The following is a 139,836-nucleotide window of genomic DNA, read 5'->3' as shown; positions in this document are numbered from 1 at the left end:
AGATGTGTGGACTTCAGCTCCAAAAATTCGGGCCTCCCAGTCAAAGAAGAGTATGTTCTATCTATGGGACCCTCTCGTAGCCCCTGAGATGGACAGATTCACACAATGCATTAAGGCTAAGCCACGAAAGTGATTCCTCTTGTTTGGCCTTAGTGGGTGGTTAACAATGAAAGTTTTGGTCTCAGTTGTGGTTGTGAGTCAAGGGCCACTTTATTTTTGGGTGAATGTGGACTTAGGGAGAGAATTCTCAAACTTAATATCTGTTTTCTTTAAACTATAGCTTAAAAATGGTCAATAGGCAGTCCTTGTCTTACGGCCACAATGGAGGCCAACATTTCCATTGCTAAGCGAGTCAGTTGTTTGGTGTGTTTTGCCCCATTTTACGACCACAGTGGTTAAGAGAATCACTGCAGTTCTTAAAATAGTAACACAGTTGTTAAGTGGATTCCCCCTTGACTTTGCTTGTCCAACAGTCACAAAACTAGATCGCATGACTTCGGGACGCTGCAACCGTCGTAAGTATGAGTCAATTGCCAGTCTTGGGAATTTGATATCCATAGTTGCAGCCATCGTAAGTGTGAAACACCTTTTCTCAGTGCCACGGTAATTTCAAACGGTCACTGAAAGAACTGTCATAAGATGAGGACCGCATGTAGTGAATAACAGTGGCCAGTTTTGGGAAGGGTGTGTACGTGAGACAGAGAAAGAAAAATATAGACCCGATTTGAATGGCATTGGCTAGGTGGGGGTGACCTTTTGGGGCACAGGGAAAAATGATCTGACAGCTTTTTGAAAAGAGATCTGGTCCTCCCAGCCCAGATGCAAATCAATTATTTAGCCCTGTCAGGCCATGCAAAAGTGTATCACCGGTGTGCAAATGAGCCGGGCTCAACTTGCCAGTGTGCTAAAAGGAAGGGCAACACCCTGGGAGGCAGGTAAGAGGGGGTCTGGGCGTTCTTGTCAATTCAGGGGTGCAAAACTGCACCTCTCAGATTTCTCAAGAATCGCTGGAGGCTGAAATCTAACAGCTTCAACAGGCGCCGTCTTAGCAAAGGCTGCTTGACCCCTTTGGTCAAAAGTCCAGGCAGAAGATGGGCTAAGCTTTGCAGCTGATTGGGTGGCCTAGCCATGTCCATTCACACAACCACTTGGGGTGCGGTCGATTTCAAGCGTGACATGCTGTGTGAAATCCAGTGATGGTCTTAGCAACTTAAATCACAATAGGGTTTATTAGGGAGTCCTCAACCCAGGACTGCATTTAGGTGGGACAAAAAAAATGCAACCCTCATTTTTTTTCTTCCAGTACCCATTGTAAATTCAAATGGTCGCTGAATGGATGGTTGCAAGCCAAGATTTCCTGCCTTAGTTCGAGCCATCGAGTTTCAGAGAGTGAAAGAGAGAGAGAGGGAGAGAGAGAGAAGCCCCCCCCCTTGTTCCTTCTCTTCCTTGGCACTCTGCCCACTTAACCCATCCGGCTCATTCTCTCTTCCTTGCCTTGCTCTGATGCAACAGATCCATCATGTCTCTGACTGGAATCCCAGACCAAGAGTGGATTCCCTCTTGGGTGAAGTACGAGCTGAGAAGAAGACAGCCAGGACCACCAAAGAGCTTCAAATCTGCCTGAACGATGGGCTTCAGCGCTTAGACTTGGACCAACTGAATAGACCCTCTTGAGCGCATCGGTGAGTCCATTATTGTAAGCCGGTTCTCACCTTCCTGAATCAAGCCCCCTAGGATGGGTGGGGCTCTCTGCTCTCCCTTGGTGGAAATCTGGGATGTGACCCGGAAGCCAACATCCTCCAATTCCTTGGAGCTCTCTACTTTCTCTGAGGGAAAAGCTAGCTGGGTGTCTCCTCCTTCCCACGGATCTTCTGCTTCTTCAGGGTCTGATGGTTGCCAAGAAGAGGGGCTGGTTGCTTCATCAACACCACAGCTTGACTTCACGCCAACATTGACTAAGACTTCTGGATTCACTTAGAGGCGGATTACAATGGCATGACGCGTCAGCCTGGTTGCCCTCTGAATAGCTTAACTCAATACTTCAACTCCCAGAATTCCTTAGACTTCTGGGAGTTCTCAACCTTCTCAATCTTGGAAACTTTAGGGCAGGGGGACATACTTAGCTGGGGAATTCTGGGAGTTGAAGTCTACGTGTCTTAAAGTTGCCAAGGTTGAGAAACACTGCCTTGGACCATTGCTCAGGACTGCGAGGACATATTTTCAATGTTATGTTATGGTGTGAGTGATGGTAGGTGGGGAGGATTCTACCCCATAAGTTAAAATACCATAATAATGATTTTTTTCATACCACCAGGGGGCAGCATGATCAAGTGTTTTTTTTAAAAAAACCTTACTTTTCTGCTCCCCTTGGTAATGACTGAATCCTAACTGATTTATTAATTAAAACTAATTATTGTTAAGTCGTGCCTTGATGTCACCAAAGAGCACAGATCCCAGAAAATGGGTCCATTCAGGAAAGAGCTGTAACTTTCAACAGTCGCTAAAGGCATGGGTGTAAGTCCACCGGCATTCCTTTAAGAAGACGTGTTCTGTAAGAACTATGTGTATAAAACTATGTGTATAACTTTGAAATGGACAATGTGCTTGATTTGGAATCGGTACAGAATAAAGATCAGAATAACAGAGTTGGAAGGGACCTTGGAGGTCTTCTAGTCCAACCCCCTGCTCAAGCAGGAGCCCCTATGCTATCTCAGTCAAAGGGTTGTCCAATCTCTTCTTAAAAAGCTCCAGTATTGGAGCACCCAAAAGCAAGCTGCTCCACTGACTAATTGTTCTCATGGTCAGGAAATTCCTCCTTAATTCCAGCTTGGCTCTCTCTTTGACAAGCTTCCATCCGTTGTGTCTTGCCCTGCCTTCTGAGGCTTTGGAGAATAGGTTGACCCCCTCTTCTCTGTGGCAATCTCTCAAGTACTGGAAGACTGCTAACAGGTCACCCCCAGTTTTTCTCTTTGTTAGACTAGACTAGCCCCCACAATCGTTCATCATATAGTTTAGCCTCCAGACCTCTTCCCAACTTGACTGGGTTACTCTTCTCTTTGCAAAGATCTCTACATCTGAGGTAACTTCCCTGGTCAGGCTCTTCGCCTCAAATTGGATAAAAGCTGAGACCCTTCCCCGGCAAAGTTCCCCAGCTTGGCCCCCTGTGCTTGAGAGTTGGTAAACAGCAAGGGGACTGACCTCAGCCCTGCTCTCTTCTCTCCCCTGTGGAAGAGCTCCTGTTTACAATAGCAAGAGTGGAACCAGAGCAGCTGGTGGGAAGGGAAGGGAGAAGCAAGCTGGACGGAGTCTTGGTGTCCAGGGATCCAGTTCAGAGGGATCATCCCTCCAGCTTCCCCTTCCATTAGGCCTCTTTCCAGCTGCCATTGTGTTTGGAGACACAACGAGGGACTTGTTAATCTTCTTAAGAAGGTTTTGCATAAGCAAATCCAGTGGGTTAACCACTGGGAAAGGGGGCCAGCTGTGTGCGCCAAACAACAAGAAAGTAGTCCCCATGAATTCCTCAGAATTAAGCAGATTTCCTGAGCCTCCAGAAGTCGTGGGTGCTCCTTCACTGCAGGTTTTTAAGAAGAGATTGGACAGCCCTTTGTCTGGAATGGTATAAAGTCTCCTGTCTAAGCAGAGGGCTGGACTAGAAGACCTCCAAGGTCCCTTCCAACTCTGTTATTCTGTACGCTCTCTCAGCCTTGAAAAAAAGTACCAGCAGCCCACTTTCATGTTGCCAAGAAAACTGGAAGGACCTGTCCATGAAGTTACCAGGACTCAGGGTTGAATCAATGGACCATGAGAAGAACGGGATGTGAGGGTTGAATCAATGGATCATAAGAAGAACAGGAAGTGGTGAGAGGGTTTTTTTGGCATCAGCATAGTTCTTGGCAAACCATGGCTTAGGGCAATGCTGTGGTGGAATGTAGTCTGGATTCCCAGGAGAGAAGGGAAGCATTCCAGAAGCCCAAGAAACAGCAAAGTTTAGGTAGTTTGTGTGGGAGAAAGAGGGTGAAGTTGGTACCTTCTTAAGAGTACCCAGAGTATATCTTCAATTATGCAAGTAGATAGTTTGACAAAGTATCTCTAGATGAAGAACAATAAAGGAAACTTCTCAGAAAGTAAGTTCAGGTGTCTTTCTTGATTCAAGCTGAAGGGTCCTTTTGACCCAGAAGTGGGTTTTTCCTGCTGGCCTCATAGGAGGCTGAGAACAGGAATTGTCAGTGGGGTGAGTGGTTTTAATGGAAACAAGGCCTCATTGTACAGATTTTTCCACTCTTAACTCAGAAATATGGTCTAGACCATGGGTGTCAAACTCACCACGTCATGTGACATGTCATGACATATCTACAGGCCCGTAGGCCGGCAGTTTGACACCCCTGGTCTAGACCCCAGGGGTCCAACCTTGGCCCTTTTAAGACTTGTGGACTTCAACTCCCAGGTTGGCTAGGGAATTCTGGGAGTTGAAGTCCACACGTCTTAAAGTGGCCAAGTTTGAAGACCCCTGGCCTAGGCAAATGAGGACTCCCCAACATTGAACAAGATGGAAATGTCTGGCCTTTAGCTGAGCCTCCCAAGACGAGAGACAGTGAAGATCCCTTAAAGTGACAAGTAAAGGTGTGTCCTTGTGTGGGCTTCCCAACAACCGTGCCAACTGCTGAATTGCCATTTTCTGGTGCTGCTTTTATGAAAAGAGCGTGAAGACAAGTCTGGGCAAGAAAGAAAAATCCGATGGGCAGAAACTAGAGATGGCATCATGCATTTTTTTCTGATCACCCTTCTATATTTCAACATGTTGCTTCCCATAATCCAGCAAGGGATTTGCCAAGGATCATCTGCAGAAATGAGGCGACTTTGGACTGTTTCCTTGTCAAATCTCGTGATGAAATTTCCCCCTTTCCACTCAGTTCATAAAAGGGAATTATGGCCTGGGCAATCCATCTCCCTATACTGCCCCCCCAAAAAACCCCAAACCCCTACAAAATCCACATAAACAATGAAAGTTTGGTCAGACAAGCTCAACAGGCAGCCACTGTAGCTTGCATTGACCTGGTTTGGCATGTTGTGTGAAGGGGTAGGGCTTACAAAAACTCAATGTGAAGCCAGGAATCTGCCTGTCCTTTACTGGGGAGAAGATTAAAGTTGAGCTTCTTATTGCTGCTCCTTTGTAAGCCCCCTAATTCGGTGGAAAGGAAGCTTGTTCCCTCCATCTCAAAATTGTGGAACTCTACGAGTGGATTACCAACCTTGGCACTAATTGGTTGTCTGAATGCAGCCACTCTGCTCTGAAAACTCACGGGGGACAGCTTAGGCAAAACTGCAGGGGATACTGACGTGGCACAGTGGACTGATGAGGTTTCCTAGTTTGGAATGAAACATCTGCACAAAACCACAATAAACCCCCATTGATGGTTTGGCTGCCAGTTCCCACCCCCCAGGGCCAGGTCAGCCAAACAAAGCCATCTCGGGGCTTACGGTGCTAATAAAACCCCAATTTTAATCAATCAGAATAGAACTGGAAGGGCCCTTGGAAAATATGTTGAACCCCTGGGAAGCTGACCTGGTTTAAGCCTTCCACGAACCTGAATTGGCTTGATTAGGTTGTAAGTGGCGGCAGTCTGTGGATCTGCAAAGGAGGGCTGCTCACCCACAGCAGATCCACCCCCTTCTTAATTGCCAGCTTATATAGTCCGTGCCAGAAGTCTGAAAGCAGCAGCTTCCACTCCGGCGGGCCCAAATGATGGAGAACGAGATCTTCGCCTCTTTCCTCTTTTTCGCCACGCTTTTGATCCTGAAGATGTACGCCACAGCTATTCTCACGGGGCAAGTCAGGCTGCGGAAGAAGGTAAGCCAAAGCTGGCGGGGGTGGGGAGCGAAAGGAAGTTTCCCTTCCTTTGCACTTTCCTTGAAAGGGGCGAAAACCCCTTGTGGGCTCCTCCGGGCTGCAGCATCTGCCGTCTGCCTCTTTCCCGTTCGTGCCTGTCTGCTTTTTATTTTTCTTTGCAGCTTGAGGGGTGTTGTCTTTTGGGGAGAATGGAGACACAGGGCTGCAGGACACAACCACGTTGGAGCGGTCCCTTCGTTGTCTGCAAAGCCCAATTTCTCCCCAGCAGAGTTTTTCAGAAGAAGCTGGGTCTTCCCTCCTAACAGGGGAACATAGTGCAAGTTGCAAGGTTTTTCTGGAACTCGCCGTGAAAGTAATGTTTGAAGCTTTTAAAATATGGGTTGTTTTTTTTAAAGGAAAATATTGTTTTAGGATTCAGTCCGGGTTGGTCACCAGGAACAAGAGGCGTTTGAGCTTTCAGCCAATCCTTCTGTGTGTGCTTTGGGCTGTTCTCTGTGGTATTTATATGGTCTGCTGTGGGGTGTAGCTTTTTAGATGTAGATTGGGGTATGATGCTGGCTATTAAGTGGTGGTGGTATTTATATGGTGGCTATTAAGCTATTAAACCACCATATAAATAGCACACACACACACACACAGAGAGAAGGGCCCAAAGCCCTTGGAGAAGTTGCCTGAGGATGGCTACAGCACGAGCCCCAGCGCTTGGAAGAATAAACCTCTGATCCAGGTGGAGTTCTGCCTCAGTCCCCCAAAAACCATCACAGCAGCTAGGTTGTGTTAAATGCGTAGACTGAACAATCTAGCAACCTTAGCAGGGATGGCCTTCAACTCCCAGAATTCCCCAGAATGTAACAGTGTTAACTCTTGGGCAACACTGATGTCACCCCAGCTCTAATATTAAATTTAAACCCGACCACCAAGAGTTTCCTAGCATGGTTGGCACCAAAATGCAAACTACATCATTGGTGATGTAATGGGAATTTTTATTGGGGGATTCCATGACATTTCAAATTTTTTTGGGGGGGGGGATTTTTAAAGTGTTGAAACGTGGGATATTCGAATAGTTTCCTTGGCTGACGTCAATACTTTTGCAATCCTGCTTTGTTTATTTAATAAGAAGCAGTTGCTTTTAAGCAGGAGAAAATTGCCCCAAAGAAGCCATGGGGGCTGTCCAGGGATGGATGGGAAGGGAAAGTGAGTCTGCAGGGCAGCCGATAACCTTTCATAGCAAGAGGAAGGAGCAGCCAAAAATAAAACGCTCAGCCTGTGTTTTCAGGATTCGTAATCCTTGAAGGTTTCAAAGCAGGCAGGAGGGAGTGTTTATCTTTGCAAGCAAAGTTATGGTTTCTCCTCTTGATCTCTCTTGTAAAAAAAAAAAATCGCTCACGCCAGAGAGCTTTCTGAGCAGGAGGTGGGAGCCAAATAATTTTGGTTATTATTATGACAGAGTTTGGAGCCAGTGAAGAAGAAAGAAATGGACCTCCATCTGGGTGGGATGGTATAAGGTCTCCTGCCTCCGGAAGGGACTAGATCTCCAGAGTCCCAAGTCCTATGATTCTGTGTTCAAATCTAATTCTTGTAATTTTAACTGCTTCTATCTTTATAATTGTTTTTATACTTCTATATTTGATTGCCCTGTAAATAGCCTGTTCTGGAGAGTGATATGGGCAACATATGAATTTAAATCAATAAATGGGCCTCACCTTAGCTGACACCCTTGCTTTCTCCCGGCGGGGAGTTCTCTTTTCCAGGAAGTGAAGGAAGCAAGCTGCCCATCTCTTCTCTTCTGTCTCCTCTCCACTGTTGGACCTGGCCCAAAATTCATATCTCAATTGGTGTGTTTCCTCCAGGCAGAAGAGTCATACCTTTCCCAGATGTTAATGAGGATGTCTAGGCTTGATAAGACTTTTAACATTTTAACTAGAAGACAGCCATGCAGATCACCTGGCCGTGTCCCAATTCACGGGACAATATGAATGAATGAACTTCTGCTTCATCTTCACTGTCTTCTCCTTCTGGTCTTTTCCAGGCATTTGCCAATCCTGAGGATGCTCTGAAACATGGTGGCTTGGAGTTCCACAGAGAAGACCCCTATGTGCAGAGGTGTCTCAGGTAAGTCATTTTGGGAATCAGCTCAGCAAGGTTGACCAGACCAAAAACAGACACCCTGTAGGCCTACAACTATTTTGATTAGAATAGCTCTAGGGGTAGAACCTTGCAAGCTGAATAGGATTCTTTCCTCTCCTCTCCTCCTCTTTCATTTCTCTACTACATGTCTCTACTACACGATGGATCTGTTTTTCCTTGGGGGAAGGATCCTTCTCCCCTCCCCTCCCCCACATTAAATTAACCAAGGATAACGCTATTGGCCAATTCTGTCAAGCCAGTTTTGACCTTCTAGCAAGTCTTTGTCCTAAGCCAGGGGAAGGGAATCTTGGCTTTTTATGATTTGTGGACTTCAATACCCAGAATTCAGCCAGCCATGCTGACTCAGTAATTCTGGGAGTTCAAGTCTACAAGTCATAAAGGAACCAAGGTTCCCTACCCCTGCCCTAAGCCCATAGGTGGTGGCTTGTCCATTGTGGTTTAAGGCAGGCCTGAGATCCCTCTCCAAGGGCTTTCGGTGTCCTCTAAAATGTTTGGGAAGGTCTCCAGAATCTTCCCTCATTGCTGGAACTGTGTCCCATCTTTTCAAAGGAAAAATTTGCATGGCAGACATGCAGTTTATCTTAATTGCCTAATAAACTTTGATTTATCTGAAAAGGGAGGCCTCTTAAAAAAAAAAAAAAGAGCAGGACAGTTTTGCATTTCAGAGACACGAAGTGATTAATTTTGGAATCTTCCTCCTGCCGATTAATCAGTCCGATTTCCCACATTTATTCACTTAGGATGACTTTATTATTATTATTATTATTATTCAACCCCGGGGTAGAAAGGCCAGGGGCCCCCCATGTAAAAACATCCTTCCTTGTGCAATTTGAAACTTGTAAATCTATCCTTTTCCTGAGCAAGGCTGGCGATGACAAGATTGATGTGAAAAGGAATGTAGACTCAAGTGCCAAAGAGTGATGATGGGCGTTGAGTTCCCAAAACATACAACCCAGCTTAATAAAGCCTTTTTTTTCCACCTGGCATTCTTCGCCTGGTTATTTAGGCTTTATTTTATGTTCTTTTATAAAAATGTTTAGGAAATAGGGCCTCACTGTGAGAACTGCCCCTCCCTGTTAGGATCCTTGTTACACCCAGGCCATTCCTAGTCTGTTGCAAAATAAAGAATACAGAATAACAGGAGTTGGGAGGGACCTCGGAGGTCTTCTAGTCCAACCCCCTGCTCAAGCAGGAGACCCTATGCCATTTCAGACAAATGGTTGCCCAGTCTCTTCTTGAAAACCTCCAGTGATGGAGCACCCACAACTTCTGGATGCAAGTCTTTCCACTGATTGATTGATCTCGCTGTCAGGAAATTCCTCCTTAATCCTAAATTGGATCTCTCTTTGATAAGCTTCCACCCATTGCTTCTTGTCCTGCTTTGAGGTGCTTTGGAAAGCCCCTCAAATATTGGAAGATGGCTATCGTGTCATCCTTTTCTTCATTTCTTCAGCCATTCAATGTGTAATTTAGCCTCCAGTTCCTATATCATCTTTGTACAGTGACTAAAACTGGAGGCAGTATTCCAAGTGTGATCTCCAGTGCAGTATAAAGTGGTCCTATCACTTCTTGTGATCTTGATTCTATCTCTCTGTTGATGCAGCCCAGGATTGCGTTGGCTTTTTTGGCAGCTGCAGCACACGGCTGGCTCCTATTTAAGGGATTGTCCACTAGGGCTCCCAGATCCCTCTCACAGTTACTGCTATTGAGCCAGGTACCGCCTACACTATATCTGTGCGTTTGGTTTTTCTTGCCTAAGTGTAAACTTTAAACATTTTAATCCTCAACCAGGGGATAATCTTCATTTCTCCAGGCAAGAGAAAGGAATTTGAATAGGGGAGGAAGCAGCCCTTGTTTATTTAACTTTTAAAAGCGCCTACGTTATTCCTCCTAGCTTCTCTGTTCTTAATTCAGCCAACAGTCGTTAAAAAAAGGGGAATTTGTTTGTTCCAGCCTAAGAACTCCAGAGAAAGCAATGGGGCTTTAGGGAGATTTACAACATATTGTTTGCTTTGAGTTAAAAAGTTGGCTCTGGCTTATAAGCAAAAAAAAGGGATAGGATTTTTCAGCTTTGGTAGTTTGCAAAGAACGCAGCTTCCACGTCTGAGAACTGACTGGCATTCGTCCAGGACCTGTAGCATTTATCGGGCCAGCCCATTTTTTTGCAAAGGGAAAAAATGTTGAGGGAAGACCCAGTGGTTAAGAACAAATACCTTTTCAATTTAAGCTTTGTTGCCGTTCAGTGAATTGACTATAATTAATGGGATTCCTTCCAGTGTGTTTAATTATGTTATTTTTCTGCATGGGATGGGGGGGGGGCAAACCCTAGGAACTCAGACATCTTTCAAAGAATCATAGAATCAAAGGGCTGGAAAGGATCTTGGGGGTCATCTAGTCCAACCCCCCTGCTCAAGCAGGGGATTCTATGCCATTCCAGACAAATGGCTGTCCAATCTTTTTTTAAAAACTTCTAATGATGGAGCGCTCACAACTTCTGTAGGCAAACTGTCCCCCTGATTAATTGTTCTCGCAATCAGGAAATTTTGCCTTAATTCTAGGTTGGGTCTCCCTTTAATGATCTTCTGCCCAACTTTGTCGAATTTAGATTTTGGGGGGATATGGGTGGGACCTCCTGTCTCTCCAGATGCCATCAGGATATCTGCCAGTGGTGATGGAGAAGAACATGTGAAGGCTGCTACTTCCTTCCCTGATTCTTCTCAGCTCTCAGAGAAATCAAGAAAACAAGCAGGAACTAAATGGCCTGACCCTCAGAATCTGTTCTAATTTTGCTTGCCTGTGGGTCTCAGGAGTTACCAAATACCTCCAACGTAAAGTCCCACTCTATATTTTTTTTAATAGACCTGTTTCCCAGGCAACTTTTAGAAATTTGGATTTCAGCTCCTAGAAATCCCTAGTCATTGCTAAGAATTCTGGGTGTTTGAGAAAGTTGAAGTAGAGTCTTAGTTTAATGGAGTACAAAGGCCTTGATAAAGCTGTTGGCTTTTCATATATATATAATGTGTTGTGGTTTTCCTTTGTTACCTGTGTAACCCAAGGAGAACTTGTTATAACTCATTCCTTCTTCCCCAGTAGTTTCCTCCCCGCCTTAAGGGACAAAGAATGATTTACACTCTGAATTTCCTAGCCAAAGAGGGCAGAGTTTCTCTAAAGTATAATACCTAGGCAAGAAATCTCTTAATTAGGTCATCAGAAGGTTAATCTTCAACAACACTAACAAAATAGCTGAGTTGTGTTTATGCCCTGGGCTAAAATGTGGGCAAAAGGGTGGGTGCCTTGGGTCATAACCTTGCCTTCTTTATCCAATCTCTCATTACCAACTTTGGGATTTGGCCAAGATGTGTGCATACATAAATGAGAGCCATGAGAATTGTCTGGAGAGCAATATTGTGGTAGCCACATAGTTTTTTTTTTTGCCTCTTCACCAATGGGGAACGAATCCAGCCATGGGTTCATACCATGCAAGGTAGAGGAGCTTTTTCTGATCTTGAGTCATTCCCTTGAAGTTGAACCTAGAAAGTTGAGGAGCTTCTTTTGACATAGAGTCAATCTCTTGAAATTGAACCTAGAGAGATGGGGAACTTCCTTTGACGTAGAGTCAACCTCTTGAAGTTGAGGAGCATCTTTTGACCTTCAGTCATTCCCCTGAAGATGAGGCTCTTGGCCGACTGTACATTTGCAGAAGTAAACAAAACAAATTTCAGAGGGATTTTTAATTGCAAAGGCTCAACTCAAGCGTTTTTGGATGTTTATCTGGCTGACTATGTGTCCATCTGTCTTGCAATAACACAACGGATTACAGATGTGAGCTTTTGCCTTGGATGCAGTTATCTCTGGCCCATAAGCTGTGGAGAGACTTATGTAAACCGCTGAAAGCCCAGGCCCAGCTCTGACCACTTGGAAGGATTTGCGTGGCTGATCTTGTAGATGTCGGGGATGCAAAGATCCTTTGAAATTTTCATGGAAGTTGTAAGGGAGGGGACATACTTCCAAAGGACGAGTAATCCTTGGCTTACAACCATTTTGTTTAGTGACTGTTTGAAATTAGAGCGGCTCCCAAAAAAGGCGGCTTATGACTATTTTTCACATTTACGACTGTTGCAGCATTTTAATCTATAAAATCAGAAAAAAAGCCCACTCCCTTGTTCCCTTAGTTGAATAATGAAACGCCTGCAAGAAAACCCCCAAGCTCAGAGAGTACCAGGGACTCTTCTCCTCCTTAAATCCTACTCCCTTCTAGCACTGATGATGTTACCTAGTTGGGTAATGAAACATCTGCAAGGAAACCACCCAGCTCAGAGAGCACCAAGGACCCCTCATTTCAACCCCAAGCTACAAATATTCTTTTATCTGTCATTAAGCAAATAGTTAAGTTGGGGATTACCTGTAGAAATCTTGCCGTTTGTGGTTGGGTGTCTTCCATAAATCATGACTGCACAAGCCACGTCTTTGCAGAATGTGTGAACCCGGTTAGAAGTATGGACTGCAGGCGGCAATTCGCCAGTTAGGTGCAAGGCTCCGTTTCGGACTGCGGCGGACTCGGCTTGGATGGGATTTTCCACCAGCTCAAGAAAAAAATGAAATCAAAGTTTGTTTTTAAAATGTTTGTCCATTATTATTTTTTTTGCAAAATTAGCTAACTGTAACTTGCCGGGAAACGGTTTTCTTGGCGACTGTTTTTGCTTTGAGATTCCTGGCAAAATCTTGTGAATGTAACTGGGGGAGCCAGTTTGACGCTATTCATTGAAATTATCTGGCAGGTTTTCTGTTTTTTTCTGATGTTATTTAAGCCGGCTAAGGAGTTTCCAACTTAGTCTCCTAACAGAATTCATTCACTTAATTGTGTCCTATATTGGAATGTTCACTATACAGAATCTGTTTGTTACTTCTGCAAAGCTTATCTTTTAAAGAGAGGTTTTGGGTTTCCCTGGTTGACTAAAATGGAGAACAGAATTAATCAGAAATTAGAATTTCTGATCTGAATCTGTTTTGAATCCTGAAAGCATAAACCTAACCTCAGATTCCTAACTAGGCTTCTAATTCCAGAACGTTGGTAAAATGGCCAGTCCTCATAAGTTTTTGGTATTTTTAGAGGATCTTAATATAACATGCATCTTGTGTTATATGTATTTACAATATTGTAAATGCTTGCATTTACTATACTGTATTAATACAATCCTTATAGTAATCTTGGGAGATTACTAAAGAGATGTCCAACCTAGAACTAAGGAGAAATTTCCTGACAGTGAGGGTAATTAATGGAAGAGACGTTGCCTCCAGAAGTTGTGGGTGCTCCATCACTGGAAGGTTTTCAAGAAAAGATTTAGACAGCCTGGAATAGTGTAGGGACTCCTGCCTGAGTAAGGGGGTGGACTAGAAGACCTCCACGGTCCCTATGTTCTATGTTCCATCTCACTTTAAAAAAGCTGACTTTCTTAGTCAAGAGTAGAACTATTTCTAGCAAATCCTAGTGGTGCACACCCCTGGTATTATTTACTTAGCTAAGATTTCAAAGGATTTCCTTGTTTTTTAATGTCAAGACTTTGAACCGCTTTGGCTTTTGAAACAAAGGGGAAAGAATGTAGAGCTTGAGGTTTAATGGTGCGTGCAAAGTTCCGGAAGAACTTGAATATTTTCTACAAAGCATGAGAAAAAGGAGACCAGTTGCCTCTTGAAAAAAACCCTCCAGAAACAGTTCTAACCTGTCCGTCTTCTTCTTGAACCCCATAATGGTAGCCGGCAGCCCACTTGAGGTCCACCCAATGTTGAGGCTGAAGGACCAAGCATGATCATGTTCCTCTTCTGTGTCCTTCTCTCACCAGAGTTCATCGGAACGATATGGAAACCATCTACCCGTTTCTGTTCATCGGGACAGTCTATAGTTTCCTGCATCCCAATCCAGTCGTGGCTCGGATCCACTTCCTGATTTTCTTCCTGGGCCGGATGGTTCACACCGTGGCGTATCTCCTCCAGATGAGACCTCCCATCCGTTCGGTGGCCTACAGCGTGGCTCAGATTCCCTGTTTCTCCATGGCCTTACAGATCCTCATTTCAGTGATCAGACGTCAGTGACTGTCAATGGCCTTCGTCCCCGTGGCTCATGGGTCATATTAAACGCAGGACATGGATAGCAAGAATCTAAACGGAGGGAATAAATGCTTCATCATATGGCTGTATTTTGCATAACTAGTTTTGGCTTCTCTCTCTTGGGAGAAAAAGATTATAATGGATGGATTTTTTTATCTCCTGGTCTCTGGGTTCTAAGGCGTGGATGGTATTTTTGTAAGGTCCAAGTTTGGTTTGGAGAAATTTAAGAAGTGGGCAAACTAGGAACATCCCAACTTGGGTGGGTGTGAATGAAAAGAGATTGTTCCATCTGCATCAGTTGAGGGATGAAATACTTTCTCATCCAAAGGGCCACCTAACTTCAGCTGAAATCTCTTGAGCTGCCCTTTCCATCTACGAGATGTTCAGGGTCCAGCGTGAGTTGACGTATGGATGTGACTCTTAATCTTCACATTGTTTGTAATTGAACAACTAAAACACCTTAAAAGACATTTGTTTTCCATCTCCAAGATTTTCTAAATCGCTTTGCAGTGGGTGGGCAGTATCTTTAAGCTTTGTGTAAAACTCCTGTTTTTAGATTAAATTTTTTCTCAACCTCTCAAGGGAGGCCCTTCAGATTGGTTCCCAGAATTCCCCAGTCAGGACAGACACCACTGAGAATTCTGGGAGTTGTAGAAGGTCCTTCAGATCCATAAATTTCGAAGTACAGGTTATCAATGTCTCATTAAATGTTAGGGGGGGGGGAATTCTACATGGAAAAGCAGTTAGATGGTGGAACCAATGAACCACAGGGGTGTTTGAATTCCTTTGGGTGGGTGAATTCAAGCTGGGGCAGGGCAGCTATCTTTCAGAAATCTTGACAGTCCTCCTCCGAGTATCACGTTGTGTGGGAAGTCCTCCATAACCTCTTCCAGCTCTGTGAACATGTGTTTACTATGTGTGAAGGTACTGCTAGTAGTTGTAGCTGTTTTTACTAGGCTTTTGTATCTTACCAAGGTCACAACAGGTGGCATCACTCTGCCCAAGCATGTCTTGTCTCAAAAAGCTAAGCACAGTCAAACCTGTTAGTACTTGAATGGGAGACCACTCAGAGATCACAAGGCTGTAGCCATCCTTGATCACCACTCAGCCCATCGTGATTGATGAGTTGTTTACTGCATAATTGACCTTCAAAAAGTCTCGGTCCTCTTTTTTGTGGCTCATCAACTTCTTTGCTTGCAGGACCTCCTCGTTGCTCTCCCATCTGAGCCAAAAAAAACAGGATTGTGGGTTCCAAAGAGGATGTGCAGAGTTCAGTGCAAACCTAAAGTAAAACAGAGCAGGAAGTGAAATAAGCCTAGAGCCCCTATAACCGTGCTTCTAATTTAATTTTGAGTAAAGTTTCTTACCTGTATGTCGACGGAGATTCTGAATCATCCAGGTAAAATTATCTGGCAGTTGAGTCTCGGCTTCTTTTGAAAAAGAGAAAAGTCCAGTTGCTGTGACTCATGGACAGGATTTCTCACCTTTACTTGCTCCTCCCTGGGGGATGTGGACACTTGTCCTTCATCCCCATTAGGGCAAAATCCTTAAAATAAACGCGCACTTAGAAATGATTCTGTTATCGCGTCCACGCTGCAACAGGAGCATTTTTCTCATCGCAAAATGCTGGCTACAAAAATTATTCTGAAATGTTCATTTTGCATTTGATGATACAGCACTGCCCTCTAGCGCCTATGGCAGACTATGGCATATTTCATTTTTTTTCTTTATTTCAGAAGCCAGTGTTGGGTTCCAGAAATGGACGGGTAGGAATTACCCTCTACGACAGTGTTTCTCAACCTTGACAATTTTAAGGCTGTGGAATTCTGGGAGTTGAAGTCCACATGCCTTAAAATTGTCAAGGTTGAGAAACACTGCTCTACCAGCACAAAAGAGCCGATTTTGTCTAGTGGTTAAGGCACCTGGCTAGAAAGCGGGAGATGGCGAGTTCTAGTCCCACCTTAGGTATGAAAGCCGATTGGGTGACTTTGGGCCAATCACCAGGAGACGGTGAGCTCTAGTCCCACCTGAGGCATGTCGGTGACTTTAGGCCAGTCCCTCTCTCAGCCCAACCCACCTCACAGGATGGTTGTGGAGGAAATAGGCGGAGGAAGGCATGTGGGATATGCTCGCCACCTTGAGTTATTTGTAATAAAAATAATAAAAATCAAAACACCCCAAAGCAATGTCCAGATGTTTGTCAGTTGTGGACTGGGATGAAAAAAGCACCATATAAGACTGAGTTTACACAGATTTTTATTTTTGTAGGGACTGGGTGGGTGAAGGAAACAGCCTAAAATTGTTCAAAGTGTTGAGTCTTTAAGGCTGCAAGGAATTTCTGGAGCAAAAGATTGGGGGGGGGGCTGTTTGAAGCAGAGTCATCTCATTGGTGGCCAATACTCTTTTGATTGGGGGATTCTGGGAAGCTGAAATCCAGGTAGTTCTCAACTTATAACCAAATTTGGGACTGGGACTTCTGTCCTCAAGTGATGTGGTCATTAAATGAGCCACTGCCCATTTTATGATCTTTCTCACCATGGTTGTTAAATGAATCATGCAGCTGTTAAGTGAATCTGGCATCCCCATTGACTTTGTCTGTCTGGAAAGATCACAAAGGGAGGCCACATGTTCCTGGGTGGCTGTGACTCTCCGAAACCCCTGGCGATTGCCAAGCACTCCGAATTTTGATTACACAACCACGTAGACACCGCAACAGTGTGAGAAGCAGCCACGAGTCCTTTTTTTCAGCCCCCATCATAACTTCAAAGCGGTCATAAATTGAGCACTGGGAGTTCTGGGGAATGGAAGCTGATGAACCGGCCTGCTGGAATGTGATGAGCTTCTCACAAAGAACAGAACAAAATGAAAAATACCCCAAATTTGGGGCGAAATGTTACCCTCCTTAATATGTACCTTCCCTCTCCCCACCCACCCCCATCCGGCTGAGGAGAGCTGGAGAAAAGTAAAACAGAGCGAGGATTGTGAGAATGCAAACGGATATTGCAAGGGCAATGATTTAATTGCAGCCCCCAGCCCTGTTTTTTTCTGCATTGCCCCCTCCTCAGCTGCCCGTCTTTCATCGCTAAAAATTCAGTGTCCTTTCCTCCCCCCCCCCTTCCCCTGCTGCAAATCAGCCCTCTGATTTAAGCAGCATCCACAAATGTGCATTTTGCAAACTGTTTTAAAGGAATCACAGTGGCACAATCAAACTTTTTGCTGGCTTATCTGTGGGCTGAGGGCTATCAGCTGCCGTCCCTGTTCCAAACAAGCCCTCCTGAGGAATTCAAGGCATAGGGGGAATCAGAGCAAGCGCTGTTTCTGTTTTGAAGCCAGGCAGAGCTACTTTTCCTTGACACACGTGCAGAGAGCAGAGAAGGACAAAGAAACCTCTACAGGAGAGACGTTCCCCCCCCCTCCCCAATTTGGAATAAAAACTGCTCCATGCCAAATCTTGGTGGCTCCAAGGTCACCATCCCCAGGAAAGGATGAGATAATCGGGGTTGAAAAGACCATGAAATAACCAGATTATATTTGGGTTCTTGAAGCCAAAATGTTCTTGAAGAGTTAGATCTTTGAGCTTCCAACCCAAGCGGGAAAGCTCTCCAAGTTCCATATCTTCATTTCTGGATGGCCACGTCTTCTGGATCATTTGCTCTTCCTTGAAGAAGTCATGGTCCACCACCATGGTCCACCATCATGATCTTGAAGAGGCTGGGCAACGCCTCCTCCCCAAGGGAGCTTCAAGAAGTTTCTCAAGTTGGTTGATGCTCTCTCCTGTGGTCTTCAAGGGAAGGAGACGCTGGGGGGCAGGGGAAGAGTCTTGAGCCCTGATGGACCGTGAATATCCCCGAAGTCTTGAATGGTGGAGATTGCCAAGGTTGCTGTTGACCATCGAGAAAGGGTGAGCACGTCAGTTCACAGTGGGCACCTGGTTCTGGTGGAGGCTGAACTCTTTGGCTTTCAGGCGCAAGCTGGCAATGCTGTTGGCCATGTTGACGCCCGGGGTGGGGGTGCTGGAAGTGCTGGAACTGTATGAAGGCATCGTGTTGCTGGAAGGGGCAGAGGAGATGGGAAGAAGGAGACAGGAACAAAGAAGAAGAAGAGACATTAGACCAAACTTGGCAACTTTAAGACTTGTGGACTTCAACTCCTACCTTCTGGTGTTTAGAGAATAGGTGGACCCCCCTCTTCTTTGTGGCAACCCCTGAGGTATTGGAACCTTGCTATCATGTCTCCCCTAGTCCTCTTTTCATTAAACTAGACATACCCAATTCTGCAACCGTTCTCCATCTGTTTTAGCCTTCAGTCCCCTAATGGTGTTATTAACGGAGACATAAAAAGTGCAGATTAAAAAAACATATTTTCCAAAAGTTACGTGCAAGCAGCAAAAAAAAAAGAGCTTACACTGCAAAAACGTACATAGAAAACTTTTGCTTGGAGGAAATTAACCTTTTAAAGGGTGACTGTAGGGCTGCAGGGATTCCTTCCAGGGGTCTAGAAAAAACCCACAGGGTAAGACTAGACTAAACGACGGTGTTATTAACAGGGGCATCAAAAGCACAGATCTCCAGCCCTTCTGTTCCAATGGCAGGCGGCAGATTGCCCTCTCTGGAGGCAGGGGAGATAATGTTTTTCCTTTATAGCCGAACAGTCCAACCTAATTTTAGCGCAGGGGTTCCCCCCTTCTCCTCCTCTGCCTCAGATGAAATGTGTTCCTTGGCCCAGAGAGCAATAGAGGCTCTGTTTTCCTTCCCTTCCTCCGTTTGGTTAGCACTCTGACTTGAAAGCTAACATAACATTGCCGTGAGGGCTAACCTGGAGCAGAAGTCACCTGGGGAAACGGGACAGGCAGGGGTGGGGGGGAAGGGAGGAAAGAAGCACGGACCAACCTGTAGGGGGGGGTGGCTGACCACGATAGATAGTCGGGGCTGAGGGTGGTGGGCCGGGGAGCCACAGGCTGCTCAATGGCTGTGTCTTGGGTGTAGGATTTGAGGAGCGATACCGACCGGTTGGCCAACATCGCTCTCTCGTTCCGGCGAAATTTTGCTCTCCGGTTCTGAAACCAGACCTGGAGGGGAAGAAAAACACAGATAGCCACGAAGGAGAATATTTGTGGCTCAGGGTGGAAATGCAAGGTCCTTTGACTTGTTTTCTTGCAGACATTTCATGGCCCAACTAGGTAACGACATCAGGGCTACAAGGGAGGAGAATTTGCAGAGAGGAGGAGGAGGGAGAGGATAGTGGGGTCCCTGGTCCTCCCTGAGCTTGGATGTTTTCTTGCAGACATTTCATGACCCAACTAGGTAACATCATCAGGGCTAGAATGGAGCAGGGTTTGTAGAGAGGAGGAGGAGGAGGAGAAAATCAGATGTGACTCAATTAACAACAGAAATTCTGGTCCCAACTTCATAAGTCTGTAGATGAATCCAGTCGTTCTCACCTGGACTCTGGCTTCACTAAGACTGACCCTTCGGGCCAGCTCCTCCCGCACAAAAGCATCTGGATAATGCGTCCTCTCAAAGACTCGTTCTAGAGCTTGCAGTTGGCTGCTGTTGAAGGTGGTCCGGTTCCTCCGCTGTTTCTTCTTCCGTTTGGAGGAGGAGGAGTGGGCTGGACTCAGGCTTTCCCCTGTGACAGAAGAGAGAGGAGCCTTTGTAGGAGAAGAGCAAGCTGAGCCGGAAGGGGGAGTTAAATGCGCCATCAGTCTGGAATCATTGCATGGCTGCAAGAGACTTCCAGGCCAGCCCCGCCCCATTGATTGCTCCGTTCATCCTTTTCTAGGCTCAGTTTAGCTTTGACCATTAATGGACCACACGTACTGGAAGCTAACCGAGGAGAGAACCAACCTACAACTAAGGAGAAATTAAGGAAAGGTTAATTGTTCCAATTAACAGTGGAACAGCTTGTTTCCAAAGGTTGTGGATGCTCCATCACTGGAAGTTTCCAAAAAGAGACAGGATAACCATTTGTCCGGAATAGCATACAGGGTCTCCTGCCTGAGCAGGGGGTTGGACTAGAAGACCTCCAAGGTCCCTTCCAACTCTATTCTTCTATGTTTTATGTTCTAACCAGTAGAGTGCCCTACAATCCTTGCCAAAGCAACTCTGAATATTCAGACTCATTTCCCCTTTACTCTGGGCTCCTCTCTCTGCTTCCCATATTTTTAAATGTCTCCTGACCCCCCCATTCTAGGATCCCAGCAAACCCCACGAATCGTAGACTTTTGGAAAGGGAGAATCCACACAAGAGAAGGCAATCCTGCTGTGCCTTCATTTAAATTCTCCTCTGAAACCCGATCTTGCCAATTTGCCCCAACATCTGGTTTCCATTTGGTCTCTAACAGGGGGAGAAAAAAAACCCTTATTTTGGGATGGTTTTAAAATTTGGAATACTTTTATGACAGCTCTCTGATTTGTACCAGTTACCCTGAATTCCTCTGCTATATGTCAAGCTTGAGCAACTATGATGTGGCAAAAAAAAAAAAAAAGAGGGAGAGAGAGAAAGAGAGATGGGAAAAGAAGAAAAAAAATAATATAAAAAAAAAATCTCGCCCGCTTGGAGAATTCCTTCATAAAAGGACCTTTGAGAATTTTGTCCGGAAACGGCACCAGAGCGATGCAAAAGGATACCATCTCACTTTAAAATAATCTTTGCTTTCAGTGTTTTCTTTCCTGTAGATGCGTGCCTGGATATGAAAATATACTTCACTCCTGCCAACACTTGGAAGAGTTTACAGATACTCGACTTACAACGCTCCCTTTAGTGACTGCTTGTGGTTACAACATCACTGAAAAATGATCCTCGCACTTAATGATGGTCGCAGCATTCAAATGCCAGGACCTTTCTCCTAAGTTTTAGGCTGGCTCTCTCCCGGATAAGTTTCCATCCCTTGTTTGCCTTCAGATATTTTGGAGATTAGGTCGACTCCCTTCTTCTCTGCAGCATTGCATTAATGAATTAAATGAAATTAAAATTAGTTGTTTGAATTAAGCAAAAGGTGGAACGCAAATGTTGAAGATCCTTCCTCTCATCCGTGGCGTAAATGTTGCCTCTTGTCCCATCAAAAATTGCAATTTAGAGGAAATTTTGGAGAAGATCTGGAGAACACTTCAGAAGTTTGAAGATCGTTGGCACGGCCCAGCTGTGGGAAGCGCGGGATGCTTCCCTTTTCAAGGACATAAGAGCCTTTTGCCAAAACTAGAAAATATCAAAGCCCACGTTCAAAATTTCAACCTTGTTTAGAGTTACAAAATGATAAAAGAGAGAAGTCATTTAGAAACTCCAGAGTTCACCTTGAATTCCTGAAAGTTTACGGTGAAAGCTTCTACACTCTTATAAAGCACAATTGCCACTGAAAATACAGATGTACGTATTCAAATTTCATAATTGTAAAAGTTAATTGGACATAAGCCCAGACTTTCAATACAGTGTGAATTACTAGTATGTCAAATTCAATTTACAAAGGAAGTAATTTTGAATTTTGGCTGTATCCCAGGCTCAAAGGTTTTTTTCTCTCTCTCTTCTTTCCATTTCCCTGTCCTTTTTCTCTTCTCTCTGTTCTTCCCTCCTTTTTTCCCCCTTTTCCTTCCTTTTTTTTTAAAAAAAAAAACATGCAGTTTAACTTGAGTGGACTGAAATAGCCTGAAGGCTATTAGTCGTAAATTCTTCCAAAGAAAAATAAATCCTGTCTCCTTCCTAACTTTCCTTCTTCTTTCAACAAGTCCAAGACCTGTACTACTTTTCTATTGAAATAATAATTATAGCCATGATAGCCTGGGGGATGCAGGGACTCCTAAATCAAATAAATAGATTTTATTAATTAACACAGGTCTTTCCTGGATACCAATTTGTTCTCCGGTCTCGGAGTTAAGAAAAACAAACAAGGCAGGGTTAGAGTCTTAATGTGGATTTTATACATTCACAGCCCTGGTCAGAGGGAGGCATGAAGAATGGTTTGAGTGGGGGGAAAAAAAGCAATATATTGGTTTCTATATGCTATTAAAACTCTCCTGTTTGTCTGTGTATAACCTTTAACTGGGTGAACCAGTGCATCCAATTTTTGAAGCAAGGTACCTCAAATGGATTAACTAACAGGATAAAAGAGTTGGGAGGGATCTTGGAGGTCTTCTAGTCCACCCTCCTGCTCAAGCAGGAGACCCTATCCAATCCAAAGAAATGACTTTCCAGTTTCTTCTTGAAAACCTCCAGTGATGGAATACTCACAACCTCTGGAGGCAAGTCTAATAATTGTTACTGTCAGGAAATTCCTCTTTAATTCTAGGCTGGATCTCTTTTTATTGATCTTCCACCCGTTGCTTCTTGTAAAGACCTTTCATTGTCTTAGTGTAGGGCTGGAAGAATTGAGGCTACCATTAGTTCTATATTAAATGTGTTGAACTGCTGCAGCTAATACTGGATTTTTCGGATATATGAATTAATGGGATTTTGTGATGGTTGGGTTTTGATCTGTATCATGGTTGGTAAAAGTAATATTTGATAATGACAGTGAAAATATAGATGATTTGAATCCTTGCGGGTTATCCTCAAATGTTCTGGAAATCAGCATCTTCTGACTGGGCCTCTATTTGAAAACGCAGCATGATTGGGTTCTTATGCAAGTAGCTCAAGGAACAGTAACTGTTTTTGGATAGGATACAGGTGGCCCTCAAGTTATGACCACAACTGAGCCCCAAATTTATGTTGCTAAGTGAAACAATGCGTGGAAACTAATCAAGGAGAGAAACAACACAGAACTAAGGAAAAAATTGCTGACAGTGAGAACAATCAACCAATGGAACAGGTTGCCTTCAGATGTTGATCTCCCAAGAAAGTCAGATTTATTGGAAATTCAATAGTCATGTTTGATGATGTTTTGACACTTGGTGGCTATGTCCTAAATAATTCTGGAAGTATGTCTAAAATGCAGACCCCCCCCCCAAGCAGATCCAAACAGTGACTTTTTAAGGCTTCCAAGGCCACAAAGAGGCACAAGGTGTGTGAACGCAGCTCCCAGATGTTTTACACACCCAGTTAAAATTCTTGCTTGAACCCAGGGGTGACTTTACAGCCCGATTATGGCCTTTCCCTGTTGCTTCTGCAGTCCGGAGCAGGAAGCCAAAATCAAAAGTTTGTCTAGCCTCCTAGTTGGGGTGTTGCGTTGTTGCTGCTTGCCTTGGCTCCCTTCCCTTCCTGTTAGATTTGGGGTTCCCCAAAAAGAAACGGATTTTGCAAACGGCAAACGGCCAAAGAGAAAGAGATAGAAAGAGAAAGGATAGAAAAACAGAGAAAGAGAAAGTGAGAAAAAGAGAGGGAGAGAGAAAGAGAGAGAGAAAGGGGAAAGAGAAAGATAGAAAAGAGAGAGGGGGGAAGAATGAAAGAGAGAGAGAGAGGGGGGGGGGCCCGGAACGTTCCAAAGCTTCTCCATCCACCTTGATTGACGGCTTCCTTCATTTATTATGCCTCTCAGACCTCTTTGGGGAATGAAAATCTCTCTGCTTGCCCCCCCTCCCCGGCCCCCTTCCTCCCCAGCCTTTGAAAAGGAGCGTTGACTTTTCCCTCGGAGGGGGTTAGAAAAATGCAGAAGGGCAAAGTTTTAAGCCCCGCCAGGGCAATCAAGGAGGAGGAGGAGGAGGGCTGGAGGCAGGTGACCCGCTTCCTCTGAAGTTCCCCATCTGAAAACGTTTAAGTGCATCTCAGTTTTCTTTCCGATCCATCCAGGCTGTCAGAAAGCCCGCAGGGCGGAAAAACCGTCCCTTTTCCTTCGCTGCTCCTCCTCGTGGGAAATGGACGGCAGCCCTGGGAAGGGGTGGGGATGGACAGGCCTCCTTCAAACCAAAGTCTTCTCCAACAAGCCCTAGGGGAAAGCTAACCATTAAGTTACTTTAGATCCATCCATGCACCACACAAAATGTCACAATTGCAGCTTGGACAAAACCGACGTAGACAATCCCTCCTGCTGTTTGGGCCAATTAGCTGAGCCCCTCAAACCCTCCACCCCCCCTCCCTGGGTGCAGTTTCTGCGCCCTGCCCCTGCGTCCTGCCTACTTCGGTTTTAATTGAATTTGTTAAATTTAAAGCCTTTATTCATTGTTTTAATAAAGGCTGGTCAAAGGCCATAATAAAGAGATTTGATTCGAGTTGAATCCACTGTTTTAGTGCTTTATACTGCATTTTCTTTTAAGATCAGTAAACCGCCTAGAGTTTCCCTTGGCAGATGGGTGGCACACGTGACAGTCATACCGTAGATGATAGACAGACAGACAGATAGATAGACAGACAGACAGACAGACAATAGATGGTAGATAGATGATAGAAGATAGATACATGATAGATGATAGATAGATAGATGTAGATAGATAGAGATACAATAGGCAGATGATAGATACAAGATAGATAGATATAATTTGAATTTACAGCTTTGTTTCCTTTCTCCTCCTCCTCCTCCTCCTCCTTTACCAGCTCACTGGTTCTTGCCCCCCTCCCTGGATTTTTCCATGCAGTACTTTGGAGAAGGATGCTTGCACTCCCGCCCCCCCCTCGGCACCAGTTCACGCTTTCCCATGTGCCTTGCAGGTCTCCTCGCGTGTGAGGCCCTGCAGAAGGCCAGCCTTGTTGGCTGGGAACCATGGCGCCTCTCCACATCTGGTCCGACGTGGATGCCTGGCGCCGGCCTAAAGCCACAGACTTCATTCGAGAGAGAGGCGCTCAGATTTTAATAGACTCGTACAGTTTGCCGAGCCAAGCTGCGAAGGGAAAGGGGCTTTTTAGGGAGATCTGGGCTCTCCTTTTTTTTTTAAAAAAAGAAAGAAACAGAAGCGAAAAAGGGGTGCAGAAAAAGTGACAGGCAGGGAGCTGTGGGAAGAGGCTGTCTACAAGGTAGGGGTGAGTTCACAGGCTGCCACCCCTGGGCTTTTGGAGATCAAAAGCTCTCAAGTCCAGATGTGTAGGGAATAGCAGACCCGAAAGAATAATAGAGTTGAAAGGGACCTTGAAGGTCTTCTAGTCCAACCCCCTGCTCAGGGAGAAGTGGCTGTCCAGTCTCTTCTTGAAAACCTCCAGTGATGGAGCACCCACCAGTGGCAAAACAGTGCTTAGAACATAGAATCATAAGGATGGATGGCATAAGGTCTGCCTTGAGCAGGGGGTTGGACTAGAAGACCTCCAAGGTCCCTTCCCAGCACATGATTCCATGTTTTAAATAGTTGCTGGGATTGGAATTATGTATCCTAACTACTGCAATATTTTATACACTAAACCACGACTTGCTTCAAATAAACGGCAGCTGCTATATTCGCGCAGCATCAAGTATAAAAATGGAGAAATTTTAGATATAGTAAAAAATCACAGACTGGTATAGAAAGATTTTAACTCAGTGTTTCTTAACCTTGACAAGGTTTAGATGGGTGAGTTTCAACTCTCAGAATTCCCCAGCTAGCTTTTGAGGAACACTGTTCTAATTCCTGCTTTGTGGTGATAACCTTTGCATTTTCTCCCCTTCCCTTTTTTAAACGTGTTGATAAACTTACTTGGCACACTTTGGACAATCTGAATTTCATAGTTTAATCTAGCTGCCTCCCCCTCCCATCTCGTCTCCTCTCTTATCATTATTATTATTTTGCTTTTGAGGTTCTCCTGGCAATAATATCACCGCTATAAATGTGAACAGATGTTTTCACAAAGGAATTCCTTCTGATGTAGATCTCAACCTGTATATTTCTCTCTCTGTTTTTTTGCCTTGGTGGTGGGTCCTTCTAGGCTGGGGTGGAACCAAACAATTTTGGAAAACTCAGATTTTTTTTTTTCCTCTCCTTCCAGACACTCCAAGCAGAGTGCCTGAGCTGTAATTTGCAACAAACACAATCAATCCTTTTTTTTTTTCCCCTCCCCTTGCTCTTAAGCTTTCAAATTGCCTCTGGCTTCTCATCACACAAGCCTGCCTTTAAAAAAAAAAAAAACTTAAAGCAAAGGAATGAAGTCTTTTCAAAACAGAAACATGGTCCTACAAGATTCAAAATCACATGTTTGCTTGGCAGTTTCACCTTAGCTAATACTGATGGACTTTGAACCAGAATTACAGAATTACAGAGTTGGAAGGGACCTTGGAGATCTTCTAGTCCAACCCCCTGCTCAAGCAAGAGACCCCACACCAAAGTAGTCAAATGGTTGTCCTGTCTCTTCCTAAAAACTTCCAGTGATGGAGCACCTACAACTTCTGGTGGCAAGCCGTTCCACTGGTTAATTGTTCTCACTGTCAGGAAATTCCTCCTTAGTTCTAGGTTGCTTCTCTCCTTGGTTAGTTTCCATCCATTGTTTCTCGTCCTGCCTTCAGGCGCTTTGGAGAAGAGCTTGACTCCTCCTCCTTCTTTGTGGCAGCCCCTCAAATATTGGAAGACTGCTATCATGTTTCCCCTCGTCCTCCTTTTCATTAAACTAGACAAACCCAATTCCTTCAATCGCTCTTCATATGTTTCAGCCTCCAGTCGCCTAACCATCTTGGTTGAGACTTTTTCTGCAATCTCAGCATCTTTTTTATAATATGGCGACCAAAATTGGACTCAGTATTCCAAGTGTGACAGTACTAAGGCTTTGTAAAGTGGTACTAACACTTCACACGAGAGAGGACAGACCTTCACCCTCATGTCATGTGATCTTGATTCTATCCGTCCGTCAGAACTGCCACCTCACTGCCTGTCTGACACCCTCTGTTAACGCAGCCGAGGATGGCATCGGCTTTTTTGGCTGCCCTTTTGATATCTGAACCGTTTCTCACTGCTCTGCCATCAACTGAAGACAAAATAGGCACAGACTTTAAAAGTTGTTTTTTTTTTCTTCTTCTTCCAATTTCTGGGCAGAGAAGCAGCGTGGCTGAGACTGCTCCAAATTCTCCAGGGAAAGGAAAAAATCTTCAAATAGTTCTCAAAGGTAGACTTGCCTTTGTGGTTAAGTCCCTGTTAACTTGGCTTATCAGAAGGTTGCAAAAGGGGATCACACGACCCTGGGACGCTGCGACCGTCATAAATATGAGTCAGCTGCCGAGTGTCCTAATTTTGATCATGTGACCGGGAGATGCTGCAACGGTCATAAGTGTGAAAAAGGGTCATAAAGTCAATTTTTTTCAGCGCTGTTGTAACTTTGAACGGGCACTAACGTTCAGAATGTTATTCTGTCATAATATTTTCTCATTACATTCAGGGGAATGTTTTATCTGGTTGAAAAACAACACAACTCCAGGATGACCTGAATATTCCTTGCTCGGTAGCAACTAATTCACAACCGCCTGAATCTGATGGACGCAACATCAGAGGAATTTTAAAGCCGAACTGGGCTCAGCTAGTTTCCTGTGTTTAAACCCCCAGACTGGTTGACATAAACAATGTTTGGATTTAAAAGGGCTCCCAAAAAATTTTTGCCTCCCCTCTCCCCAGGAGTTAGCATCGCTAGCCTCCCAACGTTCAGGCTGGAATTTAACAGCCTGAAGCCTACACCAACTTTTCTTACAACCCGACACCTGGACCCAGTTAGTGGCACAGGAATAGGCAGGCCAGTCCAAAAGAAAGGGAAGTGAGAGGCATTTTTAAAGGAGAGCTAAAGAAAATAAGCAAAAGGAAAAAAAGAAAAGAAAAGAGGAGGGTGGGGTTGTTGAAACGAAAATTAAAAAGGTAGCAAGTCAGATGACGCGTGTCTGGGATGGATGGATGGATCGAGATCCAGATTAATTTGTTTGGGTGGAGGGAGGTGAAAACACACCACATTGTTCTCTCTCTCTCTCTTTTTCCTTCTAATTTTGCCCTTTTCTAAATGGAAACCATACAGCTTCTCTTCGCCAGAATGAGCCCAGAGTTGTTTGCTACGAGATGGGTGGCAAATAAATTCAATAAATATATAAAAGAAAATGAGCAGTCCTCCCGTGGAGTTTTGCTGAAACGTCCCGATGATTGTCGCCGTTTACCTTCCGTCCTCTGGGCAGTTTCTCTGAATCTAGGTCTGTCCTATGCTTGTTAAATAAGGAGAGAGCAACTTTTAAAAACTGGTTTAAGCTGTGATGCAAATGCCGCTTTCCAACAAAGCCGTCTCAAAATATGGCCAAGAAACTGCGAGATGACACATGCCGCCACGTTGTCTCAAGCACCCAAATGGTGGTCAGGTGGCCACGGGGTCCCTTTATTCCAGCCCATTTTTCTCCATGTCTGGGGGTAAGTCAAGGTCTACCTCTACATGCCTTGCATGGGGTCCTTGGAGTTGGATCAAGACTGTGGGATTGTGAGTGTGGCTTCAAAAAGGAGCAGCTTCCACACCTCTGATGAAGCTTGCAGGCTTGAAGGTTTCCAACAAGGTTTTGACTGAGTTGGACAAGGACCTGGATCTCCTCTAGGTTTGCCAGGAGCAAATACCAGAACAAGCAAAGGTGGTGTCTCGCCTGCAAAGACCATCTCGGTTTCTAGAAGGAGCGAATGTTGTTTTTCTCAAGCTGGGGAGATCATGGAGGTTATGTTTATTCTGGAACCTGACGTATACACGGGAAGGTCCTTCAAGACAGAAGGGGCCTTCCTCCAACTTGTACAAATAAACCCAGAAAGATTGCGATTGGGCAGCTAAAATCTCCAAAACTCATCCGGGCATTCTTTTGCTCCAATTTCTCTGTTTAAGCTGAGTTCTCTGAGCATCATTTCTGCAGAATGGTTTAAATAAAATCCAGGGCTTTCCCGCCCCGATCTCTACATTGTAAAAAAGATTATAGATGAAACTAGGTAGCAGATTAAAACTTGGATCCCCAGGAATTTAATAATAATGTCTGTAAGTGCCCATGCAGAAGGCAACCGGTTTTGTCGTCCTTCATCTTAGAGTGCACTAGCAAGATGAAAATCAGAAAAGACGTCACTTAAAAGTGAGGAGGATCTTCCTAATCCTCTTAGACAAGGCCACTGAATGTCATAGAACCAAGACCTGGAAGGGATCTCAGAGGTCTTCTAGTCCAACCCGCTGCTTTAGGCAAGGAGACAATATACCATCTTGGTCAAATAACTGTCCAGTGTATTTTTGAAAACCTCCAATGATGGAGCACTCACAACTGCCAGAGAAAATGGATTAATTGTTCTCACTGTCAGGAAATTTCTCCTTAAATCAAGGTTGGATCGCTCCTTGATAATTTTCCATCCGTTGCTTCTTGTCCTGCCTCCCATTGTACATTCTACTCCTTCATTGCAGAAGCAGAACATCTGATTTTCCATTGTAGCTTCTAATAAATGAATAAATAAGAGGTTTTCCTGTCATGTGTGATTCCTTATTCATTCTTTTATAACCATATCCAGATCATCAGAGGATTTAATTATTATGTTACACGGTTTTATGTGTAACAATAGCCAAGTTCCATCTCAAGATTAATCTTGCAGTAGCTATTACAGAAATGGGGCAGTCTAGTTTTCTTGGGAACTAAATTATCTGGATAGGCAGTCATAAGAGGGATGGAGGGAGGGAGGGAGGGAGGGAGGGAAAGAAGAAAGGAAGGAAGGAAGGAAGGAAAGAAGAAAGGAAATATCTAACATAGATTGTATCTAGTCCCAGTGTAAACAGGCAGGTTTTCCTTTAGGCTAAATTAAATTCAGGAGATTAAGTTTCCATTTCTAGAGGTTCCAAATGCGCTGTTGCTTTTTAGCCCTACAAAGGCAAAATGGACCAGCTACAGTTGTGAAATGGCTGACCTCAACCGTACAGAATGTTACAGGAGGAACACACCCGTCCGTGTGATGACTACCTCACTGACGGAATGAATGACGCACGGGCCAATCTGACCAGCTTCCATTCTTCCATCTTTTTCAAAGGAATTATCCCTCCCCAGTTTTACGATGGTTTGCTGTCGATAGTCCAAAGCATTATCCATTTTACAAGTGGGATGCTGTTAGGGGAAGCCAGTGCAATATCTTGACATGTGCATAAAAGATGAAGCCAGGAAATTTTCCATCCCCAATGTAAAATTGATACAGAAAATATGATATTGGCTACAAACACGATTAGGGAAATGTCTGGCAAATAAGCAAGGCTTGAGTGTTGCGGAGAAGAAATTCTTATCTAGTTTACCTCCACTCAGAAAGGATGGATTTTTTGTAGATAGATAGATGGATGGGTGGGTGGGTGGGTGGTGAATGGGTGGGTGGGTGAGTGGGTGGGTGAGTGGGTGGGTGGGTGGACGGACGGACAGACGGATGACAGAGATAGAAATAGTGATATAGAGATAGATATAACACACACACACACACACACATATATAACTACACACGCAAACATATATGTATGTCTGTATGTATAACATCTGCCTAACATGCAGATAGCCCAGGTTTGAATCTCAGAAGAGTAAGTTTGGCTGAAGAGAGTTAAAGGAACTCGAAATAGCTATACCATTCTCTCTTTATTCTTTGTTAGCAACCTAATAATGTATGTCTGTAGGTATGTATACACATACACATATATACACACATACACATATACATGTGTATATGAAAGCGTCACTAAATTTGACAAATGCTTTCATAAAAATCACCCTATACTAATCTACATAGCCACTGAGACTAATTAGTTGGTTAGCGTTCATAGTTTGGTTTTTTATTTGATTTAATGTGCTGCTGACAGCCACACTTTACATAAAATTGGCAGACAACACTCTAACGTAAATGAACGCAATGCAGGGACGAAGAGCAGGACGCCGTGTGCAGTCAATTCCCCCAGAGTGGGACGCGGAGTTTCCCACGCAATCAGTGTGAGGACTTTCCCTCTTCCAAAGACCTGTTGCAAAGGACTACTAAGGGGAAATTTCCTGACAGATAATTTACCAGTGGAACGGCTGGCCTTCAGAAGCTGTGGGTGATCCTGTCCCACTTCAGACAAATGACCGTCCCGCCTCTTCTTGAAAAGCTCCAGTGATGGAGCACCCACATTTTCTGGAGGCAAGAATAACCTTGGAGGTCTGCTCAAGCAGGAGACCCCAGACCATTTCAGACAAGTGGCTGTCCAGTCATTGAACAATTAATCAGTGGAACGTGTTGCCTTCAGAAGTTGTGGATCCTTCACCACTGGAGGGAGTGGACACCCAAAACTATAAAGGACAGAATAAATGAGCAACTGCATTGGGAGTCTTTAAAGGCCTTCACCTTACTGTAAAGTAGAATAATCCCCATTACTACCCACTAATAGAATTACCAATAAAGGAGAATATTTGTAGAGTGGAAAGGAGGGATCCTTGGTGCTCTCTGAGCTGGGTGGTTTTCTTGCAGACGTTTCCTGACCCAACTAGGTAACATCCGAGCACTGATGAAGTTCCCTGGTTGGGTCATGAAACGTCTGCCAGAAAATCACCCAGCTCAGAGAGCAACAGGGACCCCTCACTAATAGAATTTCTCCACTGGTTCCACACCTGCCTTTTTGTTTTTTTAAATGCATCTGACCAACATAGGCAGGATTTATCCTTCAAACTTGGTGCTCACCATTTCAACCAGCCCTTGGGCTAAATACGAAATACAGAAGACACTGAACTTCATCCACAGCGCCTATTCTGGATATTTGACAGCATCTTTGCAAAGGCCGGTTGGGATCTGTTCTCCCTGATTCCCACCGTCTGAATCACAGTCGCCCCCCCAAAGTCCTCCCCCCCAAAGATTTCCCTCCCCTCAATGCCCCCGAATCTGTGATCCCCAGAGCGTGTTGGGCGCTGGATAGCAGAGCAAGTCAGGAGACCTCCAAGGAGGGGCAGCGCGTTCCCATGAGCCCCTTAAAGCTTTTGCGCAGGGGACCCCCCCCGGTCTCTGGGAGGGGGCAGGCTCCCCAAAGAGCCCCCAGGCAAGAGCCCTTCCCTCCCACAGGAGCCCTTCCCGTCTCTTCCGCGTCTTCTGCCCCTTCCCTTTGCCCGGGACTCGCCAGGACGCGCGTTCCGACGTGCTCACCTTCCCGCAGCGCGCCTCCTCCGCCTCGTCCTCCTGCTTCGCTGCCGCTGCTGCCCCCGGAGGGCTCGAAAGCCCCCTTGCCGCCCTCCCGAGCCTCCGCGCCGCTTTCCCGGGGCGTCCCGTTCATGCCGACGGCCGCTTCCTCCAGGTCCAAGAGGTGGCTGACGCTGAAGTTCTTGCGCGCCTGGGGGTTGTCTGCAGGCTCCAGGATCCGGACCGGGTTGGGGACGAATTGCTTGTCCATCCCGAAGGCGGCCACCGCTTCCATCGCGCCCGGATCCAGCTTGTGGGGCAGAAGACCCCCGCCCGGCCGGCCGGCCAGGAGCTGCGATCTGGCGAGCCTCCCTTGGCTCCCCCCAAAGCAACTCACCGGCCCCCCCAAAAACTTTCCCCTCTGCTTTGATTTCCACCCTCCCCCCCTTTCTTCCTCCTCCTACGTTTCCCCGGTGGGGTGTGCGCGTGTATGTGTGTTTGTGTGGGCCTGCTTCTGAGGGTGTGTGGGAGTCCTTATTATATTCCGTTTCTTTCTTTCTTTCTTTCTTCCTTTCTTTCTTTCTTCCTTTCTTTCTTTCTTTCTTTTTTTCTTTCTTTCTTTCTTTCTTTTTCTTTCTTTCTCTTTCTTTCTTTCCTTCCTTCCTTCCTTCCTTCCTCTTTCTTTCTTTCTTTCTTTCTTTCTTTCTTTCTTTCTTTCTTTCTTTCTTTCTCTCTTTTTGTTTCTTTCACTCTCTCTCTCTCTGCAGGTCTCTCCTGTGTAAGCTTGTGGACCAGCGAGAGAAAGAACTTCTCCAAACTTTTTACTCAGGATCTATCCCCCGCTCACCCCCCATCCTCCCCAGCGCACCGTCGCCACAGCTCCAGAAAACTTCCCTTGGGTCAAAAGTTGGAACCAAACTTTGTTTTTTTCTATCCAAGTTGAAATTGACCCATCCCCTGTCGCTGTGCTGTTTTCGCCTGAAACTGACTGACACAGCCCTTCTTGGAGTCCATAAACTTCCTCAGCCGCCTTCCCCCTCTTTCGCCTCCCCTCAACCTGCCCTTCTCCCCATTTCAACTCCCCCTCCCAATTTGGAAAGAGGAAGAGTTAAATTAGAGGAAAGCCAACCCACTTATTGAGTTTAAAATATATATATGGGGGGGGCGAGAAGAGAGAAATTCCTTCTTTGCATCCTTTCCCCTGGACCCCGCTGTCTGTCCCCCCCCCTCATAAAATTGGGCTGCCTTGCACAACCTTATGAAATCAAATCCACGGACATTTGAAACTTGCAAATTTCCCAGAAGGAAAACAAAACCAACCCCCCCCAAATATATATATATAATAATAATAACCAAGAAAAAATGGACCTCAAGGGCTTATAGCAAATTGTCTCCCCCACAGGGGTGGTAACAGGGCAGCATCTGTTTCCCTAAATGGGTCACTTTTCAAGGGCGGAGCTATGCAGATGAAGGGGGCAGTCTTATCCAATTAGGAGCCGCCATCTTTCAATGCAACTTTTTAAACTTCCCTGCTATATAAAAAGTTTTCAAAAAAATAAATACCTCTTTGTGTCCTGTTGTTTTTAGGACAACGGTGTGGCTATGGTTTCCTGGATTCCTTCTGGATTGATTTTTTTTTTTTAATTTTCCAGCCAACTCAACAGCTTTAAGATCGCCTGGTGGTCTCTTATCCATAAAGGAGAAAAGCAAATGGTTGAATTAGAATATCAACAAAATACACATAAGATCATTTCAATCAGTTTCCTATTTTCTTTCCATCTCTGAAAGATAAACAAACAGAAATCAAAACTTTTGAGGGAAACTTACTGTAGTCCTCAACTTACAATTATTCTTTAGTGACTGTTTGTAACTTTGAATGGTCTCTAAACAAATGGTTGTAAGTTAAGGACTACCTGTAGTAGAAAATTCACTGAAACTTCCAGAGAAAAAGTTGCTAAACTTTCTTTTCCTAGTTTTTTTTCCCCCACAAGAGAGGGCTGCAAGCATTTCATGGGGAGGTGAGTTCCGAAGATGGGGAGCCATTGCTTTAAAAAGCGCCTTCCCACCAGCCTAATGATGAGAGAAAATAGCAAAACCTCAGTAGATAATAGTAAAGTCTAAGAAAGCTTGTAAGCGTTCTTTCAAATAACCCAACCCTGAAAAAACAAACAAACAAGGATGGTGAAATCAACAGGGCCAGGAAACTGGAGTTTCTTCTAGCTTTCAGCCCAATGCTCTCAATCTGTTAGTGTTCGATCCTGTGGGCCACTCCGGAAAAAGAGTGTTTGGCTCTTAAAGGCCATCATCAACGTGTCTTGAGAAGGTCCCAAGAGACCACCAGGCCAGCCCTGAGGAAAGGTGGAAGTTCTCCAGAACTCTGCTCCAGGTCAGGGGCCAGGCAGAAATAAAACAGGCAGCAGCCATAGGTCTCTCCCCCTGAGGGCCGGCTCAGGATCTGCCCGGACCTGACCTCTGACACCAGGGCCAGAATTCAGCCGTGTGGGGTAGACCAGCCGTAGCATCAGAAAGCCTCAGGACACTTCGGTTGGGGTCTCCAATCAGAATCGCTTGAGAGAGACGGTGGCTCTGAAATTTACCTCAGAAGGCGACAGTCGCCAAACGCTTTGGTTCTGAGGATAAAAGGTAGAAGAGTCAAGCTCAACTTTAGCGTATAATGTGTTGAAGGTCTCCTCCTCCTCCTCCTCCCCCTCCTTTCTCCTGATAATTGGCCCAAAGTCACCCTGCCAGTTTTCATGCAAAGGAAGGACTAGAACTCACCATCTCCTGGTGATTGGCTTAGAGTCACCCAGCTGGCTCCCTTGCTTAAGGCGGGACTAGAATTCACCATCTCCTCCTGGTGATTGGTCCAAAATGACCGAGCTGGCTTTCAGGCCTAAGGAGGGATTAGAACTCATTTTCTCCTGGGGATTGGCCCAAAGTCACCCAGCTGCCTTTCATCCCAGGACTAGAACTCCCAGTTTCTAGCTGGGCGCCTTACCCACTAGATGCTCCTTTAGGGTCCCTCCCTTCTCTCAGTTTCTCTGCCAGCAGAAGGCAGTCTGGGATGGGAGGCCAGCCAAGGTTGGGAGGGGGGAGAGAGACCCCCAAACACATCTGAGTAGCTGCTCAGGGCGTTAAAAGAACGACCTGGAGAGCATAATCAAGTCTCGATTCTCCCCATGGATGCTCAAGTCTGTTGATTGCTGGTATTTGGAAAGTGAAATATGAGTGTTTCATTTTTTATGATCAAAGGAGAGCCCAGTTCTAAAGCAAGAGGGAGGGAGGGGTTGGCGGGTGGGGGGGGGGAAGAGAGATTAGGACTTGCTGATTTGGGAGGAGGGAGGTGGAAAGTTTCCTTGGCAGACGGCTAAAGTTTCTTTAGACACGCCAAGACGTATGTGCTCTGCGCCAGGGGAGCCCCAGAATTACCCCTGGACCTTTCGCACAGCTGGAACAGTAAGTCATTGAGAAAATTTTGGAGGTTGGAAGGAGGGGGGGGAGATTGGTAATCTCACAACGCCCTCCCCACCACAACCCCCTGCCCTGCCCTGCGGGTCAAGGTGGTGATTTGCAAAGTCAAATAAATAAATTAAACAAGCCGCATTAATGCCATTTCCTACCTCGTTCGGGTACTTAAAGGCACGGCGTAGAACCCCAGGGGGGTGGGGGTCTGCTTCTCCTCTCCCCCCTCCCTCTCTGCCCTATTCTTCTCTCCAGTTTCACAATTTAGATAGGATTAAATGCATTTAGTGCCCGTCTGGTTCTTTTTAAGAGGTCCCAGTTGTAAGGAAGAGTGTGCCGGGGTCTGTTCACAATTAAAGAGGATCAGGTGCTTTTATCTCTGTTTGTTGTCTCCTTCGATGGATGAAGGAAGGTATCAGTTTTGCATCAATAAATTTGCAGATAAGGAATAAGCAGCTGCTAACAAGCTTATCAGCCTTACACTGCAAGTACTAATTCATATATATATATATATATATATATATATATATATATATATATATGTGTAGGTCTTTGGTTGTTCGGGTTTTCTCCCGCGTAAAATTGGAAGTGTCTTGGCGACGTTTCGACGAAGTCCCATTCGTCATCTTCAGGCTGGTGTTTTCAGCTTTGTGCTTCAAGCACGAAGCTGAAAACAAAGCTGAAAACACCAGCACGAAGCACGAAGCACGAAGCACGAAGCTGAAAACACCAGCCTGAAGATGACGAATGGGACTTTGTCGAAACGTCGCCAAGACACTTCCAATTTTATGCAGGAGAAAACCCGAACAACCAAAGACCTACATACAAACACCCGCGAAAACCTCAGAAAACATATATATATAAAAACAATGAGAACAATTAACCAGTGGAACAGCTTGCCTCTAGAAGTTGTAGGTGCTTCATCACTGGAGATTTTAAGAAGAGACTGGACAGCCACTTGTCTGAAATGGGATAGAGTCTCCTGCTTGAGCAAAGGGCTGGACTAGAAGACCTCCAGGGTCCCTTCCAATCCTATTATTCTATGCTCAATGTTCCTCCCTCCCTCTATTTCTTTATCCACTCTCTGGTTCTTCAGTCCCTGAGTGGTGCAACTTGGTTTTTCTCTTCCTTTCTTCAGCCCTCCACCACCCTCATCACCCTCCAGCCGGTTACACTTTTGACCCCTTGTGTTCCATTTGCTCAAAGAGATGATCTGCAAGGTCAAACCAATAAATTTGCTTTATTTACACTAGAGGTTAAAGGAAGGTGTTCGCAGGACATGTCTCTCTCTCTCTCCCCCCCCCCCAATTCTTTACAGAGCGAGAAGAATATTTGGTGGGTTGGTCTTCTGTCAAAATCAGGAGGGGCAGGAAGGAGAAGAAAAGATATTCACACGATACACCCTGTGTGAAACAATTCTGAAATATTTGGAATGAAGCCCCAAAAGTGCTTTTCCAAAAAGCAACTTCTTCAGAGAAGCTTCTTGGGTGAGAAGTGAAACTTTTCAGAGAAAAAAAAAAAAAAACCAAGGCAGCCTAGTTGCCTTTTGGAAAAGCAACTTTAGGACACCCATGAGCTGGATGATGGGAGAATCTCCGTAGAAGTTTGGAAGGAAGCCTGTTTAGTTCAGACCAATATTGACCCCACACACCCAGCAAGGAAATAGATGATCTTCAAGCAAACAAATTCTACAAGGAGGAACTTTAAACTCTGCTACTTAGAAAAACAGACAAAGAAGATTAATGCTTTCAAATTGTGGGTTTAGAGATCATTGCTAAAAAGTTTTTTTTTTAAAGTTTATTCTACATTTTTTTAAAGTTTATTATTAAAAAAGATGCTGAGACTCCGGAAAGAGTGCAGACAAGAGCAACAAAGATGATTAGGGGGCGGAGGCTACGAAGAATGGTTGCAGGAATTGGGTAGGTCTAGTCTAGAGAAAAGAAGGACTGGGGGGGGACATGATAGCAGCCTTCCAGTATCTCAGGGGCTGCCCCAAAGAAGAGGGAGTCAACCTATTCTCCAAAGCGCCTGAAGACAGGACAAGAAACAACGGATGGAAACTAATCAAAGAGAGAAGCAACCTAGAACTAAGGAGAAATTTCCTGATAGTGAGAACAGTTAATCAGTGGAACAACCCATCTCTGGAGGGTCTCCAAGTGGGTGATTCTACAAATTCATTTTCTGGATATTCCAGTAAGTAGATTTCCTTCCAATCATAGGAGCTTCCTATCCACCAAAGATGGTTTCAGCCACCCCCCTTTTTTCTCTGTTGTTACCTCCCCCCATCTCTCTCTCATATATATATATATATATATATATATATATATATATATATATATATATATATATATCAAAGTCGCACATATTGAATCCAGATGTGTTCTTCTGCACACAAGCCTTCCAGCAATTTAATTAAATTTCCCCCAGACAGCCAGGAGGGGTTCTTAATGATCAAATTTCTCTGGACCCCTTCCTAAAGTGCCCCCTCCATTCCTTGCCTCCCTGGTGGATAGGTGATGGCTTCTCTCCAGGTCCAATCAATGTTAACCAAGGACTAACTTCAGCCTCCAATAATGTTTGGGTAAGAAAGGGAAGGGATGAGGAAGGGAAGGGAATCCAAATCTCATGAAGTATTAGTACCACTTTATCCTTAGTAAGACCACACCTGGAATACGGCATCCAGTTTTGGTCACCACGATATTAAAAAAAAGATGTTGAGACTCTGGAAAGAGTGCAGAGAAGAGCAAAGATGATCAGGGGACTGGAGGCTGAAACAGATGATTAACGGTTGCCAGAACTGGGCATATCTAGTCTAGTGAAAAGAAGGACAGTCTTCCAATATCTCAGGGGCTGCCCCAAAGAAGAGGAGGGGGTCAGCCTATTCTCCAAAGCGCCTGAAGGCAGGACAAGAAGCAACGGATGGAAACTGATCAAGGAGAGAAGCAACCTGGAAGTAAGGAGGAATTTCCTGTGGAATGGCTTGCCTCCAGAATGTGTGGTTTGCCACCAGGTTTTCTAGCTTTGTATAAATAAAAAGCTTCTTGTTTAGCAACCATCATCACACATTCTGTCAGTGACTTTCCCCGAAATGAGATTTCACTTGATTTTAAGAATTAGCTCTGTTAAATGGCGAGGTTGAGGGAGACGGGAGAGAGAAAAGGAAAGATGGGTCCCTGGGAATTTTGCAAATTTTTGCCTAGGTAGGCACAAGGGATCAAAGGGGGTGTAGGGGGGGAAGGGCGAGCCCTTCTCTGAGAGAGGAAAGCTAATAAAGTCAACTTCAACTAGGCTTTATAAATTGCAAACAGATGGCCCAAATAATAGTGAGGTTTTTGAAAGGGGAAAACTTCTGCACGCCGTGTCAAAGGGCAGATTAATTTCTCAAGATAAGAAACTGCTAAGTGGGAGGGGGGAGTGTCCCCAAAGATACCCCATTCCAAGAACATTGCAATCATTCAACAGCCAGCATTGCTCAGAAAAGTCTCCAGCCGTTTCCTCTGCCAGGTTGGTTGCTAAACTCTGCCCCGTTTCTGATTGTGGAAAGATTTTTCAGTGTAAATGTAAATGAGGATGAAAAGAGGAGATATCCAGAAATCTATCTATTTATCTGTATGCCGCCTTTATTATTTTTACAAATAATTCTCTCCTTGATTAGTTTCCATCCGTTGCTTCTCGTCCTGCCTTCTGGTGCTTTGGAGAATAGCTGGACCCCCCTCCTCTTCTTTGGGGCAGCCCCTCAAACACTGGAAGACTGTGATCATGTCAGAGAGATTTTCCATGCATTCTTCACCTGGTTTCATTTTTTTTTTTTTTTAAAAAAGAAAACCTTAAATTTAAAATCAAAAATTTTAAAATAAAAAATATATATATATGCAGCTTAAAAAAAAAATCTTCCAGGCCAAGCGCACCCTCTAGAGGTCGTTTGAACCTGAAACTCGGATGTTTTTTCAGCAGGCATACATCTCCTCCAACCTGCAGAGGGCAAAAAGGGAAAAAAATAAAAAAATAAAACCGGACAGAGGTTCTTTGCAATCGAAAGCTATGCCTGCATTTTTTTTTCTTCCGCTTCCTGCATCTTCCCGGATGCGAAAAAAGAAAAAAGAAGAAGAGAAATCCGTGTGAATGGCCAGCTTCAGAAGTGCAAAAAAACAATTGCGGAGTTTTTGATCCGAGGCGGTGCGTAAAAAAAAAACGCTGCAAAATTTGCAGCGATCGAAGTTGGAGGTTTGCAAAGAGGCGGCGTAAGGGAAGGTGGAAAGAAGGAAATTTGGCTTTGCCGACACCGATAATGTCATATATTTTTTGTAGGGGGGGGAAGGTTTGGATAAATTGCAAAGTGGAAAATATCCATTATTCCTCCTCCATCAGCTAAGCTCCTTTCTGCAAACGAGGGGGAATAAAACGAAGGAGGAAGCGCCAGACAAAGAGACAGACAGAGAGAGAGAGAAACCTTTGCAAAGGAAAAGACGAGAAAAACAAAAGGGAAGCTGTAGCTGGTTACTCTCGAGTAATTCCCTTTCCGCTTTTAAAGGAAGTCGTAAATCGGGTGAGCGCAGGATAAGTGCGTAAGAAGAAGAAAATAGAATTTTTATATATTAAGCTCGGTTACTCCCCACGAAGTGTTTTTAATGCTTTTTTTTAAAAAAAAAGGAATGCATAAATTAAGTTGTATTGATCAGGAAATAATAACAATAAGGATAATTAAGAATAATGCACAAAAAGGGGAAGGTAGAAGTTTTATATGTTAATAAATCAAGCAAGGAAGAAGTCCTTTGGGGCTTTTTAAGGGCATGCATACAATCAAGTCTATATTGATCAGGAAATAATATCAATAACAACAATTAACAATAATAATATCGCACAAGAAGGGAAAGGTTGAAACAGCCTGCCCAAAAGATAAAAGTTTATCCTCGTGGTCTTTTATCCTTAGAGATCTGCTACAAATTGGTTTATTTACTCTTGGAGTTGTCATTTTGTGTTATTCCTGAAAGTGGGGCTTGTTTTCTTGTGTTCTTATTTGCTTTGCTTCCTTTTCAGCCAGGCTGGTTGCCACTGTTTTAATTTATTTTATTTTTTTTGACAGTTTGCTACTTCTCAGCAGCTGCTTAAGGCCCTTTCCAAGGGGACAGTTGACATCTACAAAATAAGAGGACTGGGGTTTGTTTGTGTGCGAGTGTGACATCCCTGCCCTGCCCTGCCCTGCCTCTTAAACAGCTGGCCTTTTTTGATTAGCCTCCATCCAGCCTCCTCCTGCAGGCAAAGATAATTTATTTCGCCAGGTTTTCTTTGCCTTCTTATAGCCGCAGTGGTTATTGTGAGTTTCTTGTGGGTAGCTGGACTAGAGATCCTTTCAAAAGAGAAGAAAATATAGCCATGATTTAGCAAGGTTCAATCTCTGGGTCTCCCTGGAGAAGTTCTCGAGATGTTACAAGGTCCTTTTTCAAACTGTAGAACCTGGGGGGCTTTCCGGGGGTCTCTACACCCCTCTCTGCCTGGAATTTTGGTCTGTTCCGGCAAAACCTTTCTCACATTCTGGAGATGGCAGTTGAATGAAAGAATTCTGCCGGGGAGGGTGGGGGCAGCCAGGGGTTAGAGGGTGACTGGAAACATGAAGGCTAACGATGACCTTCTAATCTAAGCCATACATCTGGCCAACGTTTTCAGTCCAGGGTTAGGAGATGTTAGGGTCCAAAACCCATATTGAGATGATCTTGGGTTCTCCTGCGTAGACAACATCTCCAGGGCCCCTTCCAAGAATTCCTGTTGACTGGGCGGCATGAGCTCCATCCTTGGTTGAAAGGTCTTCAGGATGGACCTGAAGGAACTAGGTTGGGTTTCTGCCCCTACTTTCCTGAAATTCCATGGACAGTTTTTAATCTGCTCCCAACTTGGGAAGGTTGTTTTTACCTGCCAAAGTGAAGTGTGCAAATGGCAAAGGTTGGTTAGATCTTCTAGGAGCTGAGAGCCATCTCCTTCCTGAGGTCTCATAGGTTCTTGCCAGAAATCTCACGGGATTTCAGCATTCTTGCTTGGAATCTCATGGGAGCTAGGGAGAGACGGCCAAAATTTCACTTCAATCATAATTTAAAATTAATTTAAGGGGAAGGGGTGTGGTTCCTCCTACTCCTCCTCTTTCTCCACCCCTCCTCCTCCACCTCCTCCTCCTTCTTCATCTTCCTCCTCTCTTGCACTGGCAAAAGGTAAAAAAATGGCCCTGAAGCCAAACTTGGTTGCACCCAAGCTCTTTTCTTAGCAATGTTATAGAAATGCCTTAGTATCCTCTTCCTTTGAAAATATTTTCCCCGCAACTTCTCAGCCTTGTCTGCAGCCCTGAGGTTTCCTTGTGGTCTCCCATCCAACTTCTCTCCTGATCCAAACCGGCTTAGCTTCTGAAGCCAGCCTTGCTGAGCAAGGCTCTTGCCCTTGGTGTCCGGTTATGGTTTGAGTAGCTTTCTCCGCTGATGCCTGTTTATTTTTTGAATAAAAATCTGTATGCTTTGGTTTCAAAACAGGCCGAGGAAAAGCTGAAGTGAAGTAACCGCTGGGCTGGGCGTGAAGGGAGTCCTTTTTGGATGACTATTGAAAAGAATGCCGTTTCTTCATGGCTTCCGTAGAATCATCTTCGAATATCAGCCTTTAGTAGACGCTATCTTGGGGTGTCTGGGATTACAAGATCCCGAACATCAGGAGTTGCCAGAGAGGTAAGCAGCTTTAAGGACAAAGAATTGGAAAAGGGATTTCTTTCCACACCGTCCTAGCACAAAAGTGTTTTATTTTGCTTCTTTATTTCCCACCTTTATTAAGGAGATTGCAAAGCCTGTCTCTGCCCGTCTCTCGTATTCATCCAGTCTTTCTCTGTTTGTAAAAGCTCCAGGTCTGTGGCCGAAGACCAGAGCAAATTTCTGGTTCTCCAGAAGCTGTTGGAAAGCGAGTCCCAGTCGGCTTTTTACCAAGAAGGCGTGAGCTACACCTTGTTGAAGGTCGCTGAGCTTGGGCTGGTCCAGGCAGCTGAACTCCTTTTGCACAATGGGGCAGATATCACCTTTGAAGGTTGGGCTTCCCACCTTCCCCTCTTTTGCCTTTATTTTAGAGGAGAGGGAAGACTTCAGGAGGCATTGACCTGGGGGGGGGAGCTTCCTTTAGTTGTGCACACACCACACCCTGCCCTGCCACTAAAGGGGATTGCCATTCAAATTTGCAATCTGCTGCTTTTAAATAAGTATCGCTCATCGTTGCGTTGCCTATTTCTCACCAGTAGATGTCGCTGTGCCACCGTTTTCATTTAGGATTACACCAGAGAGAAGATCAGTGTAGTAGGTAATCCTCAGATTTAGGACTGGTCAAGTTATGACAGACAGAAACACGGATGTTAAGTGAATCGGGCTTCAGACGGTCATAAAAGGGGATCATGTGAGCCCCGGAACATTGCAACTGTCATAAATGTGATTGCCAAGCGTCTGAATTTTGATCACGTGACCGTGGGAGGATGCTGAAATGGCCATACATCACTTCTTTCAGTGCTGTTGTAGCTTTGAATGGTCACTAAATGAATGGTTATAAATCGAGGACTACCTAGAATTCACTTTTATCCATAAGCCCCGCCTTAGTTGCTATGCAGAGCTAAGAATGACAAGGCTCCGCCCCCGAGTCCTGGGTTCCAAGCTCCTACAGAGGGCCGTCTCCAGGGCAACATGGCGGCCTCCCTGCAAGGCTGGCCAGCTAGTCTTTTCAAGGATCCTTGACTGAGGGGGGTAATGGGGAGGAAGCGGGGGGCTAGCTGCTTCTTCCCCTGCTGGCTTTCCTATTGCGGTGGGACGGTGCTTAACGGTAGGCTTTTTTCTTGCCAGCTCTTACAACACCAGCCTTGCAGGGTAGGGCAGCCGATGTTTTCAGAGTTATTTTTAAGACTGAAAAAGTAGAAGTAGCCCAGGGTTGAAGTGTGGCGTCCTTATGGCTTTCTGAGCCTGGTTCTTTTCCTGCATTTTATTACCCAGCTAGATAATGCCATCAGTGCTAGAAGGGAGTAGGGTGTGTGGGGAGAAGGAGGCGGAGGCCTATGGGATCTTTAATGCTCTCTGAGCAAGGTTACATCATCAGTGCTACAAAGGAGTGGGGTTTGCTTCTAGCACTGATGGTGTTACCTAGTTAGGTCATGAAACGTCTGTAAGACCACCACCCAGCTCAGAGAGCGCCAGGGACCCCATTCAAAAAATAGCCTTTTTTTGCCTAAAAGAGAATTTGGAGATTAAAAACATCCCTAACAAGGGGAAAGAGACCCATTTGGAGTTTTGCATTTCATGTTTTCTGATGAAAAGCCCCCGCTTTCTGTAGATCCGGTCACTTACTACACAGCCTTGCACATCGCGGTGCTGCGGAACCAGCCTGACATGGTGGAGCTGCTGGTGCAACGCGGCGCAGACATCAACCGCCGAGACCGGGTTTGTAGCCAGCCACACCTGTTGTGTATGTTTGTGTTTAAAATGACAGTTCCTGGAATTTCTGATAGTTCTGAGGTTTTGCAATCCCAATGCAGACGTGGCCGAAAGGGTGGGATAAAAAGATTGGGATACTGGTTCTCTCTGTCAACACCCCTCCTTCATGTCAATGGAGGAAAAAACAAGGAATGGGGTGTGTGGGTCCCCACGGGAGGGAGAGGGGTAGAAAAAAGGGGAAATGATAGGAATAATATAACCCCTTCCTTCTCCAATTGTTCTTAGATTCATGAAAGTAGTCCTCTGGATCTAGCCAGCGAAGAGCCGGAACGCTTGCCTTGTCTGCGGCGTCTCCTAGAACTCGGGGCTGATATCAACGCTGCTGATAAACATGGTCAGTGGTTCTGCTTTTTATCTCTACTTTCATTAAACCACAGCAGTTCACCTCTAGCTTCTTCTAGAATCACTCTTTTAGAAGCCAGGGATTCGTCTCCCAGAATCCCCTACTTTAGTGGCACTGGGATACCACTAAGAATTCTGGGACTTGAAGGATGCCCTCCAGATGCCTCGCCTTTCTTTTCCTCCTTCTTCCCTCCTCTTCCGCTCTTCCTCTAATCCGTCTCTCCTTCCCTCCAGGAAAGACAGCTTTGCTGCATGCGCTGGCCAGCAGCGACGGGGTTCAAATCCACAACATAGAAAACATCCGGCTTTTGTTGGAAGGAGGCGCAGACGTCAAGGCCGCCACCAAAGACGGGGACACGGTGTTCACCTTCATCATCTTCCTGCTGGGCGAGACGGTGGGCAGCGACGCCGAAGAGGCCAAGCTGATCAACCACTTCTGCTTCCAGGCCACACGGCTGCTGATGGCCCATGGGGCCAACCCCAGCGAGTGCCCGCCTTACGAGTCCCTCACCCACCTCTGCCTCAAGAGCTTCCGGCTGCATTTCCCGCTGCTGCGCTTCCTCTTAGAATCGGGGGCCTCACCCAGCTGCTCCCTCCACGGACCTGCCTGCTGGTCCGGCTTCGACACCATCTTTGAGCGCCTCTCTTCCCATCTCAGCGAGTCGGAGGACGACAGCTTCTCCTTAGACTTGCTGCAGAAAGCCGAGATCGCCCTGGAGCTGATGATGGCCAGCGGCCCGGTGGTCAAGCTACCCAGCAACTTCCAGATTGACCTGAGCCACTGCCGGTACCACCAGGAGAAGATTCAGGCACTTTTCGGGAAGCTGAAACAGCTGGAGAACAGCCCGCCTACCTTGAAGCACCTCTGCCGAGTCTACCTGCGGCAATATCTCCAACCTTGGCCCGTGGACGTCAAGGTGAAGGCCCTCCCTCTGCCCAACTGCTTGAAGAGGTACCTCCTTATAGATCCAAGTGCCTCTCTGGAGCAGGTGTGACCTCCCCAGATGAGAATGGACCTCGGACATTTGCCATCCCGGATCTCGCCACGCTGCGCAGCCAGTGCATGAACTGCAAGATCTCCGTTCAGTGTCCAACAGCCGGTTACGTGGTGTCTGTGGCAGCCCACTTGAGTGGTGGCTACATGGGAATGAATTGGACTGGGGGGAGGTGGAATCTGCAACAGAATCACATCCTGATGGCAGCTAAGCTGGTGGAAAAGCCCTTTGTGGAGTTGTGTGCCAGCCGAGGAAGGATTCGCCCCTCTGTGCCAAAGGATTGTGAGGTTGTGTAGGCTTATGCTGAAGCCGTATTGAACACCCAGGGTTGGGACAGGAATGTCAACAGCTGATTAAAAGGATGCCCCTACGCTGTTCACCTCTATTGTTGTGCTATGAGTAAAACACCCATTCCCCTTGGTGATAAATCTATTACAGATCATTCTTGCTTACTGGTAAGTGGGAATGGGAAGTCCGTTGCTAAGCGAGTCATACCACATGACATTATCGGAGTTCACTGACTGACACTGGTAGTTCCAGAAATCCTAGCTGCCCTTGTTAGCCAAATCCCATGTGGTCACAGCGTCCCACCGTCGTGCGATCATAACTTTTGACTTCCCGCTGTCTTCCCCATTGACTTTACAACAGGCTTGCAACCAGAATTGATCACAAAATTTCTCTTGCCAAGTGAGACAGTTGTGAAGTGAGTTTTGCCCCATTTTACAAACTTTCTTGCCGCAGCTGTTAGGTGGATTGCTTAGGTTGTTAAGTGAGTGCAACTGTCATAAATTTGAACCCGTTGCCAAACATCCAAATTTTGATCACGTGGATCATGGGGATGCTGAAACAGTTGTGGGAAGCAACCACAACTTCCAAAGTTAAGCTGTTCCACTGGTTGATCGTTTTCACTGTTAGAAATTTCTCCTTAATTCTAGATTCTCTCCTTGGTTAGTTTCATCCATTGGTTCTTGTCCTGCCTTCAGGTGCTTTGGAGAGTAGGTTGACCCCCCTCTTCTTTGTGCAGCCCCTCAAATATCGGAACTCCGCTATCATATTACCCCTGGTCCTTCTCTTGACTGGACTAGATGTACCGAATTTAAGATACTCAATTCAGGATCTTCAGCCTGTAATTCTGCACTTCTTTGCACCCAAAGCTGTTGTTTCAATTGACTGTGAATTTTAGGAAAATCAAATCTTAAGAAAAAAAATTGCAAAGCAAAATGCAGCATCGTGAGCCTGCTCATTTTTTCTCTTTCCTCCCCACCCTTTTTTTTTTATTCCTTGTGTCATTTTGAATTGCTTAAAAACGCAGGATTGTTCTTAAAGCCAACTGGGAATTTTTGTGGTGGTTTTTGCTGAAACGTGGGAGGAAAAACAAAACTCAAACAAACCAGGAACATGATGGCAGATTCTAGAGATTCAATTCCGCAACTTTCCTGCACCATACAAGGTGGGTTCTTCGGATCGTTTTTCCAACCATCATAACAAACCAACATAGGAGACTACAATCACGCTTACCTTTACTTCCCCTGTCCCAGTCCATTTTACCGCCCAGGGACGCAACCGCCTTTCCCTCCCTGCTCCCCACCTCTTGAGACCCCAGCCGGTCTCCCCTCTTTTCCCTTCATCCTGGCCTGCTGGAAACCATGGTTTGCCCTGGAGCACCATGGGAACGCTTCCGGGATCTCCTTCACCTCATGGCTAATGTATAGACGTGATAGATCTCATCCGGAAAATTCTCCTGTTTCTCCTGGGCCAAAAGACTCAGCCCGGCACGGCGGATGATCTTACACACCACATCCAGATCCCGGCAGAGGCTACTGTCCACTTCATCCATGATGACCCCTTCTTGGGCCATGTTGTCCTTAATGACGATGATGCCGTTGGGACAGAGTCCTAGGCGACACCTTTGCAAGAAGCTCAGGAGGTGCTCGTCCGTCAGGTGTCCTGTTGGGAAAGGAGAAACAGGACCAGGTGAGATCTTTGCAGGATCCACGAGAGTCCCAGATAGCAAAGCGGCCAGAGGAGTTAATTGTACTTTATTGTCAGGGCTCTGTTGACGGACTCTTGCCTGTCTGACGGTGCAACTCTCCCACCGTCTCTTTTTACAGCCTGAGAAGCTAGGAAGAGTCTCTTCTGAGTCTTTCTCTATCCATTATGCAGCTCTGGGCTCTGCTCTGTCTTATCTGACTGTTCTCTAAAGCTACATTAACAGAATCTTGTATGTTATGAAAGTACAAAGTGGGAAATTTGTTCGGCCGCTCCTGCCAGCGACACTCACCGATTACCCACTGGATCCAGATGACGTCGTATGTGTTAGGCTCCGGGCCGAAGTCTTGCAACCCACAACAGAAGTAATTTCGCACCCGTTGGCCTTCCGTCCCCAGATACGTCCTGGCCTTATTCAGGAAGTCTTCCGTCACGTCTACCATGTCCACAGCTTTGAAAAGAGGCAGCAATAGTCTCTTTGTAATCCGCCCAATGCCAGCGCCACAGTCTAAGGCCAAGGCTGTGCCGGTCCTGTTTGGGCCATCCTAGACAAAAAAAAAAAAAAACAAACCCAAAGAATCCATGAGGGCTAGGAACCTGACTTTCAAAAGCAAGCAATGTGTTTTACCCTTCTTCCCCGCCAACTTGATTCAAAATGAAATCCTGCTCTCCCCCCCCCCGTTCATCTGTTTAATTCCATTGTTTATTTTTGTTTTATCCCTTTATTATTGTTTTTGTCATTTTACATTATTAGAAAGGGAGAGAGAGAGACTGAGAAAGAGAGAAAGAGAAAAAGAAAGAGTCGGGAGGAGGGCACAGGCCAGCCAGGAATCTGCCATCACCTCCTTTACCAAATCTGCTCACCCTCAAAAACCGGAGCAAAAACTTTCTGGAGCTGCTGATGTCAATACTGGAAATGTGCCCGTAGCCCCCCAACATCCCATCCACGGTGGGGGGGATGTCCTTCCAATATTTTTCGGCCTTGGAGTAGAATTCCAGCTCATCTTCCACCCCATCGCTGGCCATGGCTGCAGTTTTTGTCTTCCTCCAAAAAAGCCAGGTGGGTTTGTGACGCTGGGTGGGGTTTCCCCTTTGACAAGGGGAGAAGAAAGCAGGAGAGGGGGTTAAAAAAAAACAAAACACACCAACCCAATAATTCCAAAGCCGGATAAAAATGCAACTGCCTCCTGTTTAAGGTGTTAAAAAAAAAAAAACCTAGCCACAGGATTTGTACCCATCTCCCAAATTGTCAAATTGGGGGTCACTCTGTCAACCAAATCGTTCTGACGGTCATCAATCAGCAGAGCTGAGTTGGGGTGCCTGGTCCCCATTTGGTTTAGTTTAGGCTGAACCCCTCATTCTGGTCAGTAACTTCTACACATCTTCCTGTCTTGCAAAGCAATTTAGCTGCGTTTTCAGCCCCTGAAAAGTCCCTAATTTTATCCAATGCTTCTCCTTCCCCCCCCCCCACCTCCCTGACAGCTGATATTCAGTGATATTAAACAAAATGCAACATTCCCATGGGGTGGTTATATAGAGCTGCTGTTTTGCTCTATCCTCCCCTTCTGGCTTTCTTTGCGCATGGTAACTTTCCAAGCTGTTTTTTTTTTTAAAGGTTTTTAACTGGTTAGCAAGCCGGTGAGGTAGAAATAGCTGAAATAAATCATATGCTGCTTAATAACCACGGATTGATCTGTCCTCCAAGGAATTTAATCTGCTTTTTAAAGCCATTAGGGCTAAATGCAATTAAACAAAGCACTGCAAATCACATTTCGGCCTTTTGATCCAGATCTTTGCATAGCTCTATTAGGGAATTTCGCAGAGGGAGGGGTGAAGGGCTGGGGCTTACGGGGGTTTGGCTATTCCCAGTGTACAAAATGGACAGATGTAGAATGCAGGCTGTGTCGTAATTGCCAAACTATGCGTGACCAAGATGACGGGCCTTGGGGACTAAATATATACATTCGTTAGGGGAGACGCCATTCCGTAGTCCAATTATGGAAACAGGCTGAGGGTTAGCCAACATGCTCTCCCTATGGGCCCCTAATGAATTATCAGTCCTAACAAGGCAGGTAACACTAAACCAGGGTTTTAAATCAGGGATTGCCAAGGAGCCGTTTGTAGCCCAAGCCAAGCTACAATGGTTGGGTGTGTGTCTCCCGTAGCCTCATCTGCCTGGGTTCTGACCACCAATTAGCCCGATGTGCAAATCAAGCCAGGTTTAACCCTAGTAACTAAGTTCCTTTCTTCCATAAAACTATTTCTTCAGCAAGGCATGGCTGTGTGAATAAGCCTCCTTGGTTAATAAGCCTGGATATGCTGAACTCCTTAGGACAAGGCTTGGCAATTTCTCCCATGGTGTAATTATATAAAAGCCACGTAAACAATTGTTGTGTGAACGTGGCTTTTAAATAATTTTAAAAGTTGAGCCATCAAAGCAGGTACATTCACACAATGGAGAAATTAAAGAGATGTAATGCTTTAATGGAATGCATAAAACAGCCATTTGTTGATGGCCAAAGAATTTAGACTAGGCCCAGATCCTGTCGATTAGTCAGATCATGGTTTAACATAACCCTGGTTTAGTTCAAATCCTAACCTACCCCTTTGCTCTTTTCTCTCCAACAGAGCAAATGGTCTTGCGTGTTTAAGGTGAACTATCTCTCAGTACTAAACCTACTGTTTATTCAAACCCTGATTAAAGATCCTGGCCTAGCACTGTGTTACAAAAATAAGAGAATTAGCAAGGCTAGGAAAACGGGGCTGAGCAGCAGGTGGGTCAGCCCCAATACGGAGAAGGGGCAGCTTAAGCGCCACCTGCCTTATGAACCCAACGCAGCCATCAGGATGGAGCGCAACGAGGCTTCGGGGGCTGCGCCCGTGCCGCGTGAAGATATAACGTGTGAACCGGGTCGGGTTGCTCTGCCGCCGTGTTTGGGGGGAAGGGGCGACGTGGGGGGAGGGGTGCAGGGCAAGGCAAGGCAGACAGCGATCCCGATGAGGGGCTGGAGGGAAGGGGTTAACCCAGGCGCGCCCAACTCCTGCCAGCAGTGTGGACTCGGATTCCTCCAACGGGCGCAGGGCTTCAGCTGGACCCCAATTTAGAAGCGTAAAGGGGGAGGGGAGGGGAGAAGAGGGGGTGCTAGGCTGCGGAGGGGCCGCTTTCCTTCCCCTGCAGGACAACGGAGGAGACCCCCTGCGCCCCCTCCCAGCGCCAGCCACGTGGAGAGCCGCACGGGGGCTCGCCTGCTCCGGAGTCGCTCCGCTTTGCCTACCGCCTCTTCCCGGTGGGAACTCACCGCCGGGAGAGCGGCCGGGGCGGCTGCGGGAAGCACGTCCGCTCCTCCGCGCTGCCCTGGCCGCTTGGCAAGGCACCTCCTCCGGCTGACGCTCCGCCCGCGGGCACCTCTCCACTCCGGCGCGCCTCGCCAGTGCGCATTGGGCCGGCCAGTCTCCTCCTCCGTGGCACGCAATTTCCTTCGCTGCCCGGGCGGAGGAGGAGGAGGAGGAGGAGGAAGGGAGCCACAGGGCGCAGGGATCGCGGCTGGCAGTACGCAACAGCCCCGGCATCACAAAGGGCTGCGCCACCGGCCAGCCCAGAGGGCGCTCAGAGCGCGCTGGGGCGCTCCGGGAAGCGCATCCCCCGGCTGAGCGAGGCAGGAAGGCCCGGGTCCCCTTCGTCCAAGCGCGGGGTGCCAAGAAGGCCTCCCCCGGTTTGGGCATCGGCTGGCTTGGAGCGCCTCGTTCGGAAACCTGGGCTTAGCGCAGGCTGGAGGGTGCACATCTGTAACGATGCAGGACAGGACAAACCAGAATGGCTACAGGTCTCCTGCTTGAGCAGGGGGGTTAGACTAGGTGGCCTCTAATGTCCCCTTCCAACTCTAATTCTGAATCAGGACGGTGAGGGAGCCTGGAGGGGGGTCTTCCTTTAGCTAACCTGCTAGATAAAAGGAGGTTTTGACCTATAAATGGAATAATAAATTAAAACACAGCCCCCCAGAAAAGAACAAGTGGTTCTGGACTTCTGGCCACAACTGAGAGCAGATACAGGTGAATTGGTCAAGTAGATATTTTAGAATAGAATAGAGCTGGAAGGGACCTTGGAGATCTTCTAGTCCAGTCCCCTGCTCAGGCAGGAGAAGTTTGAAATTATCTAACAAAAAGTGTTGCAAGTGAATCAGGCAAATATTTATGAAAATAAAAATTGTTGCAAATGAGCCATGCAAATATTTATTAAAATAAAAATTGTTGCAAGTGAATTGCAAGTATTTATGCAAATAAAAATTGTCACAAGTGAAATGTAAATATTTATGAAACAAAAATTGTTGCAAGTGAGCCAGGCAAATATTTATAAAAACAAAAATTGTGCAAATGAATTAAGCAAATGTTTTTGAAACAAAAAAAAAAAAGATACAGTACGTCCTCAAATATACCAGTGCTCAAGAAATCAGGAAAAAAAATAGAATAAGAAACTATATTAACTAAAAATGTTAACATAGAACAGTCTTTCTCAAACTTTGCCTCTTTAAGACATGTGGACTCCAACTCCCAGAATTCCTCATTTCCCCCCTCCTATATAGAAAAGAAGTCCACCCACACTTGCTGGGGTATTTGGGAGTTGAAGTCCACATGTCTTAAAGTTGCCACGTTTGAGAAACTGATAGAAAACTAGCTCAGCCTTTAAATGTTATTAAATCCAGAAGAGAGGGATTTTTTTTAAGCTTAGCACTTGCTGTGAGACCAGCCCAGGACTGTTTGATGGTTTACAGTAGTCTGTTTGACAAACACAAGATAATTCAGAACCCAGGTCCTGGGGACCGTCTGAAGGCAGCGTCACAAAAGGACTACTGAACAAGCTTGGGGTTTAAACAGAATTACAGAATAAAGAGTTGGAAGGGATTCTGGAGGTCTTCTAGTCCAACCTATACCATTCCAGACAAATGTCTGTCCATTAAAGACCTCCAGTGATGCAAACAGAGGCAAAAGGAAACTAATTTAGCCTGTGGTGGGAAAGGCATTGGACTAGCAACAAAGGGAGCCCGAGTTCTAATTCTGCTTTAGGCACAAAGCTAGGCTGGGTGACTATGGCCAGTCCCTCCCTCTCAGCCCAACCCATCTTCAGGGTTGTGGGATGGGGAAAATAGGAGGAAACACCTAGCACCTTCACTTGTAAAAGGAGGAGGATATATATGAGCTGTGATGGCATAGTGATTAGCAGACTAATTCTGCCCACTGCCGGCAGTTCGATCCTGACCAGCTCAGCCTCCTGTCCTTGCAAGGTGGATAAGATAAGATAAGGCTCTGTAAAACGCTTAGAGAGGGCTAGGAAGAGGTATGTACGTCTGAGTGCTATTGCTATCAATTGTATAAACAGAGTATGGGCCACACAATCATAATCACAGCAGTGTTGAAGAATTGTCCATCACAAGGAAGACCAGGAATGTCATTGACTACATGTGGACCAAAATGGCTGTCTGAAAGACAGCCTTCCTGGGATCTGGGGAAGAGGACCTGTTTGCAGTCGAAATAACAGGAAATAGAAGTATTTTTACCTTTATATTACATTAATAAGGGAAGGTACAGGCTGTTGCTGCAGAATTCAGTTGGCAAAATACCGGTAATGGAACTTACCAGTAATGATGCTAGCCAATCAAAAGGAAGAGAGGTGGGTGGCCAAGATGGAGGTTATTGGGTGCTCGATAGATTTGGGGATTCTGGTGGGGAGGGGGGAACCCTCCAAGCCCAGGGTTGGTGGCCCCAGGATGGTAGACCTCAACTCCCAGAATCCTACCATGCTGGCTAGGGAATTCTGGGGGTTCAAGTCCGCGCCTCTTAAAGTTGCCAATCTGGAGAGAGGGAAAAGCACTGCTTTTGAGTTAGGGAGCTAATTTGGTCTTTCCAGCACCAGACTAGAAAGCAGGAGATCCTGAGTTCAAGTGCTGCCTTAGCCATGAAAGCTGGCCAGGTGACTTTAGGCCAATCACCAAGAGACGACGACGAGTTCAACTCTATCTATCAAGACAGTTGTAGCATCCTGCGGTCTCATTTAAGGGGGAAAGCTGGATTCACTTGAAGACTGTGATTACTTTAACATCTGCAGGGATTTGCTTAACAATCAGGGTCATAAATAGCGGTTATAAAATCTGGCACAGCTCACTTAACAGCTACCTTGCTAAGCAACGGAAATTGTGGTCATAAGTCAAGGATGACTCGTAATTTATTGTGTGAACCCAGCCAAGCAATTGCTTGCGAGTTTTGGTAAACTGCAGAACTCGTGGATCATGCCATATCGCCCATTGGCCACAAGGGGGGAGTATTGCAATGGTTTTGGCTGGGCTTGCTTTCGCCTGGAATTCTGTAATTAAATTCAACTTTGGGCTTTTCTTTGTTAAGCGATGGCAACCTCTTCTTCCCATTTCTCCAGCTTCCTTCACTGTCCGTTGGCTGCGGGAAGAAACTGTCCTTGGCCAGGGCTGTCTCGAGAACCTGGGGAGGCCTGCAAGGCGCCTCTTTCCAGCCCCATCTCAATTCCAGGCAACACAAGGGAGCCAGCTAGGGTGGAAGGAAGGAAGGAATAAAACTCCTGGCAGCTCCTTGACGCTGTGTCTGGCTTCACACAACACACAAAAGGTGGGCTGGGTTGGGTCTCTGGCGTAAGCATGCCTTGGGCAAAGTTCTCCAACTTTGGCCGATGAAGCTGAAAGCTAATACAATCCTTTGGTTGTATAAATTAGAGGCATAGAAAATCACGTGAAGTATTAGTACCGCTTTAGTAAGGCCACACCTGCAATACTGCATCCAGTTTTGTCACCACATTACAAAAATGGTGTTGAGACTTTGGAAAAAGTGCAAAGAAGGGCAACTAAGACGATTAAGGGCCTGGAGACACAAACATACAAAGGACAGTTGCAGGAATTGGGTATGGCCAGTCTAGAGAAAAGAAGGACTAGGGGAGACATGATAGCATCTTCCAGTATTTGAGGGGCTGCCACAAAGAAGAGGAGGGGGTCAACCTATTCTCCAAAGCACCTGAAGGCAAGAGGAGAAAGAGCGGGTGGAAACTCATCAAGGAGAGAAGCAACCTGGAACTAAGGAGAAGCTTCCTGACTGAACAATTAACCAGTGGAACAGCCTGCCTCCAGAAGTTGGGGTGCTTCATCGCTGGAGGTTTTTAAGCAAAGACAGGACAGCCACCTGTCTGAAATGGTGTAGGGTCTTCTGTTTGAGCAGGGGGTCAGACTAGAAGACCTGCAAGATCCCTTCCAGCTATATGGTTCAGCCAAATGTTCTACACCCATTTTCACTATTCAGGTGAAAGAGGAAAGAAAGGGGGGGGGAGGAGAGAGAGGCAGGGAGGAAGGAGAGAGAAAAGAAGGAAAGACAAACGGTGGTATTAAGACATTAATTCTCAAGAATCCTAGACGGGTGTTTCATTTAAAAGTAGCCCTTGACTTACAAGAGTTCATTTAGTGACCGTTCAAAGTTACAACGGCACTGAAAAAAGCGACTTATGACTGTTTTCCATCCCCGTGGTCACATGATCAAAATTCAGACACTTGGCAACCGGCTCACATTTATGACGGTCACGTGACCCCCTTTTGCAACCTTCTAGCAAGCCGAGTCTGTGGAAGAAGCCAGGTTCGCTTAACCACAGTTTGATTAATTGAACAACTGCAGTGAGTCACGTAACAACTGGGGCAAGAAAAGCCACAAAACAGGGCAAACTCAACTTTGACAAATGTTTCACTTAGCAACATAAATTTTGGGCTCCATTGTGGCTGTAACTTGAGGACCAGCTGTTTTGACCGAATGTATGTAGCCCTCAATCTCCCTTGCATTTAGTCAGCACCAGGAGTTTCCCTCGCCTGGGGGAGTGGGAGGATAGATGACCTTTGCCCTGCCTTCCTGCTCTCTGGCCTTCTTCCCACCATATGCTTGACCCCATCCTCAAATTCACTTCTTCTCCAAAGCCCCCAAACCCTCCATCCCCGACCCCTTTTTTCCTGTGCCCCCCTCCCCAGCCAAAGCCAACAGGCTGGGCAAAACCTGAACCACCAAATATAAAAATAAAAACAATAATACTATATTGACTACCCCCCCCCCCAGCTGTCCCCTTCCACCCTCTGCTCTTTCACAGGCTCTTTTGACTGCCAGCCTGTGAATCCTGCTCTGCTTTCTCTCCGAGACCCCTGGGCCATCCATGCCGTGTTGTAATTCGCTTCCCTTCCGCCCTTCCCTTCTTCACACTGCATAGAGGAGCCAGCAAGACCGAATCCTTGTGCTAAAACCTGTAGCATCAACTATTCTGATCAGGCTGTATCTTTGAGAAGAAAACAACAACAAAGTTTGTGTGTGCTTGTGTATCTCTGTGTGTGTTTTTTGGGGGGGAGGGGGGAGGACCCAGCATCCAGAAGCTAAAGGACTGTCCCCAAATTAAATCTAGGGTGGAGTGGGGTACGCTGAGTCCAATAACACTTGGCAGATTTATTTCGCTTTTCGGTACATGCTTTTCACACAAATGATCAAAATTTATCGGTCTGCAAACACATCCAATGCAAATTCCCAGCAACCAGATAAATGCAAAACAGAGACTCAGGAGATGGCCAATTTTTCTCTCCCTTCCCTTCCTTGTCCCTCCCCACCATGTGGGGGGAGGGCAGATGCTTAGCAACTGATCCGCAATTAGGAGAGTGGCTGGAAGAAACTTGTCTCAAAGGTTCTCTGGAATCTCTGCCGGGATTTGGAATGGTCCAATAGATACTCCAGGATCCCTTTTGGCTCTTAAAGGCTCTCAAATCACAGCTGTAGAATTTCAGACAGCCACCAGATGGCAGTCAAGAATTAGATTTTGGATGCGTCTTTGCTGAACTCTGCTGGTTATTTCGAATTTTGCAGTCGTAATGAAGTTGGTTCTAAAACGGAGCTACTCCAGAAATATAGAATGAAGAATTAACAGTTGGAAGGGACTCTGTTACTTCTTGTTTTGCCTGCTGGTGCTTTGGAGAATAGGTTGAGCCATTCTTTCCTGCGACACCCCTCAAATAACAGGAGACTGCTATCATGTCACCCCAAGTCCTTGATGATGAAAAAACGATGGAAGCATTTTTTTAAAGCCCATCTTAATTCTTTTCCTTACTCCGTTTTCTTTTTTCTTTTGGCGTTGTCTACTTTCTCTTGTCCAGAGGTCGCTTGAATTTTCATTTTTATGGTAGCAGAGAGGAAAACCAGCCCTAAGCACATTAGAGGACTTTGATTCAAAGCTTTCTAAAAAAAATGATTTTGTTGAAAATGGTGAAAAAAAATATTTTGGGGTACTGGAAAGCAAATTCTTTAAAGAGTTCTGTCTCAGCATCAATAACAGAACAGAACAGGGAGGGACTCTGGAGTTCTTCTAGTCCAACCCCCTACTCAAGCAGGAGACCCTATACCATTACAGACAAACTGGTTGTCCAGTCTCTTCTTAAAAACCTCCAGTGATGGAGAACCCACAAGTTCTTCTTTTCACTAGACTATCTATGATTGTTAAGCAACTGGACATATGTTGAGGAAGATGATAGATAGATAGATAGATAGATAGATAGATAGATAGATAGATAGATAGATAGATGTCAAGACTTGTGCGTGGATTGGATTTAAGTGAGGGAGAGGTGCACATAGTCAGCCTCACTCTCTCTTCCCAGATTCCATCTTATTCTAATGGCAGGACAAAAATCAAGACAGTTGGAGATGGGCTGGGCGCAGTGGTTGACCAGGGCATCTTTCGTGTCTTGCCGTGCTCTCAGCATACCACGTCGCTTGCAGAAACTGCCTTCATGACCGTTGATTCTACTTTAATAGGTCTCATCCGCTCACTCCGCCAGAGTCTGTCTTCACATGCTTGGGATAGACAAATCCCTTGCTCACCGAGTGTCAAAGACACAACGGCTACTCTCAACCTGGTTTGGCCAGCCTGTCGAAGCTGTTGCCCGGGGTGTGGCCGCTGCGCATGTTACAGCTACTAGGAGCCACAGGTGAGAGCTGAGTGTCAGGTGGGGACCAAAGGTGTACGAGCTGCCCTAAAAAAGGCACGACAAGCCCTACACCAGAGGTACTACCCCTCCCTGAACACCCCATACACCCCAGATAGATAGATTGATTGATTGATAGATAGATAGATAGATTTTTATGTCTTCTTTTAAAAAGGCTCGTTCTGGCCACTGGATCAACAGGAGAAGAAACCTCGATTAAACTAGTTAATTTCCCAGCCAGTCTCTCGTGCCCCCATCTGCTGGCAAACAGGCAAAACAGAGACACAGAGACAGGAGGAAAAGGAAAGTCTAGCATTTTCCAACCAAGGCTTTTGGGGAACAGTTGTGGCTTGGGTAGGGATAAACAAACACACGCAAAGACAGAGAGAGAGAAAGAGACAGAAAGTCAGAGAGAAAGGAACAGAGAGAAAAAGAAAAAAAGAAAGACAGAGAGAGAAAAAAAGAAAGAAAGAACTAGAGAGACAGAAAGAAAAAGACTAGGAAAAAGAGAGTGGAAAAAACAAAGAGAAAGAATGAGAATTAGAGAGGAGAGGGAGAAAGAGAAAGAGAAAAAGACAGAGAGAGAGAGAGAGAGGGAGAGAGAGAGAGAGAAGTCTGGCTAAATCTGCCGACTAGGATGGGAAAAAAATTGCATTGGTAATGGCTGGCCTGTGGCCAACTTTCCTTTTTTTGCTCCCTCGGAAAACAGGGACCCTGCCTGGACTGTGGGCTGACGGAGACGGAGGCCGCCGTGATCTGGAACACCGAAGCAGCTGCCTGTTTTTGTTTCCCAAGGCTGAGCTTTCTCCTCCCCCCTGGTTGGGGGGCAGCCTTTTTTCCAGCACGTTCTCCATCCTGTCCAATCTGCCCTGCCTCCTTTTGGCGTCCATCTGCTCCTCCTCAGCAGGCTGGGGGCCTCCCACCCGCCCCTCTTGGGATGCTAGGCAGGGCCTCTCCGGGTCTGTCCTGGCCCTGTTGGGCTGGATTCAAGGCACAGTCTCCCTCTAAGGACCCTCTAAATCTGTGTTTCTTCAACCTTAGGGGTTTCAGGATGTGGGGACTTCCCTTCCCAGATTTCCCCAGCCAGGAATTCTGGGAGTTGAAGTCCACATATTTTTCAACTTGCTCAGGTTGAAAAATATGGTCTACGGGACCTCTCGGACCCCTTCCAGCCTCAACCTTCCACAATCCTCCTCCTCCTCCTGGCTGCCATCCGTGTTCAACAGTCTTGGTGGCCAGATTCACACAACTATTTTTCTGTTGCAGCTTTTTCCCCCATTAAAATCCCCGTTTCCCCCTTTCCACCTCAGAAAAAAGCTCTTTTCCATGCCTCATTCCCAAGCAATGCTTCAAAGGACCCCCCAGCCAAATGCACCGTCCATTCCCAAGGCAGGCAGAAATCCAGCCGGGAAGTTCTCTGCCACCTTCCCAGGTGAATTGGGCTTGGCAGCCAGCGCATTGATGTCAGATAGGTAAAAAGCTCCTTCAGCATCGTCAGGTTTTTAGAGGGGGAAAAAGCCACAAAGCCTGGACTGGACCAACCGGCTGCCTTGTTGGATGACCCGCCAGCTCTTGAGATACCAGGAACCAGACAGTTTTTTTGCAGAGATCACTGGGACGTCCAGGAAAAGTTCCTATTTAAAAGGGGGGGAAGTGCACTAGCAAAAAACACAAATGCCAAGGCTTAGGAACTCTGCCTGGGCGATGCCAGCCCTGCTCCAAGTGAGCCTCGGCGCCATCCAGGCTTTGCATCAGACCGCGCGGCTTGTGAAGTTGTATAGCAGCCGAGATTAACTGCGTGAGCCCAAACCCGCTTTTGTCCCCAGCTTATTTGCGCGGCTGTGCAGCCCTGCTTTCTGCTCGCAGCTATAGAAACTGGAGAGCCAAAAGCAGCCCTGTTCTGCAGGCTTTCCTGTCTTTAATCCCTCGCAGAAATGTCAGGCTGGGAGGGGGAAAAAATACATTGCCTAAAGTTTGGCAAGCAATTATATTTTAGGATAAAGTGTGTAGAGGCAGGCAGGCAGGCAGGCAGGCTGGGGGAGGGACGGAGGGAACAAGGAGAAGGAAGGAAGGAAGGAAGGAAGGAAAGAAGGAAGGAAGGAGAGGGAGAGAGGAAGGAAGAAAGGAAGTGTGGGAAGTCAGCCCCCCCTGAAAGAAATATTTTTGGGAATATTAAAAGGCAGAATATTATATTTCCTCAAAGGATCTTAAAGGCAGAAACTTCTTTCACCTCTCCAGCCCCCAGCCAGACAACTCAACAGAAACCAGCTTTTAGAAATGCAGATATAACAATCCATTCAGGAAGGTTGGAGCCTTCCTGCTAGATAGAAGCTGAAGAGATTAGGAAGACAAAGACCCTTAAAATCTACATACCCCAACCAAATTCTAAGGACAGGCGACATAATAGGATTAACCCACCAATGCCAAAGGGGCACACTCAGACTCAGGTCAAAGAACATGACACAGGAAATACAAAGCCTCAAACAAGGAACAGGAAACAACCTTAAGAGCCCCAGAAGGTATGAAAACCCACCACTCTGCTCCATGTGGTCAGTTGTTGTTTTTTTCCAGAGCTATCATTCTGTCTGGCTCTCCTCTTCAATAAACTACAACCTTCTTTCTAAAGCAGTCTCCATGTTTGTTTATTCCCGGCATGGACTGGACCCTGATGAAGATTTTTCTTTCAAAGGAAGGAAGGAAGGAAGGAATGAGGAAAAAGGAAGAAGAGGGAAGGAAGGAAATATGTAATTTTTAAATGACTCCAAACATTTTATCTGTCTAGAACAGGGTTTCTCAAATCTAAGCAACTTTTCTGTTGTGTGCCCTTGAACTCCCAGAATTTCCCAGCCAGTCTGAATGCTGACTGTTGAATTCTGGGAGCTGAAGCCCACCTGTGCTAACTGGGGGATTCTGGGAGTTGCCGGGTTTTAGAATCCCTGGTTTTAAGTCTCTCTGGATCAGGAACATCACGATCTAGTCCAACACAAGTTTCTGGTGCAATCTTCTGCAAACCAAACCACGATGTGTCATGTGACACTTTGAGAGCCAACCATTTTTCTCCCTCCCACTCATGTTTGTGGATAGCAGACCACAAATGCAGGGGGGGGGCAGATTCAGCCTTGGAGAAGTTTGTGCAAGACAAAAATTGTCTCTTCTGGGTGTCTCTTCCTTCCTTCCTTCCTTACTTCCTTCCTTCCTTCCTTCCCTCTTGCACCCAGTTCTTCTTCAAACCTTCTGGAGCTCTTCTTCAGAGAAAAAACCACGTGGAAAAAGGGTTAATCCAGCTTGTCTTGTTTACAGCACTGGCCTGGTCATGTGATGCCCGTCTGCTTCCTGCACACAATCTAGTCTCCTATAAATATAGCTATTTCCAAACCACACACACACACACACACACACACACACACACACACACACACACGGGGGGGGGGGGCACACACACTCACAGACAGAGCCACAGGCAGCCCAGCATTGGTTTCCCAGCTGAGCCCTGGCCTCGTCTCCCCACCATTGGCCTGGAGCTGAGACAAATGGGTCAGCCTCTCTGCCTGCGTCCTCTGCTTTGATGTACGCCGTCACTTTTCTGCATGACAAGGCAAGGGAGCCCAGGGTTGGCGGAGGGGGGGGGGGGGATAGCAGTGGCAGCCTGCAAAATATTGGAGGCACAAGAGAACGGCACGGTTAACGAAGCCTCCGGGCTAGCAATTAATTGTGGAGGGTTTATTTCCCTGAAAAGGCTGCTGTATCTGGGATGAAGTCCTTCCTTGCTCTGGGCTGGGTCCAATGTTTCTCCACCACATATTATTGTGTCTCCTTCTCCTTTTTTTTTTCTTCTTCTTTTTCTTCTCCTTCTCCTCCTTCTCCTTCTCCTCTTCCTCCTTCTTCTTCCTCCTCCTCCTCTTCCTAGATTGAAGATCTTCTAGTCTAACCCTCTGCTCAAGCAGGATATCCTACCATTTCAGACAAGTGGTTGTCCAGTCTTTTCTTGAAAACATCCAGTGATCCTGCACAAGTAATAAATTTCTGAGGCAAGTCGTTCCACTGGTTAATTGTTCTCAGGGTCAGGAAATTTTGCTTCTCTCCTTGATTAGTTTCCATCCCTTGCTTCTTATCCTGCCTTCAGGGGCTTTGGAAAATAAGTTGGCCCCCTCTTCCTTGGGGCAGCCCCTGAGATATTGGGAGATGGCTATCATGTTTGTGACTGTGGCTACGCCATTTCTGCAGCGAAAAGACAAAAAAAAAAATAGGTAGTGGGGGTTTTTCCCCCATGGGAAGGGATGAATTTCACTGAAGTTCAGTTTTGCTAGCAATTGTCTTTTCCTCGTTCAGTTCACACCCAAATTCCCAGATCTGCTCCTAGCAAGACTTGAGCTGGAATTATTTTACATTTTTACTGAAGCTGATGCGAATTATTGCAGTGGTTCAGCTGGTAACCCGGTTGTTAAATGAATCCAGCTTCCCCATTGACTTTTTTTGTCAGAAGGTCACAAAAGGGGATCATGTGACCCTGGACACTGCAACTGTCGCAAGTACACGCCAGTTGCCAAGCATCCCAATTTTGATCACGTGACCATGAGGTCGTAAGTTTTGAAAAACAGTCATAAGTTACTTTTTTCAATGCCCTTGTAACTTCGAAGGGACACGCAATGAATTGTAAGTCGAGGACTATCTGTATGGAAGAAAAGCCCAGGAAATGTGCATTTTGAGGGTTCTTGAAATCACGAATGCCTTTACAACAAGTGTCTCTCCTGTGTGACAGGGCCTGACTACAAAGCCCAGCATGCCAAGCCAGCAAAGAATTCTGAAATGTACTGCCTCAAGTCATCTTAAAAAAAAAAAAAAAAAAGCCCTGCTCTAAAATAAGGCATTGTCAAAAAGGCAAAGTCTTAATTCTTTTTTTTTCGTGTCATATTTTAACACATCTATTAATTAACATGTCTGAACATAAGATAAGACTGCCACAAACTTAAGAATTTAGATCCTTCCCCCCCCCCTTGTTATTCATTAACACATGCTGAAACATGACAAAACAACTCAAAACGACAGGAGTTGTGCACTTCACACTGGAAGATCGAGTTTATTATTTCCATTCTCTTCCAACTTCACCAGGGACTGGAAACTTGTACCAGTGTTGAAGAAATGTCTTAATGTCTTTCCCAAAAACTCACACTGTTGTTTTTTTTAATTTATTTTTTGATCTTAATAACTTTTTAAACTGGGTTTAAAATAGAATTTAAATGTTCTGGCTTTACTCCAGAAGATAAATAACTGGTGAAAGTTATTTATCTTCTGGAGTAAAGAAGAAGAAAACTTGAAGAAAAAAGGAAAAAAAAAAAAATTGAACGCAACATTAAAACTAACCCCTACAACCATTTGTTTAGTGATTGCTGAAAGCTGCACCAGCACTGAAAAAAAGTGACTTATGAGTGATCCTCAGACTTAGGACGGTCGCAGAAACGCCTCTCCCAGTCACGTGATCAAAATTCAGGAGCTTGGCATGTAGGCAGCTGCAGCCTCCCTGGGTCACTTAATGGCCATTTGCCAGTCTCTGTAGCTGGCTTCTTCCAACCTTGTGACTCACTTAACAATTGCAATAATTCACTTAACAGCCATGGGGGGGGGGAAAGAAGCTTGTAAAATGGGGCGCAGCTCACTTATCAACTGCCTTGCTTAGCCGTGAAAATTCTGATCCCGGTTGTGGTCGTAAGCCGGGGACCATGGGTACTTTTCCCCATGGTGCCTTTCTGCCTGGATCCTGGATTTATTGTGAGTCACCTAGAATAGCCCGATGGCCAGAGAGGCAGCATTTAATAATCATCGTCCTCATAATCATAAACCCTGGTTGCGCCGCTCTCCATTCAGCAAAAATTCGTCAGTGGAACGACTTGCCTCCAGAAGTTGTGGAGACTCCATCACTGGAGGTCTTTAAGGACAGACTGGACAGCCATTTGTCTGGAATGGTATAAGGTTTCCTGCCTGAGCAGGGGGTTGGACTAGAAGACCTCCAAGGTCCCTTTCCAATTCTGCTATTCTATGATTTAGAGAAATTCTCGTGGTTGCTCTTGATTGCTTCTCCCACTTTGGCCAACACTGCCACGACAACCCAGGACTCCTTGTGGCGTTTCCCTTGCAGTTAGCAAGCCAAAATCCTCCTGGGACTGTCTCTCTGGAGGAATTTCACTCTTAACTAAGAGGCTCATTTGCTGGTTTGTCAATTAGCCTCCTTTGCTAGGGAAGGGGTGGGTGGTGGGTGGGTAAGAAGGCTTTCTTTGAAGCCTCCCCATCTCTGTGTTCCTCCTCCTCCTGAACGGCTCCTTTATTGCTGAAAGGAAGCAAACGACTATGACTTTGCTTGGCTGACCCGATAAAATTTGTGCTGAGATGGCAGTCTTGGCTTTGCTGACAGTCTCAGTTCCTTATTATGGTGGGTTTCGGGGCGGGGTGGGGGGGGAAGAGGAGGGGAGAGGGGAGAAATGGCTGCCTGCTTTCCTTAATTCTCAACCTTCTCCTCCCCAATGTCTCCTGCTCTGCTATCCATAATCTCGACACCCAGATCTTCCCCTTTGCATTGTACCAGGCACCCGGATTTGAAGGGGGGGGGGGAAAGCATCGTTTTTGCAGAGACAGGAAAGGATGGCAAAGTGGGGGCACTCTGGGGAGATGCTGGCTGGGCTCTTATGGACCGGTGGCGGAGATATATGGCCTATTGACAGAGGTGGTGGAGCCAAGGAAGGAGCTGGGAGATTTATGGCAGCCCCCCACCCCACCCCGCTCGATCTGTTCTCCACCGCCAAGCCAGGTTGCAAGACTCTTTGACCAAAATGGATTAGGAATCAGTGTTCAAATAATGCATATAGATGTGGCTCGGTCCTCTTTGTCAAGGGCGACCTCCAGCTGAACCTCGTTTTTTAAAATCATCATCACTATTTAAGAAATAAAATCCTTGCCTTGGCCACCAGAGGTAGAGAATCCTGATCACGTGAAGTGTTAATGCCACTTCATAACGCCTTGGTAAGACTCCACTTGGAAGACTGCATCCAGTTTGGGTTGCTACGATATAAAAAAAAGTTGTTGAGACTCTGGAAAGAGTACAGAGAAGAGCAAGCAAGATGATCAGGGGGCTGGGGGCTAAATGAGGAACGGTTGCAGGAATTGGGTATGTCTAGTTTAATGAAAAGAAGGACTAGGGGTGACATGATAGCTGTGTTCCAATACTTGAGGGGCTCTCCTAACGAAGAGGGGGTCAACCTGTTCTTCAAAGCACCTGAAGGCAGAACAAGAAGCAACAGATGGAAACTAAACAAGGAGAGAAGCAACCTGGAACTAAGAAGGAATTTCTTGACAGTGAGAAATAATGAACCAGCTTGCCTCCAGAAGTTGTGGGTGCTCCATCAGTGGAGATTTTCAAACATTGGACAGCTACATGACCAGAAGGATATAGGGTCTCCTACTGAAGCAGGGAGCTGGACTAGAAGACCTCCAAGGTCCCCCCCCCCCAGCTCTGTTTTCTGAATTCCGTACGCCCGAGAAAGTGATCTGTTTTCTGAAGGTGGAGAGGAGGAAGCTTGTGCATTATGCATTGTTGTAAAAGTCTTTCCCCAGTAATCGTTTGATCAGAAATATTAGAGCAGGTGGCAGTTTGGGGACAAAGCAGAGGTCATTGCTTCATTCCACCAGACAGCATTCGAGGGCTTGTCATCGGGAAGAACTATGGCTTACTCCAAGCTAAGATATTAGTTGCTTGAGATTATATTGATTAGGCCTCGTTTGGGTCCCAGGATTTAGCTTGAAGGCCATTTTTCACCCAAGGAGCCCTGGAAAGGAGACACTTCATCTTAGTTCTGTATCTGAGTTGAACTTTTGAACTTCAGGTGAAGCGATTCATCTCCGAAGACCGCTCAGCTCTGCCTCCAGCTTCAGGACTTGGTCACATCCCAAAGTGTTGAAGTTAAGGGTGCCAATATGGATGGGAGAAGCTATTAGTCATCGTGTTGAATGGATTTTTTTTCTTGAAATGCATGCCAGCAAAGACCAAATCACCCCCAAAATAAATAAATAAGAAAACAGCACGGTATTTCGTCATCTGCCATTCAAAGAATGAATTTTTTTCAACGGTATCTGGGCTTCCTTGGAAGATATGCCAGGCAAATAATTAACTTGTCAATGCCAGGCAGGGCACTTGTTTTCTGAACAAGCCTTGCAATGGTGTGGTAGCTGGGTTCACATGTTATTCTTGAGCAGAAACGGGTTAACGTGTGGCTACTAACTGGGGATGCCCATACTCAGCCTGCAAGGTTAATTGTGGGTTCAGGATATCGTAAAAACAAACAAAATTGGGTTGAGAGACATGGTTAAGTCAAGTTAATGTTGGAGCAAAGTCAATTCGATGTCCTCCTACATGCTGGGACTCACAGAGAAATCATGTTGACTACCTGTATAGCAACAGTTTCAACAATTGGTGCAAATTGCAAATTATGAATATAAATAGAGGGTGTCTTGGACAAGCAGTCCTCTTCATTACAACCAGATTAGTTTATATTCAATAGAATTTGACTTTTACTGCAGACATTTTAACCTTCGGTGTTTATTTATTTGTTCTCATGGATGGTTCTGTGGCTGATTCTGTAGACTGTATCTGGATCAACAAATAAAATTGTCTATTGCAACACAATTCCTTTCTCTCCAACGAACCCCGGAAAGTTTATAAGAAAACTGCAGCACATTTTTAAAAGGTAAATATCATAAACTGAAGCAACAGACAAACACCAATCCAGAAATTAACATGCCCACAAAAATTAGGAAGTTTTGAAATAACAGAAAGAAAGAAACATGCCTCGGGCAGGGGTTGGACTAGAAGACCTCCAAGGTCCCTTCCAGCTATTCTATTCTATTCTATTCTATTCTATTCTATTCTATTCTATTCCTTCCAACTTCTATTCTATTCTATTCTATTCTATTCTATTCTATTCTATTCTATTCTATTCTATTCTATTCCTTCCAACTCTTATTCTATTCTATTCTATTCTATTCTATTCTATTCTATTCTATTCTATTCTATTCTATTCTATTCTATTCTATTCTATTCTATTCCTAACAGTGAAGACAACCAACCAGTGGAATGAGTTCCCTTCAGAGGTTGTGGGTGCTCCATCACTGGAGGTTTTTAAGAAGAGACTGGACAGCCATTTGTCTGAAATGATATAGAGTTTCCTGCTCGAACAGGGGTTGGACTAGAAGACCTCCAAGGTGCCCTCCAACACTATTATTCTCTATTCTGTAAACCCACACCTTGCCTGAGATGCAGAGAGGCAGACCGAAGATCTCCCGAGGACTATTTGGTCCGTGTTTCTGGGACTAGGTGTGTGTTTGTGTGTACTTGCAGACATTCTCCAGCACACACACACAAGCCAGCAGCCCTTTCTCTGTGCACCAGTTGTAGGAGTTACTGGGCCCTCGATGTCCGATGTCTGTTTGTGTGTGCGTGTGTGTGTGTGTGTGTTTGGGTGTGCGTGCGTGGAAGAGTGAGCGAAAGAGGAAGGAGAAAAAATGAATTTTCTGGATGCCCCAGTGGTAGTGGGGATTGATCGGCTGCAGTTTAGCGAGCAGCCGGCTTCGTTCCCCACTCGCTGCCTTACAATTATCGGAAAAAAACCTGTTTGGCTGCTGTGCTGAAATTACTTATTGATCTTTTGTCTGGGTGACGAGGCGCCACTGCCTCCCTGCTCTCCTGCCGGGGAGACTCTGGGCTGCTCGGCCTCTTTCCTAAGAAAGACTCCCCCCCCCCAAGCCCTCAGGTGCCCACCTGCCTCCCTGGTTCCCACCTCTTTGCTGCCACAGGAGGGGGGGAGATTCAGAAGGGAGACTCTGCTAGCTCCTCTCAGCTCCCCCAAAAGCCTGGAATCAATCATTATCTATCTATCTATCTATCTATCTATCTATCTATCTATCTATCTATCTCTATCAATCATGTATCTATCATCTGTTTATCAATAGGATAGATAGACAGACAGACAGACAGACAGACAGATAGATATATTTTCTCCACAACAACCTTGTGAGGTGGGTTGCATTGAGAGTGAGAGGCTGGCCCAAAGTCCCCCAGCCAGCCTTTGTGCCTAAGGTAGAACTAGCTCACACTCTCCTGGTTTCTAGCCTGGTGAACCAAACTGGCTCTCCAAATCCCAAACAACAGATCAAAATCTCTGAGTTTCTCTGTCTCATCTTGCACAAAATAAATGTAGGTGGGATTAGTTCTTTCTCACACATCCTTCAGTTTGAGGATAATGTAATCTCTTCTCCAAGTCTTAACCGTTTTCTCTCTCTTTCCTTCCTTCCTTCCTTCCTTCCTTCCTTCCTTCCTTCCTTCCTTCCTTCCTTCCTTCCTTCCTTCCTTCCTTTCCTCCCTCCCTCCCTCCCTCCCTTCCTTCCTTCTCTAAATCCCTCCCCGCTGGCTTTCCTTCACCCACGAGCATCTTATATTTTGCCATTCTCAAGTGTGCATCCTGTGATATGGCTCAATCTGCCTTGATGGGCATTTTGGTTCTTTGGGAATCGGGCTACAGGGAATTTGGGGTGTGTCTGGAGATACCTCTGTGGGCGAGAAAGCCAAGCTGATCCCTTTTCGAGAGAGGGCTATCTTTTGTGAGCCACTGTTTCAACGGCTGTTGTCGGGTGCCGTTTCCCAGCCTGCAGTGCCCACTTCACACTCCTGGGTTATGTGGTGACATTTCTTTGCAAGATGGCTAACATCCCTAATTAAAAGCCAACCGGGTTCATCACGGTGAGGCTAGCTGAAGATGGATTTCAAAAATAAGGAGTAAAGATAAGAAAATACAGCAGTCTTTGACTTACAACCCTGTAATTTCAGTTGTAAGTTACTGCAACATAGCAGGCGAACAACAAATGAAGTCCCCAAAGGCACCACCAACACAAACACACACCAGCTTAAGCCTAGTTATACCAACAAGTTATGAAAATGCAGAACTTAATCACCCAACTGAACAAGATGATTGTGTTAGCTTTCAGCCCAGTAAAAGTTCTCTTCTTGATTTTTTACCAAAATTTAGCAGAATAACAGAATTAGAAGGGATCTTTGAGGTCATCTAGTCCAACCTCCTGCTTAGGCAGGAAACCCTATACCATTTCAGACAAATGCTTGTCCAATCTCTTCTTAAAAACCTCCCGTGTTGGAGCACCCATCACTTCCAGAGGCACGGAATTCCACTGGTTAATTGTTCTCACTGCTAGGAAATTTCTCCTCAGTGCTAGGTTGCTTCTCTCCTTGGTTAGTTTTAAGTGAATCACTGCAATTGTTAAGTTAGTAACAGGGATCACGTGATCCCGGTCAGTTGCCGAGCGTCTGAATCTTGAATGTGTGACTTTGGGGCTGCTACAACGGTGGTGTGAAAAACAGTTGTAAATCACTTTTTTCCGTGCTGTTGTAACCTCCTACAGTCACTAAATGAACTGTTGTAAGTCAAGGATTACTTTTATGTTGTAATGAGGTTGGACAAGTTTCTAATATCTTCAGCTAATTGTGATTAAACAAATCATGGCTTTGCAAAACTATATTTCTTTTTTTCCCAAACATTAGCCATGATATTTTGGGGATAGTAGATGGTTACCAATTACTTTTGGAAGAGCAGAAGGGCCATAATTGGAGACAGATTGATAAAAATCTGTGTGGCTGCAAAGAATCAACACCAACTGGACAACATATAATCAAAGAGTTGATCAATCAATCAATCAGTCATTCCCCAATTAACAGGAAGAAATTATGAATAATTATTATTGTTCCGCCAATGAGTTATTTTATCCCAATTATCCTTGACTTCCATTGATCTTCCCAACTTTAGGTCAAAACAACCTAAATGATAATAAAAAGTCAGGCCTGGTCATGGGGCGACTTGCACAGTGATGGCGTTGCTTCGAGGCCAAAATTTCAATCCCAGAAGTGCTCATAAACCAAGGACCTCCTGCAACATTTCCTTGAAATGAATCTGTGGGACCGCCTGGGAGTTTTTTCTTGGCAATAATAAACTTGCCATTCTGTCCTCTTCTTCTGTTCTTTTTAAACTTCTCCTTCCAGCCCATCCGGCTTTCCGGGAGGCTCTTCCCTCCAACTATTAACCAGGTTTAGCTGAGTTATTTTTAAGGAACATCCAAGCTTAGTTAGAAGCAGGCGGCAAATTAGGGCAGCCAAATCAAAGCCAGCAGGACAGAGCTTAAAATAAAAGTACAGGTGCTCCTGGACACGGAACTATTTGCTTAGTGACCGTTCTGTTGCAGCCTCCCCATGGTCACATGATCTAAATTCAGACGCTTGGAAACTGGCCAGTATACATGACAGTTGCAATGTCCCGGATTCCCTTAACAACCGTGGCAAGGGAGGTCATAAAACAGGGTAAACCCCGCTTAATAACTGTCTCACTTAGTAACAGAAATTTTAGGCTCAGATACGATCCTAAGTCAAGGACTTACCTGTAAGGAGGGTAATTAAAAAAAAAAAAGCTACCGTATGGGCAAAAAGAATCCTAATGCAAAATATATGTACAAAAATGGCTTTTTTGCAATGTGTTTGTGTGTGTGTATTTTTATTAAAAAAAATCAACACTCAAGAGACACTCGAGTCACCAAGCATCTTTCAAGATGCAGATGATGGATATATAAAGATTGTGTGTGTGTGTGTGTGTGTGCGCGTGTGTGTGGTGCTTTTTATTTTATTTTGTTTAATTAACTCTCAAGAGATCCAGTTCTCCGGCAACTGAAGATGCTGAAAAGATGGGGGTGAACTCAAAGAGCTTTCCCCAAAGGCACTGGGTGCCCTCCAAATTATCTCCGGCCCACGTGACGCTCAGCGCTACCCCAAATAGACCCTCGCTGAACCAGTTTCTTATGTTGTTCTAACAAAGGAGGCTGGCTTATAGATTCGAAAGGCCGTCCTGAACTTCTGAAGCCGAGTTTGAGGAGGGGGGCAGGCTTCAGGGATAAAGCAGAGAAAAGGGCCCCTGCATTTTGCCCCCGGGGTTATTCAGCCAGATGTTTTGTACAAAGAAACCTCTGGATCTTCACCGAGCAGTGGTGAACCCTCCAAACTAACGTGGATTTCTCTGCAACCTGCGATGCAGAGATTGGCTTCGCAGCCAGCTCTGATTCACAGCTACTTTGGAACTGCAAGAGGGAAAAGGAGGAGAATTGGGGGTGGGTGGAGGGGATAGAAGTGAGGAAGAGGGGAAGCAGAGAAGGAAAGTGGTCCCCTTCTTCATGACCGTTCTGCCCGGCTAGAGACGCAGAAAGCTTACGGCAAGAGTGGGAAGCATAGTTTCCATGGCAAAGGAAGACAGTGGTTGCGAGTGGCGCCCGATTCTATGTCCTTTTTGCCACGATGATTCAGGGAACCGCTGCAGTTGTGGGGCAGGGGAGGACTGGATGTGATCCTGATGACATTAACAAGGATATCCTTGGGTGTGAGAGAGAGAGATCACCCCAGCTTCTCCCAGTCTGCTGGGGTGCCACTGGAAGGGACTGGGATTGCAGGAACTCTAGTTTAAAGCATGTTAGCTTGCAGTGCTGGGTTAGGGGAAGAATCCAGCTTCCCCCCCAATTATTTTAAAAAAGTTTGTTACAGAGCCATCACACCCTTTTATTCAAGTGATGTTTTTCAAGGACTTCTTTATTTTTAAAATGAAAAATTAGAGCCGGAAAAGTGTTTTAACATTAATTAAAAGATTGATTAACACATGCGTGTTTGCACAAACTCACGCGTGGCTGGTAAAATGGGGCGCACACACTGGCTGGACGGCGGCTGTGTCTGGTTGCTTTTTTCTCCCTCCCCACAGTCTACATTTTTCAAGCTTTGCCCCCAAGCAAGTACAGGTAGTCCTCGGCTTATGACACAGCTGAGGTCAACATTTCTATTGCTGTTAAGTGGGTTTGGGCCCATTTTACCACTTCTCTTGTTAAGTTGTTAAGTGAATCACTGCAGTTGTGAAGTTGGATCAAATGTAGGGGTGTGGGTTCTTGCCACGCCCAAGATTTGTGGATCCCTCAGTCCGAAAAAGTCCCTGGGTCTAAAAAAAATAGAGCGTGTTTCTCCAGCTCCTGGGTCTCTTCTCTTCCCTTTTCAAGCAAATGTGACCTCTTTATTGCTGGCTGGCTGGATGCAAAACTCAGCTACAAGGAAAATGTGTGGTGTGGCTCTGAATGAACTTCTTCTTGTCCAACTGAGAGTTAAATCCAGAGGCTTTTCCCCCCCCCAAAAAAAACCGTGAAATTGGCCCAAGAGGGAGCAGGGGAGAAAGAAAGGGGGCAGGGGAGCCCCCCCATCAATCCCCAAAGGAAAAATGTCAGGGAGATGGAGAAAGAAGCAGGAAACAGAGAAGATAAATGCGGGCAAAGAACGGGAATGTGCCAAAGAAGACGGAGGAATTGACCACAGAAGCATGCATGGAATTTCAGCTGCAGAAAGAGAAGGACGCTTGGGTTTTTGTGCACCTCATTCCAGACACTGTCTAGACTCCAGCAATTATTGTCAGCAGTCCCAAACACCCAGAGTCTGCTTGCCATTTCGGCTGAAAAGGCCTTTAAGAAAGAGAAAGAAGAAGAAAGAAAAGGAGATGAGGGGAAGGAAGGGAGGAAGGAAGGAAAGAAGGAAGGAAGGAAAGAAAAGAGAAACTGGACAGCCATTTGACCAGGATGCTCTAGGTCTCCTGCTTGAGCAGAGGGTTGGATTAGAAGACCTTCAAGATCCCCTCCAACTCTATTATTCTATGTTCTAAAAATTCAAGGCAGGAGAGAGTCCACCATAGTCTAGGACAATGTCCAGCACCAGGGCCATCAGGAAATCCAGGCAGTTCAAATATTTATTGCAAGCTTATCCTCTCTAGAAGAACCTCGACTACTAACTGTCAAAGCAAACTGGTGGTAGATAAGAGTCAGTGAGAGACCCCCACCCCCCAGCTCAGCCTGCTCCTCTCCTACATCTGATCTGAGACAATCTTCTAAAACTTCAGCCAAACCTTCTCAGCTAACCTTCAAACCTGTGAGATTTGGGTCCCCTACCTTGTTGAGTAAATAATATCCTGATATAAAATTTACTGGAAACCAATTTCATTCCATGATCAACCACTTTAGAGCTTCAACAATCCTCCCCAATTTAGCATTTAAGTTTCATCAAGCCGTTTAACAAGCCCAAGAAACTTCCGGATCAAGTTTTGATGGAGAAGCTTTGCATTCACGCTCAGTCTAATCTACAGTCAAGGCACAAGAGCAATTTAATGTGCAGAAAGCTTTGGATTTTTTATTTTTATTTTTTGCTAAGCATCTCATATTTTATGCACCACCTACTGGATTTTTCTTGTTTTGCATCCTGATGAAACAAGAACAAAAATAATAGGTCACAGAGAGTTGAGCTTGGGGGGAAAAAAATAACTGATTGAAATTTAGGAGAAATTACTGAGGGAGGAGGAATTAAATGGAACATTTCCATTTATTAGGATTGGGAACCTGAAAGACAATTTTGTAGATCTCTGAATATCATCAAATATAATTGCCAAAGACTTTGATGTCACCATTAAAACAAGCTCTCCAAAGATATTAGGGGTAGAAGAGCAGGCAGAGCTGGGCGGAGGCGTTGAGCGCATCATCAGCTTAGCTTCGTTACGTTGCCACAAATGATCCAAACCCAACTGCTCATGAACATTGTTGACCCTTATCTGGTGCCAATTTAGAGCTAAAACGTAGAATAATAGAATTGGAAGGGGTCTTTTAGTTCACCCCCCCCCTGCCCACGCAGGAGGCCCTATATACCATTCCAGACAAATCTTTTCTTGAAAAACCTCCAGTGATGGAGAACCCACAAATTCTGGAGGCAACTCGCTGTGCTGATTAATAGTTCTAACTGTCAGGAAATTTCTCCTTAGTTCTAGGATGGTTCTCTGCTTCATTAGTTTCCATCTGTTGCTTCTTGTCCTGCCTTCAGGTGCTTTGGAGAATAGATTGATCCCCTCTTCTTTGTGGCAGCCCCTGAGATATTGGACGACTGCTATCATGTCACCGCTGGTCCTTCTTTTCCCTATACTAAACATACCCAATTCCTGCAACCGTCCTTCGTATGTTTTAGCCTCCAGTCCCCTAATCATCTTTGTTGCTCTTCTCTGCCCTCTTTCTAGAGTCTCAGCATCTTTTCTGTATCATGGTGACCTTAACCTATGTCGCCCTAAACAGACCCAGTCATGCCCAGGGATCTTTGCCCATCGGCTCTGGAAGCATCTAATTCCACTCTAGTCCTCCAAGCAAAAGAGATGGAGAGACAGAACTTACCGCCTTGACTTGGCCAACTAAGACACACCTCCCTAGCAAGGATTGGCAGTAGCAGCCAAGCTGGGGCTCTTCCCCGCCCCCTTTTGCAACTTCTGAAGCCTTTCAGAAATTAGCCCTGGGATTCTTGCCTGCTTTGAGTGCAAATAAATAACCCTGTCTCTCGACTTCATTTCACTTCTCAGAGAGAGGGAGAAAGCAAATTAACTCAAAGCCCCCAACCACTTTCAGAGAAAAGCCAAAAAGAAAAAAATCTGAAAATTCACACAGCCTCCTTTGATAACTTTGCTATTTCACTACCCTTCTCATTTCGAGTTTAGAATTGGGTTGAACTCTAGAGATCCACCTTGGATTATTACAGATTTCGGTGTCCTTCCATTTGCAGAATCTCCTGGGAATTTAAGGCCTTTTTTTTTTTAAAAAAAAAAAAGGGTACATGGGGAATGGCAGGCTGCTTGCTCCAAAGACCCAGAGAATATACGCCAAGCCTTAAGGCCATCAGCTTTTGTTAAGAGGCTGGACAGCCACTTGTCTGGAATGGTATATAGGGTCCACTATTTGAGCAGGGGGTTGGACTAGAAGACCTCCAAGGTCCCTTCCAACTCTGTTATTCTGTAATTCTGTTAATATTAGCCATGCCTGAAGCCCATAAGCCTCTGTTTCCCCCTCCCCAGCCTCTCACTCCCCTCCCCCCAGTGGATGCTTTTTCTCTGTGCCAGCAACTTTCTTTTTTTTTTCCAGCATCCCCCCCCCTTCCTTTCCTTGCTTAAAAATAAATGCGAGTTTCTGGGAAGCGGTTTTGTCTACCCCTCCCTTCCGAAGAGCCCCTGAGAATAGACTCTGCTACTTTCAACCCCCAGCCCTTCCTCTCTCCCCCCTCCCTCCTCCTCCTCCCCAGCTCAGATGCTCAGGCTTGGCTAGCCAGTTCAACCGGGAAGGAATTTAACCCTTTCCCCACCAGGCAGGATGGAGGGCTGGTCTGATGGTCTAAAGCTGAGCTTCTCCTAGAAATCTCAATTCTGCAGGCTGAGCATTGCCTGAATTTCAACCGCCTGGCCCCTGGGTCTTGTGACTGAATTGCGGATGATTTGCCAGGGCAACACGGATACTCCTGGATGGCTCTTCCATCCGATGCCATTTCCCTCCCTCTGAGCTCAAGGGGTCTAGCTTTTACCTCTGACCCTCTTCCCTAGAGAAGAGGGGTCCGAAAGGGCTGGGGGTGGGGTGGGATCTCCTCTGCCCGTGGTTGGGGAGGCCAGTCCCTGCCCAAGGCACAGCTCAGCATTGGCACGGATAAGGGTGGATCAATACTGTTCACTCAAGGCAACTCAGAACCAGCTCATCGGCGTGAAAGCCTAACAATTGTTTGCTTAATTTCAACCACGGGTCCATGGCCTTCCGTGGGGAGAATGGCACCTGGAGGAATTAAACAGGGGAAGAAAGGGAAGCTTTCCCCCCCCCCCCATGTAGAGGGGAAGCCTCTGAGGCCTGGTTCACAACCACAAGCCTGTGAGGCGGGTCAGGATGACAGCAAGGTCCATGATTTCATGATCCGAATGGGAAAATAAGGCCATGGCCCTTTAAGAGTCCCCTCACCCCTCCAAGGGGGCGGAGCTAACCCACCACAGGGCCTCTCTGCCAATTGGGGGGCGGGTCTTCCCTGGGCTGAGGTCCTGCTGAGACAACATCCTCCAGGCAAGGGAGCCCCACCTCAGGGCTGATGGAGCTCTCCAAGGTGCTGATCCAGTTGTCCTCTGGTCAAGGGACCAGGCTCTCTGGCTTTGTCCCCCTGGCTGGACTGTCCCAGTCAGTGGGAGCCGCTCTTTGGACCCGACCGTCCCTGCCTGGCCTGAATTTCCCCTGGCCCAGTCTGTCCCTGCTTCCCCCAGGCCTCCGTTATGCATCCCCCGGCTGGTTCTCCATTTGCAAGCACGATCAGGACCAGAATTCCGTTTGCTAAGTAAAGTGGTTGCTAAATGAGTCACCTTGATTTTAGAACCTTTTTTTTTTTTGGTCAGGGCTGTTAAGGGAATCCCTGCAATTGTTAATTGAATCATGCAGTCATTATGCGAATCCGGCTTCCCCCATTGACTTTGAGGTTCCAGCTTCAAAATGGCACCAGGCAAGTCTTGGCAACAATATGGTTTCCATTACTTCCTCCATTTTTACTTTGCTCCCCCCTTCCTTCACAAGGTAGCTAGGACTTGAGGATCTCCTTGTAGTCTCCCATTCATTTGCTGACAAGGTTTAGCGTTCTAAGTTAGTGAGGAGTTACTTGGGACCTCTGCAGAACAGTCAGCTTTCGCAAGGCCTGGAAAGAACTGACATTCATGGAAAAACATCTCAGCGTCTCCAACTGGATGCCTGGCGTTGGGCTAAACATCTGTCCTTAATTTTCAGCTGCTCCAATCACGGCCGAAAAATAAGACGTCTGGAGCCTGCAATTCCAAGCTTCCCCTCCCAATACAGGGATTTTCAATCTTGAATGTTCAATCTTCTTCTCCGTCCCACCCTTTTCCAACAGGACCCACGACGAGACGACGGTCCTTCAGCTGGCTTAGAAGTGACCCATAAACAATGTTATGAGTGTCTAGACCTTTCCCACCTTCTCTGCCCACAAGCCTGTTTTTTCCATGAAGTGCTTAGCACAGGTGTGCGAGAAGCAAGAGGTCCTGCAAGCCAAGAGGCTGATGAGTCACAAAAAAGGGACCGAGATTTTTCAGATGTTTCATTTGCAGGAAACAACTCATGACGCACAATGGGCTGAGTGGGGAGCAAGTCAGTGGATTAAGAAATCTCCCAATTCCTGGAATCACCTCAGGTTTTCAACATGTCAACAACGTCCATAAGGGCTGCTTGGCTTGCCTTTATCCACCCCAGTTGGGATCTTGAACTTCTAACCAAATGAAATTTAGCGTAGAGAAAAGTCAGGTTTTACACTTAGGCAAGAAAAATCAAAGGTACAGGTACAGAGTTGGTGAATCCTGGCTCAAGAGCAGCAACCGTGAGAGGGATCTCAGAGTCCTACTTGACAGTCCCTTAAATACGAGCCAGCCGTGTGTGGCAGCTGCCCAAAAAAGCCAACACAATCCTAGGCTGCACAAACAGAGGGACAGAATCAAGAACACGTGAAGGGTTAGTGTCATTTTTATAATATCTTGGCAAGACCACATCTGGAATATTGTGTCCAGTTTTGCTCATCATATTATAAAAAAGATGGTGAGACTCTGGAAAGAAGGCAGAGAAGAGCAACAAAGATGATTATGGGGCTGGAGGCTAAAACATGAAGGACGCGTGCAGGAATTGGGTTTGTCTAGTCTAGTAAAAAGGACCGGGTGACATGATAGCAGCCTTCCAATATTTGAGGGGACTGTCCCAGAAAAGAGGGGGGGGGCAACCTATTTTCCAAAGCACCAGAAAGCAAGAAAAGAAACAATGGATGGAAAGTAGACAAGGAGAGAAGCAACCTGGAACTAGAGAGAAACTTCCTAACTGTGAGAATAAGGAATCAGTGGAACAGCTTGCCTTCAGAGGTTGTGGGTGCTTCATCACTGGAGCCTTTTAAGAAGAGACTGAACAACCATTTGTCTGATTTCAAGGCCATTGAGCCAGCACTGTCCGAAGGCATTTCTGGGGTCATGTGATCAGCATGACGTCACGGAGCACGGTTACCTTCCCACGGAAGTGGTACCTATTTATCTACTTGCTTTTGCATGCTTTCGGACTGCTAGGAGCTGAGGCGAGGACAGGAGCTCACCCCATCACGTGACGCTCGGATTTCGAACTTGGGCCAGCATCTTTAACCTCTCAGCCACCAGGCTGCCCGAGAAGCACTTGGGAAGATTGACAAAGACTGAATCGCACCCCAACACCCACAATGTAAAATGGAGATTTCAGGTTTCTTAAATTGGGAACACTGGTTTGCAAAGCTGGTCAGTCAACGTTTCTGGAGAACCGAAAGTTGCAAAGGCTGACAAATAAAAAGGAACATCTAAGCATGTACAGAGGTTTTTTTTTCTCTCTCATTGCCTGAATTGACACGTTTCCTTAAACCATAATATTATTTCTTTGCTTTTCATTTAAGAACACGTTGCACGAATCAAGACACTGTAGTTTTTAAATCAGGATGTCTGGCTTAACGTTATACATGAACCTGGCTCTTGTGGCTTGTTTGGCGAACCATGGTTAAAAACAATTTTGTCCGAACCCAACTCTGGAGTTGTCTTCTCTGCTTTCTAAAGGTCAGTCGGTTGGTTGATTAAATTTAGATTCTGCCTTTTTTTCCCTAAGAACTCCAGGGACGTTGGTTGCTGAGAATAAGCTAAGAGGAAAAAAATTGGCTCAAAGTCATCTGAAGAACATTCCTGGCTGGGGAAAAAAAAAAAAAACTTTGCTGATTTTGTCCTCAGCAAAACACGAAAGCACTTGTGAAATTCTCCATCCAAATTACAAGCAGAGAAATTGGGGAGATAAGTTCCCTGCTTCTTTTTTCTTTTTCTGAAAGAGAAAGAGTCCTCTTAATTGCAACCACAACACCATCATTAAGAGGATTTTGAGAATATTTGAGGGGCTCCTACAAAGACAGGAGGGTCAAACTACTTTTCAGAGCACCGGAGGGCAGGACAAGAAACAATGGATGGAAACTAGTCAAGGAGGGCTGGCTCCCATTTAAGGGATTGTCCACTAAGACTCCCAGATCCCTCTCACAGTTGCTGCTATTGAGCCAGATACCGCCTATTTTATACCTGTGCGTTTGGTTTTTCTTGCCTTCCTTTTGTCTCCACTGAATTGCACTTTATTGGATAGGGTTCTGTGTTCGGGTCTGCCAAGATCCTTCTGGATCTTGTGTCTATCTTCTAAAATTTTAGCTATTCGCCCCAGCTTGGTGAGGTCTGCAGCACCAAGTCATTGCCTCAATCCAAGTGAGAATTTCAAGGGCAACAGCTTATTTTCCCCAATCCCACAAACTTTAGATCCTCCGCCTTCGAAATCAGGAAGATAACCTCTCCAAAGTTCAAAAGGTCCAGGGGAGGCCTGAGTGACGCTGAGCGAGCAGGGACTGGGATGGTCCAGCCCTTTTCCCCAATCAAGGCTTGAGGTGCAGAAAGCTTCAGATCCCAGGGACGGGCTAAAAAAAGGGATAAACTGTGCTCCTTTCTGGAAAACAGGACTGTAAGTCTGAGACATAATGAGAAGCTGAAGCAACAGACTAATTCTCTGGCAGGAAGTGAGTCACAGAAGGCCAGTCGGGGAAAGTAATCCTTTTTTCTCTTTTATGACAAAGGGAGATAGCTCATGGTACAGAAGGAGAAAAAAATATATCTTTGGTTTGCTGCAATCTGTACTTCTTGCAATTAAATCAGCATCGGAATGGAAGTTCTGCAACTTGACAAGTACAGATAGTCCTCAATTTACGACCAGAGTTGGGAAGACAATTTCTGTTGCTGAGCAGGACATTAAGTGAGTTTAAGTGCCTGATTACATGGCCTTTCCCGCTACGGTTGTTCAGGAAATCAGTGCTGGTCATGTGGCCGTTAAGCTCCCGCATCGACTGGGCTTGTCAGAATCCAGCTGGGAAGGCTGCAAATGGCGATCACATGACACTGGGACACTGCAACCATCATAAGTACGTGCCAGTTGCTAAGTGCCTGATCACGTGACTGTGGGTTGCTGTGACGGTCATAAGTGTGAGGACCGGTCATAAGTCACTTTTTTCCACGGCCGTTTTAACTTTGAACGGTCATTAAACAAACGTTTGTAAGTTGAGGACAGGCTATCTGATGAAATACGATTAGGAACAGAGTAAAGAAGGAAATGTATCCAGCTCAGCAGAGTAAGTTGTTTTTACATTTTTTAAGTATTGCTGAACGGAGAAATTATACTGTATGGTGCCCTCCAGGTGCATAACAGTAGAACTAATAGTAAATTCATTTTTCATGCCCCTGTAACGGAGCCCAGAATAGATATGGGTTGGAAACAGCAGTGAAACCTTGCTAACAAACGTTGATAAAACTGTACAGGTAGTCCTCGGTTTACACCAGTTCATTTAGTGACTGTTCAAACTTACAACGGCCCTGAAAAAAAGGTTAAGACCACTTTTCATACTTACGACCTTTGTACCTTATCAACTTACGAACAACCCTGTTACTAACTGGTCAGCTACAGTGATTCACATAATAACTGTGGCATGAAAAGTCGTAAAATGGGGCAAAACTCACTCAACAAATGTCTCACTCCATCCTAGGCTGGAATGATGGTCATAAGCCAAGGACTGCCTGTGTTATAAAAGAAGGAGCAGCTGGACTGGCATTTTTCAAAGCTGGCAACATTAAGACGGGTGGACTTCAACTCCCAGAATTCCCCAGCCAGCGTGCACCGCTGGTTCACTGTTGGTGCCATGGGCAGGACACAAACACTGTGCCCGTATTTTCATGCCTTCGTCCTAAAGAATACATTTTCACAGGCACTCTGCTCCTACACACGCTTCCCAGGTGCAATTATTCCATAAGAAATACTTGTACTATGCACCCACTTGTCTAATAATTTATGCTGCCTGTCTGTTTTCCCGCTTAATGGGTGCACTGTAACGCTCAGCGCTCTAGCTGGGACCCAGCATTCCAGATAAACTTTGGATCTCAGTGTGTGTGTGTGTGTGTGTGTGTGTTTATATTTGTTTATGTATCTGTCTTCACGTCTCAGTGTCTCTATGCATCTAGGGCCGACAGACTCTTTAGAAAGGATTATTTCCCAGTAACTCAAACGCAGTTAAAAGGCAGCTGACCTACTGCAAAATAATTTTTCTTCTTTGATATTATCTTTATTTCCGAAAATGTTCGAGAAGAGGAAAGGCAAAGAAGAACAGAGAAAAGAAGGTTAAGAGAGGAAGGAAAATGAAAATGGAAGTGAAAGGAGGCTGACAGGAAGAGAGAGAGAGAAGGAATGGGAGAGAAGATGAAAGAGAAGAAAGAAGGGGAAAGGAAGGGGAAGGGAGTAAATGGATGAAGAAGGAAGGGAAGGGAACGAGAGGAAGGAGAAGGCGAGGCAGAAGGAGAAGGAGAAAAAGAAGAAGGAAGGGGAGAAGGAGGGAGAAAAGGGAAAGAGAAGCAAGGGAGGAAGAGGACGAAGAAGGAGAAGGGGGTGGGAAAGGGAAAGAGGAGCAGAGGAAGAGAGAGAGAGAGAGAGGAGGATGAAGAAGGGGCACCTGCCTGCCTCCCTGCCAGAGTCCCCTCCATTCCCAGCGCACCGAAAGCAGCAGCGCCTGCATTTGTCTTGCTATGTCCCTGCATTTTAATTACCACCTTATTAATATTCATGAGGCTCGGCACTCAAGGGGGATTAGTCTGTCATTGCCACTCGCTCCCCTTCCACCCCACCCCTCCCCCTCCCTCCTCCCCCTTTCCTCTGCTCCCTTTTTCCTTCGCACTGCAGAGGCTGATGGCGGGCGACAGACTCCTTCTGCAGAGGCCGGTCCGAGGGACCCTTCCTCCGGGCCCATCTTGCTGGGCACAGACTTAGGGGCTTGGGTCAACGAGAGGCCCAGAGCCAAAACCGAACCCCCCCCCAGCCTGAATTTTCCCCTCCACCCCGTTCCTCTGCTCTTCCTTTCCTCCACCGCAAGGAGGACCGACAATCTCAAGCCAGACCCTGGGTGGCTTCACACAATAAACCTTGGGGAGTCCAACCTCTGCGTTCATACATTACGCTGAGCATGGCTGCAGAGAGTTCCCCGACTTACGACCGCAAGTCGGGGACCAGAATTTCTGTGGCTAAGCAAGGCGGTTGTTAAACGAGTCGTCAGCTGATTTTAGGAGACCCTGCCTGGACCATTTCAGAAAAGCGGTCTATTCTTAAAAAACTCCAGCGATGAAGCACCCACAACTTCTGAAGGCGAGTTTCAGAGGTTGATTAGTTTATCTGTTTATTTATTAGTTTAGATAAAATTAAGTGTATTTATTAGAAATGTATAAAAACACCGTTCTTCATTTCTTCTCATTTTTAATTTTTTAGATTGTATCAGTTTTTTTTTCTTTGCTTTCCACATCCATAAATTGTCATCCTTGACTGAACTTAAGGTTTGGTTTCAAACTGATATTTTCGACTTTATTTTTCCAAACGTAAGAATACACTTTTGGTTCCACAGTTGGCTTGCTTATTAAATTTATAGGCTGCCCATCTTGCAGTCAAATATTCATCCATAACAGAAAGCATTTTACATTATTTTCAAGGACATATACATTTTTGACTGAGATTGTCCTAATTATACAAAAATAATGCCAAATTGATTTGCAACATTTGTAAAAAAAAAAAAAAAAGGATTTTTCAGGGGAAAATAGTTTTGGTTCACATTGGGTTCACAAGCATGAGAATTTAGGTCACTTCTGTTCCTTTTAGGGTGTGCAAATCAGCCAAGATCCAAGACCTGGCTTTTGTTTGCTCTCAACAAGCTGTTAAGAACAGAGAAGAACAAAGTTGGAAGGGACTTTAGAGATCTTCTAGTCAAACTCCCTGCATCAGCAGGAGACTTTATAGCATCCCAGACAAATGGTTGACCAATCTCTTTTTGAAAACCTCCAGTAATGGACCACCCACAACTTCTGGAGGCAAGCTGTTCCACTGATTAATTGTGAAATTAATAGAATTCTCCTTAATTCTAGGAGGTTGAATCTCCCATTGATTAATTATTCTCACTGTCAGGAAATTTCTCTTTAGTTCCAGGTTGGTTCTCTCTCTGAGGAGCTTCCATCCATTTTTGCTTCTTCTACCCACAGATGCTTTGGAGAATACGTTGAACCCTCTTCTCTGTGACAGACCCTCAAATGGTGGAAGACTGCTACCATGTCCCTCCTAATCCTTCTCTTTGTTAGACCAGACATACCCAATTCCCGCAACTGTTCTTCATATGTTTTAGCCTCCAGTCTCCTAATCATCTTAGTTGTTCTTCTCTGCACACTTTCTAGAGTCTCAACATCTTTTTTATATCATGGCAACCAAAACTGGATGCAGAATTCCAGGAGTGGCCTTACCAAGGCACTAACACTTCATGTGATCTTGATTCTCTCCCTTTGTTGAAGCCACCTAGGACTGAATTGGCTTTCTGGGCAGCTGCATTTCAACCTTTGAAGGAATGACCTCAAATCATCCTGGTGGAATCATTTGAGCTTCAGGGCCTTCTAGGTCCTTCTTTGGGCTTGTTAAGCTTGGGTTTCTTCTCTCTTGTAGGGACCCTTTTCAAGCCTGCTTCTCCAGCTCCTTCTGCCTCCCCCCCCCATCCTCCTGGCTGCCCCCCTCTAGCCAGCCAGAAGCGATGGCTGGTCCACCAGGATGGCCCTCATCCTCTCCCTCTGTGTGCCAAATCCAATGGTGCCCCCATCGGCATGGCAACGCCACGTCGGCAGCACCACATCAGCACCTGAATGCTGGTCTCTCGCTGTTCCACCAAGCTCCCTGGCATGAGTTTTACAAGGAGGGATGGATGGAAAACAAAGCTGCTGGGCAGTGGGAAGCCACAGCACCAACTGCCAGGCGCTGGAGCAGAAGCGGCTTAGAAAATAGCCTCACACTGGGGCCTTCCCACGCTGCCCTAGAAGCTTCAACAGGGCCTCAGAACTCCAGATTGTGGGAATCAAGGATTCGAAGCTTCTGAATTACCTTGTTCTGCAGGTGAAGGGAAGGGCAACTGCCTCTCCTCCTTGGCTCCCAAAATTCGGGTTTTTGGAAACATCTCCCCATTTTTCCTGTCCTCTTCGCAGGTGCCTTGAAATCTCTCTTTGCAGTTCCTTCCTTGAAGGTGTCCCTCAGAAGGGGCTTTGAGAAAGAAGTTGAAGGCAGCCTTTTGTGTTATTCCCTTGCCTCTACGCAATCTGGGTTTGACGTGGGTCCCCAAAGCCACGATGTGCCAAAAGCTTCTTCTTCTTCTTCTTCTTCTTCTTCTTCTTCTTCTTCTTCTTCTTCTTCTTCTTCTTCTTCTTCTTCTTCTTCTTCTTCTTCTTCTTCTTCTTCTTCTTCTTCTTCTTCTTCTCCTCCTTCTTCTCCTTCTTCTCCTTCTTCTTCTTTCTCCTTCTTCTTCTTTCTCCTTCTCCTCCTTCTTCCTGGAGAGGTGAAGGAGGGACAGATTGGCTGCCTGCCTTGGATTCTGTATCAATCCACCAGCTGTGGGAACTTTGGCTCTCCAGGCTGGTTCCCTAAACATATTTTGGACATGCAAGTACAAGTCAATCCAGCCTCGTCCTCCAATTCTTCCCAACTGAACCATCCTCCATTTTAGAACTGGCTGGAAACGAGGAGCTCAGATCTGTCCCCCTCACATTCTTTTGCCACTAAGAGAAATATTCAGTGGTGGTGACAGGTTGTGTGTGTCCATCTCCTGCAAATATAGCCACTGTGGTCAGTGTAGTCTAGTGGTTAAGGCACAGACTAGAAAGGGGGAGACTGTGAGTTCAGGTTCTGCCTTCGCTAGGAAACCTGTCTGGGTGATCTTGGGCCAATCACCAGGAGACGGTGAGTTCTAGTCCCGCCTTAGGCATGAAAGCCAGCTAGGTGACTCTCAGCCTAACCCACCTCACAAGATTGTTGTTATGGGGAAAATAGGAGGAGGAAGGTGTGTTGGATACATTTGCTGCCTTGAGTTCTTTGTAAAAATAATAAAGGGGGAAATAAACTAACTAACCAGAAAGCAGAAAGTTCATGGCTGTCCTCTTTCCCGCTCTCCACCCTGGCCCTCATCCCGGATCCCAAGCCCCACCAAGGGGATCCATACGGAAGCCCTCCCTGTGTCTTTCCTGGTGTTCTTGCTAGCTCCGTGCCACAAATATTTGAATTAAGTTTCCCCCCCTCCCCCGGAGAGTTCCCGTCAGGCAAGCCACTGATTTTTGCTTCTTGGTGTAATTTACTGGGATGGCGCTTGTGCCTCTGATGGGGAAAAAAAAAGGAAAAAAGAAAATCGCAGCAGGAGCAGAGAAGAACTTGCAAATCAGTCTAGGGGGTGGGTGAGGAAAGAGCGATTGGAATATGAAAAGGGGAAGCAGATTGTGGTCTCCCCGCGAGCCCCTCTCCCTCTCTCTCGTCCAGGGGCTCTTCCTGCCAGGGAGGAGAGACAAAACTGTCCTTTTAACACCACATGCCCGGTCGGTCTGTATGGAGCCATCTGGACATGCCAAAGTCAACTCCACAAAAGGACGAGCTGCGGAGTTGTACAACAGCACCAGCAGGCATCCATCCACACTCACAACCCTGCATGGTGGTACATTACAGGCTGTCCTGGGCAGATGACCATTTCTTCAGTGACTGTTGCCTCCAGAAGTTGTGGGGGCTCCATCCCTGGAGGAGCTGCATTTGTCTGACTTCGTATAGAGTCTTCCGTTAAAGCAGAGAGTTGGACTAGAAGACCTCCAAGGTCCCTTCCAACTCTCTTATTGTTACATTAGACAATCATTTAACCAGGATGGTATAGAGTCTCCTGCTTGAGCAGGAGGTCGGACTAAATGACCTCCAAGGTCCCTTCCAATCCTATTATTCTATATTCTATGGTCATCAGGACAGGCTTCTTAGGCCAGGTGGAGGAAAGATCAGATTTCGCAGGGCAACTTAAGAAGTCCACCCGCGGTCAGCCACTGGGTTGTGGACACTTTGTGAGGATTCAGAAGGCCAAGCTGAGCTCCTGACCAGCCTGAGGAAGAAGGGAAGGTCTTAGTCCAAGTATTTTTGGGGGGAGAAAGAAGAAGGTCGAACAGGAGAGGAAGGGTTGGACCACAATCACTGTGTAGCGTTGAAGCTGCCCCCAAACTCTTGTTGTTCTTGCTACAAAAGAAGAAGACGGGCTCCTTCAAAGGAGGAGACCGGGCAAGAGGCAGGGAAGGAGGGGAAGAGAGAGGCGAGGGGGAGCAATGGAGAGGAGGAGGAGGAGGAGAAAACGGCGAGGAAAAGCAGAGCGAACAGGAGAGAGCGGGCGAGCGAAGGAACCGCCTGCGCAGCTCGGCGCATCCTCTCCGGATGGGTTTTTCTGAACGGCTGCCAAGTATTTCAAGCCGGATCTTTGCAAGCCTTGAACCTCTGGCTCTCCGTGCGTGCCTGCCTTTAAAACCCGCTCTTCCCTCCCCCTCCTCTCCCCCCTCCCCTCCCCAGCCTCTCGTGTGCGCTTTCTTGCTTTGCTGCAAGAAAAAATCCGCACCACCAGCTGCTTCTCTCGCCCGGACCCCTTCCCGCCGCGCTCCTCCTCCTCCTTTTCTATAACTCAAAGCTTGTCAGCCCAGTTCCAGACTCCTGGCGCCAAGCTCCTCTCCGGGAAGGGGAAAAAGGGGAGGGGAGCAGAGCGGGGGGGGGGGAGAAAGCAAAAGCAGAGAGAGGGGGCTGGGGAGCAGGCGAGGCGGAGAGCGAGCGCGCAAGAGAGAGCGAGAGCATGCCAAAATAATAAAATGCGTGCAAAAGGGGGGTGGATGGGGGAAAGACAGAGAAGCGAAAGCAACCAGGAGAAAACACGAAGCAAGGCTGGGGGGGGGGGGAGCAGGAGAGAGAGACGGAGAAGCCAAAGTGGAGAAAGAGAGCGAGGAGGCCCAAAAAAGCACGGAATTATTATTTTTTTTAAAGAGAGAAGGGGGGGAAGAGAGAGAGAGCTGGAGGGGAAGCGCAGAGAACAGCTAAAGCCGAGAGAAGCAGCCCAGATTTCCTTGCTTGCTTTTTTAGGTAGACAAGGCAGAGGGGGGCGAGAGGAGGCCAGGCGAGGCGGGCAGTGGGGCTGGGGGGGGGGGGTTGAAGAGGGAGAAGACTGAGAGGCGGAAAAGGGGGGCGAGGGGAAGGGAAAGGGTGGACAAGGAGAGGGGGAGGAAGAAAGAGAGAGAAAAGGAGAAAGAGGGGAAGAAGGAAGGGATGCTGAAGTCAAGGCAGGAAGGAAGGAAAGAAAAAAGGAAAAGGAGAGACGAGAGGAGGAAGAAAAAAGAAAGAAAAATGCATCCATCTCCCCGCAACGTTCTCGTTCGTTTCGTTCCCCAATTCCCTTAACTCTTCCCCCCCCCCCAGCAAACCGCGGTTCTCCCTCATCCCCCCTCCCGCGCGCTCCGAGAGTAAATAAATAAATACATAAATTAGGGGAAAGTCAGGAGAGGAGGAACTGCGGGGGGGGCAGGCTTGCAGCAAACAGCCCCCTCCCTCAAGAAAACTGGCGATTCATTATTTATCGAGCCGATCAATTATTTAAGGCGCAGTCGGGGCGCGGGGAAAGAGGGGTGGGGAAGCGGGGCGCGCGTGCCGGTGGAGTCCCGGGAGCCAGGCAAAAATAAGGTGGGGGGGCCACGCTGGTTGGGTTGTTGACTTTCAAAGCGATCCGGGACGCCACGCTACCGCCCCCTCCTCCTATCCCCCCCCGTCCGCATCCTGCCAACTCCGCAGAAAGACGGAGGGGGGGGAACAGCCCCTCCTTGAAGTTCTCCAAAGAAATTGGGATAGTGTCGCTAAGGCGGTGCTGGGCGGCGGGGGGGGAGGTGGGATATCCTTCCCGGACTGGAGTCCACCCTTTGGGGACGGGACGGGGGGGGGGCGGCTGTGGCGATGTCCCTGAATAACTTGTCGACTTGGAAAACAAAATGCAGCGCAAGACTCTCATTCATTTCCGCAAAGCAGAGCATGGATGGATGGATAAATAGACAAACTAGGGTAGAATGGATAAATGGATGGATGGATGATGGATGGAAGGAAGGGAGGAGAATGAAAGAAAAAAGGGAAGACGGAAGGAAGGGGGTGGAGGACTGAGCATGCTGGACCCTGGGGATGCTGCAAGGCTCCTAAGTGTGAAAATTGGTCAATAGCCCCTTTTTTTTCCAGTGCCTCTATAACTTCGAATGGTTACCAAATCAACGGGGTTGTAACTTGAGGACTACGGTCTTCCAAAGCAGATCAGTGGCCTTTTTGTCCAGCCTGCATTCACACCACACCCTGGACCTGCTTTCCTGAGTTAAAACCGGTCACTGCATAGCAGCAGTCCTCAACTCACAAGCAGTTTTTTTGCAACCCACTCAAAAGTCACGAATGGCACTGGAAAAAAAAAGTAACTTTTGCTCCATCCTCCTACTTACGACTGTTGAAGCATCCCCAGGGTCACGTGATCAAAATACCAGCACGTGGCAACTGGCAATATCTGAACGACGGTTGTGGTGCCGACCTTCCCAGCTGGCTTCTGACATGCCAAGTCAGTGGGGGGGGGAGCCAGACTCACTTAAGGACCCTGTGATTCACTTAACAACTGCAGCGACTCACTCAACAATGCCAGAAAATGTCTAAAATTGGCCAAGACTCTCTTAACAGCTGACTTGCCCAGCCGCAGGAATCCTGACCCCAATTGCAGTTGTAACTCCAGGACCGCCTCTACGTCCTTTGAATTCTCAGTGCAACAAATGGATTTTTACCGCACAAAATCAGCCAAGGTTGAAACTGACCAAGCCTAGCAGTCCCTGGATTATTATTTTTTTTCCCCTGCTTCAGATAAGCATGTGCTGAACCAGCCATCATGTTTCTGTTTAATTGGGTTGATTGCTAAATACCATCCAGGCACAAAGCAGGATATGCAAATTCCGCAGGAACGTGGCTTTTCTCCTTCCCTCCTTCGTGATGTATTTCCTTTTCTTTTCTTTTTTTCCTCTTCTCCTCAAAGCCACCCCAGTGAGTGAGTGATGTTAATGCCATAGGGGAAAACAAAGAATAGGAAAAGGTTCTTAACGGGTAGAGAGCAAACTCGGAATCTCTGCTTAGGTAGTTGCTTCGGCAAAAAAATGGGAGTGCTGTGCGGAAAAGGAGGGGAAAGCTGCAGGTTTTTCTACCTTTCTGCAGTCTGAGTATGGAAAAGTGTGTAGGGTGAACAAGCCATCCCATTAAGCCATAATCTGATCAGAATAACGGAGCCGGAAGGGACCTTGGAGGTCTTCTAGTCTAGCCTCTGCCCATGGCGGGAGTGCTAATATCCATCCGGGGCAAATGGCTGTCCAATCTCTTCTGAAAAAGCTCCAGGGTTAGAGCACCCAGAACTTCTGGAGGCAAGGTGTCAATTAATTGATTAATTGTTCTCCCTGTCACAAAATTTCTCAGTTCTAGGTTGCTTCTCTCCTTGATAAGCTGCCATCTGTTGCTTCTTGTTCTTCCTTCAGGTGCTCTGGAGAATAGGTTGTCTTCTTCTCTGTAACAACCGCTCAAATGTTGGAAGACTGTATACAGAATAACTTGAGTTGGAAGGGACCTTGGAGGTCTTCTACTCCAACCCCTTGCTCAAGCAGGAGACCCTACTCCATCCAAGACCACTGGTTATTCAATCTCTTCTTAAAAACTTCCAGTGATGGTGCACCCACAACTTCTAGGTTGGATTTTTCCTCGATAAGTTTCCATTCATTACTTCTTGTTTTGGCCTCGGGTGCTTTGGAGAATAGGTGGACCTCTCTTCTTTGTAGCAGCCCCTCAAATATTGGAAGACTGCTATCATGTCCCTCCTAATCCTTCTCTTTGTTAGGCTAGAGATGCCCAATTCCCGCAACTGTTCTTCATATGTTTTAGCCTCCAGCCAGCCTCCTGATCATCTTTGCTGGTCTTCTCTGCGCTCTTTCTAGAGTATCAACATCTTTTTTATATCATGGTGACCAAAACCTGACAGGATTCTAAGTGTGTCCAATTCTGAACCAAGCTTTACTTTTACAGCCAAACCGATTTACAACAGCCAGTTGAAACTGAATCAAACTGCAGGGTTTGCAACTGTTAGCTCCAGAGATTCTCAAATCTGCAACTGTCCACCTTCCTCTTTTTTCCTGAAATTCCCCACTCATTTATCTGGCTTGTTCCAGCATCCCATGTCAGGCCTATTTACATAAGAGTTCTCTCTTACAGAGTTATCTCTTGCAACCAACCGCCACTGGAGAAGCAAACAAAATTTGGATTTACTAGAAGCGTTTAGTTCGTGAGATCCAGGGTGGAAAGTTGTGAGTTTAGTGGGTTTGAGTGTGAAAGATGATCCATAAACCTTAAGAAATAATGGACTTCTTTGAATTGTGCTCAGTCCATGAATTAATTTTAATAGCAAATCTGAACTGGGAATTCTTCACTGCATAAATCCACTTTTGATTTTTGCCTAAGCCTTCTCAAATTCAGCTTCTAATTTGGGGGGGTGACACAATACCTTTGTGTAACTGATACAATTGCTTTGGGGGGGGATGGAGTGTCACTATCTGTGAGATTAACATAAGTGAGAGGTTTGTGTACACAGGAATAGCCATTCTGAATTTCTGGGTGAAGGGGGGGGGAATGTTTGTCATTTACATGTGTGGATACACACACATGCACACCCCAGCAAAAAGCATTCCTCACCTAAAATCTAATTTATTTATGCCTTTTTGTAGTTGGGAAAAATAGCATTGAAACTAAAGGGGAAAAAATAGAATATGAAGAAATAGTAGCCCAGGAAAGGAATAAAGATAAAACTCTCCATAAAGCACATAGTTAAAAATGGAAAGTAATATTTCAAATTTGGAAGAAAAGGAATGTTTTAATCAAGGGCCAAACAGACTCTCGGAGGGCCCTTCAGGCACCACCCCAAAAAATGCTCCAACATTTATTTTTCTTCCAGATCTTTCTCCCTCTCTCTCTATTTTGTTCTTTTTCTTTGACTCTGTCTCTTTCTATCTCTTTTTCTCACAGTTCAGAATGGCTATTCATATGTCTCTCCTTCTCTCTGTGTCTCTTTCTCTTTTTTCTTTGTCTCTTTCTATCTCTTTCCTTTTTCTTTTTTCTCTTTCTCTTTTACTCTCCCTTTCTCTCTTTTTTTCCTCCCTCCCTTCCTTCCTTTCTCTCTCTCTTACTCTCAATTTCATGAAAACAATGCAGAGAAATTGCTCTGCTCTTTTATCGTTTTTCTTTTAGTGATGGAAAGGCTCGGGTGAAAAGCTTGTAAAAAAAAAAATCTCCATTTTTCTTGGCCCAGTCCATAGAATATTTTGGATAATTTCTTTTCTAGCTTTCCATGTTTCCATTCGACCCCGAGACACGGAATCTACCAAGAGCTTGTCCAGAACAGAACACAGGAGCTGTCCAGGAGTGTGCAGAATGATGGAAAGATAGGAACACAAAACAGCAGTAGAGGTGTGAAGAAAGAAGCCATCTCAAAGATCGCCCATGCAAGGGACCGGAGTGGTAGGCTCCATTTTCAAGACCCAGGAACGCGGATTTTGGCTCTGAAGCCGCCTCATCACCTCCTTCCTTCCTTGCCTGGGTGGGGAAGCTGAGTTCTGATCCTCACCATCTGCATCCTGCATCTCTTGGGCCAGTTTCTCCATCGGATGCCTGGCCCTGCAAGATCACTTCCTCCCATTCTCTGCTGGGTTTCCTTTGCTTTCCTCTGCTCTCCGTTGTTTCCATCCAATTCCCTGCTCAGCCACCACATCATTTACTGCCAGGCCTGGGATGAGGGACGTCAGAGAGGCTTCTTCAAAGAGCGAGGTGGGGCTGCAGGAGGCCCTCCATCCTGCACGTTTTTTTTTTGGGGGGGGGGAGGGGTTGGGGATCCAGCAGCATCCTGTGAAGCAGTGCTGGACTTCCCAAATAGAGACCAGGCAGGAAGCGTGACTAGAGAAGTGAATTCGACTGGATTGTAAGGCTACCTTACCAGAGTCTGACAAGTCTGAAAGCACAAGCACAATTCTCCTCCTGCCTCTTTTACGGCCTGAGAAACTAGGGAGGGTCCAGCCTGAGCTTCTTTCTCCAGCCATTATGCAGCTCTGGGCTATGTTATATCTTATCTGACCGTTCCCTAGGCTGCAACTCTTCCTCCCATCTCCCAAGGTCTTTCCCACTTAACCATTTCAAGCACCCTGCTTTTTGCCTTCTGTGCCTCTTGGGGCAAGGACTAAAGCACAGTGGTGAGTAGGGATTCAGGGCTGACCTTGAGGGAGAAATGAGAAGAGGAGGAGAAGGAAGAAGCTGCATGTCCATAGACTGAAGAAAGCACCAGAAAGAAACTCAAACTTTTCTTGATTTTGTTCTGTACCAGATAGCGAGGGGTGTTTGTGGATCAAGGATGTGAAAATAATGTACTTGACTTCCAAGGTTGGGCTGCAGTACACCTAATAGACTCTAGAGGGCAGCAGCATTTTCAATTTGCCCCCTAGTAGTTGTCCAAAGGTTTGCAACTTAGATCTGCCAGAGGGAGGGGAGGGGAGGAAGGGAAAAAAGAAAGAAAGAAAGAAAGAAAGAAAGAAAGAAAGAAAGAAAGAAAGAAAGAAAGAAAGAAAGAAAGAAAGAAAGAAAGAAAGAAAGAAAGAAAAGAAAGAGAGAGAGAGAGAGAGAAAGAAAGAAAGAAAAGAGAGAAAGAAAGAGAGAAAGAAAGAAAGAAAGAAAGAGAACAGAGAGAAAGAAAGAAAGAAAGAAAGAAAGAAAGAAAGAAAGAAAGAAAGAAAGAAAGAAAGAAAGAAAGAAAGAAAGAAAGAAAGACAGACTCCCGGTTTCCTCCCCTGAATCTTGCATTCTGGTGGGGAGCCGGTCCAGTGAACAGTGCATGACCCCCCCCATTCTTTTTCTCCTTGCAAAGAGCAAAGAAAGCTCATTTTTGCTTTCTCTGGTGCTGCCCCTCCTTTCCCCCCCCTCCTTTCTCAGCCTCGCCCTCATCCTGTCCGTTGCTGAGGCCTCTTGTGCAACCGGATTGCTGGGAATGAGGAAGCTGAGGGAGGCGGTGAGGCCCGGCTGGAGACAGGCGGCTTCGGCAAAGTTCTGCCTGGAAGAGGCAGCCCACAGGAGGAGGCGTGCCAGGCTGCGAGGAGGGAGGGAGGGGGGGAACCAGCTCCATGGCTTCCTCCCCCTTGGAGCACATTCTTCTGCCGTGCAGGGCAGGCTGGCGCTTGCACAAGAGAGGCGCGCCTGGTTTCTGCGCCTTGGCTCTGGCATCCAAGGGGAGGGAAGGGCTGCCAGGACCCTGATGGGCTCGAATAGTTCTACCCTCGCACCGGGGCAGGAAGACCCCCCAGCCCCACACCCCAAAGATTTCCACTTACCACTCCCCTCTTTGCAGGAAAGTCCGAAAGCAGCTTGCTCTTCAAGGAGCCGGGAGAGCAGGGGGTTGGACTAGAAGACCTCCAGGGTCCCTTCTAACTCTGTTCTGTTCTGTTCCTTGCGGAATGGACCAGGACACAGCTCTTCCTTCAGAGGGCTTCAGTGAGCTTTAAGTGTCTAGTCCTCTGTAAGGAAGGGAGGAATCAGTGTTCTCTCTCCGACAGACGTTAGGTTTCTTGAACGAGAAAGACAGAAAAACTTGACTGTGAGGTCGTTAAGTAGCACACTTTTTTTCTAGCAGTGTCAGAAAATGGCCTCCTTTTTCACAGAGTTAGCGATTCTAGTCCTCTGTAGGAGAGTTCAGAAATGCCTCTCTCTTCAACAGGGTTTATGTTTCTAGTTCTCTGTTTTGAAGGCAACCCCAAAACAGCCCTCTCCTCAACAAGTTATCTTCCCCTTCCCTCCCCCCTTTTTTCTCTCTCCTTCCTACCCTTCCCTCTTTCTCTTATGTTTCCCTTCCTTCCTCCCTCCTTCCCCTTCTTTCCTTCCTTCCTTCCTTCCTTCCTTCCTTCCTTCCCCTTCATAATAAAATCCGTGTATGTAAGATACATTTGTTTTTCTCTGCTTTCTCCTTTTTTTTGTCTCCTCTCTTCATTCTTGGTGAAAGGGATTAAAGAGCCCCCCCCCCCCCCCGCAAACAGCCTCCTCTCCCTATCACCTATAGCCCTTTGAAGTTCCCATAGAGTCCAAAATCATCCTTAGAAATAATATTGTACTGTTCAAGCTCCCATTTTGTTTTCTGGAACCCCAATTACTTACATAATTTCTAAAATTACATTTGGATTCCATGGGCAGGGAGAGGGGTTTCTATGGGTGAATTAATGCCCAAAGACTCGCTCAGCTAGCTGCCTTTCAATCATTCCAAGTCACATCCAGGAGGGTCTCTAGCCGAGAAGGGAGCCAAAATTATTTATTTTTCTCCCGGGCTGTGAAATCATGGCAGGAGTTTCATTCTGCCCTCTACCTCCAGATGATTGCTGGAGAAAACGGATTAAGATAGGGCTATATCAATTAATATCTCAACTACCCCTAAGATAACCCTATCAACACATCCCGGTAATTGCATTAAGTTAGGACTATCAAGAGCCGGTCGCCATGGTGATATATACATTGATCCTGGCGAGTTTTGAAATGAGTTGGAAGAAAATACCTGAGCAGACCAACATTGTTCTGAGGGTTGGCTGCAAAGGGGAAGAAGGAACACGGAGCTGAGTTAAGGAACTGCCCTGGGTAAAAGGGAAGAGACAGTGAAAGCAGCCACATCTTATTTTGGAAACCAGAAAAATTAGAGGGCGCTTTTAGGGAAGAGCGGAAAAGGCTGCACTGTTTCAGAGTTCAAAGCCCTTACAGGGAGTCCTCAAGTTAAGACCCAACGGACCCCCCAAATTACCGTGGCTCAGCCAAACATTTGTTAACTGAGTTTTGCCCCATTTTACAGCCTTTCTTGCTTAAGTGAATCGCTGCTAAATGATTCTGTCTCCCCCGTGGATTTTGCTTGTCAGACGGTGGGATCACTGCAACCGTCATAAATGTGCGTCAGTGGAACAATTTGCCTCCAGACATCCCTGGAGGCTTTTAAGAAGAGACCGGAATGGGGCAGGGTCTCCTGCCTGAGCAGGGGGTTGGACTAGAAGACCTCCAAGGTCCCTTCCAGCTCTATTCTGATGGATTGTTATGAAAAGAAGCCTGAATAGTGCCTGGAATCCAGCAACCCTCCACACACACACCCATGTGCATGGCACAGCCAAGCACCCAACTGGTGTTGTGTTACCAATTAAAGAGCTCCACACAGCTCAACATCAAGAAGGAAAGAACGGCGGGTTGCCAAATTGCTTAGAAGGGGTGCTTTGCTGATGGATTAGACAAGGAGATGGCATCCTCCACACACACACACACACACACACACACACGCGCACGCACCCAGAGACACAAATCCAGAGCTCTCTCAGGAAGACACACACACACACACACACAGGGTCATCCTGTTTTCCATCCATCTGCAGGGCCACGAGGAGAGCACAGCTGTCTGGTGTGGCTTCCGAAGCGGAGTGAGGCCGAATGAGAAGCAGCAGCTCTTCCCTCCCTCCCTTCGGCAGCTGGCTGGCAAAAATGAGGGAGGGGTCCCCAGAGGGATGACACAATTGCAGGGGGGGGGAGAAGCAATTTAACTCCTGGCTGGCTGCTGCTCCCTCCCAGGCTGGGTGCCCCCTCCCCCGTTAGGCCGATGAGCAACCAAGGTGGGTGGGGGGTTCGTGGCATTGTTGGGCAAGGAGAGGAGATTTGGGGGTTTGGGGATTTGGGAAGAGGGGAGAGAAGAGAAGGAGAAGGAGGGGGACAAGCTCCTTCCCTTTCTCTTTTTTCTCTTCCTTCTTCCTTTTCATCTTCTCCTTCTCTTCTTCCCCTTCTCCTCTTATCTCCTCCTTCTCCTCTTTATTTATCTCCACCTTCTCCTTCCTTTTTATCTCCTCCTTCCCAACTCTTTCATCTTCTTGTTTCGGTTTGTGAAGAAAGACAAGAAGAGTTTGAAATAAGAGAGGAATACATTGCTTCCCCTTCCTCCTCCTCCTCCTCCTCCTCCTCCTCCATGCAGCTCAAAGAGCACCAAGGACCCCACAGTTCTTCGACTCCTCCTCATTTATTCGAATAAGTCAACCCGTCTTCTCTGTGACAACCCCTCAAGTGCTGGAAGACAGTTATCACGTCTCCCCTAATCTTTCTAATATCTAAGGGCTGCCACAAAGAAGAGGGGGTCAATCTTGTCTCCAAAGCTCCTGAAAGCAGGACAAGAAGCAACGGCTTCCCTCCAGAAGCTGTGGGTGCTCCATCCCTGGAGATTTTCAGGAAGAGACTGGACGGCCATTTGACCAGGATGGTACAAGACCTCCTGCCTTGTGCAAGGGGTTGGACTAGAAGACCTCCAAGGTCCCTTCCAGTCCAAGGTTCTATGCTCTATGTGCTGCCTAGGGTGGTGGTCTCAGCCAGTGGCAGTTGCTAACTGACCTCATCCGATTTCTCAGAAAAAGCTGAGCATGAATAGATTTATGAATACCCGAGTGGGCGACCATTCATAAATCGTAGGGCTGCAACCTAAATGGAGATGTCCACAGAAGATTCAGGAAATAAGGTAAAGGTGAACCATTCCTATACTGCTAGCAAGAAAACCACGCACAGATGTTTCATCGCCAAGAGTTGTGCTCCGCGAAAGAGAGACGTGATTTGAAAGGCAGGATATTGTTTCACCAAGCAGATGAAGCAAACGTGCAAATTATAAATTGAAAACAAGACGATCCTTTGTAGTTGTTTTTTTTTAAAAAACTGAACCTACACCTTGGTCGCCCGAAGCTCTAGAAATAATCTAGAGACAGATTAAGACAGATGAATTAAAACAGAAGAATGTCTATCTAGCGCAGGTAGTCCTCGGCTTACGAACACAATTGAGCCCGACATTTCTGTTGCTAAGCGAGATAGTTGTTAAGTGAGTTTTGCCCCATTTTATGACCTTTCTTTCCATAGCTGAGGAGGGAGGAGGAGGAGAAGAAGAAGAAGAAGAAGAAGAAGAAGAAGAAGAAGAAGAAGAAGAAGAAGAAGAAGAAGAAGAAGAAGAAGAAGGAAGAAGAAGAAGAAGAAGAAGAAGAAGAAGAAGAAGAAGAAGAAGAAGAAGAAGAAGAAGAAGAAGAAGAAGAAGAAGAGGCGGAGGAAGAGGGGAAGGAGGAGGAGGAGGAGAAGAAGAAGAAGAAGAAGAAGAAGAAGAAGAAGAAGAAGAAGAAGAAGAAGAAGAAGAAGAGGAGGAGGAGGAGGAGGAAGAGGGTCACATCTGCAGCTCTTATTGATCGAAGCTCTTTGATTTCTTCTTCCTGATTAGCTGGAGTTTTCAAGAAACAGATCAGGAGAGGGATGCTTCTTTTTCCACAGGCTTCTTCCGCCCCAGGACTTTTCCCCTTGCAAAGACGAATGTAAGGAACAAAACAGAATACATGCAATTAAGTGTCTGATCAATGAACACTGCAAGGTTGATGGTCAGAGCTGTGCAGAAGGAGATCGGAAGCACCGGCAATAACTGGGATTTACTGTGTCAGCGGCCTATTAACTGAGCAATTGGTTTGCCAAGCTGCAGGATGAGTGATCAGATATTGCAACCTGATGTGGTAATGGCAAGTGCTTGAGAGACATCGGTGAGCGAGACAGCGTGCAGTGGAGCAGAGAAAGTTGCCAACTGACCAGGAGTCTGGCCTGTCAGTCTGCAGAATTTGATGGATGACCATTTCCAGAAGACAGAGAGAGATGGAAGGCAGGAGATTCAGGGGCCAGTGATGGAAGATTACCTGGTCTGTTGCTAGAGGCGGAACTACTGAGTTTGAAAAACGGTCTGCTGACTTCTTCCAACTCACTTTGGTGAAGGGCCAGGGCTTCCAGCCTTGACAGCTTTGAGATGCGTGGAGTTCAATTCCCAGAATTCCCCAGACCGCATGGACTTCTGGGAATTGAGGTTCCGGCATGATGGAGGACATCTCCTTGGAGAAAATGGACCTCCTGTAACTCAAGAGCAAATTCTTACTTTTCCTGCTAACATCTCCTTGTCTGTGGGTTGCCCACTCACAGAGTCGCAGAGTTGGAAGGAGCCATTAAGGGCCGGTTGGGGAATTCTGGGAGTTGAAGTCCACCCATCTTAAAGTTGCCAAGGTTGGGAATCCTTGATACAAGTCAAAGGAAGGGGTAGATTTTCAGAACCGAACAGAACAGAATAACTGAGCTGGAAGGGACAAATGGCTGTCCAGTCTCTTCTTAAAAACATCAAGCGTTGGAGCATTCACCGCTTCTGGAGGCAGGTAGTTCCACTGATGAATTGTTCTAACTGTCAGGAAATTCCTCTTTAGTTCTAGGTTTCTTCTCTCCTTGGTTAATTTCCATCTGTGTCTCCTTGTCCTGTTTCTCTCTCTCCCATCTTATGCTAAACAAGATCAATGCTGGATTGCTTTGATATTCTTTCTCACCCATCCTTCAATTTCTGGAATTTGCAATTTCTTCTCCAGCTCCGTTTTAAGCACTCATTCCTTCCTTCACCACTAATTGCTCTCTCATGGCTTCTCCAAGTCATGACTAAATCACAGGTAGTCCTTGACTTACACCCATCACACCCCAGACCAGGATTTCCGTGGCTAAGCATTATTATTTATTTCCTTTATGGCACATTCACGTCCTATTTCAGTATGGCTAAGCAAAGCGATTGTTAAGGGAGGCTCGCCTGATTTTGCAACCTTTCCTGCCACGATTATTAAGAGAAACACGGCAGTTGTTCAGTCAATTATAGTCGTTAAGTGAAACCGGCTTTCCCCATTGACCTTGCTTGTCGGAAGCTGGTTGGGAAGGTCGTAAAACAGTCATCACATCACTCTGGGATACAACGGCCGTCCTTAATACATGCCAGGCGCCCCAATTTTGACCACGTGACCGTGGGGGATGCTGTGACGGTCGTAAGTATGAGGACTGCTCTTGAGTGGCTTTTTCCCCCTGCTGTTGTGCCTGGGTTTCGCCCGTCTGCTGAATAGCAGGACCTCTTTCCTTTCTTTCCACCAGCGCCACGGGAGTCAGGCGGATTGGGGTCCCCGGGAATTTAATGAGCAGGGGCAAAGACGGTGGAGCGGGAGGAGGAGGAGGCGTGAAAAGGGGCCTTTTCATCCTGGTCTCTTGGTAACCCTCTCCCGCAGGCAGGCGGGCAGTGAGCGGAGAGGAAGGCGGGGGGGGGGGGGCTGCCGTGCCGTTCGCTGCCTTGCAGCAGCCTCTCGCGCTCCGGCAGGCTTGGCGCATCCTGGCTTTTTCTGCTGCCGTTTCCTCTTCCTCGCTGCCATAGCAACGGGGTTGGCTCAAGGAGCTTTTCGCTTCCCATCTTCGTGCGCCTTTCCCTGGACACGTATTTGTTTTGGGGGGGTGGGTGGGGGGGTGGAGAAGAGACATGCCTATTTGCATGTGGATATACCTATTTGTTCATTTTCTTTATTATCCTCCTTTGGCTCTTTTTCACATTCTCTCCATCCCTGTTGCCCATTTGGCCTGCCCGCCCACCTGCTGAGTTTTATTCTGCCCCTCTCTGTGTGTCTCTCTTTCTGACTTTCTCTCTTTCTCTCTCTCCCCCCTCCCTCTTTCTGTCTCTCTGTCCCTTTCTCTCTTTCTCTGTCTCTTTTTCTCTTTCTCTCTCTCTGTCTGTACCCTTCTCTCTTTCTGTCTTTCACTTTCTTTCTCTGTCTCTGTCTTTCTGTCTCTTTCTATTTCTCTCTCTGTTTTGCTTTCTCTGTCTCTCTTTTTTTCTAACCTTTCTTTCCACAGTTGAGGAGAAGGAGAAGGAGAAGGAGAAGGAGAAGGAGAAGAAGAAGAAGAAGAAGAAGAAGAAGAAGAAGAAGAAGAAGAAGAAGAAGAAGAAGAAGAAGAAGGAAGAAGAAGAAGAAGAAGAAGAAGAAGAAGAAGAAGAAGAAGAAGAAGAAGAAGAAGAAGAAGAAGAAGAAGAAGAAGAAGAAGAAGAAGAAGAAGAAGAAGAAGAAGAAGAAGAAGAAGAAGAAGAAGAAGAAGAAGAAGAAGAAGAAGAAGAAGAAGAATTTTAATTAAAATAAAACCATTTGGAGATGGAAGCCGGAAAAGAGAAGAACAGAGTTTGGAAGGAAAACTCACACTGGATAGAAACAGGGCGATTTGGAGCACAATCCTATCCATGCCTACAAGCTCTGGCTTGTTTTGTGGAAAAGATTAAAAAATTTTAAAATGAGTAATAATAAGACTAATCACGATGACGATGATGGTAATGAGGGTGCAGCTATTACTGTAAGTTGCATTAACGCTTTCTCAATCAATTTTACCCCAAGGGGGGAAAACTTAACAAAAGATGTGTGGACCTCAACATGTTGGCTGGGGAATTCTGGGGATTGAAGTCCATACATCCGAAGCTTGTGCAGGTTGAGAAACACTGATCTAAAAGCATCTTCTCCAACCTTCCAGGTAGAGTAAGACTACAAGTCTGAGGTTTCTTTCCCAGCAGAGGGCAGTTGGCTGGGAGTTATGGGTTTTGGGATCAACCTGCATATCCAGGCAAGGGCATTTAAGACCCTCTCTAAGAGGGAGAGTTCCCCCGTTGCATTTGGAAAGCAATCCGGATTCCACCCATTTCCAAAAATTCCTTCTTGACTTCCCCAGCATCCTCTGAAACAGAACAAAGCTTATCAACTACATGTAGTTGATTTGCCTAGTGACCTTTCAAAGTTACAATGGCACTGTAAAAGAGTGACTTACCACCGTTTTTTTACCCTTATGACCAAATAGTCGCCCTAGCAGAAGGGGGGGGTCACCAGTTGCGAAATTGCCACCAACTGGAAGAGCCTCTGAATGGGCGTTTTCTGGGGTCTAAAGGAATTGCTTCTCCTCCTCCTCCTCCTCCTCCTCCTCCTCCTTTAGGGGAACTAAGCAAAGCAAGAAGCCAAACCCAAGATCAAAAGCCCAAGAGGCGGAAGGCGGGCGGCAGAGCCCGAGACAAAGTCCTAACAGCTGGAAGGATCAAAAGTAAGGGGGTGACCTCGTAAAAAGAGATGGGGGTCACTCCGCTGCTCAGATGTCAGCGCCGAGAGAGAACAAAACTCTTTCAAAGAACTGCTTGAAGAAAAAGAATCGGCTGGGAGGAGAAGGGGAAGGCGATACTCCCGGGAGCAAATGTTGGTTGGGAGACCTCACTTTCAATTTACAAGACCTAAAACGGGAGGGGGGGAAGAGCGCTTATTCCAAGGCTATTCAGTGACCCTCCCCTTGAGTTCTCTCAAAACCCAGTGTTGTAAGTCAAGGACTACCTGTAAATACAGATACCCATAAATACAGGCAAATACCTGTAAATACAGGGAGTCGACAGTAATAGTAACAGGATCTTGGAGGTCATCCAGTCCAACCCCCTGCTCTCGCAGGAGACCCATAATTTTCTGTTGAGTTTTTTCTTAAAAGCTTTTAGTGTTGGGGGCACCCACCATTTCCAAAGGCAATTTGTCCCACTGGTTAATTGTCCTTGAGTTACAACAATTAATTTGTGGGCCATTTCAAGTCATAACAACTCTGAAAAAAGTGATTTATGACTAGGTGTTCACAGATACGACGACGGGTGCAGCATCCCCACGGTCACTTGGTCAAAATTCAGACGCTTGGCAGCTGACTCACATTTACGACGGTCACAGCATCCCGGAGTCACACGATCCCCTTGTGCGACCTTCTGACAAGTCAAGGGGGAAGACTGAGTCAATTTAACGACCGTGTCACTAACTGAGCCACCGCAGCGATTCACTTAACGATTGTGGCAAGGAAGGTCGTAGAATGGGGCAAAGCTCACTTAACAAACATCTCGCTTAGCGACATAAATTTTGGGCTCCATTGCGGTCGTAAGTCGAGGACTGCCTGATAAGAATGGGCTGCAAGAGTGGATGTTTGCCGAAAGAGATTATTACACGGGGGAAATTGTGTTTTGTGTCGATCGCCTCATCAGGGAATGGAGCTGTCTAACCAAGAGAGGAAGGTGATTGGCAGGAAAATGCAGGCACTTTTGGTTGAGTCTCGTATGTAAATATTATGTAAATATTATGAAAATATCATGTACGTTATGTAAATTGAGGGAAAATGGCGAGAAAAGAACCATATGTTACGGGTAAAACCGTGCAGAAAAATTCTTCTATTCCCCCCCCCCCAAACCGGTTCTCATTCAAGTTTGAGGAAAGAAGATTTGCTTTTAAAAGGAAAAGAGGATTTCAGGGTGTCACGCGCTGGCCCCTCATTGTCTGGAAAAAGGGCCTGAGTGGGAAACCTTTAATTGGGGGGAAGCTTTGGAACATGGCAATTTTGGAAAATGTAAAAAAAATAATAAAAGCCCGTTGCTTTGCTGTGTAGATAATTCTTTCGCAGCCTCAAGGGGTATTGCAGCCTGGAAAAAAAAAAAATTCCGACTTCAAGAGCTGCCAACAACATGGAAAACGGACAGCCAAGAGACAGCAACTCCCATCACCCTCAGCGAGTGTGATCACCATAGGCTGAAGGGGTGGCTACCAGCCATCTGAAAGCCATTATAATGGGTGGAGAAAAGCTGGACTCCAGCCTGGACAACTTAAAGATGGGCGGACTTCAGCTCCCACAATTCCCTGGCCAGCAGGGGGAATTGTGGGAACTGAAGTCCACCCATCTTATTTTCAAGCTGCCAAGGTCAACAAACATTATTGTAGACAGAGATTTATGAAGAGAGGCAGATCAGAACATACCAAGAATGCACCAAGATCAGATCCTGGAAGCATCTCAAAATCCGCCCCTTGAGAAAGTCGCAAGTCCAGCCAAGGACGATAATGCTAAAGTCCTCAGCTTGGGAGGTCTTTTGATATTGATGGTCTACAAGAGGCAACTAACCCTGGACTGGAATGTGGGGTTTCTTGGGTGGGGACGTACCAGCAAGCAGATTGTCAAAGGCAGTAGACTTTCAAGAACTTTGGTGACCACAAAGACAATCCATGAAATAGAAGTTATCTCCTACACTTTTCAGCAAAATTCCAGCTTTCTGGCCTGGAGGAGGACTTGGTGGATTGGCTGGCTGCAAACTCCAGATTTCCAAACTTTTAAACAAAGCCACATTCGTTGCATCTTTTGCTCTGAGGACATCTGAAAATAATTAACGCGCCTTGGATCGCTCTCAAAGATTTGCAACTAAACCGAGAAAGGATCAGGAGATGGGTAGATATATTGCAATTGTAGCAGACCTTCTTTGGAAACAGATGGAGAGAAGATGGCTCGGCCATCCTGCTTCTTCTTGTTTATGTCCTCGGTCTTCCTAAGCAGCAGCTTAATTTTTTCTTTCTTTGCCTCCCGTTCCACACCTACCTTTCTTCAACGTAGGTCAGCATTCCTCGTCTGACTCAGCTCGTTTTGAGTTTTCATGTTCTTCAAAAGAGTGCAGAGAAGAGCAACCAAGACGATTAGGGACCTGGAGGCCAAACCATACAATGAATGATTAAAGGAGCTAGGTATATCTAGCTTGTCAATGAGAAGGACTAGAAGTGACATTGATAGCAGTCTGCCAATATTTGAGGGGCTACCACAAAAAGAGGGGGGTCAACTTATTCTCCAAAGCTCCTGAAGGCAGGACAAGAAACAATGGATGGAAACTAACCAAGGAGAGAAGCAACCTGGAATGAAGGAGAAACTTCTGGATGGTGAGGACAATCAATCAGTGGAACGGCTTGCCTCCAGAAGTTGTGGGTGCTCCAACACTTCATCATAGAATCCTAGGGCTGGAAGGGACTTTGGAGGTCTTCTAGTCTAACCCAAGGCAAGTGACCTTATACCATTCCAGACAAATGGCTGTCCAATGTTTTCTTGAAGACCTCCAGTGATGGAGCATCCACAACTCTGGGAGGCAAGCTAGCAAAATGGCAACTACAGGATGCTGCAACCATTGTAAATGCACAATAATTGCAACGCAGCTGAATCATGATCAGCTGACCACAGGATGCTGCAATGGTCATAAGTGAGAGGACTGGTCATAAAAGGGGTCACCTCACTTAACAACTGCCTTTCGTAGCAAAAGAAATTTTGGGGTCAATTGTAGTTGTCAGTTGAGAACTATTTGTAGATATTTCTATTTATTTCTATCTTGCTGTTCAATATCAATATAACCAATAAATACGTTTTTTAAAGAACAGATGAAAACAAGTCAACCCAGCCCAAAAGGCACGCACGTTCTTAATCGGGAAAGGTGAAATTGAAAAAAGATTAAACCTCATAAATAAGACTGGTTTATGCTTAATTGAAATTGCTGGATTTTTCTGGTCATGGCTTCCTAAGTTTTGTCAATAACTTTTTTTCCCAATTCTTGGATTTTCTTGAGAGTTTATCTAAGCGATTCCAGTCTCATCTTTAGATGGAGCCTGGCCACATTTTCCATTCACTTCCCCAAATTGGTGCCTCCATCATGTCTTTATTAGTTCCAGATAGAAAATTATTCTGTGTTTTTTTTTCCTGTCTGTTTCCAGTCAGTTTGTGAGTTCACCTTGTTGCCAAATAAATTCTAACAAATCCATTTTGCGAACCTAACTGGCCAGTACAGAGATGCAAACAGCAACTGGCTGGGCGCCTTTCCTATCGTTTCTTTGTCCTTTTCCTTGCCATTTTTATTTTTACCAGTGTTTCCGCTTTACACATCCTTAGTAAGACCACACCTGGAATACCGTATCCAGTTCTGGATACAAAAAAGAGGTTGAGACTTTGAGAAAAAATTCAGAGAAGAGCAATTAAGATGATCCAAGGCCTGGAGACTAAAACATAGGAAGAACGGCTGCGGGACTTGTGTTTGACTAGTCTAGAGAAAAGAAGAAATAGGGGAGACATGATAGCAGCGTTCCAGTATCTGAAGGGCTGCTACAAGCCAGAGGGAGCCAGGTTGTTTACCAAAGCACCAGAGGGAAGGATGAGAAACAATGGTTGGAAACTGATCAAAGAGAGAAGCAACCTGGAATTAAGGAGAAACTTCCCGACAGTGAGGACAATTGCCTCCAGAAGTGGTGGTGCTCCATCACAGGAGGCTTTTAAGAAGAAACTGGACAGCCACTTGTCCGGGGGTTGGACTAGAAGACCTCCAAGGTCCCTTCCAACTCTATTCTGAATTTTCACAACCTTGGGAACTTTAGGATCCCCAGTCAGATCTCCAAGGTTGAGAAACACTGAATATTTTACAACAAGGCAAATACTAGCCAGCATGCAAGGGAATGGCAAATGTTGATTGGGAAAATAGCTGAAGTGCCACAATCCCACTCTTACCCTCCAGATCCCATTGCCCTCTACTCAGACTCACACACACACCCCTGCCAAAACACACACACTTTCACAATTGGTTAAAACCAACCCCAGGAATCCCAGACCCTTCTTTCCTTCCTCAGGTTTGGAAGAGAAAGACTTTGGCCAAGTTCTTTGGGAATTTGTTGGCTGTTCTGTTTTAATGGAGGGATTTGGGAATTCATCCTTTGGTTCAAGAATGCATCTTAGCTATGGCGGCAGAGGGAGCTGACTTTGTCTGTCTTCTTTTGCTTCTTTCCTCTCTCTCTCCCTCCCTCCTTCTACCCCTCTGTTTTTCTTCTTTCTTTGCTCCTTTACTTTTTGTTCCTCCTTTTCTCTCCCAGTCCATCCCTCCCTCCTTGCTCTCCTCCCTCCCTCCTTTCTTCTTCCCTTCCCTTCCTTCCCCTTCTTTGTTCAATTTCTTCCTCTCTTTTCTTTCTTGCCTTCTTCCTTCTTTCCTCCCTCCCTTCATCCTGTTTCCTCTCCCTTGTTTCCTTCCTTTCTTCCTCCCTCCCTCCCTTTCTTCGCTCCCTTTTTCTTCTTTCCTTCCTCCTTCCTTCCCTCTCTCCCTCCCTTCCCTCCCTCCTTTCCTCTCTCCTTCCCTCCCTTTTCCTCCCTCCCTCCCTCCCTCCCTTCCTCCCTCCCTCCCTATCTTCTTCCTTGCTTCTTTCCTCCCCCCTCCCTTTTCAGCCTCCTCCTTCTAACCCCCCCCTGCCCTCCGGTGGCTCCCTTCCCCTCCTCTTCCTTTCACAGGGGAGCGACCTGCTGCCAGGTGGGGCTGGGAGGAACATGGGGGGGGGGGTGGCAGGAGCTGCAGAGCTGCGATTAGAAAGACGCCTGGTCCAGATTCTGCAGAGAACAGGCGTGGGCATCGCATGTAGAAGTCAGCTACTATTTCATCTTCCTCCCTCTGCCCCTGAGCAGAGTGTGTGTGTGTGTGTGTGTCTTTCTCTCTCTCTCTCTCTCTCTCTCTCTCTCTCTGTGGTTTTCCTTCCCTCCCACTCCAGAAGGCAGGCTCATATGGTCATTCCACGAAGCGCCAAAGATGTTTCTGATCCCGGAGCCTTGGGACCCCCCAGCCTCCCCTCTTCTAGGCTGCTGATAATCCCATTTTGCTGAAAGGGCTCCGTCAGCACGCAAAGCACAGGGGATCCGTGATCCATGGCCATCTGTTTAATGGCGGCTCAAAGTTACAACTGCACCGGAAAAGTGACTTACGGCCGGTCCTCACCTTTATGACCGTCACGGCATCCCCACGGTCACGTCATCAAAATTCAGGCCCTTGGCAACTGGCATTATATACAACAGTTGCAGGATTGCCCTTTGAAGCTTCCCAGCCGGCTTCTGACAGGCAGAACCAGTGGGGGAAGCTGGATCCACTTAACGACCAGATGATCCTCTTAACAATTGTGGCAAAGAGGTTTTTTAAAATGGGCGTGATTCGCTTAGCAACGGAAATTCTGCTCCCAAATTCCCTGCCCTGACGATGTTACCTAGTTGGGTCATGAAACGCCTGCAAGAAGACCCCCCCCCAAACTCAGAGACCCCCAAGGAAACCACAGAAGAACAAAATTAATCCGGGGGGGGGGGGAAGCAGACCCACTTCATCGCTGAAGTCTCCACAAACCCTGATCTTAATTACATCACAGCTTTTATCTACCCGGCATCCTCCAAACACGTACAACTTCCAGAATTTGGGAATAAAAAAAAATAATTTGCAGAAATGGGTGAGCAATTTGCGTCTCGGAGGGTGGGCTAAGCGAGCCACGAGGGCTAGAAACTTGAACTTGAAGGATTGCAAAGGACAGGTGAGCAGCTTCAGGAAAGGAAAGGTGGTTTTCATGCCTTAGGTATGTTCCTCTCTCCGTGGCCTAGCCGTGTTGTGGACCCCCCACCCCGAGAGGGGCTCAGTCGGTACACCGCACACCCCAGTTCGGTGGGGGGTCCAGGTAAGTCCAGGCTGGAGTTGATAAGCCTGAAAAACTTTCTCCCAATCTCTTGATCTCTCCACGGTTTCGGCGCCCGCGTCCAGAGGCGGTTGCCATAACAACCGTTCGCACTCTGGCATGCAAATGAATTGCAATTTTATTAGCGTGCTGAATTTTGATGAGAAGGACAACCTTGCCCGATTCGTGTGCGGCAGGAGATGTGTGCGTGTGTGTGTGTGTGTGTATGTGTGTTCATTGCGTGTGCGTAAGGGGAGCCGAGTTCTAATGTACCTTCTATGTACACATAGACACACAAACTCACAATCCTACCTGCATGGTGGGATGTGACTATGGGTGTATATTTAGTGCACCAGCCAAAACGGTCAAAAATGTTATAGTTTTGCACGCCTGGATTTATTCAACAACAAAAGAGAAGGCACTCTGCACGCGCTCTGAAGCTTCTTCCAAGCCACCATTGCCATGCTACTAGTGGAACAATTGTGGTGGTTCACTTAATAATTGTAGGCAGGAACGGTTGCAAAATGGGGCAAGAGTCACTTAACAACTGTCTCACTTACCGACAGAAATTTTGGGTCCAGTTGTGGTCGTAAGCCGAGGACTGCCTCATCACTGCAATACTCAGGGTTTTGCAAACTGCTCGCTTAGCAGCACGAAACGGGCCTGTTATAGGGAGTCCTCAAGTTATGACCACAATTGAGCCGAAGGTTTCTGTTGCTGCACGAGACAATTATTGAGTTTTGCCCCATTTTACAACCTTTCTTGTCACAGTTGTTAAGTGACTCACTGAGTGACAGATTGTTAAGTGAATCTGGCTTCCCCATTGCTTTTCAGAGGGTCACAAAAGGGGGCCGGTGACCCCCCTGGCACTCTGCGACCGTCATAAATATGAACCGGTTGCCCAGTGTCCTAATTTTGTTCATGTGACCTGGGGATGCTGCACAGTTGTGTGAAAAACGGTCACAAGTCTCCGTTTTCAGGGCCACAATTAGGACCAGAATCTCAGATGCTCAACGAAGCGGTTGTTAAGGGGATTGCACCCCAGTTTTGCAACCTTTTGCCACTTAGCAAACTTTGCTGGTCAGAGGTTTGTGAAAGGGGTCACGTGGACCCCGGTAAACACACGCTGGTGGTCAAGTGCCCAAATTTTTATCACGGGACCGCAGGGATGCTGCGATGGTCAGAAGAGCGAGGACTGATTGTGAGTCCCTTTTGGGGGGCTGTTTTAACTTCAAACCAGTCCTAAACAAACGGTCCGTCGTGTTATCTTTATAGATGTCCCTGAGATGTTCTCCAGGGTCACCTCCGCCCCTTCCAAACCAGCATGAGAAATGATGTGGGCTAGTTGATGATTAAGTGGATTACAGGAACCCAGTTTATGAACTCCTTTGTTCCACAAACACAACCCTGTCATTCATTAAGCCAGGTTGAGCCACCAACCAGCAGATCAGCAATCCATCCGGAAGGCTCTTGAGCAATATCTGTGCAAAATTCGCTCTTAAAACAAGGGAAAGGCAGAAGGATTCAAGACCGGCAGATCACTCTCTTCCCTGGCTCGCGGTTAAGCAATAATTGGGGCTGAGTTCCACATAATGTAAAATGGAGTTCCTAAATTCATCGGCACAAGCCCGGGGTAAACAGGGCGGACTTCAGTATGGAAGCTTTATAAATTGCGTCAGGGGGCTTTAAGCCAGCCACGACCCAGAGTGTGTGATTTGATTCAAAGAGGGAAATTGATTGGATTTGATGGGAATTCGAGTTTGAATGGTCCAGTCTGAATTTATTCCATTTTAGCAAGAGGGGGAGCGTCTGCACAAAAATCCAACTAGCTTTGGAATAGTTCAGATTAAATTAGCCATTCAAGCTGAAACTTTATCCAGTCCTGAAATCCAGCTGCCTGGTTATCGAATCCAAACCCTATCCCTTTTCTTATATTCACCGTATGCATGTCTCCAGCAACTTGGTTTGCTAGAAAGAAAGAAAGAAAGAAAAAAAAAAGAAAGAAAGAAAGAAAGAAAGAGGAGAGAGAGAGAGAGAGGAGGAGGAAAGGGAAGGGAAGGAAAGGAAAGGAAGGAAAAGAAAAGGAAAAAGAAGGAAGGAAGGAAGGAAGGAAGGAAGGAAGGAAGGAAGGAAGGAAGGAAGGAAGGAAGGGCGTTGCTTCTTCCTCCTCCTCCCTCCTCATTCCTTTTTCCTTTTGCAACATGACTTTGGATGAGCCCATACATCATTCAGTGACTCTTCTACAGAAAGTAGGAAAAACCCATAGATCCGTGCTGGATCCCACCACAGAGGGGCTCTGAGTGGCATTCCAGGCTCTTTCCAGAGCATCCCCAAAATACATATTATAAATACATGAATGCGCAGCGAGACGGACATCATGCACCCCCACCATCCCTGGCCGTGCCCCCTTGGCGAGGGGGGCTTTCAGCTGAATGCACTGGCCGACAAGGCCAGCGCCTCGACTAAAACGGACACAGAGAGGCACCCCCCCCCCATCCTTTCAGCTGCTGGCTGCCCTCTCCGTTTCTTGCCTTGCAAGGGTAAGTCAGATTTTCCAGAGCTGAAGTTCAGCCCTTTGCAAGCCAGCCGGCGGGTGACGAATGAGTGAGTGTCCGCTGCCTTTTTTTTTTCCACGTTAAGGATCCGGGATCAAGTTGCCGGAGGGAGCAGCTGGGAAGGAAAGATTTCAGCCCAGAGATCAGCAGAGCCAGGACCAAAGTGTAACCATCTCCCCGGAATTAAATTGGTTTTAACTGCAAAATTCCACACAGCCCAGCGATTCAAATTAAATTATATGCATTACAAAGAGATACTATCGTTCGTTGGAAGTTAAAAACGGCACTGAAACATGGGAGTTATGACCGTTTTCACAGTTACGACCTACGATCGCGTGATCCAAATTCAGAAGCTTGGCAGCTGACTTTAGGTAGCTCCCGATCAGAGGCAGTCCTTGACTTATGGCCATTTGTTTAACGACTGTTTGAAGTCACAACAGCAGTGGGGAAAAAGGGACTTGCACTAAGGACTGTTCACTGTTGTGAAAAACGGTCACAAGGCACAAGTCACTTTTTTTAACGGCCACTAAAAGGGCTACCTCTGTTGTACAGCCGTTCTGCTTGCCCATCCTGTCTTCAAGCAATTCTTTTAACCGTATGTTTCCTGCAAGCTCTCCTATTGATTGTTTTTTTTTCAGCCGGGATTCCCAGCTGGAAAGAAGGAGAGGAAAAAGCAACAGGCTACGATAAATCAGTGGCCCTCCAGAATAAATTAACATGGCAAGCAGGGTTGAACAAATTGGAAGAAACCAAAGCAGCGTTAGAAGTTGAACTTCAAGCACACGATATTAAACCTAAAAAAGGAAAGAGACAGAGAGAGGGAGAGAGAAAAGGAGAATTTAATCAAATGGGTATGTCTAACAGAAGGGTGAAGAAATGAGCTGGAATTGGAAGGAGCATAATACAGTCGGGGATTGAGGGAGCTAGAAAACAAGGAGAATCTTTTTAAAACTCTAAAAGCGTCTGGAAGACATTAGGTTAGCTAGGGCCATCTTCCCTGCCTCAGTTTCCTCATCTGCAGAGGATAAAATAGGAATATTCACTTCCCTTAAATCAATTATGTCTCAACCAAGCTGTGTGGACTTCAACTCCCAGAATTCCCCAGCTAGCATGATCTAAGGGAAGTGAAAATGATGGCTATGGAATTCTGGGCATTGAAGTCCACCCATGCTGGTTGGGGAATTCTGGGTGTTGAAGTCCAGAGAGTATAAAGTGACTTTTTTCAATACTTTTTCAAGTATTGAAAAAAAAATCTGCCTTAGATGGACGCCTACAAAATAGTTTGAGAGCACGCATTTTCACATTGCACACACCAAGTAAGCGTGCAGCCAAATCTGACCACAGCATGTCCTGGTTTGTGACAAACCCAGCCTAAAGTTACTTCTTGAAAATCAGAATAGCATTTGGAGCAGCCTATGGACGCTTAGCAAGCGCAGGATTGCAATGGAACCGTTTTTCGAGTTTCTCGCCAAGAGGTGAACCAAAAGGGGACATTACAGGCTCAATTTTGCTTAACCACAGGAAAATTTGGGCTCAACCGTGATTGCAAAATCAAGGACTACCTGTAAGGTGGAACGAGTGGCGAAGAACCTCACTTTGGGCTTTGGGGCTTTTGGTTGCAGAAAAATAGGCTTGACCGCGTCTCTCGCCAAAGGGATCTGTTCCTGTTTCCCTGGGAGGCTCAGCCTGCAGCCAAACCCCAACCAAGATCCGTCCCCAGCAGGTGGGGTCTCCTGGGAGGGACACAGTGCTCGCCCCCCTGGAAATCTGCTGCAAGTCTCGGTCCCGGAAGGGTTTGCTTCCAGCCTCATTTTGGGGAGGCTGGCGGTAATAATTACATGCCCTGGGAACGTGGGCTCCGAAGCTTGGCTGACCTACGGCTGCAGAGTTCCTCCGATCGATGGGGAAGAAGCACATTCGTTTCCCTCCAGCGTTCCTTTGACGGATGGAAAAATCAATGGCCGGCAGAAGAGAGAGAAAGTGGAGGGGAAGAGGGAAGGGAAGGAGAAAGGGGGGAGGGAGGAGAAAAGAGGAGGGGGGAAGAAAGAGAACTGAAGGAGAGTCAGAAGGTCTGGAAGGGGAAGGAGGTAGGGGGCACCCAGGGGTGGTGAGGGGGGAGCCCTTCCTCTGGGTCTGGAGACTCGGGGTTACTGGACCTATTTTCCACAGGGACAACCAGGAATTTGAAATTGGCTAGAATAACTAGAGGACCAGTTTGGTGGAGCCAGTAAGGTACCCAGTCCTGCCATAGGCACAGAGTGCCAACTGGGTAGGTGACAGAAAGATGAGATGAGAGACAGAGAAATGAGAGAGACAGACAGACAGATGACACGTGCGCGCATACCCACACCCACATACACATATATATGTATGTGACTTTGCTTGTCAGAAGATCACGTGACCCCAGGACGCTACAACCGTCATAAATATGAGTCAGTTCTGGGCGATGCCCTCTCTTATCTGACAGTCCGCTAAAGCTGCATTAATAGCATCTTTCACCTCTGAAAGTACAAGTCTCCCCACCTCTCTTTTATAGCCCCAGAGACCCCGGAGGGTCCTTCTCTGGGCTGAACTGCCTCTTCTCCGATCATTGTCTACTCTGCAGCTCTGCCTCCTGTCTCCCAAGATCCCTGCCGCATCCCTTTACAATGTCTTTCAGTTATCATGTGCACCTGGGGCCCATACTCTATCACCCAGCATCCTGCACAAGGTATTTTTTTTTCACACCCTGTCCTCTCTCTCTCTCTCTCTCTTCCATTTTTGAATAACCGATTGCTTTTTTTTCCCTTCCTTCCTCTCTCTCTCTCTCTCTCTTCCCCAGCTTCCAGCGCCTGCTTTGCATGCATGGTTTCTCCCCGTCATACAAGACAATAAATTTGCCCTGATAAGCTGGCTCTACCGCTGTAAATTTTCCTGCAAAAGGAGGAGGAGAGGGTAAGAAAAGAGAGAAAGAGGCAGCGGGGTTTTGAGCATCCCTAGTAAAGCTACAGCTTCTGATCAATGGCTTGAGGCGGGGTGCAGATTATTTTCATCCCGACTCTAAAAACAGACTAGCTTTTCTCAATTCTCCAATAGGTCGGGACTCCTGCTCCCATCATCCCCAGCCAGTTAGCTATGTCCCTGATTGTCTGGGCGTGCAATGAGGAGAATTCCCCAAATTGTAGGCTGTAAAAAGAAGAGCAGGGTGTCCGGCAGGAAAAGGCGTAATGTCCTCTGCAACTTATTCCCTTGGTCAAAACAAGAGAGGAGTCTTCTAGGGTGGTGTTGAAGTTTTGGGGTGACTGCTTTTACCCACAATGCCCTAGGAGGATGGAGGTTCCAGGCATTGCATTGTGGGAAAATCCAACTGGGCATTTTCCAGTAGCCACAGGTCTCTAGAGACCCTTTTGCTTGGACCCTTTTTTCAGTTAGAAAAGAAAGGGTAAGGAAATGAGAAGGGACAGGGGAGAGAGGAAGCCAGGGGGGAGGGGAGGCAAAGGGAGAGGGGAGGGGGTAGAGAAGGAAGGAAGGAAGGAAGGAAGGAAGGAAGGAAGGAAGGAAGGAAGGAAGGAAGGAAGGAAGGAAGGGAGGGAGGGAGGGAGGGAGATGGGAAAGAGAATAGGGGGTGGGAGGGCTGCTGATAATTGCAGGAATTAACAAAACTCTCCAACTTCTCCAATTTTTTTCTGAACTATGTTGAAATTGATTTTTTAGGGTTCCTCCATGCAAACAATGGCCTTCTTTAGTCACAAAGACAGGCATGCAGCCAAAGACCTAAAAAGAATTTTAAAAATAGGAGGTGGAATCTATTCTTACTACTGCAGCACAGAGCAGTATTAAAACGATCATAGAAATATCCGTTTGTTTCCCACCTCTGGGAAAAGGTGATCCCAGAGTATCCCAAAGGGATCGCTCATCATAGATTCCAGTGGCTTGTAAAAAGGTAAGCTGCAAAGGTAAAATTCCAGGAGTTTAATGCGCATAAATTAAAGAGAACCAAGGCTCTTGTCTAAAGCTAGTAAATACAGACTATACAATCTCTCTTCTTAAAGCCTCCCTGCAATGGAGCACCCCACAACCTCTGGAGCCATTCCACTGGTTAATTTCTCCTTCGTTTTAGGCTGAATCTCTCTTCGGTAAGTTTCTTTCTGTTGCTCCTTGTCCTGCCTTTGTGTGCTTTGGAGAAGAGGTTGACCTCTTGTTGGTGGCAACCCCTCAAATATTGGAAGACAGCTATCATGTCACCCCTAGTCCTTGATCTGTTTTCTTCTGATTGTCTACGTAGATGGTTCCTTCGGCTGCTTTGCAGAGTACCACAGAGAGATGTTGTTAACTAATGAAAGATGAGCAGCGGTCAACCTTCTCCAGAACTTTGATGGTCTTCTCCACAAGTTCCACCTCCAATTCTGGAAGAACGATGGATCCAGGAAAGGAGAAGTTCTTCTCTTGTTCTGGAACCGCAAGCTGAGATGAAGCCATCAGATCTCTTAAGGAGGCTGAATCTAGCTAAAAAGCAGCAGAGACGGGTGGAATTATTCCTGTCTTGGGTGTGGTCCTTCCCTTGTGGTGTGGCGGATTGTGTTTCCATTAGCACCCCACCGAAGAGGGTCCCTGTTAGTTTTTTTCCCAACTGGCTTTCTTCCACTCCCTTTGGTAGAGCAGGCTTTGTTTTCCAAAAGCAATGAAAGAAGCTTTTGTTTTCCCGGCCTTATCTTGGATATGCTTGAAACGTTTTTTCCCTTTTCTCCTGGGGTGTCTTTCGGCTTGTGGGAAGGTCAGAGGTGGAAGAAACGTGTGTGTGGTTGTTTCTTTCAGGACGATGCGTCATGCATATTTTCTTCGCTTTCCCCATTTGCAAAAGTTTTGGATGGAAGGCACTGTGTTGAAAAGATGTGACTTCGGCTCCCAGAATTCCCCAGCTTTAAGAGAAGTTGTGGGTCCTCCATCAAAGAAGGTTTCCCTAATTGATTATTCTCACTGTCAGGAAATTTCACCTTAGTTCTAGGTTGCTTCTCTCCTTGATGTTTCCATTTCTTCTTAAAAGCCTCCAGCAATGGAGCACCCACAACTTCTGGAGACAAGCCGTTCCACTTTGGGCTAATCACCAGGAGACGGTGAGTTCTAGTCCTACTTTAGTCATGAAAGCCCTGGGTGACTTTGGACCAAGAACCAAAGAGATGCTGAGTTCTAGTCCCGCTTTAGCCATAAAAGCCAGCTGGGTGACCTTGGCCCAATCATCAGGAGACCATGAGTTCTAGTCCTGCCTTAAGCATGAAAGCCAGCTGTGTAACTTTGGGCCAGTCCCTCTCCCTGAGCCAACCCCCCTCACAAAGCTGTTGTTGTGGAGAAAACAGGAGGATGGAGATGTGTGTCGCTGTGAGTTATTTGTAAAAATCGTAAGGGCAGGATACAGATAAATAAATAAACAAAAACAAGGTTTGCAGCTCTGCATTGGGGAGACTCAACTAAGAGTGTAAGGAAAGATACTAAGAGACACAAGTCTGGAAAGGGCTGAGTTCTGATAACGGGATCAAACAAGGGCAGATAATTTCAGCCAGTGGGAATTTTCATGCCCAAAGCGGGTCATCACATTTGGCCAGAAGCTGTTTCTGCATTTTATGAGCCTACGTTGTTGCTGGCGTCCAGCACCTCCATTTCTATCTTCCTAAACGGTTACAACCCATCGTAAACCTTGAGCAGCTCCAGAGAAATTCGTCTTGAGCTCTCTGCAAACAGCCTCTCCAAATTCCTGGGGAATGGAAGGCATTTCTTTCCTGCAGAAGAGAAGATCTCCAAGGTTTGCAAAGCCGGAGTTTAGATTAGCCATGATGGGAAGGGAGCTTCTCCCGCACACACACCCGCACGTATGCACACACGCACATACACGCAGGCACAAATGTAGGTTATATTGTCAACATCTCTTCTGGCGGGTCTCCCTGGATGCTGGGCTCTTCTCAGATATTGTGACACGCAGATTAAAACGACAAAAAGAAAAAAAATGGGGACTGCAGTTTGCTTGGGGGAAAAAAAATGTGATCTGGAAGCCCGTGGAGTTGCTGCATTGCAAGCCACTGGATGGAAAAGACTAAGATGCTAAACAGGCCTCCTTGCACAGGGAGGATCTAGCCAGGATTTGGGATGCAGGCAACCCTTGGTCCACTCTACAGCACTGAGCCTCTGGCGTGGAGGTAGACGTGTTGTGAAGCAGAAAGGGAGGGCGGTGTACAAAAATCCATTTCTGCTAAGGGGGAGATCCTTGAAGGGCTGTCACCGAGAAGAGGAGGCTGGTTTTTTTCTCTCCAAAGCAGTTTGGTCTAGTGGTTAAGGCCACTAGACCAAAGAAGATGGGGCCAACTGGATATGTTTGTCTAATGAAGAGAAAGATTAAGAACGATATGGTAGCCGTCTTCTGATATTTGCGGGGCTGCACAGAGAAGAGGGGCTGAACCTATTCTCCGGAGGGCAGGACAAGAAGCAACAGATGGAAACTTATCAATGAGAGAGCCAACCTGGAACTGAGCAGAAATTTCCTGACGGTGAGAACAGAACAGAATAACCGAGTTGGAAGGGGCCTTGGAGGTCATCTAGTCCACCACCACCCCGCTCAAACAGGAGATCTTGCACCATTCTGGACAAATGGCTGGGTCATAATAATCCTGGTCAAAGGGTCTACTTTTGAAAAATTCCAGGGATGGAGCACCCACAACTCCATTAACGGAGGTCTTCAAGAAGAGATTGGACAGCCCTTGGTCTGAAATGGTGTGGGGTCTCCTGCTTGAGCAGGGGGTTGGACTAGAAGACCTCCAGGGTCCCTTCCAACCTTGGCATTCTATGTTTCTTCCCCCGCCCGCCTCCTAGCCAGCGTGGCCCGGGCTCCATGCTCCCCGGGAATGCCACCTAGCCACGCTGAGCGGTGAAGCAGGTGTGCGAGGGAGGAAGGGGCAGGAGGAGGAAGCAGGCATGGGGGGCCTGAGAGAGAGGTTGAGGAGGAGAGGATGGGGAACATCAGCTCCAGCTGTGATGGGGAAGGCAAAAGGGGGGCTGGGTGGGTGGGAGAGAAAGTAGGACTGCAAGAACAACAAGAATCCCAGCCTAGAGTGCAGAGGGAGAAGCCTCCGCCTGCTCTGGCTGCCTGCACAGCTCAGCCTTGGCTCATTAATCACCCAGCACACAGCCAGGAGGACGGAGAGGCTGGGCGCCTCCGCCAATCCGGGCTCTGTTGCTGCAGCAACGGCCTTTCGCCTTCGGAGGCTTCAAAAGATTTTCTCTCCCTCCCTCCCCACACACACACCCCTCCTTCGCTTGTTGTGTTGTGCAGGGCCTCTGCCAGGCTCTGTGTGTGTGTGTGTGGCTGAGAGTGCGTGTGGGCAGGCAAGCACAGTTTCCCTGGGAAAGGCTTGGCAAGCAGTGAGGAAGAGGAGGAGGAGAAGGAGGAGTGCTCAGATGATGGGGAGGGAGACAAAGAGGAAGGAAGGGAGGGAGGGAGGGAATGGGGAAGGAAGGAAGGGAAGCTGAGAGAAAGGAAAGGAAAGGAAAGGAAAGGAAGAAAGATGGAGGAAAGAAGAAGGAAAATAGAAGAGGGAAAGAGAGAACCAAGGAAAATATTCTCTGGTATGAAGAACGTTGCCCGTGAATATACATACAGACACACACATACCATTTTTTTCACACTTAGACTGAGTTTCATATACCCACTTGTGCTCCATGAATCCAGATTTTCTTCTCTCTCTCTTCAACTTTCCCAAACAACTTTCAACCAGCAAAGTCAAATGGGGGAAAGTGGATTCGCTTAACGACTGCATGATTCGTTTAACGTCCCTGAGAAAACAGGTGATAAAGTCAGGCGCAAATCGCTTAGCAACCCCATTGCTTAGCAATGGACATGCTGGACACCACTGTGACTGCCACTCAGGGACTATCTGCAGTTTCCAGCTCCAGACTATGTTGCCCCCCCATGACGGTCACCCAATCAAAATCACAGTGATGTCACCGGGCCTTCCTGTTCCTTCTGCGGACAGCTGCTTCGTTGGAGGAAGCAAATCAAGCTAAGTGCTGGATGAAAAACTTAGATTAATTGTCATGCTTGTCTTCCCTTCCTGAAGCATCAGAAATTCCCCTGCATTTTTTTTTTTTTTTTGAAACTCTTTCATGAAAGGAGTTTGCTTTAGAAAGTCAGACAAAGGAGAATAGAAAGGTGGTGAAATTCCCATGGAAAAATGAGATTTATTTATTTTTCCTCTCCCTGTATTGAACCGCCAGGCAGGCAAGGAGTGGTGAGAATCCTGGATGCCCCAATCTGAAAGTTTACACTAAGCGAACGTCACTCGGAGGGACATTGCAAGCCTCAGAGATGAGGTGGGTTGTATCCAACAGGCTCACGTCGATTTAGGATGGGGAAAAAAAAGACTTTCACGCCTAATGTTTGGCAAGCGGTTGAAAGGAGCCGATTGGATCGGCCCGTTTTGATGCTGGATATCCAAACAAAAAATCAACTCAGAATCATCACTTCGGATCAACTCTAGACATCCAATCAACCCCTGGAGAAAACCTGCAGCTGTAGAAGCAGTCCCCGACTTACGACTGTTTGTTTAACCGTCCAGCAGTCGTTAAAGGAGTCTAGCTTCCTCCATGGATTTTGCTTGTCGAAAACCAGCTCTGAAGGTTACAAAACACGAACACGCAGCCCCGGGACACCGCAACCGACATAACTACAGGCCGGTTGCCCAGCATCCGAATTTTGATGCCGCAACAGCCGTGTGAAAACTGGTCCTAAGTCACTTTTTTCAGCACCGTTTTGTAACTCTTAACGGTCACTAAACAAATCAGTTGTAAGTCAAGGGCTGCCTGTTTTCATTCATTCCTGCAGCTTCCCTGGTTTCTCCCTCTTCAGTTGAACAGCACCCCACCCAGGTTTTTTTTTTCTCCAGCAACATTTCAACGTCCAGGCCTTGCAGAAAAAAAGCCAGAGAACTTTGGCTTTTTTTCCTCCCTTGCAGAAATCATCTCTCCAATTTCCCATTGCAGAATGAAAATTAGGAAGAAAGAAAAAAGTTATCTTCAGCCATCTGACTTTCCACCCAATGATCTGTTGCTAGTGGACTTTAAATTCTTTAAGAAGAATTTTCTGGGAGAGGAAGGGAAGGGAAATGTGGGCTAAGAATGCAGAACCGAAGCCACCAAGGTGAGAAAGCTGCTATATTCCCATTTTTTTTAGGTCAAAGAATAATCAGGGAACGGGCTTGAAGGAATGGGCAATGCAGAAGGCTATGATTCAAGTCAAATTCCCTAACAGGGAGGTCAGGTGCAATATCTCCCTGAAACCAAGGTCAAGACAGCCCCGGTGATTATAAAAGACAGAACCGGTCCAAAAGCAGAGGTCAAAATAGGTTGTGGGAAAGAAGAACAGAGGTAGATGGAATCTTTGCTTGAGGAAGGTGTGGACCTGAAGGCTGAAATGTCCAAGGAGACAAAAGTGGAAGGCTGTTGAGAAGGTCGGCTGATGATTAAAGGTTGAAGATCAAGGGTGGAAATGGGAAGGACAGGATGCAACTAAGAGACCCAAGGTGGGATTGGAGGGTGAGCTGATTCTGGAAACGAAAGAAGAAGAAAGAGAAGAGTGTATGAAGCTGGACTTCAGGAAGGACCAACCTCTGTTGACTTCTTTTCGTGGGTTGGCTGGTTTCAACCAAGATGTCCCTCAACTCAGCAATCACCGTCATGATGTTAAGACGTAAGGACTGGCTCAGAGTGAGCTTCTGCACCTCAACGAATGAAACAAGGCTTAGGTTTCTTTAGTTCTTCTTTACTGCTATAAACACTGCACCCCACTCTCAAGGCAGTCCTCAGATTATAATGACACTGGGACCAGGATCTCTGTTGCTGAGCGATCCATGCCTGAGTTTGCTACTTTTTTTTTTTGTCATGAATGTTTAGTGAACGGTGGCAGTTGTTAAATGAATTGCAAACGGTCATTTTGTCATTAAGCAAATCTGTCTTTCCCCATCGATTTTGGCTGTTGGAAGCCAACTGAGAAAATAAAAAAATGGTGAACATGTCAAGTGTGAAGTGCCCAAATTTTGATCCAGTCGTAATTGTGAGGACCAGCTGTAAATTACATTTTTTTTAGTGCTGTTGTAGCTTTGAATTATTGCTAAATAAATGGGTATAAGTGGAGGACTATCTGTATTTATTAGATTTATACCGCTCCACATTTAACCAATGTCTTACAGGATCAGAGTCTATCATTGTGCACTTTTAATAACGGTTTTATTCTATTATAAAACGTAACTAATATATTCTTTGGGTAGAGTGCTATTTATAAAGTATTGAGCAGAGATGATTAACCCTCTAATGTTTAGATAAATTAATCCTTTAAAGATAAAGAAAAAGAAGAGCTTTAGATCAATATAAACCATATTTTTTTTAAATGTCAACGTTGACAAGCATAAAGTTGCTTGAATTTTTACATCTGTAGCGAAATTTGACTCCCTCAAACTGTTTGTGATACACTAAAGGTTTTTTCCTTAAGCTGAATACTTAATATGAAGGTCTCCACTATATTATTTTTGCTGGTGCTTATTCAAGAATAAAGAAGAAGAAGAGAGAGAAAACTAAACAAACCACAACAGAAAGCAAAAATGGTAAAAAAAAAAAAAAAAGTTATATCATTCCCAAATTCCCCCTTTCTACTTCTATAACTCTGCTGTGTTTGTAATCATTTAGGCTGTACTGTGTTTATATTGGGCATGCTGTGTGATATATTTCATACAAACTTGAGTCTTTGGTACAGAATCTATTTTTCCCCAAGAAATACAGGTGCCCATTTTAATGCAATTCTGCAGGGGAGGGAGACCCATGCTCCCCCAAGTGCGAGAGGCTTGATTTTAGCAATCTATCCTTGGCATTCTGAGCATGGATTGGATGGAAGGGCAATTAAATGGATAACCACAAAAATTACATATAAAGAGTTCTTCTCCTCCAATTCCAAATGAGAACTGGATGCCACTAAGCTCAATTCTGGACCTTTTTTCTTCAATATATATTTTTTTTAATGACCGGGATGAAAAAGCAGAGGGAGTGCTTGTCAAATCTGCAGCAAATACAGGAAGGCAGAAATTATCCTTCTTGTATATTCAAGAAATAGGTTGGGGAGGGGGAGAGAAATCACACTATAGTATGTGATTTAGCACAGGCACACATGCCCAAAGCCTCTCTTATAGAATCCAAGATAAACACCCAGGTGTAGGACAGGGCACATCTTGCTCCATAATCAAAGAGAGAGAGAGAAAAAACACTCCGTGCAAAATAAATAAATAAATAAATAATGAATCTGGGCATTGCAACCGATCACATGCCGAACATAAATCAGCCGGGCATGCATTTGCTGGAGAAGCCGATCCCTCGGCGGGGCTGCTGAGAAGGAAATTTGTCCAGCTGTGCAAATCTTCACCCTGAACTTTTCAAGGGCTGCTTCATCACGCTGACCTGGCGGGTGCCTGGACCTGCATCCTTTGGGACGGGTGAGCATCGGGAGGAATGTGTCATCCCTTTTCTTCGCCCTGCTTGAGCTTCACGGCTTCGCCTCCTTCCTCGCCAGGGCCGCTGTTTGGCACGGAGTGGAGCTTGCTCAGCAGCTTGTCAATCGGCTCTGGTGATTATGGGCTTTAGTTTGTGGGTCTGTGTTGCACTGACTGTGGGTGGCGGCCTTTGGGAGCGTTTGGGGTGGAGCTTTACACTGTTGTAAGGCCATTCCCAGAAAGCGGAGCAGTAAAGGACTTTCAGGAAGGCTACCTCTGCCTAGGCGACCTGGGTCACAACAATCCTGGTCAGAAGCTTGTCCGGTCTATTTTTGAAAACCTCCAGTGATGGAGCACCCACCACTCCACCCCTGGAGGCTTTGAAGAAGAGGCTGGACAGCCCTTTGTCTGAAATGGTCTAGGGTCTCCTGCTTCAGCAAGGGGTTGGACTAGGAGACCCCCAAGTTTCCTTCCAAAGCTAATGTGTCCTATGTTCTGGAGGCAAACTGCTCCACTGATTAGCAACATCACTTAGACTTATATACCCTCCCCTTTACAGCCCTCTCTCAGCAGTTTACAGAGTCAGCATCTTGCCCCCAGCAATCTGGGTCATTTTACGGACTCAGGGTCGAACTGCTGGCTGTGGGCAGAGTCAGCCTGCAATACTGCATTCTAACCACTGCACCACTACAGTTCTTATTAATTGTTCTAACTGCTGCCCATCTCACTTCGATGCTCTAAGTTTGCTGGGCTTTTTTTTTTTTTTTTTTTTTTGTAGCATTTGAACAAGATCTTCATTTTTATTTTATTTTATTTTACTTTATTTTATATTTTATTTCATTTTATATTTTATTTTTCTGCTGAAAAGAAACCTCTGCAGCCGGCCTTGGAGAAAAAAAGATTAAAGAAAGAAGAAGAAATACTTTTCCAGCCCGTCTCCCTGTTAGGCAATCCAAGGCTGGATAAGAACTGTGCCAGCCGCTTCGGTCCCCCCTCCCTCCCTCTCTTTCTCTCCCTCCCCTTCCTTCCTTCTGCATTGCACACATTCCTAGCAAACCTCCCAGGCACCAAGGCAAGGCCAGCGAAAGCACATTTAACCCCTTCGAAACTCGAGCTGAGAACCTACCAGGACGGGGCTCCGATGACCAGCCCTGCTTGAGCTTAGAGAGGAAAAGAAATGTTGCAGGGAAATGGCTCTTCCAGATTTTGCAAAGCCCACTCGCTAGCTTTCCTGTTCTCTTCCTCTCCTCCCCAACCTCTGAGCCCAGGGAGTGATTTTTTTGGCACTTGGGGGGGGGGGGAACCGCCTGGACGTAGCTGCTTTGAAGAGCAAGTGTTTGATGACCCCAGCCATTGAAAATATCCAGGAATACGATGGTCCTATCTGTGGATCTAAAGATGGAACTTCTTTTCCAGTTGCAAAAAAAATGGCATTCGGTATTGTATACAGCTGGAGGAACATAGAATCGTAGGGCTGGAAGGGATCGCGGAGGTCCTCTAGTCCATCCCCCTGCTCTAGCAGGACACCCTATATACCACTGTTTCTCAACCTTGACAATTTTAAGGCATGTGGACTTCAACTCCCAGAATTCTGGGAGTTGAAGTCCACATGCCTTAAAATTGTCAAGGTTGAGAAACACTGCCCTATACCTTTCCAGACAAACAGCTGTCCAGTCTCTTCTTAAAAACCTCCAGTGATGGAGCACCCACAACCTCTGGAGGCCAAGCCTTTCCACTGATTCGTAGTTCTCAATGCTTCTCTCTACTTCTAGGTTGGATCTGTCTTTCAGAAATTTCCACCCATTACTGCTTGTCCTGCCCTCAAGAGCTTTGGAGAATAAGTCAATCCCTTCCTCTTCATGACAGCCCCTCAAGTATTGGAAGAAAGTTACCATGTCTCCCCCTACTCTGCATTAGACTAGCCAGGGGTAGGCAACCTTGGCTCTTTTATGACTGGTGGACTTCAACTCCCAGAACTCCTGAGCCAGCCATGCTGAGGGGAAAGGGAGAGGTTTCCAAGCTGAGCCAAGCTGGCTCAGGAATTCTGGGAGTTGACGTCCACGAGTCATAAAAGAGCCGAGGTTGCCTACCCCTGGTAGACATACCTAGATCCCTGTTCATCACAGGGTTTAGCCTCCAGTCCCCTCGCCATCTTGGTTGCTATTCTCTCTACACTTCCAAGAGTTTCAGCATCCTCTCCGTATTGTGGTGACCAGAACTGGACGCAAGAGCTACAAAGGGCTCGCACATGGATTCGAGAACAAGTGGAAGGTGAGGATGCCATTAAAACGACAGAAAGGGAAACGGGCTGGTTCCCAGCAAGAAGGACCGAGGGCAGCTGGAGCAAGGCGGTCACAAAATGGATCCCGCTGGATAAAAAGCGCCCACGAAGGAGACCTAAAACAGGATGGAGCGACCACATCAGCAAGTCCTTGTCTTACAGCCACAATGTAGCCCAACATTTCTGTTGCTAAGTGAGACATTTGTTAAGTGAATTTTGCCCCATTTTACGACCTTTCTTGCCACAGTGGTTAAGGGAACTGGCTTCCCCCGCTGACTTTGCTTCTCAGAAGATTGCAAAAGGGGATCACGTGACCCCAAGGGGACGCTGCGACCGTCGTAAATATGAATCAGTTGCCAAGCGGCTGAATTTTGATCACGTGACCACAGGGATGCTGCAGTGGTCGTAAGTGTGAAAAACAGTCACCGGTCACTGTTTTCAGTGCCATTGTAACTCTGAATGAACCGTTGTAGGTCTTTGCCACTAAATGAACCATTGTCACTAAAGGAACTGTTGCTAAGTGGAGGAATACCTGTACACCAAGGGCGCGTTTTCTCCCATCATCCCGCCAGCCATTGTGTGCACACAGACACACCCTCCAGAGGGCTTCCTGGACTGCCCTTTCCAAGCCGGGAGGGGAGAAAACACCTCCTGGCCAATGATTCCCGAAGGGCGAGGGGGGCGAAGGGGGCCTGGGCAGCTGCTGAGGGCAATCCAATCCGTGGTAATTGATGGACATCGATGGCGCTCCATAGGGATCGGTGCACCTCGGCCATCACGTGGACTCCTGGCTTTAGGGGGAAAGCCGTATCGTAATTGTTTTGCGGACTGTGTGTGTGTGTGTGTGTGTGAGGCAGGTCCATCTGCCCCCAGGGAGGGAGGGGGGATAAAGAGGGAGGAGCAGGGTCCTCACTCAGCTGGGCTTTGACTCCGGGCCTGGGTCTCCTTCCCTCGCTGCACACATTCACCATCCCCATACCAGACCCCCCCTCCTCAAAACAGAGGGGGGGGTCTTTTTCCATCCGCTCTCTACCAAGAGGCCAAAGACTCCAGAGGGGCGAGGAAGGCGCACGCCTGCACACACTTGCAGACGCCCAGAGCCCGACAATGAGCTGCTCCGTGAAGATAAGCAGCATCTCGCCCAAAGAGCTGGCGAGACACTCCCGGCGCAGCTCCACGATTAATTCCAGCTAATTTCCTGCCTTGATTTGGAGGTTATTGTAGGAGGGGGGAGTCCTCTCTGTCTCTTTCTGCCTCTTTGCCTGTTTCTTTTTCTCCCTCTCTCTTTTTATCTCTTTCTCTCTATTTCTATCTCCTTCCAGCTTTCTCTCCCCTTTTCTCTCTCCCTCTTCCTCTTTCTCTGTCTCTTTCTCTCTCCCTCTTTCTCCCACTCTCCTTTCTCTATTTCTGTTTTTCTCTTTCCCTCTCCTTCTGTCTCTTTCTCTCCCTCTCCTTCTGTCTCTCTCCCTTTCTCTCTTTTTCTCTCTCCCTCTTTCTTCCTCTCTCTTCCTCTCTCTCTCTCTCTCCCCCCCTCTTCTCTCCCAGAAGCAGGACTAACACAGGTTAAAGCATAACTTGTCTTGCTGTTTAGCAACTCTACCTACCACTCGGTAATTATATGCACTGCCAGGGATCCAATCCGACGTCAGCCTGACAGATAACGATCTTCCCGTTTTATTTTTAGCTCTGTGCTACCCCCTCCAGATTCAAAAAAAAAAAATCTGTTTCTTCCATTTCTCTCCCCCCCATTCTCTCCCCTCATCCTTGCTTAGTTTTTTCCCCTCCTTTCCTTTAAACACACACACACACACACACACACACACACACACACACACACACCACACACATATATATATATATATATATATATATATATATATATATATATATATATATATATATATATATTGCTGCAGCTTCCTGCTCTCTTCTCCCTTCCTGCAGCTCCTCAGCATGAGAGCAAAGCCAGAGAAGCCGGGTGGAAGATGTGCCAGCCACACACCGCGCAAGCCCTTCACAGCCCTGCCAAGGTGAAGCCAGCATTCGTTTATTTTGCAAAAGCCAGCCTGCCCCGCTTTGCGCCTTCAAGGGTGAAGGGGAGAAGCGGGCGAGGGATAAATCGGACCCCAAAAGCATCAAATGTGGGGGTTGTGGTTTTTTTATATTCAAAGGCGTAAAGAGGATGGGGGGGGGAGAAATAGGAGACCATTAAGCTTGGATGGCTTTAGAAACCAGCATCAGACTAGCCACGGTTTTTAGGAGAGGAAAAATAGGACATAGTCCTCGAGTTATGACAGTCCATTTAATGACATTTCAAAGTTAATAAAGGCACTGAAAAAAATGTGCCTTTTCAGACCTTTTTTCACATTTACAACTGTTGCAGCAAATTCAGACCCTTGGAAACCGGTTCATAGTTATGACGGCCACAGCATCCTGGGGTCACGTGACCTCCTTTTGCGATCTTCTGACAGGCCAAGTCAGCGGGGGAGAGCCAGATTCACTTAATAACCAGGTTACTAACTTAACAATGGCAGTGATTCACTTATCAGCTGTTTCGTTTAGTGACAGAAGTGTGTCATGATTCAAGGACTGTCTGTACACCTGCCCACTGATATTGGTGGGTCACACTTCAAAGAATTGAAGAAAAAGAATGGAGATTGGGGGAAAACAAACCATAGTTTCTTCCTGGGTGGCTGGAAAGAGGAGGGAGGTCCTCGCAGGGGGCAGAAAACTCAAAATGGCCAGCATGGTTACCTAACCCTAAACGTGACTTTCTTTTTTTCTGTTTTGTACAATGTATCTTTTTGGTTTTTGTTTTACTTTATTCAGAAGTTAAAAGAGAAATTATCAACAAAAAAAAATTACAAAAAAAAAAACAAAACCCCACAACAATAAACAAAAATACAAAAATAGACCAACGTCCTTTTTTGATTCATCAAGGGATATCTAGTTGGGGAGTGGGAGAAAATGCTGGGAAAAGGGGGCCTCAGGTAGGGAAAAATTCCTTCTTTAACAAGGGGGCTCAACAAGTGGCCAAGATTACGTCAGTTTATAGGAATGCTGGCCGGAGTGGGGTTCCCCCCCCCAATTTTGCAGAATTTAATCTGATCTCGGCACTGGCCACCTACCCAATTCCTTGCAGAAGAACTTGGAAGGTTTGGCTGAGGGAGATGCTGACAAAATGAATTTTGGAAGGGGGACCACACAGGGATATCTTTAATCATGAGCACTAGAGGATGGAGGAAGGGAGGGAGGGAGGGAGGGAGGAAGGAAGAAAGGAAGGAAGGAGAAGAAGATGGGAATGAGGAAGGGAGGAAAGGAGGGGGGGAAGAGAGGAAGAAAAAAGATGAGAGAGAGGGAGGAAGAAAGAAAGGGCTGCTACCTTCTTCCTACACCTGGTTCTCCCAGGAGTTAGGAACACCTGAGGATTTTGCCAGTTTCTGACGCCCGTCCTTGCAAGGAACCAGAGCAATTTCGCTCACCGTGAAGAACCCAGCAGCTGTGTCTCCCCAGACCCCCCCCCCACACCAAGCAGCTTCCCCCAAACCAGGGGAAGTCTGAAGCCAGCAGACCGAGCAGCTGTTCCGGGTACAGGAGCTGAACCGGCGTCCAGCTCGCCTGCTGGGACTCCTCTTTCAGTGAGGACTCAGTCCGCCCTTCACCGTCTCACCTTCATCTGCCGGAGGAAGAGGAGGGGGTAGGAGGGGGTAGAGAAGCAGAACCCCTCCCCAAAAGAGTTTGGTAGAGACCTAAAAGGGGCAGCAATCTGAAACCTCAAATCAGGAAAGGAAAAGAGGTTCAGGGGGGCCAAGGAAGTAAAACAGCCAAGTGAAAAGAGCAAAACTTCCTTCATTGGGTTTCTAAGAAGTCTGGCTGATCTCTCAAAGTGGTAATAAGTCAAGGGTTACCTGTATTTCCTTCCTTCCTTCCTTCCTTCCTTCCTTCCTTCCTTCCTTCCTTCCTTCCTTCCTTCCTTCTCTTTGGAAATTTTAAACTTTCCTGAGCACTTAGAAGAATCACTGAAAGAAGAAAACAGAGGAATGAACCTTATGCTGCATCTCCAGTGAGAGGCGCAGTGCAATCAACGTCCTGCTTTGCAGCCATGCAAAGAGCTTCTGCTTGGGCTCTTTAGACTTTGGGGTGCCTTTCAAAAACGGTGCCCTAAAAATGAGGAGGTCCCCGTAATTCCTCTCTGGAGCCCCACCTGGCCTGGAGGCGAGAGGGGCAGAAGTGACTTTTCTCCAGCTGAAGCCAGGAGCCGCCCTAGAGCGACTCTTTCGAAGGCTTCGCCTCTCTGTTTCTTCCCCTCACGAAAAAATAAATAAACATTAAAAAATAAAAATAAAACTATCACACAGCCACGAAAGAGAAAGCCCCGAATTGGGCTAGGTAGAACACCTTGGCAAGTAGTTCTCGGCTTATGATTGTTCAGTTAATGACCGTTCAAAGTTACGACGGCAGTGAAAAAGATGACTCGGGTCCGTTTTTCACACCTGCGATCGTGGCAGCCTCCTCCACGGTCACGGGATCAACATTCAGACGCTGGGCAACTGGCTCGTAGTTACGACGGTCGCCGTGTCCCGGGGTCCCCTTCTGAGACCTTCTGACCAGCCAAGCCAAGGGGGGAAGCCGTTTCCACTTGACGACCGTGTGACCGAGGTAACAACTGCAGGGATTCCCTTGAACCCCTGTGGCAAGTCGGGTCGTCAAATGGAGCCAAACTCGCTTAACGACCGACCCCCTCACTTAGCAGCAGAAACTATGGGACTAAAATTGTGGTTGGAAAAAGAAAAAAGGGGGGAAAAGCCCAACTCTTTCTCCCAGCTTTCTCTTTCTCTCTCTTGTCCTTTTTATTTTTTTAACTTTTGGCTTTCTGCCTGTGGGAGGGGGGCTCAGGACCGCCCAGATGCTGGCCTCCCCCGGAGAAGGCAGGCCGGCCCTGGCAGCCCGCGTGCAATTCCAGGGCTCTCCGCACAGGCCACGGCGGGTGCTTTTCCTGGGGATTTTTCTCGCGGAGCTTGTTCGGCGTTTAACCTGTTGGGGGCACAACCCCGCCGGTGGCGGTTCAGACGGAGCGCCCGCTCCCCTTCTCGCCGTGCGCTCCTCTCCTTTGTTCCTCGCCTTGACACGCAACCGCCCCCCCCGCCCCGCCCGGGCTGTCAGATCCGGAGACAGACGGGGGTCGGCTCGCTCCGGACCGCCAGCGGCCCCCCACGGCAAGGAGTGGGGGTACCCCGGCCGCCCCCTCCCCAAACCAGCCTCCCCACCCCCCCTCCCTGCGCAGAGCTGCCGTTGCCATAGAAACGCCAGCCAATCCCAGAACTCGCTCGCAAAAGAGGGCCGGGGGTGAAGCGAGGAAGGTGGGGTTCCCCTAGCCCCCCCTCCCCACCCCCCCCACCGTCCCTTTGCCAATCAGGAGCTGCCTTCACACGACCTGCCTCGAATGCAGCTGCTCTCCGCCTCGGGTCAATGGCGGGCCCGAGCGGAGTTCTCACGCTTTGCAAAAGGATGCGGAGTTCCGCGCGCGGCGCCAAGGCGGACCGGGGTGGGCTGGGCTGGGGAGGGTGGGGGGTGTCTGGCGTCAAGGGTCGTGGGAACGCAACCCGGGGAAAGGAAGCTGGGCAGACTTGGTGGGCGAGGGTGCGAGCCCTTTCCTAGAACAGAGGAGCCTGGAAAAATGTGGGCGCCCCCTCTTAAAAGCAGGGCTCGTTTCCCCACTCCCCCCCCCAATAAAAGCGAATTGCTGGAAATTGTTGGAGATAGGGAAAGAGAGAGAAAGAGAGAGAGGAGAAATAGGAGAAATAAGAGAAAAAGAGAGAAAGAGGAGAAAGGAGAGAAAGAAAGAGAGAGAAAGAGGAGAAAGGAGAGAGAGAAAGAGAGAGAGAGAGAGAGAGAGAGGGACAAAGAAAGAGAGAGAAGAGAAAGCAAAAGAGAGAGAAAATAACAGAAGGATGGATCCCTTTGCATCACAATAGTTTTTGTTTAAAATGCTTTGTTGTTTAAAACCACATCTGTTAAACTAAGAGTGGACAGTCCGTTGCAGGGACATCCATGGGGATGGGGGGCAAAAAAGTCAAAATGGCGGCCACAAGCAGGCAGTTCGTCCTGCATTTGGTGCAGCTGAAAAGGGGCAGAATTATTAGGCTGGACCAGCAGGACTTTGGGTTGCCTTTGGCCTTTTTCTACTCCTTCCCGAGGACCCGGGATGGGCAGATGTGGGTGCTCGCTGGGGTCAAACGCCACCCAGAGTCGCTGGATACGAGACGGGCAGCAAATACATTTAATAATAAGTACATAAATACAGGTAGAACTCGAGAGCCAAACCTTCTGTTGCTAAGTGAGATCGTGAAATGAGTTTTGCCCCATTTTACAATCTTTCTTGCCACCGTTGTTAAATGAATCACTGCAGTTGTTCAGTTAGTGACCCGGTTGTTAAGTGAATCCAGCTTCCCCATGGGCTTTGCTTGTCAGAAGGTTGCAAAAGGGGATCACGTGATCCCGGGACACGGCGACCATCATAAAACTATGAACTAGTTGCCAAGCGGGTGAATTTTGATCACGTGACCAGGGGGGATGCCGTGAGAAAGGGATATAAGTCACTTTTTTCAGTGCGGTTGTAACCTCGGTCACTAAATGAAATGTTGTAATTCGAGGACCACCTGTCTTTTGACAATTAGTCGGTCACCGTAGTTTGCATCAGGGCGTGGATTCCTTGGAGAGGACTCAAGGGGACCCCTTTTAAATTCTTTAAATAAACAAATGCTTTTCTTCTATTTTAAAGAAGCCGAAGCAATGGCAACCAAGAAGGAGTGGAAGGCATGATCGGTTTCTCCCCCCACCCAGGAGACCCCCACCCCCTTCCCCAAGGAGACGTTTGCACCACCAGATGGGGGGGAAAGCAGACTGAAACGCGCAGGCAGATTTGCAACTGGAAAACTGACACTTAGGCTGAAGCACTGCAATTTCAACAAGCTGTTTCCTCTTTCGGATGGGGAACCAGATCAGAAACACACACACACACACACACCGAAAAGGCAGGGAGAGACAATTTGGACATTTCAGTCCTGGCTTCTCACATTCCACCCCAAGATTGTCTACTAACCACAATCCGACATGCTGATGTCCCCAGGTGATGTTTGTGCTCGGTGTGCCTCGGTTTGGCGCCCTTTCCTTCCCCTTCGTTGTATTTTCACAACAATCCTGTAAAAGAGGCCAGAGGGGAAAAGATCAAAAGTCATCAAGCAACAGAAACTGTAACCGTAACTCAAGGACTTAACAACATCAAGCTGGTAGGAAGTGTTGGGGAGAAAGAAAAAAAAAAAGCACAAGATTGCTGTTTTGCAAAAAAGTTATTTGTCTTCTGCTTTACGGGAATTCCCCGTGAAGTTGTCTTTTGCAAGAAAAGTGAGTTTTCAGCAGCTTTCCTCATAATCTGTAAGTTTTGAAATTCTGGAATTCTCATTTCAGCTTTTCTTTCTTTTTAAAGCAAAGGCACTTGGAGATGCCCTCATGAGCTCCTGCCAGCTGCCTGCGAATAACCTACTTAACAGGGTTAATGAAAAAACGAGTGGTTTGTTTAAATTTGGGCTAGTTTTGTGGGAGGGGACACATTGGAGAAGAGGAATGGGGAAAAGGTAACAGACAACTTTGAAATCTTTAAAACAGTTCTGCTCTGTGGAAAAAGCAATCCATTATTTGTCTGTTGATCGATTTTTACAATAGTGTTTTTCTATGGATGATGGCTGAAGACATCCAGGAATTATTGGAAAAATATATTTCATTTTATTTTATTATTATTAAATGCATAGGCCACCCATCTTACTATCCAAAGCCAGTTTGGTCTAGCGTTAAGGCACCGGGCTAGAAAGTGGGAGGTGATGAGTTCTAGTCCTGCCTTAGGCACGTAAGCCAGTTGGGTGATATTTTGGGCGAGTCCCTCTCTCTCAAACAAACCCACCTCACAGGATTGTTGTTATGGGGAAAACAGGAGGAAGAAGGTGTGTTGGATATGTTTGCCCCCTTGAGTTATTTGTAAAAATAATAAAGGCGGGATACAAATACATTAAGTAAGTAAATAAATACATACATACAAAATATACTATGGAACATCTGGATCTCCAGGGAATGGGGTTCCTAATTTTGCTGACTTAAGTGATGCCAGTGGGAAAAGCATCCCCAACTGCTCAACCTGGGATCGGAGAGTTTTAACAGATGGCCAAAGCATCTGTCAAAGACCAGTCCGGAACTAGCTGATGGGGAGGGGTGACTGGCAATAAAACAGTAGGATTGATTTATTGAGTGGGACCCCCCACCCACTCACAAATTTAGCTCCGATTTTCAACACAGCGGTCTTGCACAGGAGCACAAAATCGGTGTTTGTAAGTGGGAAAACAGTAGTGAACTGGCACCTTCTGTCCAATGGCATTTCTCTCCCTCTACCCACCCCCAAAGCCCAAAGCTGATGTGATCCAGAATACAGAATAACACAGAAGGGACCTTGGAGGTCGTCTAGTCCAACTCCCTGCTAGAGCAGGAGAGTCTATACCATCTCAGACAAGTGACTGTCTAGCCTCTTCTTAAAAACCTCCAGTGATGGAGCACCCACAACTTCTGGAGGCAAGCTGTTCCACCGGTTAATCGTCCTCAGTGTCAGGAAGTTTCTCCTTAATTCCAGGTTGCTCCTCGCCTTGATTAGTGGAGAGATTCCAAGCTTTATCCAGCGTTCCTGCATGCTTGGTAGTTTAAATACCTTTCCCATCCATAAATGGCAAGATTTAGAATTCTAAGGTGTTTTGCCCCTTAGCTAGTCAGTTTCACCAGCCCTAAGTACAACTGCAATATAAAACTTTCCAACTTGCTTTTTCCTGTCTAGTTAAAACATCATTCTTTCCTAGGCAAACTTCCCCAACTCAGACCTCTTCCAGCTGGGGGTACAAACTCCCAGAATTCCCCTGCCAGCCTAGCCAAGTCCAAAGAATTCTGGGATTTCCAGTTCACACGGTGGGAGGCCACCCACGTTGGAGAAGGCCAGTAAAATGGAGGGGCCCCCATATTTGAAGCACATTATCCTCAGCAGGATGCAGAAACCACCAACATCAAAGAGGCCTCGTAAAGGGATGCAGTGTTGGGGGGGGAACCCCAGATTTTTGAGGGGGGAAAAAAGAGCCTTGGGAGGCAGATGGGCACAAGCATTGCAAGGCTTCCGTGAGTGAGACAATTGCCACATTGATGGGATGTCATGTCCCCTCCACGTCTTCCCCAGAGGCTGCTGTTCCCGTCTCTTTGTGCCACGCTTTCAGAAGGACCCAACTTGATGACGAGAGGGAGCCAGGCAGATTTTAAGGCTGTCCGAATCAAGCACAAAAAGGCATCACCCAGTCTATTCAGTACAAATTGGGCCCCGGGAGAAGATCTGATCAGCAAAATTCCCCAGACCTTTTGGCTAGGAGACCGAAAAGTTGGAGCAGGAAGTTGACACCTTCTTGAGCAGAAAAACATGGCTAGCAGAAAGTTATTTATTTATCTCGCCATAAGCCTGCACTAAAAAAGATTGGAGGCCGACACACTTCCTCCCCACCCCTTCACGTCAGATTCTGTCCCTTAGCACAAGCAAGGATCGGGAAACGTTAATGCTTTAAAAAGCCCCAAGTGAGCCAGCCTCAGCCCCAGTCTTCTGGAATTTTAGAGAGGAGGAGGAGGAGATAAATAAAGAGGGAAAGGAGAGGAAGAGAAGGAGAAAGGAGAAGCAGAAGGAGGAGGACAAAGAGGAGGAGAAGGAAGTGATAAATAAAGGGGGGGTGGGGAGGAGAAGGAAAAGATGAGGCAGAGGAGAAAAAAGAAACAGGAGGAGCAGGAGAAGAAAGGAGCAGGAGGAGGACGTAGAGAAAGAAAAGGAGAAGGAGAAAGGAGCAATGATGATGATGGTGATGATGATGATGATGAAGAGCCCAACTCACTTCACAAAGTGTGTTCCACCGCTTGTGTTCGTGCATGCATCAGACACCCATTGCAACAGCCTGCTGCCACTTACGTCATCTGCCCTGTCAATTTCGGTCAAATCCATCCATTTCGGTCAATTCCTTAATTGGTTAATTCCATCCATTTTTGTCAATTCCACCAATTTCTGTCAATTCTGTGTCCTCGTCAATTTCTCACCCATCAATTTCATAGCCTTTCGTCAATTTCCTGCCCTGAAGAAAGGCAAGCTAGATAGATTAACGCCCTGTATCAAAGGCGCCTTCGTTCATCCTGCTCTCTCTCATAAGCGACTCCTGCAATTGACCTATGGAGATGGCATCCAATTCTTCACATAAACCACAAAGGAAGTCTGGTTTATGCCTTCCCTTTTTCTAAAAGTAAGGGTTCTTCTTTTCTGGTTTGTAACCTCCAGATAAATCCCAGATGTTATTTCCTGTCATCATTCTAGAGGCCACCATCCAGATGTTTTGCACCCAGAAGTGCATTGTTCCTTCAACTTGGCAAGTCGAAAAGATGTGGACTTCAACGGCCAGAATTCCCCAGCTAGCATGTCTGAACTTCAACTCCCAGAATTCCTCAACGAAGGTGTGGACTTCAACTCCCAGAATTCCCTAGCCAGAACACACACAAACACACCCCTATTTCAGGGGAAACCATTTCTCCCAAATTCTCTGATCCTTTTAAAAAAAATCTGAAATGCCAGTTCTCTGCCATCTAAGCAGCTCTTCTTCCCAATCTCCATTCCAACCTACAGAGAATCACAAAACACAAAACACACTTGCGAGTTGTTTGGCTTCAGAGTGATGATCCAGCTTTTCCCTTTTTCGAGCTGCAGGAACAGCAAAACAGCCTACGTGGATGATGCCTCTACAAATATTTGCTCCCAACATGCCTGCTAGTGACACGGGCTTTGATTGCCGGCTGGCCAAACTCGGCTTAAAAAGTCGCCCTTCTGGATCTGGAAACAGGTTTGAATTAGGTTTCATCCCGGTTTCTTTTTCCCCATTTCACTTTCAAAGCAAGGTGGTTGCTTTCATGATGCCCAAACGTCTAGAGATCCCATCGTTTTTGATCAAGAGACCAAATGTGAAAGTTGACGTGCGTATAAAATAAGTAAAAGGTTGGCACCTGGACATATCATCCATCTGGAGCCGTTAAAAAAACTTCTACAAATCCATGACTTGCTATTGGTTTTCTTTTCAATTGTCTTTGGGGACTGCTTCAGTCAGTCGTAATTTTACACTGCTTTGTTTCCCCCCTGGCTTTTAACGTCTTTAGTCAGATTTTACTGTTTTTCTGCTGGTTTTTTTCCCCCCAATAAACGACTGCCTTTATAGGAAGGCTTCCGCTAAAAAAAACAGCTTTAAATTGTTTCACATACATATATATATATATATATATAAGAGCTGGTGATATTAGCCAAATTATATTGAGTTGTGTCACTCAGGTGGCTTTTGTGTTTAACGCAGGACTAGAACTCGCCGTCTCCTGGCGATTTTACAAAAAAAAGATGATTGTTTTGCCCTGCTATCCCTGCTCCAGCCGATCTCCCATTAAATAAAGCAAATGAAGTCACCATTGTCCAACTGTGTCCTTTAAACTGGTTACTGAATTACATTCAACCAGAAATCTGCCCAAGGGAAGGTGAGGATGGTGCTCACAACTGCCATTTTGACTTTTTTGACCTCCAATCTGCCTTCCATGGCTGCTCCTGAACTAAGCCAGAACAGGCTGCATTAAATCAACAGACTAAGCCACAGGAAAACAAACCAAGGTTAAGATGAATCAAAGCTTAGCTAGCTGTCCAAACACATCTGTTAGTTCTTGACCAGGCCAGGTTAAAGGACTAATGGGAACACAACATTTTTCTACTATTTTGGGCAAGCAGTCAAATCATTTTTATTCGCTTTGGCAATTCTAATGCATTATAATGTTGGCTGGGATAATTATATATCCCCCTGTCTTATCGTATTAATTTAACTGTCATTATTTGTGGCAATACCTATAATTTCCTACATATTGCAAACAGACAATTTCTTAATGGGCTATTTTGCATGGGGCGTTATTTTTAATTTTAATTTTATGCAGGGTAGGTAAAAATAATGTTCTTATGACGCAATGGGAAAAATTCCAAAATCTGAGGCTGGCTGATTTTTAAAATCAATTCAAAATGCACCAAGTTTCTAGATCTCATTGTAGGGGATGTTGGATATAGGCATAACAAGAGGAGGCATGAGGGGAATATGAGCAGAGGATGAACCGAGATTTGAAGTTAAATAATGATTCTAGAAGTAAATACTCTATTCAGGTAATCCTTCACTTATTAAATGAATCCTGTTGGTCATTAAGCAAAACTGGCTTTGCCCAATGAGTTTGTTTGTCGGAAGCCGGCACAGAAGGTGATCCTGGGAAGCTACAATAATCGTAAATATATGTAATTACTATAACTTTACAATACAGTTAGAACAGAACAGAATAACAGAGTTGGAAGGGACCTCGGAGATCCTCTAGTCCAGCCCCCTGCTCGAGCAGGAAATCTTATACCATTCTGGGCGAATGGCTGTCCAATCTCTTCTTAAAAACCTCTGAAGGCATCCTTAGTGACTTTGCTTGTTCAATCTCTTCCTAAAAACTTTGGCAGCTTAAGACCTCTGTCAAAATTCCCAGCCCAACGGAGTCCAGATTTGCAACGGGGCTGAATCTGATTCAGCCAAGGGAGCTTTTAAGACACCGTGTATGTCGACAGATTAAAGAAGCTGCCTTGAACTAACTTTCAGCTCATCAGCCAATTTCTTTTTCAAGCCGTAGCTTTTAGCCCGCAAGTCATCCTTTTTCGCTTGCATATTCTTGCTGGTTTCTCTCCCTCCTTTCGGCTTCTTTTCTCTCTCTCTCTCTCTGCCCTGTAGATGGCTGCATGAAAGATACTCATTCACATAAAAAGTTGGATTGCACGATATTATTGAAAAAGTGACCTCCAGTGGTAACATTCACCCATCAGTTACAAGGCAGCTTAAAGACGATTGTCACAATATTTTGAATTTCTTTGTCATTTTTTCCCCTCCCCGTTTAGGGGACGGTTTTGATGCGTGCATCGTTAATTCCAAAGGTCCCTCAATGCTAACAAGGCAAATTCCCCATGATTAAGGGGGGGCAGGGGGTTTGTCTGGGTTTCAGAAGATCATTTACAAATGGAAACAATCAGACCTTTGATATAAATCACCAGGGGGGAATAAGTGGAGGAATACCACTTGCTTCCAAGGGGAAGGGCATAATTATTTATCAAATATTTATAATTATATCAGAGTGGGTTGATGGGGTCCAAATGGGGTGAACGTAAATAATTCATCGGTGTTTTTTGATCTATAATCGTTCCCGACTTTGATCACCAGATATTTCTAATATTAATAGGACCTTTCTGGTTGATGAGAGTCCTTAATATAAATACTTAATTAGTGCAGCATTTAAGGCTTCAAAATCAGGTTTTATCCAAGCTGCCAAACTGTAGCCACCAACAGTAATTGTGAGGTGCCTTAAAATGGATGGTCAGTCCACCCAAAACCCCTGTGGTCACCATCATTATTCAGTTTGGCTGTTTTCTTCCCATTTGCTTCCACAAAGGGTTGGGCTAAAAGCAGCACAGGGAGTCCTCGGCTTACGACCACAATTGAACCCAGAATTTATGTCGCTAAGCAAGGCGTTCGTTAAGGAAATCACTTCAGCTGTTCAGTTGTTAGATGAATCGGGCTTCCTCATTGAATTTGCTGGTCAGAAGGTTGCAAAAGGGAACCACGTGACCCTGGGACATTTGCGACCGTCATAAATATGAGCCAGCTGGCCAAGGGTCTGAATTTTGATCACGTGACCACTGCAACGGTCATAAAGTGTGAAAAACAATTTTAAGCTCCTTTCTTTGTGCCCTTGCAACATCAAAAGGTCCCTAAACCAAGTTGAGGACCAGCTATATATTCTTTATAAAAACTGACGAAAGCGAAAGACCCACCGCCTCAAGTGATAAAACCATGGAAGTTTAAAACAATTCCATTAAATCTAAACCTAGCCTGACTGTGAGAAGCAAAATGTTTGGAAAGGGGGCTCTTAAGAAGAGACCGGACAGCCATTTGCCTGGAATGATGTAAGATATCCTGCCTGAGCAGGGGGGTGGACCTCTGGATCTCTAGGGTCCCTTTCAATTCTGCTATTTTGTATTCTGCCATTGTCTGATTATTTTGTTTTACAGGAGTTTGTGGAGTTTCACCCGTAAATCCTTTTATTCCGTTCAAGCTCTCCCTTTAGGACCATCACAGATTTAACAATTCTTTTTCTACTTAAGAGAACTATATTTTCTGATACAAAGATATCTTTATTGGGTCGGAGGCCACCAGGAGATCTTGAGAAGGAGCAATGGAATAGTTCCGTGGGCGAAGTCAGGGGTCTGGCTTCCCCCATAGCTCCAGCCCCACATGAAGTCCTGGGCAAGGAGATAAAATTAGCAGCTATGGCGTCAAAGAAGGTGGGGGGAAGGAGACGGGCAAATCACAGCCTTTGAACAGAACCGCATAACTGGGTCAGGGACAATGGACTGGTTGTGTTCAGGCAGCATAAGCTACGTCGCTGTAAACCCTGGTTAGAAGCTTTAGTGGCTAAGCCCCCTTGCATAAATCCAGCTCTTTGAAGGAGGGGAGCTTGGGCAGTGACGCCCCCCCAGTCAGGAAAGTGGCCCTCGTGAACACAGAAAGGGCAATTCCCGCTTTAGAAATAAAGCCTAAAGACTGAAATTCTCACAAGACACGTGAGAATCCGTGTATTCCCCAGCCCATTTCCACCCAGTCATTCGGCCGATTTCGGGGTAGCCCCCAAAGGTTTTTAGGGGGGCGCTCGTCCCTCCCTCCCCAGGCAGAGTCTCCTCCGTAGGGAATGGCGAGGTTGCAAAAGCCGCTGCACGCCGCCTTCGGGTCTTCCACCGCCAACCGTGCAGGGTCCAACCGTGAGTCCCATCATCCCCAGCCAGCAGAGGCCACCCTGGCTGGGGACGAGGGGAGCTGTGAGTTAGCCGTGTTGGAAAAGCCCAAGAAAGAGCCGGGACGAATAGCCAAACGAGGCGGGCGGGCGGGCGGACGGACGGACGGACGGACACACACACACACACACACACACACACACACACACACACACACCCCGCTGCTTCTGCCAGCGCCTTTAACGTCCCGCCCCCCTTTCCCAACACCCCCCGGCTCCGCCCCCTTCCTCTTTGCACCCCCCTCCCCAGGGATTTCAGGATGGGGCGGGACGCCTGATTGGGGATGGGGGGGCTCAAGAACTACGTTGCCCAGAATGCCTCGCTCTCCAGCTGGTCTAGGAAGCGAAGGGGGGGGTCTCCTCTGGGAATTGTAGTGCTGGGGGGGCGAGTTGGGCTCTGGGACATCAGGAAGATAATTTGGAATTGGCTCATTTCTTCGTGGGGGGAACCTAAGGGGCCCGTCCCAGGCGCCCCCTCCCAATTTGGTAGCTTCACTTGTTTTCCTAGTTAGGAAAAAAACTTCGCAGCCAGCAAGGGCAGCGGGGGGGGGTCCCCAATAACTGGCACCCCGCAATCCCCCTCAGCCCCGCTCTACCTCCTTCGCGTGCTTCTCCCTCCTTAACGGAGAGTAAAAGCACCCACCCACCTCGGCCTCCCGAAGCGACGGTCGCTGCAATTTCGCCGGTCGCTGCTCCGGGAGCCTCGGAAGCCACGCGGGACTTGGAAGCGGCCGCGGGGGGGGGGCGTGGGTGGATGGCTTTGAAAGGAAGTGGCAGGATCCCAGTTGATCTTTTTGCACTGGGGAGGCAGAAGCCCCTAAGGGTTGGATGGCCCATCTTCCTTGGGATTAAGCCTGGAGGATGGGCTTCCTCCAGGATGGCAGTTCTAAGATGGGTTTACTTCAGTGTGTTGCAGCCGCCAAAAAGCCAACACAATCCTGCATTAACAGAGGGATAGGTGAAGTGTTGATGTCCCTGTATGATGCCCTGGTTAGATCATACTTGGGATGCTGCATCCAGCTTTGGTCACCGCGATATCAAATGTTGAGACTCTGGAAAGAGCGCAGAGAAGAGCAACAAAGAGGATTAGGGGGCCCATACGAAGCGAAGAACGGTTGCAGGAATTGGGTAGGTCTAGTCTAGAGAAAAGAAGGACTGGGGGAGACAGGATAGCAGACTTCCAATATCTAAGGGGCAGCCACAAAGAAGAAGAGGGGGTCAGCTTATTCTCCAAAGCGCCTGAAGGCAGGACAAGAAGCAACGGATGGAAACTAACCAAGGAGAGAAGCAACCTGGAATTAAGGAGAAACTTCCTGACAGTGAGAACGATTAATCAGTGGAACGACTTGCCTCCAAGAAGGTTGTGAGTGCTCCATCACTTGAGTTTTTCAAGAAGAGACTGGACAGCCAATTGTCCAGTATTGTGTAGGGTCTCCTGCTTGAGCACACGGTTGGACTAGAAGACCTCTAATGTCTCTTCTAACTCGGACATTCTATGTTGTAACTTCCAGAATTCCCCAGCGGGCACAATGATGGAAGAAAATTTGCCCTCTGCAAAATGAGAAAAAAAGGGGGTTGATTTGGACACTAACAGAAAAGTAGATGTGAATGCAACTATCAAAAAGGTACCCAATGCTGTTTGATCCGTTAGTATTTTGCTTCTGTGGAGTGTCAGAATGGTTCAATTCCCAATTCTCTTCTGCATAATAAAGACCTAAGGTCTCCCTCCCTCCCTCCCTTCCCTCTTGTCCCTGTATTTTTTTTTCTTCTTTTCCAACCTCTGTGCTGCTAAGAAAATATTCACCAAATTTGACCCTATGCCAGCAAGCCATTCTGATGTCTCTGCAATGGTCTCAGTTGATTTAAACCCAGAATTTAAATCTCCTTGGTGAAGTAGCTTGAACAGACCGGGAGGGAGGGGGCCTTTAAAAAAAATAAATAAAAATCCCTTATTAGAATGTATTGCCACGAGTCCGCTAATTTAAGCATGTTTAAGTGGGTTTAGTCTGGCCATGAATGAGCAAAGAATGACATTAGTTTCAACCATGTATCTGTATTAATATCCA

General features: G+C 46.5%; 4 protein-coding genes and 4 long non-coding RNA genes across 12 annotated transcripts; 4 read left to right on the top strand and 4 right to left on the bottom strand.

The window, feature by feature from the left end:
• The first annotated feature begins 5,606 nt into the window (after positions 1–5,606).
• Positions 5,607–14,571, top strand: PTGES (prostaglandin E synthase). The gene is made up of 3 exons (XM_039345128.1): positions 5,607–5,848; positions 7,878–7,960; positions 13,837–14,571. Exons 1-3 carry the CDS (start codon positions 5,741–5,743, stop codon positions 14,084–14,086), a joined length of 441 nt encoding a protein of 146 aa, XP_039201062.1. The 5' UTR covers positions 5,607–5,740; the 3' UTR covers positions 14,087–14,571.
• Positions 14,572–16,340: 1,769 nt separating this feature from the next.
• Positions 16,341–33,683, bottom strand: PRRX2 (paired related homeobox 2). The gene is made up of 4 exons (XM_039345127.1): positions 32,032–33,683; positions 19,542–19,729; positions 18,991–19,169; positions 16,341–18,150 (listed from the first exon to the last, which is right to left on the bottom strand). Exons 1-4 carry the CDS (start codon positions 32,297–32,299, stop codon positions 18,012–18,014), a joined length of 774 nt encoding a protein of 257 aa, XP_039201061.1. The 5' UTR covers positions 32,300–33,683; the 3' UTR covers positions 16,341–18,011.
• A 5,801-nt stretch (positions 33,684–39,484) lies between these two features.
• Positions 39,485–45,674, top strand: ASB6 (ankyrin repeat and SOCS box containing 6). Of its 4 annotated transcripts, none has more exons than XM_039345119.1 (6): positions 39,485–39,642; positions 41,979–42,167; positions 42,335–42,516; positions 43,798–43,904; positions 44,184–44,292; positions 44,535–45,674. In XM_039345119.1, exons 2-6 carry the CDS (start codon positions 42,055–42,057, stop codon positions 45,293–45,295), a joined length of 1,272 nt encoding a protein of 423 aa, XP_039201053.1. In that variant the 5' UTR covers positions 39,485–39,642; positions 41,979–42,054; the 3' UTR covers positions 45,296–45,674. The 4 variants fall into 4 exon arrangements, with proteins under 4 accessions (XP_039201053.1, XP_039201056.1, XP_039201054.1 ...); XM_039345122.1 differs by lacking the exon at positions 39,485–39,642 and adding an exon at positions 39,658–40,012; XM_039345120.1 differs by lacking the exon at positions 39,485–39,642 and adding an exon at positions 40,637–41,294.
• Positions 45,675–46,694: 1,020 nt separating this feature from the next.
• On the bottom strand, positions 46,695–50,738 carry NTMT1 (N-terminal Xaa-Pro-Lys N-methyltransferase 1). 2 transcript variants are annotated; one of them, XM_039345124.1, is made up of 4 exons: positions 50,584–50,738; positions 48,149–48,374; positions 47,577–47,829; positions 46,695–47,242 (listed from the first exon to the last, which is right to left on the bottom strand). In XM_039345124.1, exons 1-4 carry the CDS (start codon positions 50,721–50,723, stop codon positions 46,986–46,988), a joined length of 876 nt encoding a protein of 291 aa, XP_039201058.1. In that variant the 5' UTR covers positions 50,724–50,738; the 3' UTR covers positions 46,695–46,985. The 2 variants fall into 2 exon arrangements, with proteins under 2 accessions (XP_039201058.1, XP_039201059.1); XM_039345125.1 differs by having other exon boundaries at positions 50,560–50,699.
• Positions 50,739–75,604: 24,866 nt separating this feature from the next.
• Positions 75,605–85,661, bottom strand: LOC120308700. Its single transcript, XR_005556906.1, has 2 exons — positions 83,257–85,661; positions 75,605–76,504 (listed from the first exon to the last, which is right to left on the bottom strand). It is a non-coding gene; the product is annotated as an uncharacterized LOC120308700 (long non-coding RNA).
• A 6,337-nt stretch (positions 85,662–91,998) lies between these two features.
• On the bottom strand, positions 91,999–131,349 carry LOC120308697. Its single transcript, XR_005556903.1, has 3 exons — positions 129,879–131,349; positions 102,550–102,652; positions 91,999–92,848 (listed from the first exon to the last, which is right to left on the bottom strand). It is a non-coding gene; the product is annotated as an uncharacterized LOC120308697 (long non-coding RNA).
• Positions 112,791–113,984, top strand: LOC120308699. The gene is made up of 3 exons (XR_005556905.1): positions 112,791–112,922; positions 113,032–113,115; positions 113,265–113,984. It is a non-coding gene; the product is annotated as an uncharacterized LOC120308699 (long non-coding RNA).
• LOC120308698 lies at positions 128,024–130,340 on the top strand. Its single transcript, XR_005556904.1, has 2 exons — positions 128,024–128,136; positions 129,558–130,340. It is a non-coding gene; the product is annotated as an uncharacterized LOC120308698 (long non-coding RNA).
• Positions 131,350–139,836: the final 8,487 nt, after the last annotated feature.

Source organism: Crotalus tigris, unplaced genomic scaffold (genome assembly GCF_016545835.1).
Source record: "Crotalus tigris isolate CLP2741 ecotype Arizona unplaced genomic scaffold, ASM1654583v1 scf7180000017940.1788314, whole genome shotgun sequence".
Lineage (NCBI taxonomy): Eukaryota > Metazoa > Chordata > Lepidosauria > Squamata > Viperidae > Crotalus > Crotalus tigris.
Note: the sequence above shows the minus strand (reverse complement) of the source record. Positions and strands in the feature narration are given on the sequence as shown.

What these genes read in the sequence shown, in the direction of transcription:
- ASB6 (XM_039345119.1), top strand. Translation starts at nt 42,055, where the DNA reads ATGCCGTTTCTTCATGGCTTCCGTAGAATCATCTTCGAATATCAGCCT. An exon ending in CATCAGGAGTTGCCAGAGAG is followed by an intron (nt 42,168 to 42,334) that starts GTAAGCAGCTTT and finishes TGTTTGTAAAAG; the next exon opens with CTCCAGGTCTGTGGCCGAAG. An exon ending in CAACGCTGCTGATAAACATG is followed by an intron (nt 44,293 to 44,534) that starts GTCAGTGGTTCT and finishes CCTTCCCTCCAG; the next exon opens with GAAAGACAGCTTTGCTGCAT.
- PTGES (XM_039345128.1), top strand. Translation starts at nt 5,741, where the DNA reads ATGATGGAGAACGAGATCTTCGCCTCTTTCCTCTTTTTCGCCACGCTT. An exon ending in AAGTCAGGCTGCGGAAGAAG is followed by an intron (nt 5,849 to 7,877) that starts GTAAGCCAAAGC and finishes GGTCTTTTCCAG; the next exon opens with GCATTTGCCAATCCTGAGGA. An exon ending in TATGTGCAGAGGTGTCTCAG is followed by an intron (nt 7,961 to 13,836) that starts GTAAGTCATTTT and finishes TTCTCTCACCAG; the next exon opens with AGTTCATCGGAACGATATGG.
- PRRX2 (XM_039345127.1), bottom strand. Translation starts at nt 32,299, where the DNA reads ATGGAAGCGGTGGCCGCCTTCGGGATGGACAAGCAATTCGTCCCCAAC. An exon ending in AGGAGGCGCGCTGCGGGAAG is followed by an intron (nt 19,730 to 32,031) that starts GTGAGCACGTCG and finishes CTTCTGTCACAG; the next exon opens with GGGAAAGCCTGAGTCCAGCC. An exon ending in TCAGCCACCCCCCCCTACAG is followed by an intron (nt 18,151 to 18,990) that starts GTTGGTCCGTGC and finishes TGCCCCTTCCAG; the next exon opens with CAACACGATGCCTTCATACA.
- NTMT1 (XM_039345124.1), bottom strand. Translation starts at nt 50,723, where the DNA reads ATGCGCACTGGCGAGGCGCGCCGGAGTGGAGAGGTGCCCGCGGGCGGA. An exon ending in TTTTGCTCCGGTTTTTGAGG is followed by an intron (nt 47,830 to 48,148) that starts GTGAGCAGATTT and finishes TTTTTTGTCTAG; the next exon opens with GATGGCCCAAACAGGACCGG. An exon ending in CTGGATCCAGTGGGTAATCG is followed by an intron (nt 47,243 to 47,576) that starts GTGAGTGTCGCT and finishes CTTTCCCAACAG; the next exon opens with GACACCTGACGGACGAGCAC.